Source organism: Girardinichthys multiradiatus, chromosome 10 (genome assembly GCF_021462225.1).
Source record: "Girardinichthys multiradiatus isolate DD_20200921_A chromosome 10, DD_fGirMul_XY1, whole genome shotgun sequence".
NCBI lineage: Eukaryota > Metazoa > Chordata > Actinopteri > Cyprinodontiformes > Goodeidae > Girardinichthys > Girardinichthys multiradiatus.
The window spans coordinates 38,179,022-38,323,200 of NC_061803.1; the positions used below are offsets into that span (position 1 = coordinate 38,179,022).

The 144,179-nt window shown below is 41.6% G+C and overlaps 2 protein-coding genes and 1 long non-coding RNA gene across 9 annotated transcripts; 2 read left to right on the forward strand and 1 right to left on the reverse strand.

The window, feature by feature from the left end:
• Positions 1-2,358: 2,358 nt before the first annotated feature.
• On the reverse strand, positions 2,359-24,844 carry LOC124875540. The gene is made up of 3 exons (XR_007040050.1): positions 24,773-24,844; positions 24,471-24,549; positions 2,359-4,472 (listed from the first exon to the last, which is right to left on the reverse strand). It is a non-coding gene; the product is annotated as an uncharacterized LOC124875540 (long non-coding RNA).
• A 2,431-nt stretch (positions 24,845-27,275) lies between these two features.
• exoc6 (exocyst complex component 6) lies at positions 27,276-72,713 on the forward strand. 7 transcript variants are annotated; one of them, XM_047377087.1, is made up of 25 exons: positions 27,276-27,440; positions 33,594-33,765; positions 35,866-35,913; positions 36,085-36,175; positions 37,257-37,302; positions 43,771-43,824; positions 44,168-44,318; positions 44,400-44,561; positions 44,752-44,820; positions 47,883-47,966; positions 49,285-49,331; positions 49,412-49,532; positions 52,036-52,107; positions 52,196-52,293; positions 54,477-54,582; positions 54,729-54,838; positions 55,145-55,256; positions 55,332-55,466; positions 56,590-56,769; positions 57,249-57,278; positions 65,574-65,715; positions 66,127-66,200; positions 69,624-69,736; positions 70,074-70,085; positions 71,603-72,713. In XM_047377087.1, exons 1-25 carry the CDS (start codon positions 27,304-27,306, stop codon positions 71,727-71,729), a joined length of 2,493 nt encoding a protein of 830 aa, XP_047233043.1. In that variant the 5' UTR covers positions 27,276-27,303; the 3' UTR covers positions 71,730-72,713. The 7 variants fall into 7 exon arrangements, with proteins under 7 accessions (XP_047233043.1, XP_047233044.1, XP_047233045.1 ...); XM_047377091.1 differs by lacking the exon at positions 27,276-27,440 and adding an exon at positions 28,730-28,866; XM_047377088.1 differs by lacking the exon at positions 70,074-70,085.
• Positions 72,714-83,723: 11,010 nt separating this feature from the next.
• Positions 83,724-92,430, forward strand: LOC124874802 (cytochrome P450 26A1). The gene is made up of 7 exons (XM_047376342.1): positions 83,724-84,397; positions 85,548-85,772; positions 86,149-86,430; positions 86,540-86,689; positions 86,798-86,932; positions 91,635-91,781; positions 91,875-92,430. The coding sequence occupies exons 1-7, from the start codon at positions 84,209-84,211 to the stop codon at positions 92,211-92,213; spliced, it is 1,467 nt and encodes a 488-aa protein (XP_047232298.1). The 5' UTR covers positions 83,724-84,208; the 3' UTR covers positions 92,214-92,430.
• Positions 92,431-144,179: the final 51,749 nt, after the last annotated feature.

Genomic DNA, 144,179 nt, shown 5'->3' on the forward strand with positions numbered 1-144,179 from the left:
CAATGTTCCTGCAGAACCTATCTTGTAAGTTTTGGGATCTGGACTTTTGTTTGTATCTGCAGTGCCTTGTTTGGTTTCTTTGAAAACGTCTAGAAATAAAGCTGAAAACCTTTTACAACATGTTGCTGCCCAGCTCTTGTCTGCACTTTGGTCTGCCCGCAAACCACATTATGACAAGAGCTTAGCTCACACCTTTCTATTTTGTCCTAATACCATCGCCTTACTGGGCTGGTATTCACAGGACAACCCTTAACAGACCGAAATATTATTTGATAAAATATTAAAATATTAATGTTAATGTTATTAATTAATTAAATAATATTTTCAGATTCATAATCACAACAACCGCGTAGTAATATTCTCGGAGGCCATGGAAGGCCCATTCCTCCCTTCTCTTTGATTAAGTGTAGAGTTTTGTATTTAACTCTAGGCTTTTTCCCTTGCCACAAAAACCTAGATATTACTCTATCCCAGTCTACAAAATACTTTGTGGGCACTTCAACTGGTAGACATTTAAATAAGTACAGTAAGCGGGGAAGGATATTCATTTTGATTGATGTAATCCTGGAACTCAAGCTAAGAAATGGGATAACATTCCACCTCTGTAAGTCGTGATTTATACCTAAATTTAGGGGACCATAATTGAGGTCGAGTATCTTGTTAATTTTTTTGGTATATTAATTCCCAGATATTTGATGTGTTCAATTCCATTTATACATAGTCTTTACTTCTAGCGGAGGATTATAGTTGATTGCTAGCACCTGGGTTTTAAGTAATATTAACTTTATAACCTGAAAGTGCACCAAAGTCACTCAGCATTTCCATTAATTTCGGTAATGTTCATGTAGGTTGGGTTAATGATACAAGTAAATCATCTGCAAATAGGGCCAGCTTCTGTTCCCCAGAGGGGACAGTCACCCCTTTTATGTCAGGATTTTCTCGTATCCATTGACTAAGATATTCTATAAATAAGGCGAAGAGGAGTGGGGACGTGCAACATCCTTGTCTTGTATCTTTTCCCAGTTGAAGTGGCTTAGTAAGGTCACCGTTGATTCTAATTCTGGCAGTAGGTTTGTTGTAAAGTGCTGCAATCATTTCAATTATGTTAGTGTGAAATCCAAACTTTGCCAAAACTGTGTACAAAAAAACACCATTACTTTTGTTGAGAGATTTCTTATTTTATGTATTAATCTTTCTGCCTGTTGCTTTCTCAATGTGTACGACAAATGTCTTAATGATTTTGCCCCTGCCTCGTAATATTGTTGTTTTGTAAATAAAAATGTTTTTTGTATTTCTACTGTATTGATTTGGTCTATTTCTTTTTATAGGGTTGTAATCCTAGCTTATGTGCAGTCTTTAAGGGTCTTTGAGTCCTCCCTTTCCAATGTCATCAATTCCCCCTCTAATGTGCTCAGTTTTTGTTGTCGCAATCTTTTTTCATGGGAAGAGACTGATATAATTTTACCTCCGATCACCACCTTTAAAGCATCCCACAGCATTACTGGATTTACCTCCTCATTATCATCATTTTCCAAGTAGCATTTAATTTCACTTTTCAGTTTTTCTTTAATAATTAGATCATTGAGGATATTTGCGTTAACAACCAACAACTGGATTTAATTTTGCTGTCCAAATGGACTATTATAAAGGAAGGATTATGGTCTGAAATAGTACACAGGCCTATATTACATTCTTTTAACTTGTGCTTGGGTTGGTACTTAAACATAAAGAAGTAATCAATTCGTGAATAAAGTTTATGTGCATATGAATAATGAGTGTAAGATCAACCTGACGGGTTTACTTCCCTCCACATATCTACTATTTCCGGTTCGTTCATTAAAATGTTGAGTTTTCTGTGAATACTTAGAACTTTAGTTTTGTTATTGGTGGAGTCCAGCCTGGGGTTCAAACAGATATTGAAATCCCCACCACAGATTGTGGTGCCCTGGCTTTTTGTTGCCAATATCTCGAATACATATTTATAAAGAACTAGTCACTATCAGGAGGGATATACACACTTAGAAGACTCGTCAACTTACAGTCCACTCTGCCAATGATCATGACATATCTGCCTTCCTTGTCTTTGTATTAGCTTATATGCTCATAATTAATGGTCCTGGAAATGAGAATTTCCACTTCTCTCCACCTTCCTGAGTTATGGGAAGAGAAGTAGACATGTTTAAATCCCATTCTATAAAGTTTACTGTGCTCCAAATCATCCAAATGGGTTTTCTGAAGGAAAGGCTTTTTCTTTTTTTAACTTGAATAAAATTATACCCCTCTTAATTGAGTTAAGTAATCCATTAATATTGAATGATACTATTTTAATGGATGTCATCTAGTTTCTTCTTTCTTTAATACCTTTATAAATTCAGGCAAGCTTCCACATCTCCAAAAGAACAAACAGGGATGAACAAATGAACATGAAACATACACCAGAATGCTAAACTTCAAAACTAACAATAAATGTCCAAAATGACTTCCTATGTAGGGGTCCAAAGAGAACGATCCCAGTGGACCTCGACGGGAGGCCCTAAGGGGAGGAAAAAAAAAATAGAAAACCAAAACCCTCCATCCAGGGAATATCGGAGGGGTCTTTATCTTGGTGTTCAACGTTGCGGAATAACATCCGACATGAACCAAACAAACAAAGCAAAAACAGAGCTCTATCAGTCATTGTTACTATAATGATCACAACCAGCAAGTAAATAAATATGAGCAAACCTAAGCAGAGAAGAATAGATGGGAGACAGATTAAATGGCTGAAAGGCAATGTTTACAGTGCATCTTCCCACGTGTACGACCTTACATGTCCTCACGTGTATACAAGCCCCTTCACATTCGCTGCATGTCCTGCTTGACCGAGCAAAAAAATTACATAAAATTTCTCACAGCAAGAAAAAAAGGATATTACTTAACCCATTAATTTTCTGAGGATGCTGGGCAAGATCTTCTGAAGGCTCGTAGCTTTTCTTTATAGCCCATGCCCGTTCCTGACCTGGGTGGATTTTTTTTCTTCCCTTGCAGATCCCTTTTTTTCCACATGAGCTGCTGGATCTGTTCCATCATTGTCTCAGGACTCTTGATTATCTTCATATTAAAGCCCCTGCTGCTCAGATCTTTGGATGCTTCCTCAACAGTCGTAAGTTTTGGCTCCATCTTTATGCCTAACCCTCAGCCTGGCTGGGAAAAGCGGCTGGAATTGGATTTGATTATCTCTCAAAACTCACCTGATGTCTGTGTATTCTCTTCTTTTTTTAATGATGAGCTGTGGGTAATCGTGGTCCAACTTATCTTGTTGTCTTTCCAGATAAAACCCTTCACACACCAGGTTTACTGAGTATAACCTCCTTTACTTTGAAGCTTTGAAACTTGCCAATTATAGAATGTTGTGAAGCCTCGGCGGGGATTATGGTCCCGCAGAGCAGTGCGCTCTTTCAATTTGCAGATCAGCCTCACCTTCGGTTAAGCTTAGGCCATTGCGGAGCAGTCCTTCAATGAATGTAATCATTGTTGGAGAATCCTTCTCTGCCTTCTTTGGTATGCTGTAAATCCGTACATTCTCGCGTTTCGGCCGACTTTCCAAGTCGATCAGCCCCTCCTCAAAGCTGCAGTGTAACTTTAACATCTCTGAAAGGACTTCCTCGATATTCTGTATCAATGCTTCGGCCTTTTCGATCCTCCCTTCCGCTTCAACCATCCTTGTATTTATTTTTTGCAAACTCCTCCTTAATAGCCTCTAGCTGACTATTATTTTCTTAGCAGAAACCTCTTATTTCTTGCAGTATTACGTCCAAGTCAGACATTTCTCCATGTAAGGCTCACAACTGCTCCTTGTTAGTGCCAGCTGTAGCCGGGTCACTCAAGTTGCTGAGCACTTCAATAAGATAACTCTACAAATTAATAGAGGTGTGACTCCCTTGCTTTATAAACTTAGAAGAGTCACTAACATCTCGTTTAGTATGGGACCAGAAGCCCAGTCTAATTTCTATGTTAAGTTGGATTCTGAAAGCACTGATATTTGTTCTGAAATGTTTCTTGCCTTAACAGCAACGTTGCTAACAGAAGCAGAACTCACCAGAACATTTTGCCAGGCAGAACGTCAATATCATCCTCAGAGGCCGCTTTAACATCAACTTTCCATCACCATCCTGACATGCTTGAGTTTTCATTTCTTGGTGTGTTTTGACCATTTCCTTACTGTTTATTCTTTAGGTCTCGCTTTCTTCTGTTCATTTCTTTATTATTCTTAGGTGTTTCCCTTAGTTGATTCTTTTGTGTTTTAGTTTTTATAGTTATCTTCCTGCTGCGCTCTCGTTCCTGGGTTTCCTCGTTTTTTTAGTTTGATCATTAAAATTCGTCCTCATCGTGTGTCTGACTCGGTGTAGTTGCAATATGGGTCCAGAACAATCTAAGAACATGGCACTTTCTCCTGACATGTTGATCTTTCCAATGGTCATCACAGTGTATCCCTGTCATCACATTTTTAAAAGAAAACAAGTAAGTCAGCATCCTGTTTGATATTTTTAATGAATAAAGAATAATTTAATTATTTGCATTTTTTCTGATGCACATTTTTTCTGATGGGGAGGAGCTGGTGAAAAAGAAAATGTTTGACATTAGGATCAAAACCAAAAAAATCTAACTTAACCCCAAATTAAGATTTTCATCTTGATGCCTGTGTGGTACGATAAAATCAAACTAGTGATTCAGAACATTTCAACATCTTGAATTGGACCTCACCTAAAACATTTTCAAACAACTCCAAATTGTTATTTGAATTAAAACTTTGTCCATAATCAGTTTCTGATAATTACGGTGTTTAGAAGTAATTTCTGTTGATAAAAATATTGTTTCTGTATAGCTTTGGTTTATCAATCCAGCATCTGCCTGTGTCGCATCTAGTGAGAGAACATTTAGGGCCTGGAGTTGATCCAAAAACCACTTAATGTGTGTGAGAAAAGGTTAAACACTGAAACATTAATCCCCCAAACAATCATGCAATAGATAATGTGTGAGGGAGGCCATTTGAAGCAATGGAAAACAGGACAGGGCAAAGAAGGCTTTCATTCCACCAGCAGCTAAGGAGATATCACTCACTGATTCATGGGTGCAGTCAAGTGTGCTATTTGCTTTTCAATTAGGCCATAAGGAAATGGGAGATAGGGAGGTTTTAAACGTATTCACCTCATACTTTAAAGAGTACAGGATTTTCTGCCTCACCATCCAATTTAGAAAGAGTCCACCTCAACAATTAACTCTTCAAACAAGCTGTTCTGGCAGAGCAAAGCTGCTGATAATAAATAGTTGTGGCCAAATGCAGCAAACATCCAGGTGAATTAGGGCTCTTTAGAGGACAGGAAACAGTGCTCTAGCTACCTACACACGTGGACAAAATTGTTGGGACCCCTCGGTTAATGAAAGAAAAACCCACTATGGTCAGAGAAATAACTCAAATCTGACAAAGATAATAATTAATAAAAATTCCATGAAAATGAACAAATGAAAGTCAGACATTGCTTTTCAAACATGCATCAACAGAATTATTTTTAAAAATAAACTCATAAAACAGGCCTGGAAAAAAATAATGGTACCCCTGAAAATAATGTGACCAAAGGGATGTGTTAAATCAAGGTGTGTCCATTAATTAGCATCACAGGTGTCCACATTCTTGTAATCAGTCAGTGGGCCTATATATAGGGCTACAGGTAGTCACTGTTCTGTTTGGTGACATGGTGTGTACCACACTTAACATGAACCAGAGGAAGCGAAGGAAAGAGTTTCTCAGGAGATTAGAAAGAACATTATAGACAAGCATGTTAAAGGTAAAGGTTATAAGACCATCTCCAAGCAGCTTCATGTTCCTGTGACTACAGTTGCACATATTATTCAGAAATTTAAGATCCATGGAACTGTAGCCAACCTCCCTGGACATGGCTGCAGGAGGAAAATTGATGACAAAACAAATCGACGGATAATACGAACGGTAACAAAAGAGCCCAGAAAAACTTCTAAAGAGATTAAAGGTGAACTTCAAGCTCATGGAACATCAGTGTCAGATCGCACCATCCGACATTGTTTGAGGCAAAGTGGACTTAATGGGAGATGACCAAGGAGAACAACATTGTTGAAAACAAATCATAAAAAAGACAGACTGGAATTTGCAAAAACTACATGTTGACAAACCACAAGGCTTCTGGGAGAATGTCCTATGGACAGATGAAACAAAAATGGAACTTTTTGGCAAGGCAGCTCTATGTTCGCAGACAGAAAAATTAAGCATATGAAGAAAAGAACGCTGTCCTTACTGTGAAACATGGAGGAGCCTCTGTTATGTTATGGGGCTGCTTTGCTGCATCTGGCTCAGGGTGTCTTGAATCTGTGCAGGGTACAATGAAATCTCAAGACTATCAAGGGATTCTAGAGAGAAATGTTCTAGAGAGCTGCCCAGTGTCAGAAAGCTTAGTCTCAGTCGCAGGTCATGGGTCTTGCAACAGGATAATGGCCCAAAACACACAGCTAAAAACCCCCAAGAATGGCTAAGAGGAAAACATTGGACTATTCTGAAGTGGCTTTCTATGAGCCATGACCTATATTGAGCATCTTTGGAAGGAGCTGAAACATGCAGTCTGGAAAAGGCACCCTTCAAACCTGAGACAACTGGAGCAGTTTGCTCATGAGGAGTGGGGCAAAATACCTGCTGAGACATGCAGAAGTCTCATTGAATGTTATAGGAATTGTTTGAATGCAGTGATTGCCTCAAAAGGTTGTGAAACAAAATATTAAGTTAAGGGTACCATCATTTTTGTCCAGGCCTGTTCATGAATTCTGCTGAAGCATGTTTGAAAAGCAATGTCTGACCTTTATTTGTTCATTTTCATAGAATTGTTATTCATTATTACCTTTGTCAGATTCAAGTTATTTCTGTGATCATTGTGGGGTTTTCTTTCATTAACCGAGGGGTTCCAACAATTTTGTCCACGTGTATATATGTACAGTACAGACCAAACGTTTGGGCACACCTTTTCATTCAAAGAGTTGTCTTTATTTTCATGACTATGAATATTGTAGCTTCACACCGAAGGCATCAAAACCATGAATTAACACATGTGGAATTATATACTGAAAAAAAAGTGTGAAACAACTGAAAATATGTCTTATATTCTAGGTTCTTCAAAATACCCACCTTTTGCTTTGATTACTGCTCCGCACAGTCTTGGCATTCTGTTGATGAGCTTCAAGAGGTAGTCACCTGAAATGGTTTTCACTTCACAGGTGTGCCCTGTCAGGTTTAATAAGTGGGATTTCAAGCCTTATAAATGGGGTTGGGACCATCAGTTGTGTTGTGCAGGAGGTGAATACAGTACACAGCTGATAGTCCTACTGAATAGACTGTTAGAATTTGTATTATGGAAGAAAAAGCAGCTAAGTAAAGAAAAACAAGTGGCCATCATTACTTTAAGAAATGAAGGACAGTCAGTCCGAACAATTGGGAAAACTTTGAAAGTGTCCCCAAGTGCAGTTGCAAAAACCATCAAGCGCTACAAAGAATCTGGCTTACATGAGGACCGCTCCAGGAAAGGAAGACCAAGAGTCACCTCTGCTGCGGACGATAAGTTCATCCGAGTCACCAGCCTCAAAAACCGCAGGTTAACAGCAGCTCAGATTAGAGAACAGGTCAATGCCACACAGAGTTCTAGCAGCAGACACATCTTTAGAACAACTGTTAAGAGGAGACTGTGTGAATCAGGCCTTCATGGTAAAATAGCTACTAGGAAACCACTGCTGAGGACAGGCAACAAGCAGAAGAGACTTGTTTGGGCTAAAGAACACAAGGAATGGACATTAGACCAGTTGAAATCTGTGCTTTGGTCTGATGAGTCCAAGTTTGAGATCTTTGGTTCCAACCAAGGTGTTTTTGTGCGGCGCAGAAGAGGTGAACTGATGGACTCTACATGCCTGGTTCCCATCATGAAACATGGAGGAGGAGTGATGGTGCGGGGGTGCTTTGTTGGTGACACTGTTGGGGATTTATTCAAAATTGAAGGCATACTGAACCAGCATGGCTACCACAGCATCTTGTAGCGGCATGCTATTCCATCCGGTTTGCATTCAGTTGGACCATCATTTATTTTTCAACAGGACAATAACCCCAAAAACACCTCCAGGCTATGTAAGGGCTATTTGACTAAGAAGGAGAGTGATGGGGTGCTGCGACAGATTACCTGGCCTCCACAGTCACCGGACCTGAACCCACTCAAGATGGTTTGGGGTGAGCTGGACCGCAGAATAAAGGCAAAAGGGCCAACAACTGCTAAGCATCTCTGGGAACTCCTTCAAGACTATTGGAAAACCATTTCAGGTGACTACCTCTTGAAGCTCATCAACAGAATGCCAAGCCTGTGCGGAGCAGTAATCAAAGCAAAAGGTGGCTACTTTGAAGAACCTAGAATATTGTTATGATTTGGGGTTGTTTGGTTTTGGGTTTGGTTTTCGGATCTGGTTATGCTTTTGCTTCATGTTTTTTCTAGTTTCTGTTAGTTTGTGTTCAAGAGTCTCTATTTTGCTCCAGCCACGTTTTGTTCTGTTAATTCGGATCACCTGCACCTATTAATCTGTCTTCTTGTTTCACCTGGTCACACTCCATAAAATACACACCTGTTCATTCAATTATCGCGGAAACATTTCTCAGATGATGTCTTGTTTTTTGATCATGCCATGCCTGTCTCGCCTGCCCGTTTGTTGTTTTGTTCCTGCCTCCTGTTGAGAGTGAGTTTTTGTTATTAAACCTTTTTGCACTTACCATCCTGCTGCCTGCTCGTCTGCATTCTGGGGTCCTTTATCTCGCAAACCATAACAGAATATAAGACATATTTTCATTTGTTTCACACTTTTTTGTTCAGTATATAATTCCACATGTGTTAATTTATAGTTTTGATGCCTTCAGTGTGAAGCTACAATATTTATAGTCATGAAAATAAAGAAAACTCTTTGAATGAGAAGGTGTGTCCAAACTTTTGGTCTGTACTGTATATATACATGTACACCGCTCAAACAAAAATATGGGAACACTCAAATAACACATCCTAGATCGGAATGGATGAAATATTCTCATTGAATACTTTGTTCTGTACAAAGCTAAATGTGCTGACAACAAAATCACACAAAAATCATCAATGGAAATCAAATTTATTAACCAATGGAGGCCTGGATTTGGAGTCACACACAAAATTAAAGTGGAAAAACACACTATAGGCTGATCCAACTTTGATGTTATGTCCTTAAAACAAGTCAAGATGAGGCTCAGTATTGTGTGTGGCCTCCACGTGCCCGTATGACCTCCCTACAACGCCTGGGCATGCTCCTGATGAGATGACGGATGGTCTCCTGAGGGATCTCCTCCCAGACCTGGACTAAAGGATCCGCCAATTCCTGGACAGTCTGTCATGCAATGTGACGTTGGTGGATGGAGCGAGTCATGATGTCCCAGATGTGCTCAATTGGATTCAGGTCTGGGGAACGAGTCCAGTCCATAGCTTCAGTGTCTTCATCTTGCAGGAAGTGCTGACACACTCCAGCCACATGAGGTATTTAATGTAAATGTTTCATTCATTCAGATCTAGGATGTGTTATTTGAGTGTTCCCTTTATTTTTTTGAGCATATATATATATATATATTTATATGTGTGTGTGTGTGTGTGTGTGTGTCTGTCTTGTCGGTTGCCGAGCCACTACATACAACATCAACGCAGAAGTCCACCGATCGCATTGCCAAAGTTGCCCATAAACACTCTCAACACATTTAGGCCCAGACAAAACCCAAAAACCATGCCAAAAGGTATGGTATACCAAACCGTTACAAGCCAAATATGTCCATTCTAAGGAGACCCACAGAAGATCTGGTGACCAACAGAAGATTTACCTCTCAGGCTTCTGACTTTAAATCATCACTATAAAAACACACACCTAAGGGCAATTTAGTGAGACCAATTAACCTAACAGGCATGTCTTTGGACTGTGGGAGGAAGTTGGAGTACCCGGTGAGAACCCACGCATACACAGGGAGAACATGCAAATTCCATGCGGAAAGGTCTCTGGCCGGGAGTCGAATCCAGGACCTTCTTGCTGCAAAGTAACAGTGCTACCAACTGTTTTTTCACAGATTCAAATTCTTTCAGATTGTTTTTATATTCAACCAACTTATATAAAAGCCATTAGTGCTGTTTGACTTCCCTTAGTGTTTGATAAATCTGTGTGGCTGGATGAGCTTGACCTGTTATAGAGAGATGAAGGTGAAGAGGAGCAGACGGCCAAAGAGGAAGACAGACTGCACAGCAAACAACCAAGTCTGCAGAGACTGTGGTTCAACCTTCCCGCTGCAGCTCCATCATTATCAGTTCATCCAGGAAAGATTCACACACCGCAGGGGTGATTTAAAAAGCTACACAAAGTAAAGATAATGAAACATTTCTATGTTGGAAAAGATAAAACATTTTTACTATTAAAAGGCAATTTATTAATGAACAGATAAACTAAACCGTAAAACAACAAACAAGTTCCACATTTTCCATAGTCTCATCTAAAAAGTTTTTCTGCAATGAAAAGACCAACATTTAGACCACTGTTGATTTTCTAGAGTGTAGCAATTAGGAACATAGAACAACAGACACATATATGCATTGAAGAGGATGTTTACATTTCTTCTGGTTCTCAGCCTGAAGCTGTCCACTTTAAGGAGGCCAGAGATGAAGCCAGCAACCTCTGAGAGGTTTGTGTCTGCTTAGCAGTAATTACAAATGTCATTTCTCTCTCTCTCTGTGTGTGTGTGTGTGTGTGTGTGTGTGTGTGTGTGTGTGTTCCTGTGTAAGTGATGGACATAACTGAGTCCACTGAGTAAACTAGACTGTGAGAGAGACACTTATGGATCTAGCCAAGCCTTGTGTTGGGTTAACAAGAGCTCTACATGCAGATTTACATGTACCTAAACCGGGCTTCAAAGAAGAACCCACTCTCTATGACAGCAGAATCATTGTTGGTCTCTTTCATAATGTGACATTGCTCTGCAACTAAACTTCCCCCAAAGGGGAAAGGACCGAAGAACCCAAGCTTTTTGTCTTTACGTTATTCAATGATGTCTTATTCTGCAACCAGCTGCAATTTTACTTGATACTGACATCATTTAGCCTCTTGTTTAAAGGTTTCACCAGGATGCATCTGACCAGCTAGCTGATTGGACCTCTCTATGGACCCCAGATTTTTCTTTTATTTCTTTATTAAGTCCACAAACCCATTAAAATGTCAGTTTTGTTATAAAACTATGAGACTTTATAATATATTTTAAAATATTTTCCACATATAACTCAAAACATAAAAAATAAAAAACTGTAATAGCCTGGTTGCAAAAACGTGTACACCCTTGGAATAATACTTTACTGTGGCCAAATGTAGCATATTTGTAGCTTTGGAGGTAAGGGTGTCAGAACAGAGTGGAAGACAACAACAAGATGGCTGCCATGGTGCAGTCACACTGTCTGGCAGGTCCTGTGTGTTTGCAACCCAAGCTTTTTAAAAGCACAAAAAGATCATGGCATACGTCATCAACCTATTTGTTATTTGCTATAATACTCGTATATTTGTTGGTGTGCGCAACTTGTCACCAAAGAATGGATGAAAATCAGGTTATCTGCCTGACCAAGAGGTCTCAACACTTTCTGTTTACCAAAATACTGGATGATGGCCATGCAAGGCCACCTCAGGATAAAAATGGACAATCCTCTAAACCACTCTTGGGTATTGTACAGTTTCTATTGATATTGATCTTGGCTGGTGATGTTGAGATAAATCCTGGTCCTGTGTCACCTCTGCTGCCTGAGCCTCCATCTCAACTAACTGGGCCTCCACCTTGGTTGTCTGGGCCTCAACCTCTGCTGCCTGGGCTTCTACCTCAGCTAACTGGACTTTTACCACAGCTAGCTGGGCTTCCACCTCAGCTAGCTGGACCTCCACCTCTGCTGCCTGGGCTTCCACCTCAGTTAACTGGACTTCCACCACGGCTAGCTGGGCTTCCACCTCAGCCAGCTGGGCTTCTACCTCAGCTAGCAGGGTTTTCACCTCAGCTAACTGGGCCTCGACCTTTGCTGTGTGGGTTTCCACCTCTACAGCCCGGGCTTTTACCTTTGCTGCCTGGGCCACTACCTCTGCTGCCTAGGATTCCACCTCTGTTGTTTGGGCCCTTACCTCAGCTAGCTGGGCTTCCACCTCTGCTGTCTGGGCCTCCACCTTTGCTAACTGGAGTTCTACCTCAGCTAGCTGGACCTCCATCTCCATTGCCTGGGCCTCCACCTCAGTCAGCTGGACCTCCACCTCCGTTGCCTGGGCCTCCACCTCAGCTAACTGGACTTCCACCTCAGCTAGATGGGCCGCCATCACTGCCAGTGCGACCTCCACCACTGCTAGCAGTTCTTTCAGACTCCATCAGCAGTGTTGCGGTGATTGAGTACAAGAGTAGGTTATGCCCCAGGAACCATGTGTTCAAAAAACAACGATCTGCAAAAATCTATATTGCACCCTTAACCAAGCTAACGTAATCTGGGACCAGTGATGTCAGTCTGACCACTTTTTTTAGTAACGAGTAATCGAACACGTTTCTATTTCAAATCCAGTAATCAGATTAAAGTTATTTATCCAAATCACTGTGCGTTACTATTTTTGTCATTTTCTCTTGTAATTTAATTTTTATTCCTCTATGCGTCTCGGGGAGTGACGTCTTGTCTATCCGACAATTCAGTCATGTTATCATCACCTGTGATACCACGCCATGACAGAAACGTAAATAATGGAGGGAGGAGAGAAATACGCATTTTGTAGCTGGAAATAGAGGAACCTCTCCTGGATCAGCTTAGGCCCCCCCATCTTATGGGGGGCCTATTTCCTCCCTGCCACACTACCTGCCGATGGTTGGAGTCTCCGCCCGCTGGTGTACTTGGGGTTCTCGGTGTCCGGGGCTGGGTGCTTTTGGTGTGTGTGGGCTCTGTCGGGCCTCTGCTTGGGGGGTGGTGTGTCCCGGGGTCTTGGGTCTCTGGGTCCATGGCTGAATCTGCTCGGGCGTGGACGGCTGCCGGCGGGGCCTGTGGGCTCGTCACTGCGGCTCCCTGGGGCTTCTGCATTGTCGCTGCTGGGTGGCTCCCCTGGGACTCTCCACTGCTCTTCTTTGGGGGGGTTGCGGTAGTCCCGGCGGTGGTTCTCCTGGGGTTCCTGTGCTTTGGGGGGCCTTTGGATGTCTGTGGCTCGGATCTCCTCAGTGTCCGCCCGGGGACCATGGGGCAGGTCGGTGGGTCCTCAAACTCCCTATTGCATATTTTTGTGGAGAAACCTTGTATACAAAGCACGTCCACACTCATACACACAGGTGTTAAGCTTCAGGTGTTGACAGATACACAGATGTTTTATATTGGGCTGCACCTCTCACTAAGTACATTTTACATTCATAAATACCGTGTGCTATTTTGTTAAAAAAAAAAAAAAAACAGCTGCAGGTGTATAAGCAAGCAGGGTGTAATCTTTTATTCTCTTCATCCTTCTTTCTCTCCTCCACTCTTTCCTTCTTTTCTCCCCTTTTTCCCTTTTGCCCCATCTCTCTCTTTTTCAAGCTTCTGTTTTCCTTTTCATTTCAGTCTCCGTGTCCATAACAATTGAAATATTCCCAAAGAAGTTTATAATAAAGTTTCTTTTATAAATATCAAGCAGAGCTTTAAAGCATTAGCTGTGATGCTCTGCCTGTGAAAGTAAATCTGTTGGGCAATTTCTTGGCACTCAGACAACAATTCTGAGCAATAGTGTCCCAGACAGGACACGGTAAAAAAAACAAAAAAAGGAAATAGAGGAACTATTTTGAGTTTCTGTCAGCAAAGGATGACAATATCAAGGTTCGTTGTACCCTCTGTGCTTGCGAAAAAGTGCTGTCTAGCTTCAAAAACACCACATCTAATCTGAAGAAACATTTGGAATCACAGCAAGGGACAGTCAGACTGACGGAGCAAGTCCTGCCAGGTGCTTTGAAGCAGACAGCTGCGACAGGCCACCCACCAACCACACAACAAAAGCTGGACTTTGGTGCAAAACCAGCAAGTGGGGAAGAGTTAAAGAAGTTGGTCGGATGGTATGTAGTAGAAGAAATGCTGCCCTTAAATACGATTGACTCACCCTCGTTTCGTGCCATAACAAACAGAATCCCCACTACTGTAAATGCCGAGCTGCCTCACAGAGGAGCTTTTATTGCATATCTGGAGAAGGAGTATGCAGTGATGGAGAGAAATCTGAAGGCCGCACTGAATGAGGTCGACTTTGTGCCAGCTACCACGGATATTTGGACTGCTAATGGCAACAACAGAAGCTATATGGAAGTAACACTCCACTGGATCCATAGATCCACATTAGAGCGCAACACAGCTGCATTGGCATGTAGGAGAATTGGCAGTAGACACACATATGATGTTATTGGTGCAGAAATCAAAAACATTCACTCTTCGTATGGACTACTCAACAAAGTAGTTGCAACAGTGATCCAAGGGACATTGCAAGTGACATTGCAACAACTTTTAACAATTATTTATAGACTCAGTTAAAAAACTGACTTGAAGCAATTGCCCCCAGATAGAATGCCACCCACCAATGCTACTAAAATATAAACATCATTCTACTGAGACGGCGGTTTGTTTCTTTTTAGAAAACATAAAATAAAAATTGGATGGTCGTTGGTGCTGTTGTCATAGATCTCAGAAAAGCGTTTGACACCATTAATCACCGGATACTGCTTACTAAATTGTCTAGTTTTAACTTTTCCCCAAGTACTCTGAACTGGATTGAATCATATATATCTGCAAAATCACAGTGTGTTAGGATACAGAACATGAAGTCAACATCACGCAACAACAATTTTGGGGTACCGCAGGGGTCAGTGCTAGGTCCACTGCTTTTCAGTTTGTTTATAAATGATCTGCCAAGTTGTTGTCCTTTGAATGTAATCTGCCAAATGTATGCTGATGATGCTGTCCTATATGTCCATGCAAAGGATAAAAAACATGCTGCGCTAGAGTTGACAGATGCTATGATAAATGTGTATAACTGGCTTGAGAAATCCTAGCAGTGCTTGAACATATCCAAGACTGTATGTATGTACTTCTCAAAAAGAGCAAATACTGACAGTGATCCTAACGTTTTTGTGCAAGGTAAAATGTTTAAATACAAGAGTTTAAATACTTAGGAATCCCCTCTTGACTCACAACTTCTTTTTAAACGACAGATAAAAATTATTATGAACAGAATTAAGTTTAACTTGTCCAACTTTAGGTTTATTAGACACAATCTAATTCTTGAGTCAGCAAAATTGTATATGATCATGTCCCACATGTCCTATTGCATAACAAGTTGGGTATCAGCCTGTAAGACGACACTAAAGCCGATTGAAACAGTTTATAAACAAGCTCTGAAAATATTGGATAAAAAACCAAAAACGTACCATCACTGTCAGATATTAAAAAAACATGAGCGCTTAAACTGGGACAATACTCTTAAATATATTGATGCTATCTTGATTTACAAAATCTTCCATGGCAAAGCACCTCCTCCGTTACAAGAATTTGTGAAAAAAAACTCAAACCGATCAACAAGAGCTGGTTCTAGAGGTGACTGTATGGTTCCTTTTAGAAAAGTGCCTTTAGTCAAGCCACTTTTTCTGTTTGTGCTTCTCGCAGTTGGAATTCAATACCAAACTCAATACGTGAACTTCTGACTATGACCTGATCTAGATGCAAGATGGCGGCGATGATGGCTGCCTCGGAGCTTATCTCTCTTTGTTTGTGGATTTTGTGTGTTTATATGTTTTTCGGGCCACAGTACTGCGGTCTCGGGCCACAATTCTGTGGTCTCATTCAGTAGAGAGGAACTTCTCAACATCAGAGAGTCCACTCTTGGGATTTTTTCACCATCTTTCATCAATCCGAGGTTCACTGAGCTTCTTGAGAGCAGAGCTGCGGCACTCTATGGGATACTGTGCCGAAAGCACCGGAGGGGGAAACGTACTGGCGCACTAGTAAAACTCCGCAAAAGAGGACTTCACACACCACTGCCTTCAATCCATCTGGCAAATGTCCGCTCTCTAAGCAACAAGATAGACGAGCTGCTTCACCTCACCGGTAAAAACACGGACCTCCGCGGATCAGCGATTCTCTGCTTCACCGAGACATGGCTGAGCGAAAACATCCCGGACTGCGCATTGCTGTTGCCGGACTTCCAGCTGCTCAGAGCGGATCGCAGCGCGGAGCTATCGGGGAAGAAACGAGGAGGCGGAATCTGCTTTTATATAAATGAAGGTTGGTGCAGAGACATAAAAGTACTGGGGAAAACATGTAGTCCTGATCTGGAGTCATTTTCCATAATCTGTAAACTGTTTTATTCACCGAGAGTTTTCCTCGTTTATAATAATTGGCTCATATTTTCCACAGCATGGCTGCACTTCTCCAATGAAAAACATCTTGCTGAGCTGATTACAGACATGGAGAAAAAACACACGGACTCTTTCATCATAATACTGGAAGATTTTAACAGTGCAAACCTCTCCAATGAACTCCCCAAATACAGACAGCATTTTAAGTGTCCCACCAGAGACAAAAACACACTTGACCATTGTTACACAGCTTTAAAGGACTCGTATCATGCTGTTACCAGGGCTGCTCTGGGTTTGTCGGATCATTCTCTTATCCACCTCATCCCAACCTACAGACAGAGACTAAAAGCTTCCAAACTAAGAGTTCACACTGTTAAGAAGTGGACTGAGGAATCAAAGCAGATGCTACAGGCCTGCTTTGAATGCACAGACTGGACTGTTTTCGAAACCTCAGCCACCGACTTAAACCAACTAACTGATGTGGTGACATCATACATCAGTTTCTGTGAGGACATGTGGGCAGACCAAGACCTTCTGCAACTTTGGGAACAACAAGCCATGGTTTACTCCACACCTCAGGAATCTGCGCAAGGACAAGGAAGAAGCTCACAGCAGTGGTGATTGGGCGTGGTACAGGTAGGCCAGGAACAAACTAACAAAAAAGATCAAAGCAGCCAAGAGAAGCTACAGTGAAAAGCTGAAGAACAGTCTTTCTACTGGTGACGCTTCAGCTGTATGGACTGGTCTAAGAAACCTGACTGGCTACAGGACCCCACCCACCCTTCCTGAATCCTCGCCTGGCGAACCGTCTGGCTTCTACTGCAGACATGACAGGAAGCGGTTCACGCCTCAAATCATCTCCTCCACAACCCATTCAGGAACAAGTTCTTCCAACAAAGCTATCAACACCCTACCTTCAAATCCTCCGCCTGCACTAAAGATCTCTGAGGAAGATGTAAATAGGCTCTTTCAGCACATGAAAACAAAGAAAGCTGGAGGACCCAATAACGTCTCCCCATCATGCCTGAAAGCCTGTGCAAATCAACTCGCTCCAATCTTCACCCGGATCTTCAACAAGTCACTGGAGACATGTGAGGTCCCCTCCTGCCTCAAATGATCCACCATCATCCCGGTGCCCAAGAAACCCACCATTTTAGGATTAAATGACTACAGACCTGTAGCCCTGACGTCTATGGTCATGAAATCCTTTGAGCGGCTGGTGTTGAAGCACCTGAAAGACATCACAGGTTCCCTGTTGGACCCCCAGCAGTTTGCTTACCGAGCAAACAGGTCAGCAGATGATGCTGTCAACTTAGGTCTACACTTCATCCTGCGACACCTCGACCGCCCAGGGACGTACGCCAGGATACTGTTCATAGACTTCAGTTCGGCCGTCAACACCATCATACCAGACATCCTCCACCAGAAGGTCACCCAGCTCAACGTCCTAGTCTCCACCTGTCAGTGGATCAACATCTTCCTGACGGACTGACAGCAGCAGGTGAGACTGGGGAGCATCTTCTCCCGCAGCAGATCTATAAGTACTGGTGCCCCCCAGGAGTGTGTTCTATCCCCACTCCTCTTCTCCCCGTTCACAAATGACTGCACCTCAGCGGACTCGTCCGTGAAACTCCTGAAGTTTGCAGATGACACCACTGTCATTGGACTGATCCAGGACAGTGATGAGTCTGAATACAGACAGGAGTTGGATTGGCTGATACACTGGTGTTGTCAGAACTACCTTGAACTCAACCCACTCAAGACTGTGGAAATGGTGGTGGACTTTCAGAGAACACCACCCCCATATACCCCCTCATCCTCCTCAACAACACCGTAGCAGGTGTGGACCACTTCAGGTTCCTAGGAACCACCATCTCTGAGGACCTGAGATGGTCTTCACACATAGACATTGTTCGAAAGAATGCCCAGCAGAGACTGTACTTGATGAGGAAACTCAAGAAGTACAACCTTCCACAGGAGCTGCTGGTCATCTTCTACACTGCCATCATTCAGTCTGTCCTGTCTTCATCCATCTCAGTATGGTTTGGCTCATCCACAAAACAGGACAGGTGCAGACTACAACGAATAATCAGGGCTGACCTTCCCTCCATCCAGGACTTATGCAGGTCTAGGGTCAGAAAAAGAGCTACAAAAATCTCTGCAGACCCCACACACCCTGCACATAAACTGTTTAGAGTTTTACCTTCAGGCCGCCACTACAGAGCACTGTTTACTAAAACCAGCCGCCACAGTGAGTTTCTTTCCTCAGGCTGTTTCTCTGTTGAACATTCAATAGAGTACCAAACAACAGCAAACAGATGTTGCAAATGCACCTGTTTATTTATATATGTGTATATTTGTATATTGTATATATGTATATTCTGTAATGCAAAAACAAAAACCAGAGAGCAAAGTGTACCGGAGTCAAATGTACGAACTTGGCAATAAAGCTGATTCTGATCTCTTTTACCAAAAGCTTGGCTATTGGAAAAACAGTACTGTTGCCAGAACCATGCCTAAACTTGTATATTTGTCTATTACTAGCATATACTTTCTGCACTCCACACTTCAATCAGTCTTCTGATATTTAATTTTAGCTTTTTAACACTAGTGAAATACGTATGGTCAATGGGCGTGGCCAAACCACTTAGCCCCGCCCCCAAACGTGAGATAGGCCGAACCGTAAGTCGTAGAGATCTGAAATTTGGCACACAGGTAGAACTCCTCAAACCAAGAAGAAAAGTCTCTCGGGGGTATGCCCTAAAACGCACAGGAAGTCGGCCATTTTGGGTCAAATGCCAATTTTTGGCCGTTTTTCACTTTTACTCAGCTCGAACTTTATTGAACTCCTCCTAGGCATTTTGAGCGATCGGCTTCATATTTGGTCAATATGCAGTTAGGGCATGGGGGATTAAAAGTTATAAAAATCATGAGTTTTCTGCCATTTTTAGGGGGCGTGGCCAGGGCACGACAATGGTGTTCGTGCCCAAAGTGAAAAAATGCAATAACTTTCCCAAAGAAATGCCAAATCACACAAGTTGGCATGAAGGAGGACCTTCGGATTCCTGAAGATCCTATGGGGTCATATGCTGACATCATCAAAGCCACGCTCCCTGAGAACAGGAAGTCACTATTTTTACTGGGAAAGGTCGCTATCTTGCTGTCTACACTCAATCAACTTAAAACTGTGTCAGGTGACTGATAACTAGTGGGTCTAACTTTGTCTGAAGCACAGTGACTTTTCATAAAAGGACGTGGCTGTGGTGGCGCGACGAAGTTGGACGTCAGGCCATGGCCATACGTCTGGCTTTAATTTCCATCATCATCTGATCTGCACCAAATTCAATGTGATTGATCCTAGTCCAGTCGCCAACAGAGATCTGATGACATATTTGGTGCGCCCCCCCTGAAAAGTAAGCTATAAATCTGTGTGACCTCCAAAAGCAACTTCTTCCAACAGTCCAGGTGCAACGCAGTTACAGCCTTATGGAGCTCCATGTCACTTAAAGACCAGAACCCTGAGATTTCGGATCCATTGCCAGGAAGATCCCCAGATCTGAACCCCATTGAGAAGCCGTAGTCAGTTCTCAAAAAGTAAGTGGAGAAACAGAAGCGAACTGCTTCTTTTAAAATATGAACGGTTCATCATCTGTCAGGATTCGACCTAGAGTAGAGGCTGACATTTTTTCGGGAGTCCCACGGGTCACGGGATTCCCACGGGAATCCCGCGGGATGGGAGACAGCATCAGTAAAGATCACGTGATTGGGACGGTACAGGATAAAAAATGAACGGGAGCAGGCGGGAGCGGGAACTAATCAATAGGAGGGAAAATAAACTAGGATCAATTGTCTTTGGAAATGTAAAATAGAGACTTTGTTATAAACTTTAAGAAAAAAAAACTTGGATCGACGCCGCCATTGTGTAGTTTTTTTCCAAGAAGCCTATACTATAATGTGAGTCAAACGAACTACACGACCCACAAGCCAACAGTGCTTCTGCTCGATGTTTTCCACCTGCATTCAGAATGGAGGGAGCAAACGCAGGTGGAGAACTGGACGTGGTAAAATTGGATTTGTAACGTAAAGTCAGAAGTAAGGACTTATCTATTAAACTCATAGAGCTGACAGGAAAGTCGCAAATATTACCGAACTTCAGGAGAGTTGAATGCAGCGGTGTTTACACGCAGTCTGCTGCTTGTAAAATGTGTTTAGTTGTAATCAAGTTCACCAGTGATTAATGCACACTTGTTTGGCAAATTCTGGATTAAATCAGCCCTGCATCTCTTCATTCATCAAACCAAAAGTACCATCATGTGTCAAGTCTCATCTGACCAACAAAATTGCTGCACATGTGCACTAAAGATTTAAGAGGTAAGGTACGGAAGCCCGTGAGGGGACATGGGGAAATTTATTACTTTTGCGTCCCCACGCAATACTTTTGCGTTCGGCATTTTGGAACAACAGCACAGATGACAAACTGCTCATAAAACAAACAGCACTGATATGTCATTGATATGATTTATTTGTCATATGCAGGTTAACAATGCGATTAAATGCTTAGGATAAGAAGAACCGTTCAAATCACGATAAAAACAAAAACACGGCATACAAAAAAAAAAGTACACATCATGCAGCAGTAATAAGCAAACAAAGTGTCACAGATGTGGTTTCGTGCAGTATTATGGTCCAGAGTTCAGTAGTTTGTTTGACAGCTTGTGGATAAAAACTGTCTTTTAGTCTGATTTGAAGATCATTTTATTTAAGGCTGATTTCAAAATAAAACTCAACAAATCTCAAAACGGGTGTAGTGTTTGTTTCATTTTTGCAGTTATCTGGTTTGGAAATTATCCCACAAAGTATTGCGAAATAACGCAAAGACTATTGCGTGGGGACACAAAAGAGAAAACAATTCCCCCATGTCCCCTCGCGGACTCTCTAGAAAGGCTTCATCAAGGGAAGATATTACATAAATATGTTGTGAAATAGAAAAAAATTTAAATTTATTTAATACATCATTAAATATTAAGTGTACCACTAATTACGTCATGTCGTCTTTAAAATTATACTTAATTATTCAGTGGCACATTTAATTGCATAATAGTCCATTTCATGATATAATGGTACATTTATTGTTTCTAATGATGTATTAAATAAATAAATGGTACCTTTAATTTAATGGCAGATTTAATGCTACATTTCTTTCATGTTACATTTACTTCACTTATGGGACATTCACAACATTCATTTATTTAATGATGATTTTATTGTATTAAATTTGTCCAGTTTGACCCTCCATTCTTGATGCCTGTATAGGAGGTCATGTCAGAATATGAATCAGGTGTTCTGGAGCAGACACACATCTAAAACTTGCAGGGAAGGGGTCCCTGAGGACCAGGGCTGTGAACCATTGAGCTACAGTTTCTAAATTATGAAGGTAATGCCTTTTTGGCCTTTTGTTCAACAAGTACAGTTCTCTTACTAGGTGCATTTTTCTTTCGTTTCAGCAACTTGAAACATAAAAGTGATGTCATTGTTCAAAGGAAACAATCACTTAATAAATGAGTAAAATACAACTAGGTACATTTTGTTTATTCAACTAAGATTGGTCTCTGTTTCCTTGTTTGATATTTTATTATTTCTTCATTATTATTCTTTTTACTTTAACTGGCCTTTACTACAGCTAAAAACAGGGACCTAACTGGTCCTTCAAAGAAAGAAATTGCCAAAAGACTAAATAAAGAAAACAAAAATGGGAGTGGGAGTCGTTCTGAATGGGAGCGGGATGGGAGTGGGAGTCAATTTACCAGGAGTGGGACGGGACAGGATTTTTTTTGTTATGCTGGCCTGGGATTGGGATGGGACAAGACCTTTTTCTGTGGGAGCGGGATGGGACAGGAGAGAAAATCCACTCCCGTTTCACCCTCTAACCTAGAGGTTGATTTCCAGCATGTCGCAGAGAACTATGGGAATTATTATATAGAAAAAGGATCAACACTGTAAATATTGGCTCTTTGTATAAATTTGACGCCAATTCAATAATTTAACTACTAGTGACTTTTGAGGCCATTGGAGTTCACATGACTTGCTGTCATGTTCACAAAACCAGTTTGAGATGATTTTAACTTTGTCACATGGAGCACTACTCTATTGGAAGTATCTGTCAAAAGATGGTCCACTGTGGTCATGAAGGGATGGACCTGGTCACCAACAACACTCAGGTGAACTGTGGGGTTTAAAAGAGGCTCACGTGGTATTAAGGAGCCCAGAGTGTTCCAAGAAAATATTACCCACAACATGATAGCACCACGATCCTGAACTATTGCTATAAGGAAGGATGGATCCATGCCTTCATGTTGGTTACACCAAACTGTGACCCAAACATCTGAATGTTGCAGCTAAAATCAAGTCTCCTCAGACCAGGAATGTTGTTCCTGCCTGTTAGGTCCAGTTTAGGTGAGTCTGTGTGTAGCCTCAGTTTCCTGTGTTTCACTGACACGAGTGGCACTATGTGGGGTCTTCTGCTGCTGTAGCTCATCTGCTTAGAGGTTTTACATGGTAGAACCTTGGTGATGACCAGCAGTTATTAGAGCTACACTTTCCTTTCTATAATCTAGAACCAGTTTGCCCATTATCCTCTGACATCAACAAGGTGTTCTTCTCCACACAGCTTCTGCTTACTGTGTATTTCCTCTTTATTGGACCATACTCTGTGAATTTTAGAGATGGTTATGTGTGAAATCCCAGTGGAACAGCACATTCTGAAAGATTCAGATCAAACAGCCTGACAGCAACAACTTTACCACGATCATGATCACTTGACCATCCTGTCTACCTCATTCTGATGCTCAGTTTGATCTTCAGCAATATTTCTTCTCCACATGACTCGCATGAGATTGGGTATAGCTATTTGTGCTAAAAAGCAGTTGAACATGTGTACCTAATAAAGTGGCTAGTAAATACAGAGTCTTATATGAATGATGCTGTACACATGATACCCCAGATTTATTCTATTTATAAAACAAAAGATATGAGCAAATGATGTATCTACTAATGAAACGTGGAAAATATTTTATTTGTTCTTTACAGAAGAAGCTATGTAAAAACATTTTTAAACTCCAAAAAGCCACATAAAAAATTTGAATCGGTGCTAAAGCTGTTTGGCCATGACTGTACAACATATTGCTGCTGCATGTAAAATCATCAACTGCTGCATTTGACTGATGGTAACTGTCAGCCTGAGGGGAAATAAGAGCAGGGTGTCAGCACACACAATGGTGAAGTTCTGATGCTGTTTCATTTGCTCTCTGGTGGTTTTTGTGAGTTAAAAATGATTCTGGGGATAAACATATTAGATATTGACATCAATAAATACATGTTTACAACTGGTGAAGAGGCTGTTTTAAGGATGGCCTTGGTTAGGCTTTCTCTTCTTTTTCTGCCTAATCAACACAATGATTTACACCCATAAATAGAGCATTACTGCCATCTGTTGGGGATAACCCAGTCTGCCCTGGCTTTCAAAGTTTAGCTTGTAACAAATAGAATACAGAATAATCCACACCAACAGGTCAAGATTCATTATAAAAGTTCAACTGAAAAGTCGAATCTAATGTACACGTTATAATTAAATAGCTCAAAATCAGAATTATTATATGTAAACTCATATTTACATGTAATAAAGCATTTATTTATTATTTATTACAGTTCTGTCTTCTAGGAAACTTTTTAAATCCTATATATAAACCTTAAACTTAAAGAAAATGTATTTCAACCTGAATAAGTCAATCAAATCTAGTGTGGATTACACTTTAGTTTCAAAAATGTCTGAGTTGATGCTTAACATTAAGGGATACCATAACTAAACTCACTGATTTTGGAATTTGGAAAGCTGACATTTTATTCTGTGTCAAAAGAACTTGAACTCTATTCTACTGGCCCAGATTATTTGTCGGAGACACTTGGACAAGCTCTTGGCTCTGAAATTTTGTGTCTTCAAATGTCCTTCAGTTTATTTGTGTGGAGATACCTTACAATGCAGGTCAAAAGTTGAATAACAGCTTGTGCCCCGGATGCATACAAAAGGCAGGCAGGAAGTGAGCAGGAAGCTGGCACAGCATGGAAAGGAAGAGCAGATGGAAAAAGAACAGACAATAGGACCACACCACCTCAGTTTTTTTTGTTTTCTCTTTTAAATCAAAAACATGCACTTAATATGAAGTGCATATGCACATCAACACTAAATTTTATTCATTTGATTTAACCATAGTATTCCAATGTACTAAATTTGTTGGTTAATAATGCCAGGAGTAAATGGATAAAACTAATTACTTGTATTATTTTCTTTCCTTCTCCAAATTCCTTCTTTTTGCTTCAGCTGTGCATCCCCTCTTATCTGCCAGCATTTGGGTCCTACATACCACATAAACGTACAGAATCAAGCTGCAGATATAACAGATGGGGCATGTTGTACAGTTTCTTGGAATCCACAACAAAACGTGACACCGCTGCTCAAAGCCAAACTCTCTCTCCACTTCCTATTTTTGTTCTTTGTCAAAGCGCTATTTGGCTCTGAGATAATTTTGCAACTCTTGGCAGTTACAAAGTAGACCAACTGCTTTATTTTGTAACTGACTCCTTATTAGTATGTTTTTATGACTGCTGCACAGAGAAGATATTTGGGATGGTCTGAGCTATTTCTAAATATTTTTATCAAGACAAGAAGCAAAATCTGATCTAAATAAACTTTGTATGCATTTATTGTTTTACAATAACTTGCAGCAACTACTAAACACTAAATAATTACATTATTCAGCCAATGACTGCTGGATATAGGGACCAGTTACCCGTGGACCCTGCAAGGATGAGCAGGTATAGACAATGGATGGATGGATGTAATTATGTATTTCTGCATATAAATTGTATCTTTTACCTTGATATGACAGCTACATAAATTAATGGAACTGGTGTGCAAATTAAATTATCTCATACAAAGCAAACTAAATTAACAGATGTTTTGCGCAAGGAAATCCTGGAATCCTGGATGTATAACTATGGTGAAAGGAAAGACAAGACAACTTGTATGAATGTGTGTGTGTGTGTGTGTGTGTGCGTGTGTTGCTAGTGTAATAAGAAAACTCAGAGTCAGGACTTCTGGAGAGTTTTCTTTGTTAGTGCCTACTTATATGCTCATAATAGGCCTATCCATTTTGGGAAGAATGGAAGGAAATAGAAAGTGGCTTGTGCAGGCTGGCCTTTTGCTTCGCTCAAGCTGCAGCTTTAGAAAATGTGGTAATGACATAAACACACTCTCACTCACCATAAAAACAAAGCAGCTGCATAAACAAATCTATTCAGTCAGTCTTAGCCACTTTATAAGACAAACAGACATTATGTTACAGCTTGAGCAATGGACGAACCCAGAATGCAGACTAGCAGGCAGCATGATGTTAAATGGAAAAATATTTAATAACAAAAAAACTCACTCACAGGAGGTGACGGCAAAAACAGACACGGGCAGGCTTGGCAAGACAGGCTTCGTGTGAACAGCAGGACATGAGCATGAAAATGAAAAATGTTTCCACGCCGACTAACTGAACAAGGTGTGTTTAAATGGAGCATGATACAGGTGGAACACAAAACTGATTAACATGGTGCAGGTGAACCGAATAAACTTAATTGACAGAACAAAACGTGACTGGAGCAAAACATGGCTTGAACAGAACGCAAATCCAAGGAAACAAACTAATAGAAACATAACTAGAAAAACATGAAACGAAAGCATAACCAGATCCAAAAACTAAACTTGACCGCACACGAACTAGAAGACAAAATCTAAAGCATGACTAGGAAAATAATAAACAGAGACATGATTAAAGACTGGAGCAGTGAAAAATATAAGGAAAAAACCAGAAACCAAAATCCAAACAACACCAAATCATAACACATTATTTCTATGCAGAAGTAAATACTTCAATTAGTCTAATCATACAGTCATATTCAGTTACATACATCCAGTTAAACCCTCATTTTAGTTGAATGTTCTGTCCAAGGAACCTCAGCCAGTTGCACAATTGTGTTGACCTTGGAAAGAAACAACTTTAACACAACCCAGCTCAGTGTGAGCTGCCATCTGCCACAACTGACTATGGGTTTAACGAGATAGTCAGGTTTAGTTTATTGTGCTATTTTGTATGAAAGATAAAAAAATATATTTATTTTTCATATCGAAATTTTTTTCAGGTACCTATTAATCTTTTGTTATGACCTTGCATGTTGGATAGTGTGGGTGTTTCTGAGTTGTGTGCATAATATTAAGAAACAATAAATTACAATAACATTATTTATATAATAATATAAGCTGACAATACTGACTGCAATAAACATGCATTTTACCCACTTACAATCTTTGTTTTCCAACACCACTATGTCCCCAGATTGCTCCTTGAGCTTTAACATCTTGGTCACTAAGATCTAGTTGTTGAAATAAAAGTCAGAAATAGTTAATTCAAAAGGCCAAATATAATATTAGCCAGCAGAAGTTGAAAGCAGGGAACCTGGAATATTATAGCCAACCAAACAAGGCAGCCCTTTGCTATTGTGATATTGAACATACTGAAATTGTGATGATGACTGTGATCTGATTTGATTGCTAAATCTGCTTCTGTGACAAGCTTTATAAATCTAACAGGGAAGATTTTCTGTTTTGTTGGTTTCAAAGTCCAGTGAATCACAAGGTCTTTTTTTTCCTGTCGCACCCTCGTTTTCTGCTGACCATAGCAGGTGGACTGGAATTCACCCCCGCCTTCCCGTCACCACACACAATCATATTTGATGTTTTTTTTACTTTAGTACTGATAGAGATGGACACTGACAGAGTCCATGCTGTTCTACCCGAACCCCCAAGTCAAATCGAAGAAGAAAAAGTGGAAGAAAAGGCCATTGGGAATTTTTGCGCTGAGTTAGAGTCTGTGGACCTGCCTCTGGGAACTACTTTGAGGTAAACTTATGGACAACCCATGAACTGATTCTTATATTTTAAGATAAACTAATTAAATTAGTTAGAAATTAGTTTAAAACAAAGAGCTTGAGCTGGATATTTGGACCAAAATGTATTCATCAGAAGGATATCAGATGTACTTTTAATGTGTCATCATAGTACATCAATAAGTGTGCTGTACTATGATGATTCTTTTAACGTGCATTAAAACTATTTTAATTGATACCAGCACTTGTTTTGCTCTGATTATTGCATTTTATATAGAAGTGAATTTCTGACAGGCTGGTGAAAGACAAATGGAATCTATTATTATCTGTAATATATTTAATAATTATGAGGCAGTATCTTATAAATAAATTTTTTGTAGTTCATCATAAGGGACACAATCCAGGATTGCTGGTATTCCATCCAGCCTGTAGGATACTGAGAAATTACGCTCAGGATTTGCAGGATAGGATCTTGTTATTTACCATTTGTTTTAATTTCAACCATGGATTGAGATTCAGAGAGTTTATTGGCCATGTCATTGCGTCTGCCTTCCTACGTTTTTAACACTTTTTGATTAGTGGAAACAAGAATCATCATCCCAGAAAATGACTTTATCATCAGCAAGCCTACATTGGATTGATGGAATTTGGATTACATTTTTTTTCGAGAAGTATAATAATCATTTTCAATTGTTTCCGTTGACATCTCAATTGTTGGGGCAATGTTTCCTGTTAACAGCCAACTGAAACAGCTCAAAACAGATCATTAGACTTATGCAGGTATTTGTTTTATAAATGCAAATCACAAGGTGAGCTTGTAACTGTTTTCTCTACTGGATTAAAAAATAAAGATATTCATTTAAATGCTAAAGCAATCTCTGATTAGTCTGTCATTTACAATATAGAAATAATGTAGGAGATCCTAAATGACCTAAAACAATAAAAGTCCAATTTAAATACAGACAGTGATAAATAGAAAGGTTATGTTTATTTTTTATACAGTGTAGTTTCAATTGCATATAAATCCAATTTATGGGAACTTACGTGTTAGTTTTGGACTTGGCAATATATCTATTAAAGGAAAGATGACAGTAATACATATATAGGCTGAGCCCAAGGAAAGTGCATTAATCAGCAACACAGATCGCTCACTGATAACACGATTTTATGGAAATGCAAAAAGAAAACAGTTTAAATGGACCATAATATAACTCCTAAACTATAAATATTAGGTTAGATGGTGGATTCTCCAGCTGTTTGGGCGCCCTCCAGAGGGCGAGCTCAGCTTGACCTGTTCTGTGCTGGAGCTGCAGTCATAACTGTATACTGTACATAACAATCATGGCGGACAATGAAACCCTGGAGTGTGTAACGGAGCACGAGCGGATCCTGCAGGAAATTGAGAGCACCGACACCGCTTGTGTCGGTCCAACTCTCCGGTAAGACCTAATGGTTCTGCCGGTGTTCGGCTGTTTATTCTTCGTTTTCGAACCTTTAGTTATAAGCATCCTCAGCCTTTAGGGCCAGCGTTAGCAATATGAGCTAACGTCGTCCATGGTGATGAAAGAGGCTACATGAAAACAAGCTAACAAGGCGCTTTGGATAAATGTAACAAAGCTTTAGTAATTTGAGGATTTTTAAATGCTAAATAAATATGAAAAGCTGCTGAATTAACATAAATTTCAGTGTTGTTTGTTTGGAGGCTCTTATTATAATTCTACTGATGTTAGCTAACGGCTAACTAGTAACAATCTAGTTGTTTGGCTGAAATTGGGAAGTTAACCTGTTGTATGACACGGTTCGGTATGCTTTGACCACTCCCGGTGCTGGGGTGTTAGAACCGATCCAGTTAAAGCTGTCTTGCTCCCTGTATCAGTTCTGAGTACCAGCTTCCGTAGTGCCTGTCAAGGCCACAATGAATGACATCAGTTTGACAGGCTGGGAAGTGAACCCAGTCGCAGCCTTCTCCGTCCTCTTGCCTTCAAGCGACGACTTTAAGCGTCATTGAGGAAAACAATGAAGATACGGCATGGAAGCAACATTGCGCAACTCTTTCAGCTTCATTTGACGTTTATTGATGCGGTTATTATCACCCCATATGTCCCATTCTGTCAACAGTACATGTGGTTCCAATAGACAATCCTGTGGGTGGCGTGCAGAGACCTTTAAAGGGACGCTTAAAATGTCCAGGGAAAACCTGAAGGTATTTATAAAAAAGAGCATAGAAAACATTGTTCAATTGTCTTTCAAGTGGCTAAAATAGTGAATATATTAAATATGAATATATTGTTCGGAGAATAGCAGTATTAAGATTAATATTCCAACCAAATTAGTTCAACATCCTGACAAGGGATGGCAATAAATAGACAATATTTAAATGAACAAAAAGTATTTCTTTTCAAATGTTTAATACAAGTATAGTTGATAAGTGACTAAAGGTCCACAAATATATTGGATCATAATTTCTCTATGTTGAATATAGCAAACAACTGCTTGGACGCAATATTTGGGTGGCTATAATATTCCAGGTGCCCTGCATCCACCCTCTGCCTGATAATGTTAAATGCATGTTATTGCTAGTTGATATCGTCAGCTCAATTTTAAATAGCAATGTTGCAGTTTGTTGTTGGCTGGATGATCTAATTTTGAAGGTTTTTGAAGGTCTCACAACAACATTTTCTTACAGTAAACAATTACTTAAAATGGTCAGTTGTAAAAGCGCCTACGAAACATCCCTCTGGTAGAGACCTGTTGGGTATGAAGGGGTGAAATAACCAGCACCTAATTGTGATATGTTTGGTATCATTGTTGTATCTGAAAATAATATGATTTAATCATGTCTTTTCCAGGCTAGTTATGTCTCCTTACATTAAAGGCATCGGAGACAACTGTAGGCATATCGGTTGCATTTTGTACTATTGTTTTAGTAAACAACGCCTCATCCAGTCAAAGTTCAGTGGTTGTTTCCCCCATAAAGGGTCAACAGCAGGGTTGTCAGGTGTTGTTGCCTAGATCTATAGATCTGTCTCAACAGAGAAGCCACATCAGTTTTCAATGCAGATGTTGCAGTTTTCTCTATTCATTGTTTTTCTTCATTTTACCTGTCATGTAGACCTTTTGACAAGGCTGCAGAGTATTAGGAAAACATAAAATTATTGTTTAAATTTTCTATAACAATATTAGTTGCAATTCTGCTACATTTTCTCCACCTTTCTCTTCTTTTCCAGCACTCTGGGCGAACTTTAGCATCTAGACCACTCAATTCTCTATCAGGTGTGGGCTTGTTTAGGATAGTATAAGTCTTTCCAAGTACAGGCACACAGATTGTGCATGGCACTTCAATGATAAAGCTTAGCAAATACTACATCCAATGTGTCTTTTGCAGCTGCAGTATTGCACATTTCTAAATTGCAACAACTTCAATCTGATATGTTGTGCATTTCTAGTCAGTTTTTGAATAAAATAAATAAATTTGGGATTCCTTGATAAAGCATAAGTGAATGTTGGCCGTAAACACGTCTGTTCTAACATTTAAACATATTCAGATTTTTATGGAAGTCTATGCGGACATCTTTATGTTGGATCCAAAGTGACTAAATGCACATTTCATATGTTGTCCGGTCATCATTGCCCACCTCTAGGATTTCTAACATGCTAGTTAAACTACAGTCAAAGTACCCCTTAATAATACATATGGCTTGTTCTGCTAGGAGTCTTAGCTATTATTTTAATGCAGGTCTGTTGTATGTGTTGTTTTAATAAAAAGGTAATTAAAGTTTATGGCTCATATGATGAACATTTAAAGCAATCAGGTTGCATTTGATCACAGTTTTGAAGTATAAATAATTTTATATATTAAGCAGTTTTAGGATCCTTGTTCTCAAAGCTAATGAACACCTAAAATTTTAAAGAAATTACTTCGTTTTTATTAGACTCTTAAAGGGTTTAGTAGAACCAAACCATACAGCCTATTGACAGCTTAATTTAGTGGGAGAAATAATCTGGCTAGTAAACCCCTTGCTGAGTTTTTTCCTAGAAGGCTTTTCTGATGTTTAATTATTACAAATTTACATTATCTGTTACTGTGCATTCCACTTAGCATCACTAGATGGCGTTATTGTGTAGTGTGTAGGAAGTGTTTCTCAGTCACACAAACAGCATTCTGCTGGGTTGCTGGGGTTCAGAAGGAAGAGTCAATGTCTGGCTACCAAAAGCTCACTGATTCTGTGTCAGACTCTGGCTCTGAGTGTGAATATCAGGATGTTTGTGGCTGTAAGACTTTTAGTGTAAAAGTACCTTCAATTATCTGTATGATGACAAAAGTGCTACATATGTGTTGTCCATTAAGCATGTCACGGAAGTTCTAAGGAGTGATTCTACAGGTTGAACAGGCCCCAGAGACAGTATGTAATGGTTATATCTCAGAAATAATATTCATAAACAAAGCTCTGTGCTCACATCATATCTAATAGCCCACAATTAAAACCTAAATCATTATATAAGTGTTCATTAAAACTGGATATTTTATTGTGACTTTATTGTGACTCATACATTTTAGTCATATTATTTGCTTAACTCTAGCACAAAATTAAAAATAAAAAGGTATTGTAGCCGTTGTAAAGATTAACAGATGGCCGTATGTAGGATGGACCAGTTTCTAGCTTACATTTAGAGGGGTGGATAGTTAACATTGAGGAAACGACGTATACACAAAAAAATACCTGCTACTTTTAACAAAGTATATTGAAGGATTTAGAAAAATAAAATGTTGTATTTTCTGGCTTAACAACAATAGGTGTTACTAACTTGTGAATAGGGTACCAACTCAACAACTTCAACACTGTATCAGCAAATAAAGTTTCAACCCTTTCAACTCACAACAGGGCACAACTTGAATATAGTTTGTAAACTTAAATAATTCCTCCAGAATTCCTTAACTTGTTAAGTTTAGAATATGTTCCTCCGAAATCAGATTTGGTCTTTAGTGTTGGATTCAGTTTATTTCTTTTCAGTTGTTCCGTACATCAGTCAAATTGTCAAGTCATGCCAGTGTCAGAGCGCTCTTATAGGTAAGGTCGAGAATGTGGGGCTTTAACAGTCCTACCGCAGTGTTGAGTTCTTGCTGAAAAAGCAGGTTGGTCACTTCTCAAGATGAATGGGAGATTCTATTCACCCCTCAAGAAAGGAAAACGCTGGATTCTGGTTTGGCTTGCCATCTTCCCCTTCAGGAGGAGTTCACAGTTCCAAAAGGTTTCCAGGACTCCCCAAAAAAACTAGCCAGTATAAAACAGAACTATTACTATATAACATTCCAACTTCTAAGCTTTCATAGCCATGAAATATCACGATCAAAAAAACTATCATCTGTGTCTATATATCTAGATATCGGTATTGATATATCGATATCTAGATATCGATATAGATATATTTATCGATATATATCTATCTATAGATACCTAGATAGATTTTTATATATATATACAGTACAGACCAAAAGTTTGGACACACCTTCTCATTCAAAGAGTTTTATTTATTTTCATGACTATGAATATTGAAGGCATCAAAACTATGAATTAACACATGTGGAATTTTATACTGAACAAAAAAGTGTGAAACAACTGAAAATATGTCTTATATTCTAGCTTCTTCAAAGTAGCCATGCCCAGGCGTTGTAGGGAGGTCATACAGACACGTGGAGGCCACAAACAATCCTGAGCCTCATTTTGACTTGTTTTAAGGGCATTACATCAAAGTTGGATCAGCCTGTAGTGTGAGTGTGTTTTTCCACTTTAATTTTGTGTATATATATATATATATATATATATATATATATATATATATATATATATACACACACACATTATATATATTCCCATTGGGGGAAGTGGGGTTTTATGTGGACAGTGGCATCATGGGAAGTTCGCTGTTACCAATTCCTAAGTTGTGCCGGAAGTAGGTTAATGCAATTTATTTTTAAGGTTCCAGGAAAGTCTGTACTGGCTTTTCACGTTGTAACTCATGGCTGTGGGTCCCAACAACATGGACACATTTAAACTGACAAGGCTGTGAAAATTCTCTTTATTTATGTAAATTGTTCTACTGGTCTTACCCAGTTTCTCTCCCAATTCCCCCATTCCCCTCCATGTTCCTCTTTTGTCTCTTTTAGGTCTATCTATGATGACCAGCCCAATGCCCATAAACGGTTTATGGAAAAACTGGATGCCAGGATAAGGAACCATGACCGTGAGATTGAAAAGATGTGTAATTTCCACCACCAAGGCTTTGTGGATGCCATCACAGAGCTTCTTAAAGTTCGCTCTGATGCAGAGAAACTGATGGTGAGAATGAGTTGGACAAATAAGACTTAAATTGCAGGGATCACTAAATTCTGCAATAACTGTGCATATATAGGGTAGGATTTATGAGACTTGACTCTTTGTCACATTGTATTTTATTTTAAAAGCTGTAGGAAGATATGATGCCATATCTCGCTTCGCCTTATAGCACATTTGACATTGTAGCATAAAATTACTGCACAGGCCACACTGGTACATGTACAGAAGTTCCTCAAACAAACTGTTTACCACTCATGCGCACTGCTAAGGCAGAATCAGTGCAGCAGTGACCAACTGCTTAATCTCACACCACCATATGCAGACGCTTCATTCACTTCTAGATGCTTGAAACTGATGGCATTCCAATTGTCAGTCACAGCAGAACACTGTGAATTCCACACCACTGATCCCAACATACACCTTTGAAGCATGTGGGCCGCATTCTATGCCCTCTAAACAAAGACCTGACTGGACTTGATGACCCACAAAATTCTCCTTAATTTCTTTATGTTTAGACCCACATTACATAGTCTTTTCAATGCTTAATATCATAGCAAACAGTCACCAGCTCTACTGAATAATGTTCCAGCTACTTGTTGCTTGGTGACTCTTCAGTTTGTCATAAAGAATAATTGTTACAATATGCACATCAAACAGTTGGATCCGTCTCTTACACAACAAGGCTCCAGCAAAGATATGAACGCATAGAATTTGTATTGGTGTCTGAGTAATTACGGGAAAGAAAAATAACAAAGCTTTTCCGCATGGGCCAAAGGTTCTACAAATGTGCATAAAGGAACATCTACTTCTGCGATACAGCAGCTTGGCAACTGTGCTGACAAATGCCAACATTTAATTGAGCTACTATACATGAATTTAGGGGATAATCTGTCCATATTTATCTACATTTATGGAAATTACAGACACCGCAACATTCATTGATATTGTTGCATATTTTCCTAATATCTATAATCTACCCTTTCTATGTATCTTTCAATTTAACCAATGTATAAAAGTGCTCTAAAGAAATCTAGACAGTTTTACTACTGTCACATTTGTTTCAAATATGATTTTTAAAATTTCAAACATTTAATAATTTCTGCACACATCCTTCATGGTGTTGCTGATCCTCCTCTAAGATTTGTTGCACTGAGCTCAGATAAAACGACTGCAGTCAGTAGGGTGACCTCTAGAGGTGAGTGCTTCCCAAAATGTAGGACCTCTTTTAAATAAACTGCTTTCTGTTTTGTACTAGTTGTATTAGTTTTGTAAATGTACTAGTATTAGGCAGATGTACTAGGCAGAAAATGGTTATTATCTGAGCAAATTATCTGAGCAAATTTGCACACATTAGTGATGAATGTATATGAGTGAAACGTTAGTGAGATGTGGATCATGATTTATTGATTTTGTACAGTATGTAATGAAATGTAGTTTTATACACTGTTTTATCATCCATTAACAATCTCTGTTATGTTATGTTTAAATAACATCAACCTGTCCAGGGACTACAGATGTAAGTTATCCTCTCTGCCACAACCTGGCAACATGCATCCTTCTTTATGAAGAGGTCAATAAATGCTGTGTATTGTCCCTGTGTAAATAAAAACATCATCATCATCAATTCTAGCTGGAGGAAAGGAACAGTGATGTTAGTATGTCTCCATGATTTGATTCTTCATTGCTGAAAAAACTGACTGGTCAATTACGTCATGGCTATCAGCTGTGACAACAAAATTGAAAAGTTTGTCTCTGAATCTGTGAGAACGTGCATTTCACAAGCCATTAAAGCCCATGAAAGGCCCAGTGAACCGATGATGGGTTCAGGTCCTCGCTCCCTGGTTAATCTGAATTTGCCTAGCTTTGTCTTTGCGTCTTCATGGTTGCATACAGAGGGTATGAAGCAGAGCGGCAACTAAATTATGAATGATTCAAAGCCCTGTAGTACAAAATTTACTCTTTGGAGTTTCTGGAATCAACTTAAGAATGAGTAGATTTTTTCAGGGCCAGCTAGCATGCTATAAGATACTATATAATAATAATAACAATAATAATAATAATTTCAGACTGTGCTGTTAAACTGATGTCTTTTTGTTTTCAAAGGGTCAGGTGACAGACACTAATAGAAGACTACAGGAAGCAGGGAGAGAAGTAAGTTCTTGTCTTAATGTAGTTAGAGTGCAAACCTACCTTTTGTTGTCCTCATGACAGATGCATGTCCCATTGTCTGCAAGGACAGCTCTGCAGAGGACATGACCTAGTAATCAACAGTGGTGACTCCTTTTTCATTGTTTTCCTCCAATTGTGTGCTCCCTCCTCAAGGTAACAACTCAGACAGAGGAAGTGATTGGCTGTCGTATCCAGCAGAGGAACATGACCACCACAGCGGAGAAGCTCCAACTCTGTATGCCAGGTAATACAAATTTATTTTTTGAGATACCTCATTCCTTTGGCTGTTGTTTTATAGCCCTGGTTGCCAGTTATGTGACGTGATCAATGTATGGTAAAGGAATACAGTCCATCCTTCAGAACAGAAAACCTGTTTATGAGGATGTTACTCTCACATGTCAGGTTTATAACACTATAAAATGATGTCAGGTCAGTGGGAGCTAACCTGACATCAGGTGACAGAGTGGAAGTTTTAGTTTTGAAAGATTTTTCTGGCTAACTTATTATTTTTATGGATTTGTTATAAAAGTTGGTTCCAGTAGCTGAAAATTTGTAGGTGGAAAATGCGCAGATGGAATGTTGTCCCTACGTTAAATGACCACAAATCACTTTTATATGAATGTCTTCTTTAACTACTTCAGTTGTCTCCAGTCCTGTGTAATAAAATATTTGTCATATATGGGACAGTTGTGGGTCTGTGCAACTATTAGCCTATGATACCATTACCTGCACACTATCCCTTTAATACTCCTGACAAGACCACTGTTCTTTGTTACCATTAATGAAAATCTTAATTAATCTTTAAATTTACAGTCAATCACATATTTAGGATGTCTGATTTTACAAACAATGTCATTTTCAATGGCCCGTCTCAAGCATATATGGCTCACAGCAGCAGATCATTGTCAAAATCTTTCAATGATGGATACATTTTGATTATTAAAAGCACACACTGTGGCTTCATGTTTGATCAGTCTAGATTCAATCGACAGACCCTAATGGGTCTTGGAAAGACCCTGCCTCTTGGTCTTGGAAATATTTCTTTGAATTGGCTGAAAGATGAAGGAGCTCATAAAGATAACTAACAAACATGCATATAGTACGAAGCTGGTTCAAAACGACAGATGGGTCACTGGGTCACAATGAGAAAGTAAGCTTCAGTACTCTCTAGTTGTTTCTGTGCAGCCACCTTCTCAACTTAGTATCAGATTGATACTAGCTTGATCTTTCTTTTAATTTCTGGTATTTCATTCTTAAATAGCAAAATGTAGCAACATGTTAAACTTACAAACTAATTCTATGTATTATGTTCTGTTCTTTTGTAGTGCTTGAAATGTACAGCAAGCTAAAAGAGCAACTGGATTGCAAAAGGTAAAAATCTCATTAACTTTAATAAAATGTCCTTACAAGCTAGAAATATGTGAATATGTAGATGTGGCAAAATCAACTTTACAATGAAATTTGGTAATATTATGACTCCTTGCCAGACATATAGAGGCCAATGGACATCAGCACAGTCAGAGACACTGATCACATACCATTGTTTTCTAACTCACACTGGGGGCGTCTAGTCTGATGCGCCAGGCATAGTACCCAGCAAACCTTTTAGAACTTATTGTATTCAGGAACATCAATGTTTCTGATGAAAATGTCATTGCTGAAGACCAGAAATATTTTTCTGAAGACCAGTAATGTTTTTCTGTCTCAGCGTACCTCATCATGTTAAAAGTGCCAGTCTATGCATCTATTGATATGCTGCATTGCACCCTTTCGAAGTGACAGCGCTTTTACACCAGTTTTTTGGTCAGCTTTAAATGGACCAGACTCTATGTCCCCTGATTTTTTACACACTTCCATCATATTTATGGAAGCTCGTTTTCAGTTGCATGGCTGTTCCTGCGTTTACAATTGTTTTACTGTTGACCAATGACAGGGGGGCTTGATTGACTTACAGTTGCTAGTGCTTCCGGGTGTGACTGGATTACGAGGATGTGGTTGCGGTTTCTTCCTATGCCTCTTGGGCCTAGGGGCCTGCTCCTGTGCTTCACTGGGGCCCTGCCTCTTTGTCAGGCATATGTCTACTTTGTGGTGGTCTCTGTCTTCCTGGGGTTTCTGAAGCCTCTGGGAGCCGAGGCTGTATGCCCCGTGGTGCTATTGGTCGCTGAGCGCTGTGGGGTTTCTATCGTTCTCACTTTTCTAACAACTTCCAGGTGACAAATTAGCACACTTACACCTGCTCCATGTACACACACACATACACACACACACACACACACACACAGCTGCTTTACAAACACCCAAGCATGTTCGCACTTATGTACCCATTCAAAGAATCTAGAAGTTTGAAGGTCATACAAACAGAGGTTCTTTTTTCATTTATGCGACACGGCTACTGTGATGCCAGATGCAACCCTGATGTAATTAAGTCAATCATGCCATTAGGATACCATCTCCTGATACTCTTTGTCTACAGCAAAGCTGCTTGGCACATGTAGACATCCAGGCTGTTTCTTCATGTGGTATGTCTAAAATGCCAAGACAGAACACGTGGAAAACAAAAGAATTAAGAACCAAGTCAAATCATGACATTCATTGGTAACTTCAATGGAGGGAAAACACAAACCAGAGTTGTGCTAATCTTAGTGTGTGTATAGTGTAGAGTTTTAAAACAGTAGTAAAAAACTTCTCTATATCATTATTCTGGCGTTTAGCAAATAAAAGAAAATTGGTTGTCGTAGTTTTGCAGTTTTCACAGACGAGTCTCTCCCTCTCTATCTGGTACTGGCTGCTGCATTTCTCTCATGTAGAACAGATAGCTCATCATCTTCTCTGCCAAGACGTTTTGACATTTTACAGCCAGGGAGGACCTTCAAACTAAATATCCCTAAATCGGTTTATGCTAGTGAAAGATAACAGAACAGTATTCTTCCTATTCTCAATGTACATTTCAATCGAATCAAACATTCTTTCCAGAATAAATGATTTTCACAGTTTTCATTCATGTTTATTGGGTTGCACCTATTCTGCACCTATCCACTAATATTTTCTTGCTATCTAGAATGAATTGTGGATACATGAGTTTGAATTCTTTCCAGGAGAAACTATCATTTCAGATATCTATTATTCACATTTGAATTAGGGATAGGCGCTTTATTGATTAAATGTTAATTTTTCCATCATACTCGCTTGCTGCTCATACTGGGCGGTTTCTTTTAATAGCAGCCCAAATGAGCAGCTGTTGTAAACACTTGACTTTGTACAGTAGGTTTGGACCTCTTTTAAATGTGCAATGTGAAGGTGAACCAAACCAAAAATGTTTGGCATTTGCAACCCAACTGAACCGACGTTCTCACCTTATCCGGGTGTTAAAAACACCCTAACATGCAAACGCATTTAAAATGCAACCATAATTTTGATCCCATGTTTACTGTACCTACAACCTGTTAATAAGCTCTTTGGGAAAAGTTAGGTGAGAGGTAATTAATCTATTATCTCTCATCTACATTATTTGGATACAGGATTTTTTTTATGTTGTTCTTTATTAGTGGAGCAGGCAGCCAAGGCAGTGGAAAGGCGTGTTTATTACTATAGCACATTTCAGCAATGAGACAAGTCAATGTGCTTTACATGATGGAAAACATAAGAAAAGACAACATAAACAAGTACACTGTAGTGGCATAATAAAGTTGGACTACTGAATGAAATTAACCTTTAGTTAAAAGAACTCAGATCTTTCTGCATTTTTGCATTTTGTGGAACCCCATGGTAAAGGGTCATTAGTTCTAGTGAGGATGCGGGCAGCAGCGTTCTGGATCAGCTGCAGCTGTCTGATGGACTTTTTAGGCAGAGCTGTGAATTCCACTAAAGACAACACATGGGTGAGTTTCTCCAGATCCTGCTGGGACATGAGTCCTTTAATCCTGGAAATGTTCTTCAGGTGATAGAAAGATGATTTAATGGTTGTCTTTGTGTGCCTCTGAAGGTTTGAGTCCATCACTATATCCAGATCTCAGGCCTGATCTGTGGTTTCTAGTCGTTCCAGTAATATGCTGTGATTGACATGTTGAATGCTGAGCTGGGGTACAATAATACTAACTGTTGTTCTTTCAGTTATTCACTGAACACCTTGACAGTGGTTTGTTATAGTAATTATAGTAATTCCACAGTCGCTGTAATTGACTTTTTATTTTCAAAAATGGTTTTGATAACAGAAGTTCATAATTCTTGGTGTGGAGCTGTTGGTGTTCTTGATTTGTTCATCGTATAAATATTTCATGTGTTAATCTGCTAAGACAAAAATAAAATATTAAACAACTTATTAAATTATCCAAAATATAAAGTTTTATCAACCTGGCTTTTTACCTCATAAGCTTCTGCTGTGGCTGTTGCTTAGTAATATATATTCAAGGAAAGGATGTTTGGTATGGACAGGAAAATAACGACCCTTTCTTATCTGTAACTGTGCACCAAAAGAAGAAACTATTCACTGGAGGGACAATTCAATTCAATTTAATTCAATTCAATTCAGTTTATTTATATAGTGCCAATTCGCAACACATGTTGTCTCAAGGCACTTCACAAAAGTCAGGTACATACATTCCAATTAATCCTAACCATTGAACAGTGCAGTCAGATTCAATTATTTATTCAAATTGGATAAAAAGTTTTTCTGTCTAAGGAAACCCTTACTGACCCTCACTGTGCCTTCATTAAAAACAAACCCCCTCCTTATCGGTCTGCCATGAACCACAGCCAATCTAAGGGTACAATACCATAATAGACACATTTCTGGACTTGTCAGTGGATGTATGAAGTATACTTTTAACATGTCTGACATGGTTGCTATATGGCCTATGTGGTTAAATACACATCACTGTGTTATGCAAGTTCTGGAGCTATAGTCAGATTCCTGTCAATGTCCAATCACTTGTAGCTTTTGTGTCATCTCATTCTGCGTTCTGACAAACCTTTTCATCATGAAGTTTATAAGAATGTCTTTCTATTCATTTGTCCACAACACATTTTACACTCACTGACCAACCAATTAGATCCATTCACAGCCTGCCTCTCAGCCTAACGATGGGAGCAAGCACACTGACCTAACACTGAACTCCTGTAATTAATGCACATACCAAACTCACGTTGGTAATGTTTATAAGAATGAGAATAATAAATCAATTCAAAATTACTTTATCAATCCCAAAGGAAAATAAATGTTATAGCTCATATTATGAAGGTTTCTTCAAAGAACCATTGTAGATGCTGATGGCTTTGGGCAGGAAGGATCTCCTGTAGCGGTCTGTCTTACAGCAGATGTGAAGAAGCCTCTGACTGAAGACACTCTGTTGTTGTACAACAGTCTCATGAAGAGGATGCTGAGGATTCTCCATAATGTTCTTTATTTTGTGAAGAATCCTTCTTTGTGCAATGATCCCCAGAGGTTCTAGAGGAGTCCCCAGAACAGAGCCAGTCTCTTTTATTAGCTTGTTGAGCTTTTTTAAGTCCCTGACTGATGTTGCTACCCTAGCAGAAGAGACCACAGTCTCCAAAACAGACTTAAAGAACATATGCAGCATCTTGCTGCAAACACTGAATGACCTAAACTTCCTTAAGAGGTACTGTCTGCTCTGTCACTTCTAGTAGATGGCTTTACTGGGGCGTCTACAGTCCAGTTAAACACAGACACTTTTCTTGGTGGTTTATGCAGATGTATGAATGCACAGTTTGAAGATGGTTTGCTGTTTTTTTCTGCTCTTTGGACTGTTTAACACAGCTTTTGAGGACCTGCTCAGTCATGGCTTCTTCTTCTCTCGGAGAGCGTCATTAACTAGTGATTAACTAGTAAGACCAAACGGCATAACCCTGTACTCGAAATAACTGATGTGAGTTTTGAAGTCTGTTTTCCGTTCATCCCCTTTCAAATGCAGACCAGGTGATAGGCCTTATGCAGATTTAATTTGGAGGAGATGGCGGCTTGTTGTACAGGTTCAAATGCTGAGAAGATGAGTGGGAGAGAGTGTTTTTCAGGTTATCTGATTAAGGCCTCTGTAATCAATAGAGGATCTGAGCATCTTGTCTTTCTTCTCCACCAAGAAGAGTCCTGTCCCTACAGGTGAAGAAGAGGGACATTTAATGCCTGCCTTAAGGAACTTGTGGATGTATTTCTCCACTGCCTCACGGATGAAAGATTGTAAGGTCGCACTAACTGGAGAGAAGCAATAGGAAGGTTCACAGTCAAAGGGGCAATAAGGTGGAGGAGAAAACTGTCTTGAGGTTGTGATACTTGGAGGAAATATTAAAGATCAGGAGGAGGAGTGGATTTAGGAGAATTGGGAACAAGAGGCGGCACAGCACATAATAAACATGTAGATAAACAATGTGAACTCCAAGACTCGATGCGTGAATCTGTCCAAGTTATGTGGGGATTATGAGTGTGGAGCCAGGGGCAACCTAAGACGACTGGGATGTCCTTGGTGGAATGAAATATGCTCATGATAATTTTAAGAGATTTATTAATTGGATGTGTTTAGTTTAGGGGGTTGTTTGTGTCCAGTTTTTCCATCGAGAGATGACAGAAACTGGGGAAGGTTGAGTCTGAACTGCATCACTTATTGGGTTGATGAGATTTTTGCTCTGAACTGGAGTTCAGTACCCGTCAGCCGCCTCAGGAGTCCCACAAGTCAAGTGGGTTCTGCCAATTTGGGTTCAGGTTTGAGTGGTGAAGGAGAATTACATATTTTTTCAGCTGATGTTACAATGGGCTAAGAAAACAATGGGCTCGGAAACATTGGGAGTTATTTCTTTCTCTATTGCATTCCTGAGGCGATTGTCGATACGAATGGATAAATTGATAAGTCCTCTAAGGACTGGGGTTCATTCCTACACACCAACTCACCTTTCAAGTCGTTAAGCACATTTAGAAAAGCTCCTTTCAGAGCAGGAGAATACCAACCTGACTCTGTTGCAGAACAGCGAGCTGTGCCAATTATCTATTTCCCTGTCTCCAAAGTCTCTTAGCGGAATCTTCTTCACTGATTCTCTGTGAAAAGGTTTGTTTAAACAACTTGATAAATTCATCATATGTGAATGAGTGAATTGTGTTTTCATTTATGACCGCCTCTGCCCACCTGAGAGCTTTATCCCGAATCAGACCAATGGCATAAGAGATCTTGCTTGAGTCGTCAAGGAAAGAATGGGGAACACAAAAGCATACTGCAGTAGGAAGCCTCAACGATTACCAAATTAGTCTGTTGTTTTTTATGCTCTTATTTTACATTTTGAAAGTTAGTTTGTAGTTTTGTGTGAATCTGCATGGTTCCACCAGCCTGTCACTTTGCTGTGGAGATTCAAGAATTTCCCCAATGAGGGACAATGAAATATATTTCCATTCTGTTTCACACATCCTGCATATGATATCGATCTATTCTAAGCTATTTTCTCTTTGCATGTCATATTCACTATAAACTCCAGGTGCCTCACTAGTGCGTTCCTCTAAATTAGGGCAGAAATTAACATTAAGATAATGGGGTTTTTACGTGTTTTTAATAGAGACATAATTGTCCATTCCTGCATCTTGATAAGTCAGTAAATAGATTTTTTCTCCCATCCCTAGTTCTGGTGTTAAATTGATATTAAATAAAACATAAACATACTAACATGCGTTGGACCCCTGAGATTCCCTTAGAGTAGATATGTTAAAAGTGTCATTTGTTTAGTTTTGCAAACCTGTGTTTAACATTGTATGGCTCTCCATGTCAGGTCATAAGATATGCAGTTATTCTGAGCCTGTTACTGTTGTACATTAACCCTTTTAACTGAAACAAGACTTTTTTTCCGCAGATACTATGCTGCATTGAAAACCATGGAGCAGCTGGAGAAGGTGTACATTCCAAGGTAGGATCAAACTGTCAAAGTTAGTGAAGTAAATTTCTACAATAAAGGTTTTGTACATTCCCTGCATGGCATTACAAGAATATACGCTAAATGATCTGATCAGGCTGTGATTTATAAAATTTGAATAATATTAAATAAATAATAGATCATTAATAGATATTGAGATGCTCTGTAGACAGAAGGGAGAACATTTAACTGCCTGGATCCCAGTCAGATGAAAAGAAAGTTGGTAATTAAAGGATAATAGCAGCTGTTGTCAATAAAAGTCAATGTAATGCTGGATTAAACTGTAACCTGACATGGAAAGGACTATACTGGGTGTGACCCCTTCCCACCTCTGCAGGGTCAGTCAGTATCGGTTCTGTCAGATCATGGCAGAAAATCTGCCCAGACTGAGGGAGGAAATCAAAGAGATCTCAATGTCAGACCTCAAGGACTTCCTAGAAAGCATTCGGAAGCATTCAGACAAAGTTGGAGAGACTGCAATGAGACAGGTACGGCTGTTTCTTTACTATAGTTTTACCGACTGATAAAACAGGCTTTCCATCCAATCTGTTTGTGGTGGATCTGCCCAGGCACAGCAGCACAGGACCTTCAACAGTGCTGTAGCAAAGCAGGTCCACATAGGCAACTACAGCAAGCCTGTGTATTCCCTGAGCGGACGGACACACATGCACATTTCCAATGGCCTCCTGACAGACGAAGACACCGGAGACGAAGAGGAAGCAGATGAAGAAGTGAGACCTGCAGAAACAAATGTTTTTGTCTGTTTTATATTACATTATTCAACTTTCTCTGTCAGAATGTAGTAATGATTTGTTACAAATAATCATTCTTTGCTTTGAATTCACTTATCAGTCTTAGGATGTCTGTTTTCTTTCTTGCTTGAATGTTACACTAATAATCGTGTTTTCTCACGTCTTCCAGATTCTTACAGCTCAGGACCTGGTGGACTTCTCCCCCGTCTACAGGTGTCTTCATATTTACACCGTGCTGGTAGGTGTTTTAAACACATTCACTCGACAAGAAGATGTGATACAGTCACATTTCAGTCATGATGGAAAGATTGAAAGAAAAAGAAACTACCCCTTCTTTCATTCTTCTGTACCGGAAAGTTAGGACGTCCAATGACAACCTGTGTGTTTTTCTTAGATATTTGAACACATGAACAGTTAATGTCAGTTTTATCAATCCTGAAATACACTCTGGGGACTGTGGGTAATTTTTTATTTAACAAATTTGAAACACTTATCTCACTAGAAAGAGTAAAATATCAAACAGCAGACATTAAACGCTGTATTTCAGGGTTCTCGCTAACAACCCGATACGCTGAAAGTTGTTCTAAAATTATGTCAGCTTTGAAGGGTAGGTACAAACGGTGTCACATCGTGATGGGCCTGCAGAAGAAAATTGTTTCTCTGTCCCCCTCCCCCCGTCCACTCTTCACCACAACGGACCGGCACAGCGTCCCTATTACAGCGCCAGCCGCACCTATCTGTCTAGCAATCTCCTGCTCCATTCTCCCCTCACTTGTGTCACTTGTACTCCTCCGTTTGAGGCAGGAACTCCCCTCAAACCTGAAGAGGAAAAGCCACCCTTTTACGGTCAAGAACCATGGCCTCAGACTTGGATGGGCTGATCCTCATTGTAGCCGCTTCACACTCTGCTTCAAATCACCCCAGTGCATGCTAGAGGTCCCGGCTAGAGAGGGCCAGCAGGACCACGTCATCTGCAAAAAGAAGAGATGAAATCCACCTCCGGACCCCCCCCTGCACCTAGAAATCCTGTCCATAAAAGTTACGAACAGGACCGTTGACAAAGGGCTGCCCTGCCGGAGTCCAACATGCACCGGGAACATGTCCGACTTAGTGCCGGCAATGCAGACCAAACTCCTGCTCTGCTTGTACAGAGACTGGATGGCCCCTAATAAAGTTCCCCCGATTCCATATTCCTGGAGCACCCCCCACAGAGCACCACGAGGGACACAGTCGAATGCCTTCTCCAGGTCCACAAAACACATGTGGACCGGTTGGGCATACGCCCATGAACCCTCGAGTACCCTTTAGAGGGTGTTGAGCTGGTCCAGTGTTCCAAGGCTGGGGCAAAAACCACACTGCTCCTCCTGACCCTGAGGTTCGACTATCGGCCAGACTCTCCTCTCCCATATCCTGGCATAGGCCTTACCAGGGAGGCTGAGGAGTGTGATGCCCCTATAGTTGGAACACACCCTCCGGTCCGGTCACCCTTCTTGTGAAGGGGGACCACCACCCTGGTCTGCCTATGCAGAGGCACTGTCCCCGACCGCCATGCAATGTTGAAGAGGCGTGTCAACCATGACAACCCCACAACATCCAGAGACTTGAAGTGCTCAGGGCTAATCTCATCCCCCCCCAAAACCACACCAAGACATACGGCCAAAGGTCTGAAGGCACGACAACAAAGTCTATTATCGACCTCCTGCCCAGGGCATCCTGGTGCCAAGTGCACTGATGAACACCCTTATGCTTGAACATGATGTTCATTATGAAGTCCAAGAAGTCTAATAACGAAACACCATTCAGATCAGGGAGGCCATTCCTCCCAATCACGCCTATCCAGGTGTCACTGTCGATTCCTACGTTGCCGTTGAAGTCCCCCAGCAGAATAACGGAGTCCCCGAGAGGGACACTATGCAGCACCCCGACAGGGATGCCAAGAAGGCCGGGTACTCTGAAGTACTGCTTGGCCCGTAGGTCGAAACAACAGTCAGAGGCCTATCCCCGACCCGAAGGCGCTGGGATGCGCCCCTTTCATCCACGGCCGGCTACTCCAAAGTAGTCCAACCTCTCTGGAGGACGCCGTGCGTCGTGGAGGCGAGCCTGTCTGTCTGTCTCTGTCTGTCTGTCTGTCTGTCTGTCTGTCATGGCTAATGCTGTAATGCTCCACTTGATATACATTATGTATAAAAAAACTGCTTTGAGATTATTTCATTTGGATTGGAGATGGAAACGAAAAGGTAAAACAAAAGAAGCAACAAAAAGAGAGAGGTCCAGCAAAAAGGAAAAAGGGAGAGGAGAAAAGAATAGAGGAGAGAAAGAAGGATGAAGAGAATACAAGACAACACCCTATAACAGGGATGTCAAACTTCCGTGCTCGAGGGCCGAAGTCCTCAAACGTTTAGATGTGTTCCTGGTCCAACACACCTGAAACTATGGCCGAATTACCTCCTCAGAATGCAGTCAAGTTCTCCAGAATCCTGCTGATGACCTAATTATTAGATTCAGGTGTGTTGAATCAGAGGCACATCTAAAGGTTGCAGGGCACTGGCCCTCGAGGACTGGAGTTTGACACCTGTGCCATAGAAGACTGCTTCTACACCTGCAAAAATATTCATAAAAACTGCAATATTATGGAAAAGTGCACGGTACTAACGAATGCAAAATGTATTTGGTGGTAACTGCGGCTCAGTATATAACATCTGTGTATCTGTTAACACCTGAGTCCAAACACCTGTGGGTGTAAGTGTGAGCACGCTTATGTATATATGGTTTCTCCATAAAAATATGCAATAGAGAGTGTGAGGACCCAAGACAGACACAGAGGAGATCTGAGCCACAGACATCCAAAGGCCAAAGGCCTTCCAGAGCACGGAACCCCGGAAGGACCACCGCTGAGACCACCACAACGCCCCCCAGAGAAATGCAGAGGAGAGCCCCAGGGGAACCACCCAGCAGCCACAATGATGAAGCCCCAGGGACGAGCCCACAGCCAAGGGGGCCCGGGCCCTGGCAAGCAGCCACCAGGAGTGAGCCGGCACATGCCAAAACACCCAGCATCGTACACTGAGAACGACCAATACATCAGCGGGCAGAGACACTAGCTACTGGCAGGGAGTGTGGCGTGGAGGAAATAGGCCCGATATTTAATGGGGGGCCTAAACTAATCCAGGAGAGGGAGTAGAACACTGTTTTAAGACGCTGGTTTCCATATTATGCTTTTTAGACTTAATTGGATTTTTAAAACACTGCACCCTGAAACATATCCGTTTTAGTCTGTTTCTAAAGACCTTGTGTTTGCAGGGTGACAGAGAAACATTTGAGAACTACTACAGGAAACAGAGGAAGAAACAGGCCCGCCTAGTGTTGCAGCCACAGGCTAACATGGTGAGCACTTCTCTTAAGTAGATGCAAATTATTGAAGTTTAGATAGCCCGGTGGTTCTCAATTATTTTCTATCATACCCCCCCAGGGAACAGACATTTTTTCATGCACCCCCTGAGAACCTGATATGATTTTTTTAAATCCATAAACCACTGTATGAGTAGCTGGTACCAGTGTTCTGCATACATTTATTTGATTGTTAAAACAGATTAACAAAATAAGCCAAAATAACAACAGCTGCAACAGCTTTAAACCATTTCCAGGTTCCCTTTATTAACTCCATCTGTAACAGTAGCACAGTTTGTGATTCACATAGCAAAGAAAAAAAATCCAAATGAATCCCTAGAAAGTGCATTTTTGTAGAACTTATGCAATAACATTCAAAGCTTTTTTAAGCATTGTAAACATTAGACCCTTGCTCCATCAGCTCTTTCCCTTTCAGAAAATGACTGTTTATTCAGACTTTTGCACCAATAATATTTTAACATATGAAAACAGGCTCACATGCATAACATTTGCATTTCCCTAAACCAGAGGTCTTTAACTCTGATCCTCATTAACCCTGTTCTGCATTAAATGTTTCCCTGCCTCCACACACCTGACTTCCATAAATGGATGATTTAGAGGCCTCTGCAGGACTTGATGGCTGCTAAGGAGGTGATGCCGTGCTCACAAATGACCGGCCTGTTGGTGACAAGTTTTTGATGAAAGAAGTCCAATGACTTACTGGTATAACTGGGGTGTAAAGTCTCCAGATGCCGCCTTAAAAAAATTGTTTGGTTTAATGTTCTCTGCGTCCATAGTTTTTAGACACAAAACACAAACTGGTCTTTCCTCATTTCCGGTGAATCCAAAGGCAAGGTAGGCTTTGTCATATTTTCTGATTTTATGTTTTCCCCAATTTTTTGCCACTAACAAATTCTAAATTTTTTTACTCTGATGACAATTTCTCCATCTCTCTTCCATTGCCTCTGTTTTCACTGGTGCTGTGCGCTTCTTCCACTGGTACAAACTGGTTGATGTGTTTGAGCACTGCTGCCACCTAGTGAATGGAGGCTTGTTTCTCGTTCAAGTATGAATAAAGGCAGTTGAATTCACTTTGCCTCTCACCCCCCGTGAGAAATACTGAGATAACCAAATGTTAATTGGCCGCAGTTTACTCACTCAGTCTGGTTATACAGATATTTTCAGCAATAGAAAATAGTGTTTTCCTGTCCTCTTGGTTATGGAATATACGTTCTCCATTTACTATTTACAAGATACAAAGTATCAACAAAAAATGTATATGGACTGAAATATTTTTGTATTATTCTGGTTTTAGCATGAAACGGTGGACGGCTACAGAAGATACTTTAACCAGATTGTGGGGTAAGATGTGAGTTTCAGTGTGGTTTGCTTGTGGGTGGACGTTTAAGTGCTGTAATGCGTGGATTTGTGTTTGTCTTCAGGTTTTTTGTGGTGGAAGACCACATCCTCCATGCCACGAGGGGGCTGGTGACCAGAGCTTTCACCGATGAGCTGTGGAACATGGCCTTGTCTAAGATCATTGCTGTCCTCCGCACACACTCTGTAGGTTCACACACACTAACATGAAAATACACGCATGCACCATCAGGATCACTATCTATGAAAGTGCGGGAGGCTGTTGAGTTGATAAAGATGATATAGCCTGCTGGGGATCTGTATATCTGGGGAGAACTTTACTTCAGAGCCTGATGCATAATAAAACTGTGGAGGTCAGTGCAACCACATTATTGATGTCACTGTCAAGAGAAGAGGTCAAAACCTACGTAGGCCTGTGGCTAAAGAAGAGATTATTGGGGTTTAATGAGAGACCGATTGCAACAATAACAGCAGATTAAGAGGGCATATTCCTGACTGCTGGACTCCAGTCAGTTGTAAACGACTAGGGGGATTATGCTAACAGGTCAAAGAATGGTCTACACAGCATGAGGGGACAATGCTGACAAAGGCCCTTTGGTCTTCAGCTTCTTGGCCAAACCATGACACCAATAAGCTTCACATTAGAGGAGACTGCAAAATGTTTTGTTTTTTAACCATATAGTCGTATCTTTTACAGGCATTTTCTCTTGTAGTGAGCATCACAATGTTGAAAAATTTGTGCAAATTCATGCAGATTATTTTTCCTTTTTTAAATTATGATGAACAGAGCTCATAGGGGCAGACCTTAAGGTCAAAATGCATAAAGTACCAAACAGAAAACAGCTGAATCATTTAAGACACTGCTGTGATATTATTGGCTTCTGTCTCTTTCTTGTGTATGGTTTCCCTATTTATCTCTGATCCTAAGGTTGATTTACACACTCTTGTGCTTGACAGGATCGTTGTGTTAGACCTAAAGAACGCTGCTGTGTTTCTTTCAGGTCATAAATCAGTCTGTGCACTTGAAAAATGGATTGACTTGTTCATGTCAATTGACTGCTAGTTTAGCCCCTCCCCGCTCCATTGTTACCCTTTTCATAAAATACTCTGAAGCCGAGTCTGAGGCCTTCCAGTCTTGGTGTTATTTATGTGCCGACCATGGAGGGTTATATTCTGTCTGCCTCTGCTGCTGCCCGAGCTGCTGATGAAGGTAGACACACAGCAGATTTAGGTAGTAGGTGTGAAGCATGTGTGTGTGTATTGGTTTATGTTGCCTATTTAGGACAGTTTCTGGTACAATTAATTATCTTCTGAAGACAGATAGGCCTTATAAGGACCAAAGCCCAGTCCTGATTGTTAGGGTTATGGTGTGAATTATGTTGTGGCTAAGGTTAGGGCTAGGAGTGTAATGTTAATGTTTAAAGAACATGTCAGGGTAAATAAATACAATGCTCTAATAAGAACCTTATTTGCATAAGCACCCCTAGTGTATTGTGGCCAGCTCAGCAGGCTGAATTGTAAATGGCAGAGAAACTGAAAGAAAAGCACATCTCTGTTCTTTTCTTTAGTAAAACTCCTGTTTAAACTGGCACCTGGTTATACTTCAGAGATGGTATAGTGTTTTAAAACTACAGTGTTAAAGGACATACAGGTGTTGGACAATGAAACTGAAACACCTGTCATTTTAGTGTGGGAGGTTTCATGGCTAAATTGGACCAGCCTGGTAGCCAGTTTTCATTGATTGCACATTGCACCAGTAAGAGCAGAGTGTGAAGGTTCAATTAGCAGGGTAAGAGCACAGTTTTGCTCAAAATATTGAAATGCACACAACATTATGGGTGACATACCAGAGTTCAAAAGAGGACAAATTGTTGGTGCACGTCTTGCTGGCGCATCTGTGACCAAGACAGCAAGTCTTTGTGATGTATCAAGAGCCACGGTATCCAGAGTAATGTCAGCATACCACCAAGAAGGACGAACCACATCCAACAGGATTAACTGTGGACGCAAGAGGAAGCTGTCTGAAAGGGATGTTTGGTGCTAACCCGGATTGTATCCAAAAAACATAAAACCACAGCTGCCCAAATCACGGCAGATTTAAATGTGCACCTCAACTCTCCTGTTTCCACCAGAACTGTCCGTCGGGAGCTCCACAGGGTCAATATACACGGCCGGGCTGCTATAGCCAAACCTTTGGTGACTCATGCCAATGCCAAATGTCTGTTTCAATGGTGCAAGGGGCGCAAATCTTGGGATGTGGACAATGTTAAACATGTATAGTTCTCTGATGAGTCCACCTTTACTGTTTTCCCCACATCCGGGAGAGTTACGGTGTGGAAAAGCCCCAAAGAAGCGTGCCACCCAGACTGTTGCATACCCAGAGTGAAGCATGGGGGTGGATCAGTGATGGTTTGGGCTGCCATATCATGGCATTCCCTTGGCCCAATACTTGTGCTAGATGGGCGCATCACTGCCAAGGACTACCGAACCATTCTTGAGGACCATGTGCATCCAATGGTTCAAACATTGTATCTAGAAGGCGGTGCCGTGTATCAGGATGACAATGCACCAATACACACAGCAAGACTGGTGAAAGATTGGTTTGATTAACATGACATCTTTATTTTCTCATCTATTTCTGTTTTCTTGGTGTAAATCTGATTGTTGTTTGCTGATCTTTCTTCTTCAGTCATATTGTGAGGACCCGGACCTTGTTCTGGAGCTGAAGAACCTTATAGTTATCTGTGCCGACACACTACAGGTTTGTTCAGAGTTATGCTTTATTTATTCATGTTGTTTTAAAAGTTGGATTAAGAACTGTGGATGTCTGTACATGTATGTGTTTACAGGGTTATGGATTCCCAGTAAATCGACTCTTTGACCTGCTATTTGAGGTCCGAGACCAGTACAATGAAACACTGCTGAAAAAATGGGCTGTGGTTTTCAGGTGGGATTCCCTCTTTTTGACTGTGACTAAAATTGTCTTTCTTTCTTTAGGGGAGATGCTTGAGACAGGAAATCCCTATTTTATTGAAGCAAGAAAGCCACATTAAATGACCAAAATCGCTGCATTTAAATGTGCTAACATTACATGGAAGATGTCATTAATCTCATAGAGCTGAAACTAAGTATACCCCTTGATTCAGTAGCAATTTGAAGTAATGGTTTTCTGCCTGAATATCAGGCTCTTATATTGTAGAAGAATTTTGGTCCAGTCTTCTTTCCAACATTGCTTTAGATCATTGACTTTTGCAAACATGTATATACAGGTTGAGGTTTTCAGCCATGTTATGATCTGGACTTTGTCTAGGCCCATGGTTCTGTTGAGGTAGGAAAACTTTACTGGCCGTCCGTTAACTCTTACATTACTCCTCACCTCTCATCGACTCTTTTTATTTGGCACCCCAAAGGACAATCCTCAGTCAGAGATCAGTTGTAGTTTCCACAAGTTTATTAAAACCAATCTGAATTCAGAGAGGGAGACATCACACTTACACTGCTACCTGGAAACCTCTGTGTGTTGTCTCACTGGGGGCTGCGTTACATTACATTTTATACCCCACGCTGCTATGCAGTACACATACACAATCATTCTGTCTGTGGATGTCTCCCCAGCAACAGTATCAAAGAAACAGAGATACATTTAATCATTTAATTAAATAATTGTTTCCCACACGTCTTCAGGAATCTTCAGGGAGAGGAGTACCATGCCTCTCCAATACACTGCCGGCTTCTCACGATACAGACAGAAAACACCTGCAAGCTTTAACCTTGAATAATAAACACCCATTGTGTAAAAACTGGATTCTATAATACTAGAGGCTACTGTTATGTTTTTTTCTATCATAACTAAAAACTCCTAATAATAATCAATCTATAAGCAGCAAAGTCCCAAATATATCTTAGTCTTAGCTACTAATAATAATGCATTTATATTTCCACACTACTAATAATAAGGCATTTATATTTCCACAGTTCTCAATCTGGTACTGGTACCATGCCTGTTACTTGGGCTGCCTTTAGTGGTATATTTTGACTTATTTACCAGGTAAAATGGAAAATATTAACTTTGTTGCAGAGCTCAAAATAGCAAACTGCCAAAAAGAAGAGGTGTTGAAATACTTCAAACAGGAATACGTCAAAAAACATGTGCAGTGGAAGAAAGTCTGAGAAGTCATGACTGTTCTCTATGGCCTAACATTTCTTTTTGTAGTTGATTCAGATTTAGACAGCCAAGTCATGCTGCTTTATTCATTATAGAAAGAATTGACTTTCTTTTAGCAACCATTCCAGGCAATCCATATTGACAAGTCTTTTTCTACTCTAACATTTAGCATACTAACTGAGATCTGTGGAGTAGAGACTGTGTAACCTGAGGATCTTGCATGTTCTAAAATTATTCAGCATGAACTTGCAGTGAATTTGCTTCAATCCTGGAAAGTTTGGCAATTGTCTTGTTTTCCATATGAATATTTTTCTCATTGTAGAGTGATGGACTTTAAAAAATTTGGAGACTGACTGATTTCCCAGCTCAATGTCCATCTGCAGTCACCTTTATGTACCAGAGCAGCAACGTACATAAAAACCCTGCTTTTATATAGGTGTTTACACTGATTATTGTTAATTAATATATACTTGACTATCAACACCTGACTGCTACTTTCCCCTGAAAATGCTTTGGAAGCGGCAAGGGTGTACTTAGTTTTTTCATGCACAGCTTCTCCATTTTCTTGAGGTTTCAAGAAAAACATTGACACTTAAGAATCTGTTGTTTGTTTTTAAAAGCTTGAGTTTATTATATTTAACATCAACATCCTCTTACCCATCCGTCCATCCGCTTTTTGCCACTTCTATATTTACAGCCTGACCTCTGTAATAAAATCTGTGATATAGTCATAGTGAACTTTGCATTAGCACCTGAAGACAGGCCAGCTTCAAGTCTGGAAGGTTGCGTATGTTAAAGTATGAAATTCTGACATTAAAATATATATGAATCCTGTTTAAATAATTGACCACAGTAAAAACAAGGTAGAGACCAGAGCATTTTTAACATATACTGATACGTGGCTATTTCCTGCTGTTGTACTAAAACAAAGAATTGCCAAGCAGTAAATGTTGTTTTTTGCACAGGGAGATCTTTGAGTCAGACAACTACAGCCCTATTCCAGTGGAAACAGAGGAGGAGTATAAACTGGTGATCAGTCGCTTTCCCTTCCATGATCCTGAGATTGAAAAGGTTACAAGTTCTAGCACTCTTACATGCACTCATTACACTGACAAATATGTAAATAAAGTTGTGCTGTTCTTTGCTGATACGTGTGTGTGTGTGTGTGTGTGTGTGTGTGTGTGTGTGTGTGTGTGTGTGTGTGTGTGTGTAAGCAGCAGGACTTTCCCAAGAAGCTGCCGATGTCCCAGTCTGTCCCTCAGATCTACACACAGGTCAAAGAGTTCATTTATGCAAGCCTCAAGTTCTCTGAGTCACTACACCGCAGGTATTCTACTGTATCTTACATCATGAATGCTTCTGCATGAAGACCTGTTTTTAAAATAAAATGTATCACCTTTGAACATAATATGATAATATTTTATTGCAACGTGCCTCATCAATATTTTCTTTTCTATTTAAATGTCTGCGATGGTTAGAAGATTGTATTGAAACCGCCTAGAACAGATTTTTATAATATTCAGTTGCAGTAACTACCCATATTCTCTTGGAGATTTATTCCACTCTTATATTCCCATACTCTTACTCAGGAAAATCTGCACTTGCTGAAGCTAAATGTTGTTTGTGTGTTCAGTTCAACAGAGATCGACGACATGTTGCGAAAATCTACCAACCTGCTGCTGACCAGAACTCTGAGCAGCTGTTTGCAAAACCTAATTAAGAAACCGCACATCGGACTGACTGAGGTGGGACCAGATCATAATTTATTGTGGCGAAGCATTTATTCATCTCATGTAAAAACTGTATGTTTCTCTGTGTAGCTTGTGCAGATTATTATAAACACCACTCACCTGGAGCAGGCCTGTAAATATCTGGAGGAGTTTATAACAAACATCACCAACGTTTCACCTGAAACCATTCACACCACCAGACTCTATGGCTTGTCCACATTTAAGGTAAAATGGAAATGTGTCTTCTTGCTCGTAGCAGCATTAATAACACATTTCATATTTTTACAGTAAAACTAGATGGGGAAGAGGAATATACTCAGGTAAATAGCAGTTTAACCCCCATGGAATTAATAGCAAGCCAGCAATCCCTTAGACTATGCATGCTCACTAGTTTGTTTCCTTCTTGGGGGAAGTACTCGATAATGCTAGTAAATATGCCAATGGGCACCCAAACAAAGAAATACCACCAGTAATTGTGTGGCACAGTGTAGTTTACATATAATTCAGTGGAATGAAGGAATAATAATAATAAGAAGAAGTCAATTACAGAACTGGAGGAACCTCTCCATCCATATGTCATGATGTATTTAAGGTCAACATAGACTAAATTTATGCCTTTTTCACTAAATGTACATTATCAAGGTCCCCTCCACCATTGCTACATTTCCATTTTACTCTGACGTTAGCTAACCCAGAACTGCCCTCTAGTGGGTACCTTGCCTTATGACGTTGCAATCTAACTAAGGCACTGAAAGAATGAGGTGACGCCTGATGTTAGAAACAGGTGTCTCTCTGAGGCCTGGGGGCTGTGCTTCCCTGCCGACCTGCTTCGTGTTGGTGTATAGCAACTCTGTTGGGGTTCCTGGTGTCTGTCTGCGTGGGGCTGCTACGACCTCTGGGGGCCAAGGCTACCTGATCCTTGCTGCTGTTGGGTCAATGATTGTTTCCAGGTTTCTACTGTTCTCACCATTGTAACATCTTTGCACTTTTAGGTGACAAGGTGGCTCACACATCTACTCCACACACACACTTGCACGTGCACGCACACTCACCTACTCTGAATACACAACCACTCACTCACCCACCCACACGCATGCTGCCTGCAACCTTTCTACTTTGATGCCAAACGCAAGCCTGATTTAATAAAGTCAATGAAGCAATTAGGATAAGCTCTTCAGATGTCCTTTCTGTAGATCAAAGCCACCCTGGCAAATGTAGGCAACCAGCTTCTCCATGTGGTAGGCCTGAAACGCTGGTTCCAGGTGAACCTATTTACGTGTGTACCTTTACTTTAAGGATGTTTATAAAGACTGTAAAAAGAGGTAATAAGTTTGAAATACTTTTTCAGGATGCTCGTCATGCGGCAGAGGGAGAGATTTACACCAAGCTGAACCAAAAAATTGATGAGTTTATTCAGCTAGCAGACTATGAATGGAGTATGGCAGAGTCCGATGGCCGGGCCTCAGGATACCTCATGGACCTCATCAACTTTCTGCGTTCTACTTTTCAGGTCTTCACACATCTTCCGGTGAGTCTGATGAACCTTCTAACCGACCCGTTAAATTTACAACTATGTCTGTAAACAACCATATTGGCTTTTATTCAGTGGTGCTGTTTTCTTTATAAATGCAGATTTATTCTTCTCCACCTCCCTGTAATCTTTAGTTTTAACTTCTGAGTCACTTCTGTGTGCTTCTGTTAAGTGCTGGTGTCCAGTCTGAGTAGGGCCACTGGTGGGTGGGCTATCTGCTTATCGTGTTTTATTTAAGTTTAGTGAGTCTTTTTTTCCAGAATGTGTCCTGCCTCCCCATTCACACCTTCTCCTAAGAACTGTTAGTTATGCTAGTTTATTTCGTTCCTTAAATTTAATTTCGACTCTTTAAGCATCCAAGATAGCTGGTTGAATTTGCTTCCTCCTTTCCATTTATTGTTGCTGCATTTTTCCTGTCCTTTCCCTCATTCCCTCCCTTTCTTCTATTTTTGATTGGTTTGGGGTTTTCTGCTCAGAATAACAACAATGACCATGCATCAATGTCGGTGAGTATGTTTGCTTAGATTTTATACCACTTTGTTGCCATTTTACAGCTGCCATTTTATAAGAACATGAACTGCATGCTAGTTTGACTGCAGAAGCTGCATTACTGTGGTTTTACTGGAACATCTTGTATTCCTTCTTACGACATTCATGGAAACATTTGTTGACTCTGCAAGATGACTTCTGATAATGTTGAGGTTGAATGAGAGAGGATAAAGGGATATGAAGCAAAGCTGAAGGTTTAAGCCTCTATAAGAGTTTTTAAGAGCTTTCCCTATAATGTTTCTCTATTCTGAATGTTTCCAGTGGCTAAAATGACCTGATCTTTTACAAAAATAACAAAGTTCCAGATGTTGAATTAAAAGATTTGATTAAAAGACCGAAGTAAAATAGAAGGTTATATACTATTGCTATAAGATTGCATGGATCAGGTCAGCGATGTTTATCAGGGATTCAGATTTTATCCAAGCTAAACAGTCCAAACCACAATGTTTGCTAAGTGTGAATGTCTGATGTGTTTCTGCCTAACATTTACTTCTGCATAATCTTGAAAGCCAGCTTTAGTCTAAGCACTGCTGCTTGAACAGGAACTTCTGGGTTGCTGCTGAAATGAAGTCTTTACTTCTAACAAAATACACATTTCCAGAATTCAATTAAACTAATGTTTTCTAATTGGGTGTTCCATTATTTAAGGTAAATGATTCATAAAGGTTTGTACTCAAGCAGAAGCCTAATTTCATTTATTATTATTCTCCAGCATGACTCAAAGTGCAGATGTTAGAGTTGTTCCTGATCATCTCATCAGTACTGTAGATCTGTTAGCACTGTGTACAAAACAACATTACTATACTGTACTGTACTGTACTATACTTTACTATAGGATATCAATAACAAGATCAGTGGCAGTTTTTGGTAGAAATAATACATTACTAGTACATGTAGTATAGTAATATAAAACAACAGACCGAACATGCTGATGCTGCTATGTAGTTAAATCATTAATTAACATGACTGTTAAAACAAATAACGGTTTAATGAGAGAATTCATTCTGTGAACAAACAGGATTCTAATATGTGGCCGTTATTTAAGGACAAAGGCAGCAAACGTTGGTATAATTCATTACTCCAAGAAACTGAGTAAAAACAAGTGCAGAAAATGTAAAGGCTCCTCATTTAAATTAATCTCAGGTGCTTTAAAAATTAACCAAAACCAGGAAGCTGTAGTAGGAAATTACCATTCAAATGGAGCCAATGATCAGCTCCAGGGTGTTCAAAGCAAGTCTGCAGTTACCTGACAGTCCTGGAACAATGGGGGGTTTTCAAATGACGTTGCGGTTACTTGATGGCACTATGCGATCGCTATCTTGGGCGGCAGCTGCAGTCTGTTTTCGTTGTTTTAGCATTGTTTGATCGTCTACGATACATTGTAATAATATTCTGGAAAGTTATCTGCCAAGGCTCAGTTGATTCTGCAGCACTCAGCACTGCCACCCAGCACTCAGCACTGTGACCTACTTCAGTAAGCTGCACTCTCATCCCTTGACCATCTAGATGTAGGCTGCAATTTACCTTTACTGTTATACTGTAAATGTATTATCTAATAATATAAATATTATTCAATTATCCTATAAAAAGCAATATTGAACTTACCATGAATTTTTGCCTATGTTGTGGCTTTAAAAAAAATAGTTGCATACTTGTCTAAAAATTATGTGCAGCCAATCGTCTGGATTTGCGCTTAACAAACGAACATATGAATCCACCTTGTTGATGACCGCAATTTTCTTGAGGTACATGACCTTATCAGGAGGCTGTAACGACTCTAGATACTTGTCCATGGTCGAAAAAGTATTCAGTTTTGCAATGTTGTGAAAAGTGAGAAGCAATAAGGAGACACCGAAGATGGCAGACTAGAGGTGAGGCTGCGAAAAGCCCCCCATTAAAACACAAATGAAGCTTAGAAGCAAATCCCATTGCTGATAACACATGTGCTGAAGAAAATGACTGACCTAAAGAGAGATGGAGCAAAACTTCAGAGTGATGGAACCAAGGGTCGAAGGTCCGCAGACAGATTGATAAACACCAAACACAGGCGTCCGCAGACAGATTGATAAACACCAAACAGTCCCTGGCTCTGATGCTGCTACCCCAGCAGATGATGGCAGAAGAGGTCATAACACTGAAGGTCCTAAGCTTCCTCAAGAAGTACAGTCTGCTCTGTTCTTTCTTGCAGATTGCTTCACAGTTGCATCTTCACTCTAATCTGTTGTCCAGATGAACGCCGATGTATTTATACTCCTCCACCTTCACTTCTTCTGCCATGTGTTTTGACATAGTTCTGTTTTGCCTGAGAACTACAATCCTGAGATGGATTACTCAGGTTGTTGTCCATCTCTGACACACCAAAGAACTGCAGAGTCATCTGAGTATTTCTTCAGATGGCATGTCTCTGACTAGTTTGAGACATGTCATCACACTTTCGTTGTCCGATGAGCTAACCCCTCCCTCCTACTTCCCTATGTCTAAAGGGATTGCTCAATCCAGCTCTCCATCCAACGGGTCCGGACTTCCCTAAACTTGAAAGATCTTACTAAACAAGTTTACTGAAAGTTCTGTTTAAGCTGGTGTCGGGAAATGACTCGCCTAGCCTCTGACAGCCTTCATACAAAAGTCTCGCCCTTCTTCAACTGGAGGTCTGGACGACTTCATTCACACTTTCAGCAGTCACTTTTGTTCACGGCTGCTCATTCCCTAATTTTACAAGGTATATGGGCTAGGTTAATTTTAGTGGCTTGGCACAAGCCCCAAGGGCGCTGTTTTAACAAACTTGGCTAAGGCAGCCTATAAAAACCTCCTAAAATATCTTAGAAGCAGGCAACAAGACTTTTTACCACCAATGAAAAACCAAAAATACGGTGACTCAAATAATTGAATATCCACGATTTAAGTAGAATTTTAAATGCTTTCTTTAATTAGTAACGCTTTTGTAGGGGTCAGTAACAGCTTAAATTCGGCAACACATAATAATTTCAATAATAGAAATGAATCAATCAACTCAACCTGATGCTGAAACTAGTGAGTTTGGAGAGGCTTTGAAGACGGAGGCTCATCCATGCACCTGATAGAGATGTTTCTTCTGGTAACAACGAGTGGTTTCTTGAAGGGGATATGACTTAATCTTCAGTTTTCTTCCTTTAAGTGGCAGGCACTGATGCTCCAGGCTTCGATGGTTAAACAGAAACTTTGTTGTCACATGTCTCCGAAGACAGTAGTTTCCGGAGCCTGAAGAGTTGAAGGAAACCCGGCAACATAAATGAGGTTGATTCAGGACTTCCAGAGGCCTGAAACTTAGAGCAATCAGCTGTTCACCAATCAAGTTCACTTCTGTTGTCTGGATAAAAAGGCTTTAGATGAAATCAGATTCTTAATCTTGAGGCACAGTCCTTCTGGGGCACGCGGGTTGATCCTCTTTTTAATGCAGTCGATCAGCTGGGCTGTCTCTGTTCCTTTTCCATCTGAGTTTCTTTTCTCCATCCGATCTTGTTCGCTGGTCTTCTGCGAGGAAACTACCGCAGTTCCCTCCTTCAGCGTTGCCTTTATAGTGCCGATGCTTTCACAAGTCAGCCCCTTGTTAGGCTTCTTAGTTATTGCGCAACCTACTCTGCTCAGCTTCACAGTTATTGCTCAATACTTAGTCATGGTCATCGTGACTTTCTGGTTCTGTTTTTTTGGCCTTGGAGATGCCGGTAATAGCCATGCAGCTGGCTGTAGACTCATCCTCCCTTCCTTGCGCTGGCCTTCAAAAGATTCGCTGTCAGCATGCAGCTGGCTCTCGTCACCCCTAGTCATCCTACAGTTCTCTCCCTAATCTTTACACAGCATTACATATTCCATTCTCAGCTTTCTGCATTTACTTTAAAACACAGTTACAAAACCATCACTTCATTCTTTTTATGCATGCTTCATAAATGATCAAAGTTACAGGGGTTGGACAATGAAACTGAAACACTTGTCATTTTAGTGTGGGAGATTTCATGGATAAATTGGACCAGCCTGGTAGCCAGTCTTCATTGATTGCACATTGCACCAGTAAGAGCAGAGTGTGAAGGTTCAATTATCAGGGTAAGAGCACAGTTTTGCTCAAAATATTGAAATGCACACAACATTATGGGTGACATACCAGAGTTCAAAAGAGGACAAATTGTGGGTGCACGTCTTGCTGGCGCATCTGTGACCAAGACAGCAAGTCTTTGTGATGTATCAAGAGCCACGGTATCCAGGGTAATGTCAGCATACCACCAAGAAGGACGAACCACATCCAACAGGATTAACTGTGGATGCAAGAGGAAGCTGTCTGAAAGGGATGTTCGGGTTCTAACCCGGATTGTATCCAAAAAACATAAAACCACGGCTGCCCAAATCACGGCAGTATTAAATGTGCACCTCAACTCTCCTGTTTCCACCAGAACTGTCCGTCGGGAGCTCCACAGGGTCAATATACACGGCCGGGCTGCTATAGCCAAATCTTTGGTCACTCATGCCAATGCCAAATGTCAGTTTCAATGGTGCAAGTAGTGCAAATCTTGGGCTGTGGACAATGTGAAACATGTATTGTTCTCTGATGAGTCCACCTTTACTGTTTTCCCCACATCCGGGAGAGTTACGGTGTGGAGAAGCCCCAAAGAAGCGTACCACCCAGACTGTTGCATGCCCAGAGTGAAGCATGGGGGTGGATCAGTGATGGTTTGGGCTGCCATATCATGGCATTCCCTTGGCCCAATACTTGTGCTAGATGGGCGCATCACTGCCAAGGACTACCGAACCATTCTTGAGGACCATGTGCATCCAATGGTTCAAACATTGTATCCTGAAGGCGGTGCCGTGTATCAGGATGACAATGCACCAATACACACAGCAAGACTGGTGAAAGATTGGTTTGATGAACATGAAAGTGAAGTTGAACATCTCCCATGGCCTGCACAGTCACCAGATCTAAATATTATTGAGCCACTTTGGGGTGTTTTGGGGAGCGAGTCAGGAAATGTTTTCCTCCACCAGTATCACGTAGTGACCTGGTCACTATCCTGCAAGAAGAATGGCTTAAAATCCCTCTGACCACTGTGCAGGACTTGTATATGTCATTCCCAAGACGAATTGACGCTGTATTGGCTGCAAAAGGAGGCCCTACACCATACTAATAAATGATTGTGGTCTAAAACCAGGTGTTTCAGTTTCATTGTCCAACCCCTGTATATCTCTTTCATATATAGCTGATTGAGAATTTCGAACATTAATGTTTTTTACTTTAATAATCAGTTCTTAACCATATTTCAATCATACATCTTTTAACTTGATAATCAAAGATTACTAATTTCATTTAATACATGTAAAAGAATGTAAAATCATCATACATTATTTCTTTTGATACACTTGTTTATATTTCTGCAAAAGATAAGACAGTTAATATGTAGCTCCACACAGGCATCTCCAGTCTCTCGGTCCCAGAATATAAGAATATGCTTGTTTCACTCTCCACTGCTTCAACTGTGTATTTTAGTAATTGTTGTATGGATTACACATAAGGATAATTTATTGTAACTTTTATGGATTTAACTGCGAGCAGTTAATGAATATTTACATGTAAAGATCTCACCTTATTTTGACAACACACAAACACACACTGACTTGTCTGAGGTGTACAGGGTAAAAAGGAATGGTGATGCAGATGTAACATAGCATAATCTGTTCTGTTCAATAAGATTTGATTGCTTAGTCATGAGCCCCTCCCTGCGCTGCCACCTTACCATGGTGGAGGGGTTTGAGTGTCCCAATGATCCTAGAAGCTATGTTGTCAATGGCTTTATGCCCCTGGTAGGGTCACCAAGGTAAACAGGTCCTAGGTGAGGGTGGTGCGGGTGTGCTGTTGACCTCAACTCGGGACGTTGTGGGTCAGTGGGCAGAGTACTACGAACACCTGCTCAATCCCACCAGTACGTCTTCCACTGAGGAAGCGGAGCCTGGGGACCTTGGGGCAGGCTCTCCAATCTCTGGTGGTAAGGCCCCGGGGTGGATGAAATTGGCCGGGAGCTCTTCAAGGGCCTTGATGTTGGGTTTTTGTGGGTTGTGTTGACTCTGCAGCATTGCATGAACATCAGGGGCAGTTCCACTGGATTGGCAGACCAAGGTGGTGGTCCCCCTATTCAAAAAAGGGAGTGTGTTCCAACTATAGTGGAAATCACACTCTTAAGCCTCTCTGGTAAGGTCCATTCGGGGTTTCTGGAGAGGAGGGTCCATCGGATAGTTGAACCTCGGATTCTGGAAGAGCAGTGTGGTTTTCGTCCTGGCGGTGGAACACTGGACCAGCTCTACACCTTCAGCAGGGTCCTGTAGGGTGCGTGGGAATTTGCCCAACCAGTCTACATGTGCTTTGTGGACTTGGAGACGGTGTTCGACCGTGTCCCTCGGGGAATCCTGTGGGGGGTACTCCGGGAGTATGGGGTACCAGGCCCTTTGATATGGGCTGTTAGGTCCCTGTATGACCAGTGTCAGAGCTTGGTTCGCATTGCTGGCAATAAGTTGGACTCGTTTCCGTTGAGCGTTGGACTCCGCCAAGGTTGCCCTTTGTCACCGATTCTGTTCAAAACTCTTATGTATAGAATTTCTTGGCGCAGCCAAGGTGTTGAGGGGAACTGTTTCAGTGGCCTTAGGATTGCATCTCTGCTTTTTGCGGATGATGTGGTCCTATCGGCTTCATCAGCTCGTGATCTACAGCTCTCACTGGAGCAGTTCGCAGCCGAGTGTGAAACGGCCAGGATGAGAATCAGTGCCTCAAAGTCCGAGGCCATGGTCTTGAGCCAGAAAAGGGTAGAGTGCCTTCTCCGGGTTGGGGGGAGGTCCTGCCTCAAGTGGAGGAGTACAAGTATCTTGGGGTCTTGTTCATAAATGAGGTGAAAAATGGAGCAGGAGATCAATAGACTGATTGGTGCTGCGTTAGCAGTGATGTGGTCGCTGTACCGGTCTGTCGTGGTGAAGAGAGAGTTGAGTCAAAAAGTGAGGCTCTCGATTTACTGTTCGATCTACGTTCCTATCCTTATCTATGGTCATGAGCTTTGCGTCATGACCGAAAGAACAAGATCACGGATACAAGCGGCCGAAATGAGTTTCCTCCACAGGGTGTCTGGGCTCTCCCATAGAGATGGGTTGAGAACCTCGGTCATCCGGGAGGGACTCAGAGTAGAGCCGCTGCTTCTCCACGTTGAGAGGAGCCAGTTGAGGTGGCTGGGGCATCTGGTTAAGATGCCTCCTGGACGCTTCCCTGGTGAGGTGTTCCGGGCACGTCCCACCGGGAGGAGGCCTAGAGAAAGACCCAGGACATGCTGGAGGGATTATGTTTCTCAGCTGGCCCGGGAAGGCTTTGGGATTCCCCCGGATGAGCTGGCCCCAGGGGCTGAGGAGAGGGAAGTCTGGGTCTCTCTGCTTAGGCTGCTGCCCCACCACCCGACTCCGGATAAGCGGAAGACGATGGATGGATGCTTGGTCGTGAGCCTTTAGCTAAAAGGAAGTTTAATGTGAAGGCAGAGTTATCTTACATAACATCCATAACATGTTCCCAGAGGGACAGACAGTAATAGATATGAAAACATGCTCACACAGACATCAAACTCTTGGTTTTAGGGAAATATCACAACATTTCTGCGTGTTTCTCTAAAAAGTGCTGAAGTTACTTGTCCTTCACTACCTAATAGAACACTACTAAGGATGCCTGAAAAGCAGTGCTTATTTTAGTCAAAGTTCTCCAAAAATAATATACCACATTTTACTTTGAACATGTTCATGTACAACACTGTAAGCAGTAGATTGTCGGTAAACGATGACGAAAATAAAAAAATCTAGTTTTTAATAAATTTTATTAACAATCCATAAGTTCCTGCCTCCTCAGGTACCTGGGCCAGTAGATGATGGGAGCTGCTCTGACCTTTCTTCACTGCATTTATATTTACTGTTGATCCAGATGTTTTTGGAGGATAAAAGCCAACCATTTGTCTGTTCATTGACTCATTTGTGTTTTGTTCTTACTTTCTCATCCCTTTTCCTTTCTCCAATTCATTCTTTATATTAACGTTCAATCCTCCAAACTGACCTCTTTCCGAACCTTCATTTCTCTTTCCTCTTCCTTCATCCTTATCCTGGTTTGATCTCTTCATCTTTTTTTCTTTCTTGCTTGCTTTCTTAATTTCTTTCTTGCTTTACGTTATCACTCCCCCCCCCATCCCCATTCCTGATTTGTCTCTCTGTAGGGAAAAGTGGCCCAGACAGCATGTATGTCAGCATGTAAGCATCTGTCCACATCGCTGATGCAGATGCTCCTCGACACAGAACTCAAGCAGATCAGTATGGGAGCCATACAGCAGTTCAACTTGGATGTCATACAGTGTGAATGTGAGTATAAAGAAGCCCACTCTAACAATGTCAAGTTTAAAAATATAAATCAGTTTTAACAATCAGTGTAAAAATGAAAGTATCCTATAGTATAGTTATCTAGCTCTGTGTTTTAATGATATACAGTAACATAGCAATATTATATTTTTTTTCTATTTTGTATCACACTGATGAGATTAAGAAAAAAGCTGAGGAAGGATGCAAAATATATTTCATTACCGTATAATACAGTGTCTGCTGACACTGGATGAGGTCATAGGTCCTCAGAAAATAGAAAAGAAACATTTATTAAACTGGTTTTAGTCCTTAATGTGTTCATCAAGTTAAAGATGCTGGTTTTACCAGTTAGCTTAAATTAGCATTTAATGTTTAAAATTGATCATGTCAGGTTGTGTTTCTGTTTCCTCCCAGTGTTTGCCAGTTCAGAGCCAGTACCTGGCTTTCAAGGTGACACGCTCCAGCTAGCCTTCATTGACCTACGACAGGTAAATTATCTCAGACTACCTGGCCTTTCAACCACAAGCATAGGTCATAGCTGTAACGTTCATTGATGCTTCTACCGGTTAATCGGCTTAGTTTCCTGGAGACTGGCTGCCATTAAGCTTTTAAATGTTTCATTCTTACAAAAAGTTTTATTCATCCCAAAATCAGCAGACATAAGGAAGCTGCTGAAGCTTACACAACGTTTGGAACTCTTCAGTGCCTAGGAGAACGGCTACCAAAGAGACAAGTTGTAGAGTCATAGTCTCCAGCTTGAGTTCAGATGATGATTTATCCAGAAAGGAGGAGGAATGCAGGAGAAATGGGTTCTACGAGGAGAAACTTGGAGACAAAACAAAGAGTGGCAAACACAATAAAAATTTTCCTGTATGTTGTCAAGATGAACACTTAATCTCATAAAAGATTACAATACAGGTCCTTCTCAAAATATTAGCATATTGTGATAAAGTTCATTATTTTCCATAATGTCATGATGAAAATTTAACATTCATATATTTTAGATTCATTGCACACTAACTGAAATATTTCAGGTCTTTTATTGTCTTAATACGGATGATTTTGGCATACAGCTCATGAAAACCCAAAATTCCTATCTCATAAAATTAGCATATTTCATCCGACCAATAAAAGAAAAGTGTTTTTAATACAAAAAACGTCAACCTTCAAATAATCATGTACAGTTATGCACTCAATACTTGGTCGGGAATCCTTTTGCAGAAATGACTGCTTCAATGCGGCGTGGCATGGAGGCAATCAGCCTGTGGCACTGCTGAGGTCTTATGGAGGCCCAGGATGCTTCGATAGTGGCCTTTAGCTCATCCAGAGTGTTGGGTCTTGAGTCTCTCAACGTTCTCTTCACAATATCCCACAGATTCTCTATGGGGTTCAGGTCAGGAGAGTTGGCTGGCCAATTGAGCACAGTGATACCATGGTCAATAAACCATTTACCAGTGGTTTTGGCACTGTGAGCAGGTGCCAGGTCGTGCTGAAAAATGAAATCTTCATCTCCATAAAGCTTTTCAGCAGATGGAAGCATGAAGTGCTCCAAAATCTTCTGATAGCTAGCTGCATTGACCCTGCCCTTGATAAAACACAGTGGACCAACACCAGCAGCTGACACGGCACCCCAGACCATCACTGACTGTGGGTACTTGACACTGGACTTCGGGCATTTTGGCATTTCCTTCTCCCCAGTCTTCCTCCAGACTCTGGCACCTTGATTTCCGAATGACATGCAGAATTTGCTTTCATCCGAAAAAAGTACTTTGGACCACTGAGCAACAGTCCAGTGCTGCTTCTCTGTAGCCCAGGTCAGGCGCTTCTGCCGCTGTTTCTGGTTCAAAAGTGGCTTGACCTGGGGAATGCGGCACCTGTAGCCCATTTCCTGCACACGCCTGTGCATGGTGGCTCTGGATGTTTCTACTCCAGACTCAGTCCACTGCTTCCGCAGGTCCCCCAAGGTCTGGAATCGGCCCTTCTCCACAATCTTCCTCAGGGTCCGGTCACCTCTTCTCGTTGTGCAGCGTTTTCTGCCACACTTTTTCCTTCCCACAGACTTCCCACTGAGGTGCCTTGATAGAGCACTCTGGGAACAGCCTATTTGTTCAGAAATTTCTTTCTGTGTCTTACCCTCTTACTTGAGGGTGTCAATAGTGGCCTTCTGGACAGCAGTCAGGTCGGCAGTCTTACCCATGATTGAGGTTTTGAGTGATGAACCAGGCTGGGAGTTTTAAAGGCCTCAGGAATCTTTTGCAGGTGTTTAGAGTTAACTCGTTGATTCAGATGATTAGGTTCATAGCTCGTTTAGAGACCCTTTTAATGATATGCTAATTTTGTGAGATAGGAATTTTGGGTTTTCATGAGCTGTATGACAAAATCATCCGTATTAAGACAATAAAAGAACTGAAATATTTCAGTTAGTGTGCAATGAATCTAAAATATATGAATGTTAAATTTTCATAATGACATTATGGAAAATAATGAACTTTATCACAATATGCTAATATTTTGAGAAGGACCTGTATTGTTGAAAAAATAGTAAACAGAAAAATTTAACAATTGTGTGGATTGAAGAAAATCGAAAAGCTTTGGAAGCCTCTAAACTCTTATATAAATCTGAAAGCTCAGTTTGCAAGCAAAGGTTCAAACCATACAGATATGATCATCAAATTCTGGTTAAATGGTCCAAAACATAGCATTCTATATTTAACAGTCTCATTTTAGATGTGCTGGATGAGGTCCTGTTTCTGAGAGCCTTCAGATCCAGATAAGCTCCTGCTGCAGAGCCTCAAGTTTCACCCAATTTTGTGAAGTACTTCAAAATGATTTAATCAAGAACAAAATAATATAACTATGTCAGACCTTGATCCAAGCGATCCAAGGTAGACCCAGCTTTAGTAAACCAATGCAGTGGTCTAGAGTGACCCGTGTCCTAAAGCAGTATTTACAGAAATATTGCTGAAGGTCTTATTGTCAATAAACCCATTTTGGAGAGTACTTGCATTGGAGCAGCAGATTCAATTATCTTTTTTTAAATTAGCTTTCTTATCTAATAATTCGATCTATAGCCCCTCTGACTGCCTCAGTCTCAGCCAGATGAATAATGCTATAATCACTAAGCTGCTCTGTCAAAGCTGTTTCAGCAGGACCCAAACATCCAGCTGTTTCACCCTATGACGTTAGCATACACTGTTGTCCATGGGCGAGTTTGGGAGGGGGTGGCCTTCTCCCATCAGGTTGACCCTAGGTCAGTGGAGAGTTTATTTGAACATCTAACACGCAACATGTAATAGAATGAACCCCTACCAAGGAGATGCATGTTCATATGAACATCACATCATCTGATCTCTTGAACTAAATCACAGCAGTTCAACATAAAGTCACTCTCAGGATGGACTGATTATCGCTCCACTCAGACCATCTTCACAGGTGACCTGGGAAATTATATCTGTATTACTTTTGCATTTTGGATTTAACTATCCAGGACCACCCACTCCCCTGACATGACTCTTTTCAAACAAGAGTTATCATCTGGATGTGGGATTTGTATGAATTAGACCCTGATCTGCAGAAACACTTTGTTAAATATTAAAACCTGCATTATAAAAGTCTAATTCCCAGCTGACCATGAAACCAAGGCTAAAACATCAATACAATCAAATTATGAATGTAATAAGTTTTCTACTTTAAACTTTTATTATATTTGTGGAAACAATGCCTGCTTCATGTCTACAGAACTCCATTATTGTTTTTTATCTAATGAATAAGACATGCAGTTTATGGACATGTTAGAGAAAGATGTTTTTTACATGGTTTTATTATGCAAAGACTTGGTTTTGTAATGTCTTTGGCCTATCTCTAGCTATCTTTTCTAGATGCTTTCAACCTAAATGTCTTGTGTTGTGCAGCTCCTGGATCTGTTCATGGTGTGGGACTGGTCAACTTACCTGGCCGACTATGGTCAGCCCAACTCCAAGTACCTTAGAGTTAATCCAGCTACTGCACTGGCTCTGCTTGAAAAGTAAGTGCATCCGATCAGTAGAACATGATTGTTCTTGTGAAAACATAAATGAAAAAAGCCTGTTTCTGCCATCTAACTTCAGTTCTGTTGAATCCAGACATTTTTTCTGGATGTACGTAGCTAAAATACCTGCATAGCAGATTTGTATGAGTGTTGGGCAAGACATAACTTTAAAGATTATGTTATATCAACATGTGTGTATTTCTTTAATGACTGATTAATAGAAACTGTTGTTGGAGTTTTTAGTTTTGGCTTTCTCTGTGTGACAGTTCCATAACCGCACTTGTTCCATCTAAAGCTTTTCTTTTTTTGCTGTTTATCTGCTGCTGTTGCTCAGAGTCTACAGGGGGTAGGTCCAGCATTGACCCGTTTGTTACATGCATGCACTATGTGCAGAATCATACTATTTACACTTTGATTAATTTGGCACAAACACATTGTCTAAAATTGATCAAACACTCCACCATCATGCCAGTTTCCAAGAAATGCAGCATGGAATATCTGGTGAAGGGCCTTTCCGAGCGCCTTTAGTCCAAAAAGGCAAAAGAATCGTTCTGAGGAATTTTTACTAAGACAGACGAACCTTAGTAAGGTTGTTTTATCGACATCATTTGGCTAATTAATACAACCCTGACGAAAGCTCTTAAAGATCACCACTCTGATGTTTTAACCAGTTTTATAAATTAATAAATATTACCTGTGCAAATATTAGCAAATAACTGATAGCCCCCTTATGGTGCAAAGTGTATCTGAGTTCTCCCCATTGAGACCCATTTCCCCAACAACTACACACCGCTCAACTGTTCCGTCCATAAATGATGAAAAGGTGACATGGCCATCGAACATCCCCCCCCCCTTTTTTTTTTTTTACTCCTCTCAGTTGCAAAGAAAATGTGGCTACTAATAAATAAAACACGCTACCATGAACTGTGGACACAGACTGACAACCTACCCTGCTGATTCTAGATGATCACCAAAGATCCAAAATTACTAGAGATACAGAAACTGAACAGAACTCCTGCTAAACACATTTGCATCGATCAGATCCTTGTTTACACAGGAAAAAAATCTATTTCTACAAACTAGGTTCATGTGTACACTGCAAAAATATACGTTCTAATTAACTGCATAACTAAATCTACAGTTAATACTTCTATACAAGATATTTACACTTCTAATTGCCATTTTGTCCACTGGTTTGCTCCTTTAGAGGATGTTGAGTTCCCTTCAATAAACCATTTACCTTAATCAGCACCATGATAATATGTTCAGGCTGTAAAATGTTATATTTTGCTGGTGTTTATTAGACTCCTGTGGTTACAGAGAAGGTTGCTGCTAAAATGTTGTTGAGAAATATTTGAAAAATTTTAGTATCAACCTAGAAATGTTATGTAGTTTTGTAACAACCCTAATAATTGGCTTTTATTTCTTTGGTTTGTTTCCCTTATGTGGCCATTTTAAAGCTGCTCCTACAGATTTATTTATGATTTTTTTGTTGGTCAACAATATTATTTCTTCAATATATGTTGTTAGAGCAGCAGTGATTAGAAGCAGTGTTAATTGCATCAAGAGGGTCAGAGAGGTCTTCGTAAAATCATGAAGACCTCTCTGTTGTTTAACATCTTCTGGTGACTACTGAGCAAGATAATACTGTGAATACTATAAACCTAACAGGTTTGTAGGGATTATTATCACAGTAATTGTCCATCTGACTCATCCCTGCTTGTTAGGTAAACATGGCAAATAACAATAACTTATATGTTCTGCATCTTACTGTCAGAATTATTAATGCACCATGAACCTGAACATCATTACAGTCTGACATTTGTGGACCAGAACATTTACAGACTCTGTCTCTGCTTTCAGAATGAAAGACACCAACAAGAAGAACAACATCTTCTCTCAGTTCAGGAAGAATGACCGAGACAAGCAGAAGCTGATAGAGACTGTGGTCAAACAACTCAGAAGTCTTGTCAATGGCATGTCCTCCTAGAAAAACACATACATGTGTGATTTGTATGCCCAATAGCCAGATCTTATGCATGCATTCACATGCACACATCGGCCCGGTGAAAAGCTTCCTTCAGAACATTTTGACAAATACAAATTAGTTTCAATGAACATCCAGTAATCATATGCAGAGGATCACATTCAACAAACAGACAGATGAGTGTTCACACACACTTAACGGTTGCATGGTCATAAACATCAGCTGAGGCCGCTGTATTTCACTGTCTGTACAAAGCATGCAGGGAACCTCCTGCCTGCCGACGTGTCTCTGTTAGACCTGTCCAAGGATTTATGCACACACTCCAAACTATTAGTGGACTTGTCACAGGATTGGAGAGAAAATGTTTGTCAGTGGCTCTTTCAGACAAGCTGTTTTGTACATTTTTAAAAATGGATTATTGTAGTTGTATTTAGAGACTGGTAAGAACAGTAAGTGACAGAAAAGGTACTGGAACAACCATAAGGTCCAAACTCATGGCACCAGGCCTGGATAAGACCTGATATTTTCCTGCACTTCATTCAGAACAATAACAAACATTATAAATCTGGATCTATGAAGTTATTTACAGTGATCCACAAATACTTTCATAACAATAATACCCAGGTTAAGGCAACATTTCAGTTCTAACTAATCATGTTAACGTCTCCTTATTAATCATTCAGTTAAATGTGAGCTTCATTTCAAAACTCAAAAAAGTTATGTATTTACTTACACTCCAGAGATTAGGCTGAGTTTGTGTTTGTGTGGGTGTGTCCATGTAAAAGATGTAAACTGAATTATTTATTACTGATCTTTTTGGAATTTTAGTTATTTATATTATTGTTCAGGATGCTCCTTACGTGTGTGTGTGTGTGTGTGTGTGTGTTCCTGTCTTGGCATCAGAGTGAGAACCATTTTCCCGATTTCACCATCAAATTGAGGACCGTTTGTACCAAAGTGAGGACATTTTGCTGGTCCTCACGACCTATTTTGCTAACGGTTAGGTTTAGGACTAAGATGTGAATTGAGTTTAGGTTAAGGTTAGGGTTAGGCATGCACTGGTAATGGTTAGGTTTAGGGTTATTGTCAGGGTTAGGGCATAGAAAGGGTTGAAAATGACTGAAAATCAATGGAAGTCAATGGGAGTCAACACATGGTCCTCACTACATATAGCAAAACAAGAGTGTGTGTGTGTCTGTGTGTTCCTGTCTTGGCATCACAGTGAGAACCATTTTCCCGATTTCACCATCTAATTGAGGACCGTTTGTACCAAAGTGAGGACATTTTGCTGGTCCTCGCGACATATTTTGCTAACGGTTAGGTTTAGGACTAAGGTGTGAATTGACTTTAGGTTAAGGTTAGGGTTAGGCATGCACTGGTAATGGTTAGGTTTAGGGTTATTGTCAGGGTTAGGGCATAGAAAGGGTTGAAAATGACTGAAAATCAATGGAAGTCAATGGGAGTCAACACATGGTCCTCACTACATATAGCAAAACAAGAGTGTGTGTGTGTGTGTGTGTCTACAGAGCTGAACTTTGAGAGCAAATCAGCTCATTATCCAAACACTGTTGATTCTGTTGAAGTACATGAAATGATGATTTATGATAAGGTTCTATAAATTAATTAATGAAAATGTGAACAATGATATCTTGGCAGACTGATGTTCATATAAAAACTCTTAAGTTGTTCACTTCATGGTGGTTTTTTGTTGCCTTGTCAAATTTATGACACAGTTATTGTAACTTGATTTGCTAGGGGAAATTCTTACCCATTCACTCATTTATATTCTGGACAAACTGACTCAGTGAGTATAACGGACCAGGGTCAAGGGGTGACACAAGATAAAAAGTTGTGTATCGTCAGCATACGTACGAGATGTTTTAGTACTCTTTATATCTTAGTTAGGGCTGCACGGTGCACAGTCCAAAGACATGCCTTTTAGGTTAATTGGTCACTCTAAATTGCCCTTAGGTGTATGAATGAGTGTGTGCATGGTTGTTTGTGTGTTGCCCTGCGATGGACTGGTGACCTGTCCAGGGTGTACCCCGCCTCCCGTCCATAGACTGCTGGAGATAGTCACCAGCTCCCTGCGACCCACTATGGAATAAGCGGTAGAAAATGACTGACTGACTAATCTTAGCTAGTGGGATCACATAGATGTTAAATAAATTAGTCTGAAAATGGACCCTTGAAGAACACCACAACCAATTTTGTCCACCTAAATGTACACAAGCTTTCAGCTTTTCAACTCTCAGGTGGTACTGGCAGAATTATAGCCGTTCGGTTCTTTGAGTTCTAACTGTAGGAGGATTCCTCCATGGTGTCCTTTTCTTTGGTATTTATCAATTTAGTTTCACCGGTAAGCATTACACTATTCATAATAAAGCTATCAGACAGGGTAATGGTGAAAAGACCTGGGCGAATATTGCAGAGGTCTTATTAATGTAGCATTTTGTTCTTGACCTTCACCGCTTCAGCTGAGGATTCCAGTAGTAGTCGCTTTAAATTACAAACAGAAATGGTCAGAAAAAGAAAACATTAGCCACAACTACATCAGCAATGTTTAGAGCTCTGTAAATAACCAGATTCAGTACACATTCCTAGTTATGTGTTGATTCTGTTACAAGCTGTAAAACTCCAATCCCCCCTAGAATGCAGGTCTACAGGTTCCCCCCCAAAGCATGAACAGCTCAAGATGGTTCCTGTTTTGATTACTTTGCAGTCTGGATCCAGGATGGCAATGAAATGTAGGAAGGCCTTATCTGCTGGTTGGACTTGAGACTAATTCACCTGAGTGGGGATGGGAACAGGGCTGGTAGCTATCTGTGCTTCACTTGTTGCGAGGAATATAGATGTTTTATTCTTCTTTTTTTTTTATCAGTTGAGGGAGGGAGAAAGAAGCTGTTGGATGAGGTGTTCTCTGAATTCCAGCTTTGATAGGAACTTATATCTGTTCAGACTATTTTATTAATGGAGAACAGGGGTTATCCACTGTGGAGGATGACCTGGTTGGTGTTTTAGATGGTGAAGCTGGCAGTATCTCCTATGTTGGACTGTTGAGCGTGATTAGACGTGTTTAAAAAAAAAAAAAGACGTCTCATATTGTGTGGGGGTGAAGCAGAACCAAAGTGCAAGCAGGAGGACAGGAGTTGCATGGTGAGTCAGATAGTTTTAATAATTACTTGGACGGAAAAATAAACTAACACAGGCAGGGTAACAGGTAAGACCACAGCGACATTAAAACTGGGATGTCGGCAGTACGAACCAGTGATGAGAAGAGTAAACCAGAGTATAAATACAGTAGGTTGTGGAATGGACCACTAAGGAAGCTAATCAGAAGGGAATCAGGAACAGCTGGTGGAACAGGGAGATAGGAGCTAACTCAGGGAGATTGACTAATGACCAGGAAGTGCAGGGAGATAACAGGAAACAAGTAAACAAAAGCAAGTAAACAATGAGACTAACTAAAGAACATTAACCAGATATACAAGTCCTTCTCAAAATATTAGCATATTGTGATAAAGTTCATTATTTTCCATAATGTCATGATGAAAATTTAACATTCATATATTTTAGATTCATTGCACACTAACTGAAATATTTCAGGTCTTTTATTGTCTTAATACGGATGATTTTGTCATACAGCTCATGAAAACCCAAAATTCCTATCTCACAAAATTAGCATATCATTAAAAGGGTCTCTAAACGATCTATGAACCTAATCATCTGAATCAACGAGTTAACTCTAAACACCTGCAAAAGATTCCTGAGGCCTTTAAAACTCCCAGCCTGGTTCATCACTCAAAACCCCAATCATGAGTAAGACTGCCGACCTGACTGCTGTCCAGAAGGCCACTATTGACACCCTCAAGCAAGAGGGTAAGACACAGAAATAAATTTCTGAACGAATAGGCTGTTCCCAGAGTGCTGTATCAAGGCACCTCAGTGGGAAGTCTGTGGGAAGGAAAAAGTGTGGCAGAAAACGCTGCACAACGAGAAGAGGTGACCGGACCCTGAGGAAGATTGTGGAGAAGGGCCGATTCCAGACCTTGGGGGACCTGCGGAAGCAGTGGACTGAGTCTGGAGTAGAAACATCCAGAGCCACCGTGCACAGGCGTGTGCAGGAAATGGGCTACAGGTGCCGCATTCCCAGGTCAAGCCACTTTTGAACCAGAAACAGCGGCAGAAGCGCCTGACCTGGGCTACAGAAAAGCAGCACTGGACTGTTGCTCAGTGGTCCAAAGTACTTTTTTCGGATGAAAGCAAATTCTGCATGTCATTCGGAAATCAAGGTGCCAGAGTCTGGAAGAAGACTGGGGAGAAGGAAATGCCAGAAGTCCAGTGTCAAGTACCCACAGTCACTGATGGTCTGGGGTGCCGTGTCAGCTGCTGGTGTTGGTCCACTGTGTTTTATCAAGGGCAGGGTCAATGCAGCTAGCTATCAGGAGATTTTGGAGCACTTCATGCTTCCATCTGCTGAAAAGCTTTTTGGAGATGAAGATTTCATTTTTCAGCAAGACCTGGTACCTGCTCACAGTGCCAAAACCACTGGTAAATGGTTTACTGACCATGGTATCACTGTGCTCAATTGGCCTGCCAACTCTCCTGACCTGAACCCCATAGAGAATCTGTGGGATATTGTGAAGAGAACGTTGAGAGACTCAAGACCCAACACTCTGGATGAGCTAAAGGCCGCTATCGAAGCATCCTGGGCCTCCATAAGACCTCAGCAGTGCCACAGGCTGATTGCCTCCATGCCACGCCGCATTGAAGCAGTCATTTCTGCAAAAGGATTCCCGACCAAGTATTGAGTGCATAACTGTACATGATTATTTGAAGGTTGACGTTTTTTGTATTAAAAACACTTTTCTTTTATTGGTCGGATGAAATATGCTAATTTTGTGAGATAGGAATTTTGGGTTTTCATGAGCCGTATGCCAAAATCATCGATATTAAGACAATAAAAGACCTGAAATATTTCAGTTAGTGTGCAATGAATCTAAAATATATGAATGTTAAATTTTCATCATGACATTATGGAACATAATGAACTTTATCACAATATGCATACAGCTCACGAAAACCCAAAATTCCTATCTCACAAAATTAGCATATTTCATCCGACCAATAAAAGAAAAGTGTTTTAATACAAAAAACGTCAACCTTCAAATAATCATGTACAGTTATGCACTCAATACTTGGTCGGGAATCCTTTGGCAGAAATGACTGCTTCAATGCGGCGTGGCATGTAGGCAATCAGCCTGTGGCACTGCTGAGGTCTTATGGAGGCCCAGGATGCTTCGATAGCGGCCTTTAGCTCATCCAGAGTGTTGGGTCTTGAGTCTCTCAACGTTCTCTTCACAATATCCCACAGATTCTCTATGGGGTTCAGGTCAGGAGAGTTGGCAGGCCAATTGAGCACAGTGATACCATGGTCAGTAAACCATTTACCAGTGGTTTTAGCACTGTGAGCAGGTGCCAGGTTGTGCTGAAAAATGAAATCTTCATCTCCATAAAGCTTTTCAGCAGATGGAAGCATGAAGTGCTCCAAAATCTCCTGATAGCTAGCTGCATTGACCCTGCCCTTGATAAAACACAGTGGACCAACACCAGCAGCTGACACGGCACCCCAGACCATCACTGACTGTGGGTACTTGACACTGGACTTCTGGCATTTTGGCATTTCCTTCTCCCCAGTCTTCCTCCAGACTCTGGCACCTTGATTTCCGAATGACATGCAGAATTTGCTTTCATCCGAAAAAAGTACTTTGGACCACAACAGTCCAGTGCTGCTTCTCTGTAGCCCAGGTCAGGCGCTTCTGCCGCTGTTTCTGGTTCAAAAGTGGCTTGACCTGGGAAATGCGGCACCTGTAGCCCATTTCCTGCACACGCCTGTGCACGGTGGCTCTGGATGTTTCTACTCCAGACTCAGTCCACTGCTTCCGCAGGTCCCCCAAGGTCTGGAATTGGCCCTTCTCCACAATCTTCCTCAGGGTCCGGTCACCTCTTCTCGTTGTGCAGCGTTTTCTGCCACACTTTTTCCTTCCCACAGACTTCCCACTGTTCAGAAATTTCTTTCTGTGTCTTACCCTCTTGCTTGAGGGTGTCAATAGTGGCCTTCTGGACAGCAGTCAGGTCGGCAGTCTTACCCATGATTGGGGTTTTGAGTGATGAACCAGGCTGGGAGTTTTAAAGGCCTCAGGAATCTTTTGCAGGTGTTTAGAGTTAACTCGTTGATTCAGATGATTAGGTTCATAGCTCGTTTAGAGACCCTTTTAATGATATGCTAATTTTGTGAGATAGGAATTTTGGGTTTTCATGAGCTGTATGCCAAAATCATCCGTATTAAGACAATAAAAGACCTGAAATATGTCAGTTAGTGTTCAATGAATCTAAAATATATGAATGTTAAATTTTCATCATGACATTATGGAAAATAATGAACTTTATCACAATATGCTAATATTTTGAGAAGAACCTGTAGAAAGAAAGACCAGATAAACTCTGAGCCAGTTGTCAAGGTTAGAGTCTGAAAGAGAGCACATAGAGTTAGCCACAGTAAAAGCTCAGTCAATTGCCATGTCTAGGAGAGAAAAAGGGTTAAACACTGAAAGACAGGGCCATGTAGGTCATCGGTAGAGGGTGAGCATTAAGTTGCTGCCAGCAGAAGCTTGGACGATGCCCCTCTCCAGAAAGGTGTCACAGGTAGACGCAGAGTCAGGCCAGGTGTAGCTTCTAGGAAGAGAAAAGAGGGAGAACATAAAGTTAAAAACTGAAATAACAGCAAATAATGCAGAATTAGAGAGTAGTGTGAGAATGTAGCGAAGGTGGGTGAAAGTGGTCATTATGTCCTCCAGCAGCCTAAGCCTATAGCAGCATAACAACAGGGATAGCTTAGGATAACCTATGCCACTCTAACTATAAGCTTTATCAAAAAGGAAAGTTTTAAGCCTAGCCTTAGAAGTAGACAGGGTGTCTGCCTCATGGACTAAAACTGGGAGCTGGTTCTACAGGAGAGAAGGCTGATAACTATTTGTCAAATGTTAGGTGATGGCTCTTTCTAAGGATTGCAGCTGTAATTGGTAATCATCAGACTAAATGCAGAAAAACGCAAAAACTTGGCAATAAATAATAAAGATATTGTTATACTTGTATTAATGTATTTTTATGCCCCATGTTTTTTGCATACAAGCTAAGACAATACGAGCAGGAATGTGCTACTCTGATTTTTACCTTTATAACAGAAATCTGCCGGCAGCAGTTGTATTTTCGAGGTCAATGTTTTAAAAATCTTTTTGCCCCTTTTACAGATTTTTTTCTTTTCCATTTGTCTGTCCCACTTAAATGTTTCATATCATTAATTATCAGAGAAAGGTAACCAGGGTAAATAGGAATAGTAGTTTGGTGGTTACATTTATTAAAGGGGGCATATCATGCTTTTAAATCCTTCCTTTTCACTATTAAATCATTCAGTTGTCGTCCATATAGAGTGGAACTGCAATGCTTTGGTCTGAGTTCCTTGATATTGGTGCTTCACAGGCTCCTCTTTTATCCGTTTTGAGCTGCGTCTGAGAGCCGCTTGTTTTGGTGCGATCTTTTTAAATGCTGTCGAGGTACTTCCCTCCCCGCCTGCCAACAGATCAAGATGCGCTCCACTTTATCCCGTTCGGCCATTGTTGTAGTTTGATAACAATTATCTAGCCCCAAAGAAACAAGACAAAAACGGCAAAAACAAGGAAAACTGTTTATGTAATAATACTATTCAAAATATGCAGTACGGTTCCATCCTCAAATACTTAAAAGCAGCACAAAGCACTAAAACGAGCAGAAGGCATGACGCTACTGCTACCAAAACAATGGCCAGGACGTCATATCAAAACACAATGTATCAATGTCTAAATTAAAGTTTGTTGACGTTTTAGCATTGTTTTCATCTTACCGCTTTGCTGTGTCCGTCGTTTCCAAAGACAGAGGGAACTGACCCCTTAATCAGATGAAGTCTTTCAGCAAATCTTTCGAGATACTGGTGGAGGTTGTTGAAGAACTTGTCCTTGAAGTGGGGAAATAGGACTTTCCCCACTGATGTGGTATATTTCCATGAAAAATAAAACTTAACCAGGCACTTCGAAGAGGTTCTAATGCTGGGGGATGGTGTAATGAATTGTGTGTGTGTTAATACACTCAACAACTGAACCGAGCTCATCCTTTTTCAGCGTAGGCATACTGGAGTTTAGACAACAAAATCGCAGTGGGAAATAAATATGGCCGATACTCAAAATTGATCAGCCGGAAGTGCATGACCTTATTTCGCTGTTCTGCAGCAAATATTGTGACACAAACAGTTGGAAAAAAGTAAAAGATTACAGAGAAAACTGAATGGACTGAAAAATATGACCCAAACTGAATATAAAGATATCTCCGTAACACCTGGAGAGACTAAATTCAACTTTTCTGCACTCCTACATACTCCAAGTATGCAACAAAATGTATTCAAAAGCTAAACAATGGATTTTGCACATGTCCCCTTTAAGGTGAAAAACGCCCTGACTCTATTTAAAAAAGCCATTACCTTCTAAACGTAATTGGTTTTGCCACCAATTAGGCAACAGATAAGTCTTTTGATAATGTATTTATTTCAATCACATTGGAAGGTTTTCCAGCAAGAACAGCCTGTTATAGTCATTCCACAACATTTAAACTAGATTCATGTAGACTTTGGGCCACTTGGGAACTCTTTTCTCAATTCTTATTGTTTGAGCTAGTGGATTTGCTGCTATGCTTTTGATTATTGTCCTGCTGCAGACCCCATCTGCTTAAGGTCAGCTTAAGATCACAAAGTGATGGATGAACATTTTTCTTCAGTATTTTCCAGTATAGAGTTGTATTGGTGATTCTGTCAACTGTGGTAAGTCATCCTGGTCCTAAAGCAGCAAAGTATCCCCAGACCATCACACTACCATCACCATATCAGACTTTGGGTATGATGTTATTTTTCAACAATGCTCTGTTCGTTTTAAACCAAATGTAACAGGAAACAGAATGTCTTCCCAAACGTCTCAGGAACCATTGAGAGATTTTTAGGTAAATGTTCTTCTGGGACAGCAGTGGTTCTGGCCTTGGAATTCTCCAACGGAGGCCTTTTTTGCCCAGTATCTATTTCTAAAGGTTGAGTCATGAACTCTGACCTTAACTGAGGCAGTGATGCCTGCAGAGCTTTAGATGTTGTTCCAGGTTCTTCTGTGACCTCCTGGATAAATTGTCATTATTGGAGTAATTTTGGTAGACCAGCCACTCCTTGAAAGGTTCTTCACTGTTCCATGTTTTCTTCATGGTTAAGAATAATGTTCTCATTGTGGTTCTCTGGAGTCCAGAAGCCTTAGAAATTAATCTGTAAGCTTTTCTAGACTGATGGACATGAGATACTTTGTTTCTCATCTTTCTTGAATGTCAGTAGATTTGGGAATGATGTTTTGCTTGATCGTTTAACTTATTTTATCAGTCAGTCATTTTCTATACCGCTTCTTCCATCGTGGGTCGCAGGGAAGCTGGTGCTTATTTCAGTCTACGGGAGGGTGGCGGGGTACACCCTGGACAGGTCGCCAGTCCATCGCAGGGCAACACACAAACAACCAAGCACACACTCATTCACACACCTAAGGGCAATTTAGAGAGACCAATTAACCTAACAGGCATGTCTTGTGGGAGGAAGCCAGAGTACCCGGTGCAACAGTGCTACCAACTACGCCAGTGTGCAGCACAACATATTTTGTGTTGTCATAAATTTTATTTAAGTGATTTCTTGACTCTACAGGTCTGGCAGTGAAACTGAAAGCAGTAAGAAAGGGACTATTCACAGTTTATTGATGATTGGCAATAAGGGAGATTAGTTTTTCACTGGACCAGGTTTGTTTAATACAGGTCCTTCTCAAAATATTAGCATATTGTGATAAAGTTCATTATTTTCCATAATGTCATGATGAAAATTTAACATTCATATAGTTTAGATTCATTGCACAATAACTGAAATATTTCAGGTCTTTTATTGTCTTAATACGGATGATTTTGGCATACAGCTCATGAAAACCCAAAATTCCTATCTCACAAAATTAGCATATTTCATCCGACCAATAAAAGAAAAGTGTTTTTAATACAAAAAACGTCAACCTTCAAATAATCATGTAAAGTTATGCACTCATTACTTGGTCGGGAATCCTTTGGCAGAAATGACTGCTTCAATGCGGTGTGGCATGGAGGCAATCAGCCTGTGGCACTGCTGAGGTCTTATGGAGGCCCAGGATGCTTCGATAGCGGCCTTTAGCTCATCCAGAGTGTTGGGTCTTGAGTCTCTCAACGTTCTCTTCACAATATCCCACAGATTCTCGATGGGGTTCAGGTCAGGAGAGTTGGCAGGCCAATTGAGCACAGTGATACCATGGTCAGTAAACCATTTACCAGTGGTTTTGGCACTGTGAGCAGGTGCCAGGTCGTGCTGAAAAATGAAATCTTCATCTCCATAAAGTTTTTCAGTAGATGGAAGCATGAAATGCTCCAAAATCTCCTGATAGCTAGCTGCATTGACCCTGCCCTTGATAAACCACAGTGGACCAACACCAGCAGCTGACACGGCACCCCAGACCATCACTGACTGTGGGTACTTGACACTGGACTTCTGGCATTTTGGTATTTCCTTCTCCCCAGTCTTCCTCCAGACTCTGGCACGTTGACTTCCGAATGACATGCAGAATTTGCTTTCATCCGAAAAAAGTACTTTGGACCACTGAGCAACAGTCCAGTGCTGCTTCTCTGTAGCCCAGGTCAGGCGCTTCTGCCGCTGTTTCTGGTTCAAAAGTGGCTTGACCTGGGGAATGCGGCACCTGTAGCCCATTTCCTGCACACGCCTGTGCACGGTGGCTCTGGATGTTTCTACTCCAGACGCAGTCCACTGCTTCCGCAGGTCCCCCAAGGTCTGGAATCGGCCCTTCTCCACAATCTTCCTCAGTGTCCTGTCACCTCTTCTTGTTGTGCAGCGTTTTCTGCCACACTTTTTCCTTCCCACAGACTTCCCACTGAGGTGCCTTGATACAGCACTCTGGGAACAGCCTATTCGTTCAGAAATTTATTTCTGTGTCTTACCCTCTTGCTTGAGGGTGTCAATAGTGGCCTTCTGGACAGCAGTCAGGTCGGCAGTCTTACCCATGATTGGGGTTTTGAGTGATGAACCAGGCTGGGAGTTTTAAAGGCCTCAGGAATCTTTTGCAGGTGTTTAGAGTTAACTCGTTGATTCAGATGATTAGGTTCATAGCTCGTTTAGAGACCCTTTTAATGATATGCTAATTTTGTGAGATAGGAATTTTGGGTTTTCATGAGCTGTATGCCAAAATCATCCGTATTAAGACAATAAAATACCTGAAATATTTCAGTTAGTGTGCAATGAATCTAAAATATATGAATGTTAAATTTTCATCATGACATTATGGAAAATAATGAACTTTATCACAATATGCTAATATTTTGAGAAGGACCTGTATAGCTTTTATCCTCTAATAAATAAGATCAGCAACTGAAAACTACTTCTATTTACTCTGTTTATCTTTGCAGTAAAATAAAATCGGTTTGATGATCTGAAACATGTCAATCTAGCAAAAAAAAAGCAAAAACAGAAGGAATCTTTTTTACAGCAATGCTTTTTTTGTAGGCTAGAGTCAAGGCACCACGTTGCATGTGTGGATGTGCGTGTCCTCTCCGCCTGTCTCTGTTGACCCAAGTTTGAACTCACTGACGGATACCATTTTTATAACACACACACACACAGAGCAGTTTAGTCTCCTACAGTTAAAGGTTTAGTCTGATAAGAGTCAAATGGAGGACAGCGGTGCTTCCCAGTGACCCACTATCATTTTCCACTTCAATAATGAATGCTTACCTGCTAATCAGTGTCTCAGTAAGACACGATGTCAGCTCTGTTCACTCTGAAATAAGCTTCCATAGAAAAACACATATACAAATTGTTTACAAATTTCGTCTGAATCAGGGAGACCCTGTTGAGGATTAGAGCCTCATTTTCATTTGGTAAAAAGCTTGTAAACACCTTTTTGCTCTTGAATGCAGCTCAGCCTGCAGGCAAGACCGCGGATCCTACAAGAAGCCCTTAAACTAAGGTAATGAGTTTGTGGACTAGCTGCTTTCAGGGCCAACAAAAGGATGCGCTTCCATTGTCCTGAAAAAAAAAATGTTGAGTAAAATCTACCACGGAATGTCAGGATTAAAGATGTGGCTTTTGAAAAAAATGATGTCAGCCAATACAGACCTGTAGGCGGGTCCCAGCGACAACCACAATTAATTAAAGATGAACTTTCGGTGAACTAATTCATGTCAGGGAGGAGAAGGTGAGACACATCCTATAAAAGGGCTCCAGGAGGTGTGCCCAGCTTTACTAGTTTAAGCAGCTTCACCTGAACGGAGAGACTGGAACCAAATCCGACATGGCTCTGAGCACTCTGCTGGCTTCTGTCCTCTGCACCATCGTGCTGCCCATCCTGCTTTTCCTGGTGGCTGTGAAGTTGTGGGAGGTCTACATGATCCGCGGCGAAGACCCAAGCTGTCCGAGCCCGCTGCCACCCGGATCCATGGGCTTACCGTTCATCGGAGAGACGCTGCAGCTCATTTTGCAGGTGAGATCTACGCTGTTTGCAGCTTTCGTAGGGTGTATGCATTGGTGGTACAGGTATGGTTCTTATGAACATTTTTTTCATGTTTTACCTATTCCAGTTGCCCTAACAGGTCGGGTAATTTTTCATGTTAATCCACAGAGCCGTGCATGTTTTGGTGGAAGGCTTTTTAAAATCAAAAGCCAGTAATAAAATAAACAACAAACACGATATTTGTTTAGGCTTTTTCCATTAATCCAGAGGGCAAAAATTGAAGCAAACGAAAAGTGGTTATTCATTTTAATACATATTATTAAAGGCAAGCTGGTTTTCTTATTTTATCAGCAAAAAGAAAGGAGCAGACATTTGAATTTGATTGTATTTGCCTTTTTAAATTAAAATAAAATGTTGAAAAAGTGACCCATTACCTCATATTTTGTCTTCCTCCACGTTGCGTTTTTTGTTTTGTTTTTCGCTTTATTCGTATTGTGAATCATGTTCGCAATGTTCCCCTAAAAAGTCTGAACTAAATGGAGCCTGGGACAGTTACAGTCTTACATGAGAATGAAAACCTAAAATTCAAACATACATTGAAACATGTTTTATATACAGTAAATCAACACAAAATATAAGGCAGGATGGCCATCAGTTCAAGCTGTTGTACACAGTTTAAATCCCCTCAAAACATTATGCTTCGCCCCGTGACATCAGTGCCCATATATGGTAGACCTGACTTATTGGATTTTTAGAAATCATCCTCACAATGTTATAAAATATGTGGGACAAAATATTTAAATTTTGGATGCCTGTTTATGTTAACTTATATTGCTCATTTATGGTAAAATAAAACGTTTTGTAATGAGAAACAGCGCCTCCTACAGTAACTGTATAGGATTATCACAAAATTAAACGTCTATTTTTTAGTATGACAAAAGGGGAGATTATGTCTTTTTATTTTTAACAAGAAATAAACCAAATTTAAATTCATGTTACCAGTGTCTGAACAAAAGAAAAAAATTGCACACATTTTAAGGTAATATTCTGTACTTGTTTTTTTTTATAACTGGTTTCTGATGAGAAAATCCACCTATAGGCTACCATAACTTGCACAAACACTTTAAGTTTTTATCTTTCAGTTTAGTCATTGAGGCTGTCTGTGTTCAAATGGTTGCAGAGGAGAAGGTTTCTGCAGATGAAGCGGGAGAAGTACGGCTACATCTACCGCACACACCTCTTCGGGAACCCCACGGTGCGTGTCACCGGTGCGGAGAACATCAGGCACATCCTGCTGGGAGAGTACAGGCTTGTGTCAGCGCAGTGGCCCTCTTCTGTGCGCACCATACTCGGCTCGGACACGCTTTCCAACATGCATGGCTCCCAGCACAAAACCAAGAAGAAAGTGAGTCTTTTTAAAAAGGTTCTGAAAGTGAGCAGCCTTTCAGCCATTTATTCTATCATTAAAAACCACAAACATAATGACAAGTTCATACGAAGTTCTGTAGTTATTTGAGAATATCACCCTGTTTAGAATTAGTCTAAACAATTTCTACAGTAGTTTGAACATTCCCAAAATTTAGAGGATTTGTCTTGCCCTCAATTTTAAAGTGAGTTTATTATTGCAAAAGAATATTAATCTTAGAAATCTGTGTCCCATAAACTAAAGAAATCAAATCTTCTGGCTAAAATAAATAAGGTTTTTAAACCAATTTCAGTGCCTTGTAGACTGCGTCCTACATAGAACTTGAATTTCATCCACCGCTTCCTTCCTGCCTCAGGCCATCATGAGAGCCTTCTCCAAGGAGGCACTAGAGCTCTACATCCCTGTGATCCAGGAGGAAGTGCAGACTGCAGTCAAAAGGTGGTTGGTGCAGGATCCTTGTGTGCTGGTATATCCTGAAATGAAGCGACTGATGTTCCGCATAGCCATGAGGATTCTGCTGGGTTTTCAGCCGGAGCAGATCAGGACCGATGAGCAGCAGCTGGTGGAGGCATTTGAGGAAATGATCAAAAATCTTTTCTCCCTGCCCATTGATGTTCCTTTCAGTGGGTTGTACAGGGTACGACCATCAGATCAGCACATGAACTATAAAAGTATGGATTGATTTACTGTCAACAAATTGTAAAATGTAAACGTCCCGTCCTGTCCTCTCCTGTTCTGTCCTGTAGGGTCTACGGGCCAGAAACTTCATCCACACAAAGATTGAAGAGAATATTAGAAAGAAGGTGGAGGAGTCAGACAATGGGTCAAAACACAGAGATGCCCTGCAGCAGCTCATAGACAGCAGCAGAAAAAATGGAGAACCTTTCAGGATGCAGGTAATGAAGATGACAACGCTGTTTATCAAACTATTCATCAGAAAAGGCCAACCCCCTGGTAAATGTTTTCCTGAGTAGTTTAATTCTGCATGTCTACTTTGTGTCTAGGCCATCAAGGAATCTGCTACGGAGCTTTTGTTTGGAGGCCATGAAACCACAGCCAGCACAGCCACATCCCTAATCATGTTTCTAGGCCTATACCCAAAAGTTGTGAAGAAACTCAGGCAGGAATTGTGGGACAAGGTAAATGTGCTGTACTTCTTTTTTAACCTAAATTGGGGTTAAAGTAGCCTTCTTAATGGTGGTGCAGTTTTCATGAGGGTTTATCAGTGGTGCCCTCTGGGATCTGGGCTGAGAATTTATACAGGAGCAGAAAGACAGCATCAGTACCGTTCAACATTTTCAAATTGATGGCATCAGGGTATCAAAATGAATGTGTTTCCTAATGTAACTTAAAAACTAACAGTTCTAGTTTGTAGCTCTTCCTTCATTGGCTGGAAGCAGAAAATTTAGTTTTATTTATATAGCGTCAATTCACAACACATCATCTCAAGGCACTTTACAAAGTCAATTCAGTTGAATCATACAGATTTCAGGTCTGGTACATACATTCCAATTAATCCAAACTATCAAACAGTGCAGTCAGATTGCATTGAGTCTGTGACTTGCAGCATTCACTCCTCCTGGATGACAATATAGATACAGTGGGCAGTCGCTTGCATTGACTTTGCAGCAATCCCTCATACTGAGCATGCATGTAGTGACAGTGGAGAGGAAAACTCCCTTTTAACAGGAAGAAACCTCCAGCAGACCCAGGCTCAGTGTGAGAGGCCATCTGCCATCTGGGGATTTGAGAGAACAGAACAGAGACACAAAAAGAACACAGAAGCACTAATCCAGTAGTACTTTCTATAGGAAAGAAAAGTGAAACATTAATGTTTATAGCTCCTTTAGTGGCTTCATCTGGGAGAGTAAGTTAGCTAAGCAATTGAACTCTGAGCCAATTTTCAAATCTAGTGTATGAAAGAGGGCACATACAGTTAGTCATAGTAAAAGCTCTGCCAGTAGCTATGTCTGGGAGAGAGAGTATAAGGTGAGCATTAAGTTGTTGGCAACAGCAGCTCAGCCCGATGTCCCCCTCCAGGAAGGTGCCACAGATAAACACAGAGCCAAGTCAGATGTAGCTTTTAGAAAGAGAGAAAACAGAGAGAAAGAGAGAGAGAGAGAGAGTATAAAGTAATCAAATAATGCAAAACTGGACAGTAGTATGAAAATGTAGCAGAAACAGTGAAACTGGTAATTATGTTCTCCAGCAGACTAAGCCTAAAGGAGCATAACTGCAGAGACAGAGTGGCTTAGGTTATCCAAAGCTAACTATAAGCTTCATCAAAAAGGAAAGTTTTAAGCCTAGACTTAAAAGTTTCTTCTCTTACGGATTAAAACTGGGAGCTCTTTCCACAGGAGAGGAGCCTGATAACTAAACAATTTACCACATGATAGTTCTAATTTTGGCAATATTCTGGAGGTGAAAAAAGGAAATCCTAGAAACTTGTTTAATATGGGATTTAAATGACATGTCCTGATCAAAAATAACACCAAGGTTTTTTACTTTATTACCAGAGGTCAATTTAATGTTGTCCACAAGAATCGATAGACTAAGCAGTTTTTTTTCATAAGATTCTGGTCCAAAGACAACAGCTTCTGTCTTGTTTGAATTTAGAAGCAGAAAACTTATAGTCATCCAAGTTTTTATGTCTTCAAGACATGCCTACGGTCTAACTGGTTGGGCTCATCAGGATTTATTGATAAATAAAGCTGAGTATCATCAGCGTAACAGTGAAAATTTATCCTATGCTGCCTGATAATTTTACATATTGGAAGCATATACATAGTAAAGAGAATTGGCTCAAGCAGTGAACCCTGTGGTACTCCACAATTAACCCTGGAGTTTGAAGATGATTTATCATTTACATGAACAAACTGGAATCTGTCAGACAAATAATATTTAAACCAGCCTACTGCTGTTACCTTGAGCTCTACAGCATGTTCCAGCCGTTCCAAGAGAATGTTGTGATCGACTGTTATCAAATGCATCACTGAGATCTAACAAAACAAGTACAGACACAAGTCCATAATCTGAGGCCATAAAAATATCATTAATGACTTTGACTCGTGCTGTTTTCATGCTATGATGAGCCCTGAAACCTGACTGAAACTCTTCAAACAGATCATTACTGTCTAAATGCTCACACACCTGATTAGCAACTATTTTCTCAAGAATTTTAGATAAAAATGGAAGATTGGACATAGGTCTGTAATTTAGTAAATCATCTTGATCAAGCGAAGGTTTCCTTAAGTAAAGGTTTAATTACAACTACTTAAAAGCCTGTGGTACGTATCCATTTACTAAGGATAGATTAATCAAATCTAGAATGGGGCTGGTAATCAAAGGGAACACTTCCTTAATTAATTTGGTTGGGATTGGGTCTAACATACAAGTTGAAGGTTTAGATGAAGCTAATATTTTTGATAACTCTGGATCAAACCAGTACAAATGCAGATCAGATTCTACAGTTACCTCCAATGCTGTCTCACTTACTGAGGATGAAGTAATCATGTTCGGGAGTATGCCAATGATTTTATTGTTAATAGAATCAGTCAGTCAGTCAGTCATTTTCTACCGCTTATTCCATAGTGGGTCACGTGGTAGCTGGTGCATATCTCCAGCAGTCTATGGGCGAGAGGCGGGGTACACCCTGGACAGGTCACCAGTCCGTTAATAGAATCAATCTTATTTATAAAAAAAGTCCCATAAAGTTATTTTTGCTGAGAGCTAAGGGAATGGATGACTCAACAGAGCTATGACTCTGTATACGTTTGGCAACTGTACTAAAACCAAACATAGAAACATGATAAATTAGCTGTTCTAGCTTGGCAAATTGTCTTTTCATACAACGACTATTTTTCCATATTAAGTAGGTCTCCTCTGGGTGTGTATAGTGCAATTTTCTCTCCAATTTTCTAACGGTGTGCTTTAAAGTACACAGCCCTGAATAAAACCAGGGAGCCAGTCTCCTATGAAAATTTACATTCTTTTTCAGGGGGGGCTACATTGTCTAATGCACCACGCATTGAGGAAGTTACACTATGAACAAGGGAAATTTGTGAAGAGGAAGAAACAAAATTACTGCCCTCATCTGTATTTTTCTGTAATGATGGGGAGATTAAAAATGGAACAGATTCTTTATAGGTTGTAACAGCATTGTCTGATAATGTTCCACTATAATGAAATTTTATTACAGGTGTGTAGAACTCAGTTAAATTAAACTCAAAGGTTATTAAAAAATGGTCAGACAGGACAGGGTTATGAGGAGATATTATTTCTTAACACTCAATGCCATATGTCAGCACAAGGTCCAGAGAATGAAGACAAAGGTGGATAGGTTTGCTAATGTTTTGAACAAAGCCAACTGAGTCTAATATAGTATGAAAGGCTATATTTAGGATATCACTCTGTGTCAACATGAATGTTAAAATCCTCCACTATAATGACCTTATCTTTATTTAACACTAAATCAGATAAGAAGTCTGATAACTGATCTAAGAATTGAGAATAAGGGTTTTAGTGCTTTGGATGAGGAAAACTATGGATTAAATATTCAAAAGAGTTGTAACTATTAATTGGTCTAGGACTAATTAATAAATCGTACTGAAAGATGGTTGCTCCTCCAGTATTTCTAGGTATGTGGAAATTTAAATAATTGGAAGAAGTTGACTCATTTATAGTAACATAATCTGCTGCAGCCAGGTTTCTGTAAGACAAAATAAATCAATCTTACTGTCACAAATCAAGTTTTTAACTAACAAAGTCTTTAAAGAGAGAGATCTTATGTTCAATAAGCCACATTTGTTTGATTTTTCTTTTCTGTCTGGGTTTTATTTATCTTATGAGATTTTCATGGTCTCCTCCTTTTTAAATTTTTTTTTTAATCTATTCAATTTTGGCTGTGGGCAAGACACTGTCTTTATAGGGCAATGGGTGGGTAACACTACAGAGGCTGCAGAGAGGAGTGTTAAACTACGACCCTGCTTCCTGGTCTGAACCCTGGGTTGTCAAAGTTTTGAAGAACTTATAAATTAAGCCATATCCCTAGAAAGAAGAGCTGCTCCATCCGAAGTGGGATGGATGCCGTCTCTCCGACTCAGACCAGGTTTTCCCCAAATTGTTCGCCAATTGCAATATAACTTCATCTATCCTGAACTTTTTCAAATGAAAGCTGAAATTTTTTACTTCAGCCAGCCTCTGACTGTCCTCCTGCTTGCAAGTCTACTTTTTAACTGTAGACGAACATTATGTATGCGTCAGCCTAAAGGCAGTGTGACAGTTTGCCCTTCCGTGTACATTTGAATTGTTCACATGCCAAAATCAATCTATACGACAATTACAGCATGCAAAGCTGAGCTGGTCTGCATTGCAACACTAGCTGCATTAATGTGACACATATTCCATGAAATTAAGTAATTAAACATAAGTTGATGTTGAACTTTTTGCACGTAGCCTATGGTAAGTCTACATGTCACTAAGATTTATTTACTTGTTCATGAGTTTTGAAAAACCATCTCACACTTGGCCCTAAAACTGGAATTTATGTTATGCATCTTGGGCTCATAAGGCTCATACTGAGCTTGGCTCAACAGTCGAAATGGAACCTGCTGAGGGGAAAGATCGTAGTAAGGGCCTAAATATTGACACACTATCTGTGCTGCTTGTACAGGCTTTTAAACACTGTTATAATCCCCTCTCTGATCTCCTGAGCAACATTAAAATGTTTCTCTTATTTCAGCTAAACTTAGAAGATGTTTGTTGTACTAAATAGAATAATTCTGATCAGAAGTCATCCCAGCTCCCAGTCACCGGTTCCTCTTATTATGTCTCTGTGTTCAGGGGGAGAATGGAATGGACCTCGAGAACCTGAACATTGAGTCTTTGGAGCAGCTCAAATACACAGGTTGTGTCCTCAAGGAAACACTAAGGATCAACCCCCCAGTCCCTGGAGGCTTCAGAGTAGCCCTCAAAACATTTGAACTCAATGTAAGCAATCAAATAATTTCTTATGTGCTGAAAGTGACAAGTTAGATATTTACATAAACCTTTCACTTCTATAATGTCCTCTTACCACTTCAGGGTTACCAGATTCCTAAAGGCTGGAATGTTATCTACAGCATCTGTGACACACATGATGTTGCTGAGGTGTTTCCAAACAAAGAAGCATTTCAGCCAGAGCGCTTCATGAAAAAACCCTTGGCCGACTCCCCCAGGTTTCAGTACATACCTTTTGGTGGTGGTTCTCGAATGTGTGTGGGGAAGGAATTTGCTAAAGTTCTGCTGAAGATCTTCTTGGTGGAAGTCGTGACAAAGTGTCATTGGACTCTCTTGAATGGACCACCAACCATAAAAACTGGACCCACAGTCTATCCTGTGGACAACTTGCCAACCAAATTCACCAGCTACGTGAAAACTTAAGTTGCATTAGGAGCACGTTTTGAAGTTTTTAATTATTTTTCTAAAAGAGGAGGTTCTGGGTATTAGTACTGTTAACTCAATCATAGGAGATGGTCCTGATGGGCAGTCCCTATAGGGTTACATGAAAACTTTAACCATCTAAGTGTATTCTCTGTAGGATTTTTGTACATATGTAATGTAGTAAATTCATATAAATGTTGTATCTTTGCCCAAGGTATTTATGCTACTTTCTTGTTTTTAATGGGGTTTTTATTTAATACAACTTTTTATTTAAAATAGTGTTGTGTTGTACTAAAGGTCTTTACAAACAAATGTAGTTTACTGAAGTCTTGCAACACTTGATTTATTAGTGCAGTTCTTTATTTCAATGGAACCATGATTCTTCAGGAATCTGTTTAATTGGCCTTCAGGAATACCTTTTGCTGATTAGAATTTGTCCAGCCGTGAAGAATCATGTCCAAAACGTGCTGACTGGGTTTTGGCAGTAAACGATGTAGCAAACAAAGTGAAAGTAAATAATTGGTTAAAGAGTTTATAATTGAACTTATACTGCTGATTTGATTTTCTGCTGCATTTCTTCAGCTGATGGCCACTGATAGAAGATGGTTGTCTTTCACCATCTAAGGGTACAAGGGTTTTTCCCCCTATGTCTGTTCTACTTGCATGTCTTCCAGTCCATTGGCCAGTCTTCAGAACTGCTTTAAATTCAGTATATTTATGTAGAACCAGGCTCAGTGTAAGCAGCTATCTGCAAGACCTAGGGGATTGACAGGACACACAAAATGAACACAGATGCACTGATCCAGGAGTACTTTCAGAATCAGAAAAGCTTTATTGCCAAGTACGTTTTTGGACATACAAGGAATTTGTTTTGGCATAGTCGGTGCAATACAATACAAATTAAACAGTATAAACATATCTACAATATAATATAAATATATGTGCACAGTTTTAAGTGAGTGAGAGTAAATGTAGAGCAATATAAGATGCGAGAGCAGTACAACAGTGCAGGTGATCATTGTGCAAGTATGGCAGTGCTAGTAAACCTGCAGTCTGGAGGGGACCCCGTGTGCAGCCCACTCGAGTTTTTTTTTTCCCCTCCTGTCTCTTTCGTGGTCTTACCACACGCCAGACTGCAACGAGCCCTCCGTGTCACATTTCCAACATTATTCTAAATTATTAATAGTGTTTTGTCTCAATGCCTTCCCCAAAGGGGAGAGTGGAGGGGGGGTCACACGGACCCCCTGGGGCCCCCATCTCACACCCCCGCCTTACCCGAAGGGGGTTGTATGGACCCCTGATGTTATGCCCTTCTCACAGCCCGGCCTGTGTGTGTTTGTTTTGTGTTCATGTACTACCCCACCTGCGCCATCGTCACACCTGGGGTCATGTGGACCCCGCTGGGGATGGAGGGAGGGAAGGATCGGTCGTTGGGGTTACACGGGGTAGTGGTTTATTTCTTATATATATATATATATATATACACACATATATACACACATATATATATATGGACGGACAGGCGGTGTATTTCTTGTGTTTATGTACGGATCTCCTCTCTTCTCGTTGTTTTATTTTTTGTATTCCCTCACCATCTTCCATGCGTGCATGCGAGCGAGCATCCTACAGCCTCTCGGAACTTATACACTCGTAACCCACCTCCTTTAGTGAAAGAGGAAGCAGGACGATGTGGCGAAAGAGATCTAAGGGCTTAAAGAGAACTAAGAGGAGAGCGGTGCGGCGGTGAAAGAGAACTAAGGAGCAAAAGAGAACTAAGGACTAGCTCTAGTGCAAGATGAACCGGCTGAGGTCTCGTTCTCCACCTCCGCCCTCTCCCTCTCCTTCTTCTCTTCTTCCATCTCCTGGTGATACTTGTCGGCATATCCCCGGTCGTCCTCGCACTCGTCCACATCTCTCTCCTTCTCCTACGACTTCTTGCATTCCTGTGCGTCGGTGTCCTCCCGGTCATCCTCACACCTGTCCTTCTCCCTCTCCTTCTCCTATGACTTTTTCTTGCAATCCTGTTCATCGGCGTCCTCCCGGTCGTCCTTGTCCTTCTCCTTCTCCTTCTCCTACAGACCCTTGTACTTCACTTTGTCGTTCCGGTCGTCCTCGTTGTGCTCCTGCTCATCTTTCCCTGTCTTCTCCTTTTCCTCCTCCTTCTACTGCTGCTGCTACACCTCGTCGTAGGGGTCGTCCTTGTCCGTATCCCCATCCTTCTTCTACTGTGTCTGTGCTACTCTTTCTCCCAAAAGCTCTTTGGAGTTCATGCTAGTGTCCCTGTGTACAAGCATGTGAGTGACAACATGGTTAATCCAGGGACTATGGCAATGTGCTATACTGAGACACCAGAGACTTCAGTCATGAGCCACGCAATCTGGGATTCATGAGTCTCAACAAGAGCCTGATAAAACACAAGGTTTTCTCAAAACCCTATGTAAATACAAGCCCTGTCCGGTGACATTCATGGTGACACCTGTACGTGAATAAAAGACATCTGGAAAAAGTGCTTGTTGGACCCTTTATTGATCTTTTATTTCTTCTCGTGGCTTTCTACCGTAGTAGAAATCACACCAGTCTTCTAATGGCATGGGATCGACTACTATCACAGCGACACCTGAGACGCCACCGTCTCTCTCTTACACATGTTCTTCGGACGTATCAGTATTATATGTGTATGTATGTGTGCTGTACGTGAATAAACGAGACCGAAATATACTTCGTTTTAAAGTCTGGTTTATTTGATTTTTTTTTTTTTAAACGTATTTTATTTTCTCATGTTGGGATTATGAGTCTGAGAATATTATTTAATATTTAATATCAATATTTTAATATTTTATCAAATAATATTTTGGTCTGTTAAGGGTTGTCCTGTGAATACCTGCCCAGTAAGGCGATGGTATTAGGACAAAATAGAAAGGTGTGAGACGAGCTCTGACATTATTGAACAGCATAAACTTTGCACACATGGAATGAATTCACACAATATCTTAATATACAAGAATTTATTAACAAAAATAAGTCAACTCAAAGTCAAACATATTTCAATCAACAAACCCTTTACTATGCTAAAACAATCCAACTAACTACCAAGCAGAATTAAAGAATAACGAGGACTAATGGGCTATGTACAATATAAACAAGTTGATTAAAGATGATTGAGAACCATGACCAAAAGAGTTATGCAACATTACCATGCAATGTTATTCATGTTTGAGGACCAAGGATTATCTTGAAGAATCTGGAAATTAAGTTAAGTTAGACTTGGAACCAACTTAGGCAATAATCAGCAAACGTTTAGACAACCATTCACAATGCAAGATCAGATAAAATATTATTTCAATAAAATAATGTTTTAAATAATGATCCGCTGAATAAAACCAACCTTCTGGATGCCCATTTCTCAACGGTGTCTAATTAGCTTCCTTTATTTATTAAAATAATATTTAAAGAAATATTATTAAGGGAGTATTTTGGAAAAGAGCCAAATCTTTCTGGAGAAATGGGGCTTAATGGTGTTTACTTAGTTATCAAATTTAGTAAAATGATGTTTAGGGACTATTATTCACTAGCTTGAAAACTAACAACCTTTCTGTTAAATACTCTTTAGTAGCAAGCACGTGTTCTCACCGGTTAGCTGTTGAGCTAACAAAAGAAGCTGATAGATTAGCACCAGAATCAAACACATACCTTTAAAATACCAGGGTTAATAAAAGGGTTAAAATGCATAAGCACGGACGGCGCGTTATGGCCGATCTTCTGTGTTTAAAATCACCCTTTAAATAAAGTTTGTCTTAACCTTAAAAACACACAAAGAACACAAAACTGAACATGTGTGCTGCAGATATTCTGCAAGCACCAAGATAGCTGAGTTCACCACAAACAAAACCAAACTTCATCAAATGAAAAACATTTAGATCATTTCAATCTATATCACGTCTATATTATTCTGCTCTGCCCAAACCTAACCTCTGACCATGCTGAGGAGTTGTCCGGGTGACGACAAAGTTTGAAGAAAGTATCCACAGTGAACAATGGTTAGCTACAGCTAACCTCATTAGCTGCGGAGGGGTTTGAAGGTGCGGCTCGTTGTGTGAACAAAATGGGTTAGCTTCCAGCTAACCTCCGTAGCTGTGGATGAAAGACGGCTCGTTGTGTCTGCCAACCACACCTCACGTTAACACGGTGATGCGGTCTCTGTTGTCTTCCTTCCAGACTGGGAGACCGTGTTGTTGGAATAATTGAATATAGATTTATCTTATATTTTCTCCTATTCTTTAACTTGACTATTTGATCTCATAACCTTTCATGATGTTTGTGTGAGTAAAGGATGTGTGAGTTGTCTGCAGGCAAAGGTCATAAATGGTGCTGAGCTAGCAGAGAAGGAAGCGGTCCAGTTGAGGAGGTCATAAAGATGAAGGCTGATTATACTCAACAAAAGGCACAACTGGCCCTGGAAGCTGAAAGGGGACTGTGGAAATGTGTTGTTAATGTATAAATATTGTTAGGTTGATTAAACCTGACATTAATTTGGTCCTTCGAGAGCCGGATTCCAACTACGCCTGATGATTCCAGTGGGTCGGTAGACTCCAGGAAAAGACCGTGCGCACGGCTGTCTTCATCAGGAAGACACACAGACCCTTTGCGGGACTGGATTTCGGCCCGCCCGCTGGGATCTGACGGCTGACGGAACTCTGAGAGAGAGGAGAGGACAAAGTGGTGAGTTGAATCTGGATTTAAAACAAAAGTGTGACGAATGACTGAGGGTCATTGCGTGAAGTAAACAAACCCTGTGAATCCTAGGCACTAACAGGTAACAGCAGTGCGCCGGAGTTCTGCTTAACGTATTAGGGAAAATACTGAAAATTCCGAGGTTAACAGCAGTGCGCCGGAGGTCTGCTTAAAGTATTAGTAAAAATACTGAAAATTCCGAGGTTAACAGCAGTGCGCCGGAGTTCTGCTTTAAGTATTAGTGAAAATACTGAAAATTCCGTGATCCAGGACGGCGGAGTCCTTTGAGTGTTAAGAAGTATTTTAAAAAAAACAATAGAAAATACTAAGAAAAATCCGCGTTTTAAATGTGTGCATGTGAGAAATGAATGGAGAATTTAAAACCACTAGGTTTTGCCTCATACCAAAGCAGTGGGATTGTAAGTGACTAACATTTGTGGATGCAAAGGCAAGAATTCTCCACTCGAAAGAGTTGAAGTGAGAATTACCACAAAAGGAGATTTTTCTGTCACCCTACTGAGCAGAATAATCCAGTATTTAGAATACCCTAGGTATTTATATGCTGGACCAAATTTAAATAAAAGAAATGGGAAAAGGGTGATTTAAATACACTAAAATGAATAATAATGTAAAGATTGGAAATTTATGGAAGCACAAGATCAAATTAAAATATTAAAATTAAAATATTTAGATAAATGGATAACCACATATCATTATGATGGTCGTTTAAACTCTAAAGAATTAGGTGATCTATAGGATGCAATAATTAAAAGTACATTAAAAGTAAACGTGATTTAAGAAAAATGGACAAAGAAGGTTATGAGGATGTAGATTATTGGTTAAAAGTAACTAAAAAGAGAGAGATGTGATGCAGGAGAAAAGAATGGACGTTTTTGTGGAAAGCAGAAAAGGTCAGAGGGCTAAGAAGTAATTTTTGATGGACTTGCAAAGTGGAATAGCAGGACACAAGAAAGGGAGTAAAAGAGTAGGTGGAAAGTTTTTGTTTTGTACCAAAGATCTGATGAGGTTTGGCAGGATTGGATGGGCTAAAATGAGTCCCTTTGGTGAATAAATCCATCCCCACCATGGCTGTATGTTTTATTTGTGTTTATTTTTTATTATTATTGTTTTGAGACGCTGAAGGCTGTTGATACAGCGTGTCACGGAGGTTCATGGCATGACATGGTTTTTTTCTGTGTAACCTTAGAAAATATTTTACTATTTGTAATAGCCAGAGTGAAACAAAAAGAGGAATAACCTTTTGAAGAATATAGGATTAGACTGACAAAAGTGTTTAAAATACATAGTGGTCTACAAGAAGATGAAGACTAGCAAGGAGCTTATTAACAGCAGTTAGAAAATGCACTACATGCTGGTTCCAGGGATGCAATCAATACCTGGGTAAGGAGATATTTTATAGGGTTCCCCACAGCAAATCTAGAAGACTATGTAAATCATGCCCTCCATGCAGAAAAAGTTATGAAGGATAAAAAAAAAAAAAAGGAACTAAATAAATAAATAAATAATTAAATAGGCAACACCTTTTTTCAGCAAGAAGAAGAAGAGCAGATTTATTATTAAAACAACAGAGGAAGAGAAAAATTTAGAGGCAGAGGACAAAAAACCGCAGGGGTCAGAGAGGAGTGAGCAGAGGAAATTACAGACAATGCACCTCAGGGTGTTGGTGTTGTGGGAAAGGAGGACATCTGGCAAGAGACTGTCCTGATAAGAAAAAATAATGATTTAGCATGACTAGGACAGAAAACAAGTGAAATTGTTCCTAGTACCTCAGATACCAATGAAAACAAAAAATCAAAAACAAAGGGGCAGGATATTCTCTTAAGTTTCCAGGACCTTCTCTCCCTAGATAGCATTAAATAAAGTAACCTCTACAAAAGTCATGGTAACTTATGTTTATACAGATAGGAAGAGTACGTCAGTTGCTGAAGTAGTGTTAGAGGAATACACTAGGAAGCTCTGCAACATGTGGTCACCTCCACAAATATCTTTATTCAAGGATAAAGAACTCAAGTGGCATAATATGGGAAGAATAGTGTAGAGGGGAAAAGATGCCACAGACTGGTTTGTAACAATAATGAATACAAAAACTAGTGCATCCACAGGATTAATTAGAAAATTATTATTTTGGACAGTGACAGTGCAGGAAGGGATACATTTGCATACAAAACAACAATGAGAATTATTCCTTACTGAACAGGAGGAACAGTTTTTGAATGAAGTCCCTGATAAGTTATGGTCAAAAGACCCTACTGATGCGGGTTTAGTAAAGGAGCATTACCTGTTCAAATTAGAGCAAAAACAGAATACAGGCCCAGAGTAAAACAATACCCTTTGAAATACGATGCTCGTGAAGGGATAAAACCAGTAATAAAGGATTTAATAACTGCAGGGGTGATAATAAAATGTGAGGATTCACCATGTAACACACCCATTTTTCCAGTTAAAAAACAAGCTCCATCAACAGGAAAGATAGGCAGTTCTGGTTTGCATTTATCTTTGAGGGACAAAGATATACTTATACCAGACTACCTCAAGCCTACTGTTAAAGTCCAACTATATACTTTCAGGTAATGAGTGAAATTATGGGCAAGTTTGACCCTCCAGGAGGTAGTCAGAGTAGATTATATGTTGATGTGCTATTAGCCTTTCCTGATGAGGAGACTTGTAAAAATGATACAATAGCATTATTAAAACATTTAGCAGAAGAGGGACACAAAGTCAGTAAAAGAAACTTCAATTGTGTAAAAATGAGGTTAAATACTTAGGTCACAATCTTAGCGCAGGGGGACGCACAATTGTAGAAGAAAGAAAGACTGCAATAATACAAGTTCTAAAACCAGTAACAAAAAAGCAAATGATGTCCTTCCTTGGACTAACTAATTATTGTAGAAACTGGGTGCCAAATTATGCAGAAATAGTAGCTCCATTAAACAAATTAATGTATGAGGAAGAGCTGAAAATGACGTTTGAAATAAGATGGAGTGTAGAAGCTGAAGAAGCATTTACCAACATAAAATAAGTTCTAGTTTCCAGTACTGCTTTAGCATTACCAGACTATAGTAAACCGTTTGTTCAGATGGTAGATTGCAAGGGACATTTTATGACTTCAGTTCTGGTTCAACAACATGGAGATAAAATGAAAACAATAGCCTATTTCTTTTCAAAACTAGATAGTGTTGCGTGTGTGTAACCATATTGTGTGAGAGCTGTAATTGCAGCCTAAAATGACAGTTGCAGTGCTACAATAGTGTTGTTTCACCCTTTAACCTTAAGAGTTTCCCATGCAGTTTCAGCATTAATACTGCAGAATTAGAAAAAAAAAGAAGAAAGAATAAATTAGAAGTGACTAGCAGGAAAATAGTTTATGTGAATGATTTCTCTAAAAAGATGAGAGGGAGAAGACACAAACAGGATATGCATTGGTGACAATGGATATAGTGTTAGAAAAGATGCAACAACAAAGCTCACTACAGGAGATAGCAATGTGGAAAAAACATGGAGCTGCATTAAAAGATGAAAACTATATTTGACCAGATAACAAACCTGTCCTACCAAAGAACCTATAAAGGGAAGCAATATTTGAGCCATCGTGTTACATAATGTCTCAACAGGGGGGAATAGTAGGACAGATATATTAATATTATATAACATATTGATTAAATTCTAAAATTCTTATAAAAAAAAAAAGTTTTGTAAAACATGTTTAGCATGTGTAAAACATAATCCACAAGGGAATTGAAGACCACGAAGGGGACAATTTTCAAAACTAAGATACCCTTTTCAAACAATTCATATGGATTTTATTGAGTTAAACTACAGTGAAGGGAAAAAGTTTTGTTTAGTCATTATAAATGCATTTTCTAAACGGATAGAACTATTTCCAACTAAATATTACAAGCACCTCAGGGTTAACACCCTATGAAATGTTATTTGGAAGACCATACAGATTACCACAGTTAAAAATAAGTGGGAGTTAGATGAAGAAGTCAACCTAGCTGATTATATGAGGAGTATGTTAGAAACCAACAGAAATAAAGTTAAGCTATGAGGAATGTTCTATTTCTCAGCAGGAAAACTAACTAGTGAAACCAGGAGACTGGGTGTTAATAAGGAGTGTAAAGAAGAAGCATTGGTATTTACCTAAGTGGGAGGATCCATATTAGGTATTATTAACCACTGCAAGGGCAGTAAAAATAGCTGAGAGATCAACCTGGATTCACCTTACACATTGTAAAAAGATCATTTCGGTTGAAAGCTCCGTAAGGGGAAGTGATTTATAGACTGATAATAGGGTGGACCCAGACATTTAGAGGCTGGAGAGACCCGAAAGTCAGTGAAGACAATTAAGACACTGGAACAATTTAGAGGAGTGAAAATTTCAGCCAAAATGATTTCCAGATGGATGAACAATGTTTTCCGATGCTGGGTGGTTATGTTTTTTTTTATTTTTATTTTTCTGGTATTTCTGGAAACCAGTCAAGATGAATTAGAATGTAACAACATCTGTTATGAGTCATATGAAACAAGTAGTGCTAAATCAAGGTAGGCAAGATAACCTAACTATGTGTACTAAACAAACTTCTTATACTTATGGCATTCAAGTGTGTGTGAAATCTAATACCACAGCTGTGGTGCTGATCCCACTCATTAGCTTAACCAAATGAGGAAGGAAAGGGCAGGATTATAGAAGTTATAAATGGTACTTAACTAATGACAAGAAGAGACACCTCATGGTCCATGATGGTAGCTGATGAAAGAAACAATTGGACACCAGAGTGGGGCACCACTGCTTATGCTAGTTATTAAAATAAGTTGTTTAAGTTCCATAAAGCTGATAATGCAATCCAGGTAACAGAGCGAAGAGAGTGAAAATTATGTTAGGAAAGTTAACCACAGATGACTAAGTTCCAGGTTATTACAGGAGTATCAGGAACAAATAATAACTGGTTATTGATGGTAGAGCAAGCGGCTAACATGACTAAAAGAGATTGTGTTGTGTGTTTGGGTCCCAGGGTTTTTGTTACAAATAATTCCAGCCGTGATACCACAACTCTGTATGATGGAAGTAATGAATCAAACTAATCCTAATGAAATGTGTTAGCACAAGGATTCTGTTTTTCCTGTAATTAGACCAGATAAGGATAAATCAGTTTTCCATAAGCGAGTCACCACTGGAAACTATAGATGTATAAATATGACAGAGAGAGGTAATAAATTGGGAAATCTCATTGCAGTATGGTGTATTACAATTGTAAAAGTAAATAAGTGTTTTAAACCAGTCTCTAGAGGAGACATTTGGTGGTGGTGTGATGACGACAGGTAGTTTGATTGATCACCTTCAAAAGTAACAGGACTCTGTGCTTAATTACTTTATTGTTACCAGTTTCAGTATATCCTATGTCAGTAGATGAAGTAACACGTGGACTATCTAGTGTAACCCCACATGACTGGAATAATAGAAAGCGCAGAGCTGCAGCTTGACAGGCTAAGGGGGACTCTTACATTGATGCTATAAGTGTACCTCGTGGGGTACCAGATGCGTATAAATTGGTTGATCAAGTAGCCGCAGGATTTGAATCAAGTATCTGTTGGTGGTGTACGTTGAACAAAAATGTAGACAGGATCAATTATATCCATTACAATGTACAAAAACTAGGAAATTGGACACAAAGCGGGTTTGAAGCTGTCCATGACCAATTGGCTTCAACTTCCCTGATGACATTCCAGAATAGAATTGCTTTGGACATGTTGTTAGCAGAAAGAGGAGGAGTTTGTGCCATTTCTAGAATTGCGCCGCTCAAGGTGGCAGCAGGTTGGAGTAGCTCTGTTACTTTTGATTCTGATTTATTCTTTTTTGGGAACTATTCCTCTTGTGGTAGATACAGTTGATTTTTTTTTGGATGACTGTCCACTCCAGTGTTGGATGCTGTGCAGCTTGGAGGATTTTTCTTAATACTTTCTATTTTTGGACATTTGTTATGATGCATTGCCATGGCAACGGGGTTGTTTCTTACAACCGGGAGCAGCTGATTAATATCTCAAAAGCTCAAATAATACTTCAGCTACAACCCCAAATCCCTGATGAGTTGAAAAGGAGACGCTGTGGATGCAGAGCAGGAGCTAAGAGAAGAGAGAGAAGGAGGAAGTTCAAACCATCTCTTCCGTCGATTTTGATGGGCATAGTGAGATCGTTGGGAAACAAGTTGGATGAACTCCAAGCCCTACAAAGGACCCAGCCAGAGTACTGGGCATGCAGTATCATGTGTTTTACTGAAACATGGCTGCAGGATCATATCCCCGACTCCAGCGTCTCTCTGCCGGGCCTTTTAACCATACGAGCAGACAGAGATTTAAAGAGGAGCGGCAAATGTAAAGGTGGTGGACTGGCAGTACTTGTGAACAACAGATGGTGTAATCCAGGACATGTTACTGTGAAGTGTCATCTCTGTAGTTCAGATATTGAACTGTTGGCAGTAAGTTTTCGTCCATATTATTTACCCAGAGAGTTAACCAGTGTTATTTTGGCAACAGTTTATGTTCCACCTTCCGCTGTTGCTGACACTGCATGTGATGCCATCAGCTCAGTTGTTGCTAAGCTACAGACACAAACCCCAATGATTTTGTGGCAATTTCTGGTGATTTTAACCATGCTTCACTCTCTGCTACACTTCCAACGTTTCAACAATTTGTCAGCTGCTCTACTAGAGAAAACAAAACATTGGATTTGTTTTATGCAAATGTCAAGGACTCATACATCTCTACAGCAAGACCTCCTCTAGGCAAATCAGATCACAATCTTGTTTTTCTCTGCTCGAAATATAAGCCCCTTGTTCAGAGGCAACCTGTAATAAAGAGGACTGTGAGAAAATGGTCACAGGAAGCTGAAGAAGCTTTGCAAGGTTGCTTTGAGGCTACAGACTGGCACAGTGCGTCCCAGTCTGTAGCCACATGGAGAGGACATAAATGCCATGACCGAGTGTGTCACCGACTATATAAACTTCTGTGTGGATAACATCATCCCCACCAGAACCGTGAGATGCTTCCCCAATAACAAACCTTGTATCACCAGTGACCTGAAGGACCTGCTTAACAAGAAAAAAAGAGCCTTCAGAGAGGGAGACAGATAATTATTGAGGATTATACAGAAGCAACTTAAAGTCAAGATAAGAGACAGCAAAGAGGTGTACAAGAATAAGCTGGAGAGCAAGCTCCAGCAAAACAATATCAGAGATGTGTGGACAGGGATGAAGAAGATCACAGGCTTCAAGCAGAAGGATGATCAGACCGATGGAGGTCTGGACAGAGCCAATGAACTGAACACATTTTTCAATAGGTTCAGTTCAGAAACAAGCTTCGCATCCTCCTCTCCTGCTCACAGCCAGTCAGACATCCCACCCTCCTTTGACACACAGGACCCACAGCTGTCCAGTAACACCTCACATTTTTTATCTTCCACCTCAGCCCTAGACCCTTCTGCTTCTACATGTTTGCCTTCAACCATATCAGAAGATGCTGATGCTTCCTTTGCTTCCCCTTTCCACCTGTGTGTCTCAAGAAGTCAGGTGAAGAGACAACTGGAGAGACTGAATAGGAATAAGGCTGCAGGTCCAGATCATGTCAGCCCTAGAGTCCTGAAGGCCTGTGCAGAGCAGCTCTGTGGGATTTTGCAGCACCTCTTCAACCTTAGCCTGGCCCAGAAGAAGGTTCCGGTGTTGTGGAAGACCTCCTGTCTTGTTCTGGTACCAAAGAAAACTCACCCATCAGTCCTCAATGACTATAGACCTGTTGCCCTGACATCTCACATCATGAAGGTCCTAGAGAGACTCCTGTTGGCCCACCTGAGTAAGCAAACAGTAAACCATCAGGACCCCCTTCAGTTTGCTTATCGCTGTGGAGTTGGAGTTGAAGATGCCATCATACACCTGCTTCAACAAAGCCACTGTCATCTGGACAAAGCCAGTAGCACTGTGAGGATCATGTTCTTTGATTTCTCCAGTGCATTTAATACAATCCAACCTGATTTGCTTTGTCAGAAACTCCAGAAGACTCAGGTGGAGGCCTCAACAATCTCCTGGATCAAAGACTACCTGACAAACAGACCACAGTTTGTGAGACTGAAAGGTTGTGAGTTTAACCAGGTAGTCAGCAGCACAGGAGCACCACAGGGGACTGTACTCTCACCATTCCTTTTCACTCTGTACACCTCAGACTTCCAGTACAAGACAGACTCCTGTCATCTGCAGAAATACTCGGATGATTCTGCAGTCGTGGGGTGGATCAGAGATGGACAAGAAGCTGAGTACAGGAAGGTGGTGGACCACTTTGTGGCATGGTGTGGAAACAATCATCTCATTTTGAACGTGACTAAAACAAAGGAGATGATTGTAGATTTTAAGAGAAACAGGAATAAGTCAAAAACTATTTCTATCATGGGAGAAGAAGTGGAGGTGGTGCAGGAGTATAAATACCTCGGTGTTCACCTAGACAACAGACTAGAGTGGAGATGCAACTGTGAAGCCATCTACAAGAAGGGACAGAGCAGACTGTACTTCTTGAGGAAGCTTAGGTCCTTTGGTGTTTGCAGCAAGATGCTGCATATCTTCTATAAGTCTGTTGTGGAAAGTGTGATCTCTTCTGCCATCATCTGCTGGGGAAGCAGCATCAGAGCCAGGGACTTAAAAAAGCTCAACAAGCTGATAAAGAAGGCTGGCTCTGTTCTGGGGACTCCTCTGGAACCTCTGGAGATCATTGTGGAAAGACGGATTCTTCATAAAATGAAGAACATTATGGAGAACCCTGAGCATCCTCTTCATGAGACTGTCCTACAACAACAGAGTGTCTTCAGTCAGAGGCTTCTTCAGATCTGCTGTAAGACAGAGCGCTACAGGAGATCCTTCCTGCCCACAGCCATCAGCATCTACAACGGCTCTTTGAGGAAACCTTCATAATATGAGCTATAACAACATTTAATTTCCCTTTGAGATTAATAAAGTATTTTTGAATTGAATTGAATTGAATTTTGGAGAAAAATGTTGCACATTTATACCTAACAACACGGCGGCTGATGGCAGCCTAACGAAAGCCATAGAACGTTTGAGATCTCTAAATGGCAAAATGAAAGAGCATTCTGGAGTAGACACCTCGATGTGGGACTCCTGGCTGGATATGTTTGGGAAGTATAAAATTTTAGTATCATCAGTAATAATTTCATTTGCAGTGTTTGCTGCAATTTTGACATTGTGTGGATGTTGTTGAATTTCCTGCCTTTGTTCTCTGTTAACCGTCTTATCACCACAGCTATTTCTCCTATGGAAAACAGAGTTACACAACTCTATCCGTTATTTAAACATCAGGATGATGAAGATGACTAGGATGGGACTGACCACTTTTCTGGCGTGTATCCAGATCCATTTTTATATGATTCTGTGATTTAAATGTCAGTAAGTACTTCTTGTCTTTGTACTCATGAAAATAATCTTACAGTTAAAAAAAATCTGACAGAAGTGGCTGTTAAGTGATATGAGAATATGAGCAGATATAAGATATACAGGGGGGAAATGTTGGAATAATTGAATATAGATTTATCTTATATTTTCTCCTATTCTTTAACTTGACTATTTGATCTCATAACCTTTCATGATGTTTGTGTGAGTAAAGGATGTGTGAGTTGTCTGCAGGCAAAGGTCATAAATGGTGCTGAGCTAGCAGAGAAGGAAGCAGTCCAGTTGAGGAGGTCATAAAGATGAAGGCTGATTACACTCAACAAAAGGCACAACTGGCCCTGGAAGCTGAAAGGGGACTGTGGAAATGTGTTGTTAATGTATAAAGCTGTTTATGACCTGTTTACGATGCAGCTGTTGTTTCCCATCCTTTAGAGAACAATGTTTTTGTAAATAGGGACCCCCAAAGATAATAAAAGAGAGGATTCGGGCAGATGTTGTTCAGAGCGGTGCGAGATCTGTAACTGAGCACATCTGACCGTTCTCCTCGCAAAGCGAGTAAAAAAACTAATACTTTGTCTCTCTTTTCTTTTTGTGATGTTAATAAATATTGTTAGGTTGATTAAACCTGACACGTGTCTCTGCAGGGGCTTCTCTGGAACACCGTTTGCTTCTGCAGGCCTCAGAGAGAGAGTCAGGCAATGCTTATACCTTAATTTACCCTTTTTATGAATGAATACAGTTATTCACTCGTACTTAACTGGTGCATATGATTGCGTGATCTTATGACACTCTTGGATTCAGTTGAAGAGTTATGTCTTTTTGCCAGCAAAGAGACACCAGCTTTGTCTCCCCTATCCGGTCCCTCTGGAAGGCCGTGTGGAAGAGAGCGGATGTAGTAACAGCTGTGCTTTTATTTGGGCAGTGGCGTCACAGGAAGTCCGCAGTTATCCCGTTTCCTGGCTGTGCCGGAAGAAGGTTAATGCACTTTATTTTGAAAAGTTCCAGAAGAGTTTGTACCGTAGTTTAATGTTGAAATCCATGGCTGGGTCCCAACACTCATGTTCTTTCACTATAATATTATGCACACCAGTCTTTCAATGGCATGGGATCTGTGGCGTGGCAGCACAACGGCCACTTTCTCAGCAATACCTGATCGCTAAACTGTGTGACACAGAGAGCCGCATGCCCCTCAGCGTCTTTGTTTTCTTCACCTCTTGCTCTCTCTTGACTCTCTGGTAGATCTCCAGTATGCTGGATCCATATATCAGGGTCAGGGTGATCTCGCCTTCTATGTAACCCAAACTTTCTGAAGGACTCTCCATTAGTATCTTCTCATGACGATTAGCATGGCCTACAACGTAGAGATTTTTGGCAAAAGCACTCATGCTCTTATACAATCCCAGGGTGTGTTGCAGCCACGCTTGTGAAACCACGATCCTCCCGTTGTACAAGTGTCTAAATCTGGAGTCCGGTGTCCTGTCTGCTACGAGCTGGAAAATGCTGTCTACAGACGCGGATCTCATGAGGGCCAGGAACTTTGCAAAGCTCCCGGGCTGGTGTATATTTCGCGACGTCGGTACACAGACATGCCCGTCATTGCATTCCGTGAAAGAGAACAAGGCCTCGCACCCGGGTGAAGCTTTCGTAACAGACATGCGGCTGGGGTAAGAACACGATTCACATGTGCTTTTTGACATCATGACAGACAATACGTTCAGCAGGGCCTGCCTACTTTCGTCTTCATGGATGGGGTGATGATGAGAGAAGGGCAATGTGCCCGTAATCTTCAGACACGAACCATAAGAGCTGTCTACCTGACACTTGGACAACAGCTTGCACGGCTCGTGGGTTAAGATCCTCCCCTTGGTGCCGTCTGAATATGGTGAAACCTGACCAGTATCTTTCTCATGTCAGGTCTTCTGTAGACCTTGAGGCACATGCTGTCGATCACAAATAGAGCACTCGTCCCACTCCTTGTCACAAGCTCGCCAGGTCCAGTCGACACTCGTCGATGTCCTTGCTCACGATGTTGCAGATCGTGTACTGGGTCTGACCGAAAGCCATGCTTAGTGTAACTGCAAAAATAGCAGATAAAAAAATAAACCCAAAATACAAATCAATAAAACGAAAGGAAGGCAATAAAGAGTAAAGCACTGACTAAGCCCAACAACCAAAACGCGCTCTTATCAACCACTGTGAATAGTATAATTATGCATACGAGAGCGGGATTCAGGAGAGCCATCTAGTCTTGCTCACACATCGTCCGATCCTACGGATCAGCGCATGGTCATATACTCGCTGTATCAGTTTGTCCCCTGACACGTTAGTGGCAAACAGGTCTCTGTAGAAGTTCTTGCATCTGATGCAATGATACCTGACATCTTGGAGGTCCGAGAGCGAACGTTTTCTTTTTCGGAGTTGCGTGCATATTTGCTAAAACCATTTCTTGGATTTGAATGATACGATCCACTTTTGCGACTAGCGTTGGCGCAGGAGTAGGGCAAATTACATAGCAAGGCGTAGGGGTACCTGACGACGTCTCAGCAAAACGCCTCTGGACTATCCACTTGTAGCATGATAATAGTGTGATACAGAACACCGGCCGGGTCTACCAGGTTGCTTTTTCTCAGCTCGCTTATACAACGTATAGTTGAACGCCTAACACAGACCTACATTCTCTCCAATCATACGCGGGATAGACAGCCGGAGTGCTTCTTGCGAGCGTCGGGACACAGAGACGTTACCCTCTGACATGGCTTGTTTGAGCTTTTTCCTTAGCAAGGCACAGAGGGTCTTGTAGAAATGGCCCAGGTTCAGCAACATGTCCTGCTCGATCACGTTTCGATAAGCCTCTAACTTGTCTCCGGACAAACAGGTCACTTTCTCTCATTTCGCACACAAATACTCGATCTTGGTCACCTTGGACGCCAGTATCATGTGTTACGGGCAGTTGTTCTTGGTATTGGTCAGTATTTGATCTAGGAGGACTTTATGAGATGGCTCCACGGAAAAAAGCCGGATCCCATCAGCGACGCGATGAGCTCTGATGGTCTACAGGCAAGCAGGTCTGTGACGATGGCTTGCGTACGGGAGAAGAGGTGGTTCATGCAGTATTTCCCATCTTTGTATAACGTCTTTACCACCACCACCACCACCTCCGCAGCAGCCTTATCAACCCAGTCAGATCTGGCATCTGTAGTTGTCTCGGGCCTCATGGAAACCACAGACAACCCCGCATTAAGCTCCACGCTAGGGACGTCCTCCACTTTTAACTCACAGAGTAACTCGCCGGCCTCATCCGTGTCTGACCACCGGCCGACGTTGTCCACGTGAACGTCACACTTGACATACAGCACCACATCTCCTACAGCCAGCGCATGCCATGGACACACGGTGAAGCATGGGACGCGGTCGTTTTCCATCTTGACACAGTCGCCCCTCTGGATTTCTCAGTCTGTTCTTGAATTCGGTCCGATAGTGTTCCACAGAGGAGGTGAACATGGCCGGCTCTTGCAATAAGCATCTATATTTCTGGTCATACTTGAGGATGAGTGAGGCATACTCAAAACCTTCGGCCTTCCAGTTGTAACAAACCCAACCCGAGAGGTTGTGAGGAAACTTTGTTGGAGGCCACAGCACAGTGGTCTCAGGAGAGATGTTGAGCGCACATGTGATCGATGGATACATGCTCGAGAAGTCAAAGCTGAGTTCCAGGCCTATACGGGGTCGTACATAGTGTAGACCCGTAAAAGGGGTTAGGGTTAGTGAGAGTGAGAAACCCCAAATTCTACAGAAAAGTAAATACACTGAGATCAGGTATAAACACTTGGGTGTGAATGCCGTGTTTTACGTGAGTTCTGCCTCAGTAAAACCGGATTACAGACATAATAAAAGCACAAGCACATAGTCTGAGAATAAGTCCTGTGAAGTGATAAAATAAATGAACTGTGAGCTGAAATACAGGAATTCAGCAAGACCAGGCTTTTTGGTAAAAAACTAATGAGCTGTGCGCAGAGGAAATAATCTGTGTTACAGACATTATTAGGCGGAGTGAGTGAAAATTTGTGTGACTGGAGAGCAGCGCTGTGCAGAGCGGCTCTCATAGCAGGTGACTGACTGCAGTTTTCTGTCCAGAAACCTCACGGTGGCAACAGAAAGACAGACAGCTGATTGCTGCTTTTGATGAGAAACGGAAATATTTATTTGTGAAAACTCAGATTACAGACGTCTGCATAAACACAGAAGGAACAATGTAAGCGGTGGAGATAACAACATAAGATATAAAAATTAATGAGCTGTGAGTTGGGTAAAAACCAACAACACCAGACAGAAATAAAAGTTAAAAGAATGAGCTGTTAGTTGGATAAATAACTGACAACAGACTTGTTAGGGTTAAAAATTAATGAGCTGTAAAGTTGGAGATAAATAACCAACAACAGACATTGTTAGAGTGAATGAGCTGGACACAAAACACACCAGCAAAAATTAGACAAGATTTATAGTTTAAGTCCATGAGCTGTGAGACACACACACACTGGCCACTAAAAACAGGCTTCTGGGGGTTGAATGTGTTCTGGTGTCTTGGAGGTTGGTCAGAACTGAATGAGTGAGTAACTGAGATAACGCATTAAAAATATATCTTTTAGAAAAAAGGATAGTAGTTGTCATAACAATGGAAGGTGAATTTGATAATAGTGCAAAAGAACAGAATGATTCATGGAAGACCATAGAGAATCAGCTGTTAATAATGAAGACTGCTATTAAGAAATCACTTGAATGCAGAGAAGGACAAAAGCTGGTTAAACGGATGGACTCTAAAATAAATGAAGAATTGTCAAAAGATGGAAAGAGCAAGACAGCTAGAGAGAATCTTGGCAAGTGGTTTTGGTTGAAGGTGAATAAATTAAAACAGGAGAGAGACTTGGCTGACAAACAGTGTAGAGACAGCAGATGGTTGGGCAGAGGGAAATGGAAGCGACTTGCACAAAGAACAGAAAGTGATGAGAAATTTTGGTCACAAATGGGTTTGTTATGGCAAAGTAGCAACCATGCCACGACTGACAAGAAAAGCAGACAGATTAAAGATAATAGTGCAGTTGAAATGCCACCACAATATGAACATTTTGCATATCAGCCCCCTACAGCCCCCACTTTTCCTCTTGCTGGTTTATATCCCACGCTACAAGTTACTGGGGGAAAAGTGAGCGTGTGTGATTTACCGCCAGTAACTGCCCGGCCCCCCCATGGCCCATCACCGCCTGACCCTTCCCCCTTGGCCCCCACCTCTGTCTGCTCACATTCCACTGCTGTGTCTGTACTCTCATGCGGAGGCTCATTAATTTCACAGGATCCACTAACTGAGCCATTTGCTGACCGGGTATTACGGGACAAATTGCAGCCAGTTTTTGGCCCAATAAAGTGTTCCACCCCGTATATTTCCCATTCACCTAGCGATATGGAATTGGTCACACCTCTGAAACCAGATGTAACTGAGGGCTCAGTTAATATGACAGTGTCAGGAAAATGGATAAAAGAAGAACCACTGACTGAGGTAACTTATTATGACGCTGCTATGCAGGCACCACCCATTACAGTACAGAATCAGTTACCAATTGAAAATGAGGAAGTTATGTCATCTCCCTCAAACCCAATGCCACTAGTACCTGAGGATACTCCTCCCCCTGCTGGACATGACTATAACCTGAGACCCCGAACCCTGCCCAAACCTTCTTATATGGGCCCACTGTTCCAACAACCATTTGGGGAAAACAGATACAAGCCATTCACACTGGGAGATCTTACCACTTTGTGTGATAAATTGCCCCCAATCACAGAAGGGCAGCTATATGGTTACAGACTCTAGACTCCCTGACAGCAGGCACCACGTTAGCTCTAGGTGATTATAGGGCCATTGCTGGACGATGCATGAAGCCACACACCTGTAGGGACATAGAGCTTCTTGTGGGTACAACAGCAGAACCAAATGGGGTCCCATTTACTTTATATTCCACTCTTATAAGGCATGGCTCTTAGACACATGTATCCAGTAACCAGGGGACGTACCATTCCAAAATATGAGTGGAACGCAAACACAAATCCTAGAGAATATATAGATCAGTGCAAATCCGTATGGCAAACACAGACAGGAACCAATCCAGACGGAGAAGGTCTCCAAAGGGACTGGGTCCGGGATGCTATTTTAAGAGGGTTACCCTTGCAGGTTAAAACTAATACGGAAGATAATCCCGACCTCCCTGGATCAGAGCCTGGATTATGGGATCACCATTTGACGCATCATTTATCTAAACTCAAAGAGGCAAAACAAGATGAGGAGAGTGAATTAAAAACGTTACAAACTCAGCTCCTGAAAATGCAATTAGCAGAAGCTAAACAGAAGGTCGGGGAAAAGAAAAAGGAGGGTAAAACACCTAAGATTATGTATGAAGGTGCAGTGTCTCAGCCCCCACAGGCTCCTCCATTTCCTGGAAATAGAGAAAAGGCAGGACAGTGGCATCAGGCCCCGGTCCCATATCAGGGACATGCTGGTCGTTTTGTGGGACGGGCAGGGCCAAGAACAAGGGGATTCCAGAGAGGACCACAGAGGAGGCTGGGTAATGCTGATGTGTGTTATTACTGCAATGAGCCTGGACATTGGGCCCGAGATTGCCCCCATAAGAATGGTCCACCCAGAGGGTATGGGTGTTACGGTCCCTCCATGGACCGTCCATACAGAGGCAGAGGTGGCCCAGCACGCGGTGCACACGGACCACAACTCCAATTACCGGCCTGGGACGAGCCTAGTCTCTGGCCTGAGCACTACTGAAGGTCCCCACCGACCCCAGAAGACAGCGGGACTGCGGACCCCCTGCTGTCTGTGACTGTGTCCGGAAATAGCCTTCCTTTTCTGGTGGACACTGGGGCCACATGTTCAACCATACAACAGGCTCCTCTAAACACACTCTCCACCAGGACTACAACTGTCATGGGGTTCTCGGGGGCAAAACAGGTCCTGTCATATACCAAGCCTTTAAAGACTGAAATTGGTGGACAGACACTGAATCACAGTTATCTAGTCTCCACAGACACACCAGTAAAATTACTGGGTAGACCCATGTTAATAAAACTGGGAGCAACCATTTTATGCGGGACTGATGGACTGCAGGTTTACCTGCCCAATGGCATCCAGTTATTTAGTGGCAATAACACTTCTTTTTCACATGGACAGTACCTCCTTCAGTCACTGCAGGACTCAATGGCTGACATATACTGGGTTTTGCTGCAACCTGAAACCACCGCGCACAGAGGCATTCTCTCGGCTTTCCATCGGTGGAAATCCTGGGTCTCCACTCTGGCGCCCTATGTACCTCCTCCTGACCCCCCGCATGTCACCTTGTTTTATGATAGAAATAATTGTGAATGCTACCAGGAAAGCTTTGCTGACGAGTTAGAGGGTACACACTGGGACATTGCCACAACAGACATTTATGTAGCACCAGAAGGAGTGGTGGCCGAGGTTCACTTGACTGAAGAGCAGGAAGTGTGGTTTAGGATGTGGTCTGATGGCATGCCTCATGTCTCTTTGGCTCTGCACCCAGGTCATGAAGCACGTGAACTTGGAGGTGTGTTAAAACGCTCCCTGAACCTACAGGATTGGCAGCCTTTGGCAACCCCCAACCTTTTTTATTCGCCCTCAGGGAACACTTATCGTATATTCAACCACTCCACGGATGTGGGCACACTGGAGCATGTTCAGTTAGACAGACACCATGGCAGGGAAAAAACAGACCAGCTGCTATTGTGGAAAAAATGCCCTCCACCCTTTGGGCAGAGGGGCCCACAGATGTAGGCCTGATTAAATGTTCCCCCATTACCTTTCAGTTAACCACCGACCAACCAATATGGAAGCCACAATACCCTCACAAACCAGCAGCAGAATTAGGCATTAAAGATACAGTGGAAGGCCTCTGGAACTCAGGTGTTTTAGAGTCCACACATTCCTCTTCATGGAACACACCCATTTTGCCAGTGGAGAAAAAAGGGACAGGTAAATGGCACATGGCACATGATTTACGGGCCATAAATGCAGCTTTGGCCACCCCTACCGTTCCCGTGCCCAATCCCTATGTGGCTCTGACAAATCTTAATCCTGACCATTGCTGGTTTACCTGCATCGATCTGGCCAACGCATTTTTCTGCCTTCCTTTAGCTGAGGAATGCAGGGACATTTTTGCATTTACCTATAAATCTCATAGGTATAGATACACTCGTTTGCCGCAGGGATTCGCGCTTTCTCCAGGAATCTTCAATCAGGTTCTAAAAGACTCTCTCCAAGATTGCCTATTACCACCAAACGCCACTCTGATTCAGTACGTGGATGACATTCTCCTCGCAACACCCACTGTGGATGAATGCTTAGAGGCAACAGCAGTTGTCCTGTCGCATTTGGCTAAAAAAGGCTACAAGGTTAGCAAAGCCAAACTCCAGATCTGCAGACGCCAGGTTGACTTTTTGGGCAGAGTTGTTGCCCAACCTGACACGGGGATGTCCCCAGCTCACCAATCTGCAGTTTTGTCCCACCCAAAACCGCTCCTGGTTAAGGACATGTTGTCTTTCCTAGGGCTCACAGGGTATAGCAGATCTTTTGTGCCTGGCTACACCGACCTCACTGCACCCCTTAGAGATGTTGTCAAAAAACAGGGCATGAGAAACCTCACTGCCCCACTTGAATGGACCAGAGAAGCTGAAGAAGCGTTCATTAACTTAAAAACCAGCCTATCGCAAGCTGCACATTTGGCACACCCAGATTACACGTTGCCATTTCAGCTGGATGTTTCTGTAACAGTACACACAGCAAATGGTGTGCTGTTCCAGAAAAAAGAGGGGGTTAGGACAGTCCTCATGTACATAAGTATAATGCTGGACAACATGGAACAAAGACATCATGAGTGCACCCGACACACAGCAGGGATGGCTAAAATAACTCAAAAAACAGCTCATGTAGTGATGGGACATCTTCTTAATATATTGACATCACATGGTGTGGTGGCCCTTGTGAACTCTCAGGCTTTCACACTCTCACCACTGAGACAACAGAGGCTGAGTAAGGTGCTGGAGGCCCCAACATCACATACACACATGAAGGGATAAACATGGCAGATAGAATAACTACCGGTACACCACATGTCTGCGCAGAAAAAGTGGAGTTTAATGAAAAAATCAGACCAGATCTACAAAGTACATCCCTAACAGACGCCCGAAACCTGTACACAGACGGGTGCTGCTTCAGACATGACACAGAAGGACTTAAGGCAGCAGACACAGATTTTGTCACAATACAGGCAGAGGAACTGACAGATGCACAATCAGCGCAGAGAGCAGAGGTTTTGGCAGTGATAGCCGCTCTGGAACTAGGAGCATGGCAGAAGGTTAACATTTACACAGACTCCGCATACGCTACAGGAACAGTACATGTAGAACTCAAACAGTGGCTGAGGACAGGATTCAGAAATGCAGGACAGAAACCCATTAAACATGAACAGGAAATGAGAAAGTTGGCTGAAGCTTTGTTGCTCCCTCAAGAAGTAGCCGTCATTAAATGCAGAGGACATGACAGCAGTAACACCAGAGTAGCACAAGAGAATCAGGCAGCTGACCAGGCTGCTAAACAGTGTGCAGGATATCAGCCCAAACACATAATGCTGTGTTCAGAAGCAGGGTGGACACCAGAACCCACCCTGGAAGAAGTAATGAAACTACAAAAGTTGGCCTCTCCTGAGGAAAAATCAGTTTGGAAGGCCAGAGGAGGCTTAGAGGATCAGAATGGTGTCTGGAGAAGCCCAGACGGACGTCTCATTTTGCCACCAGGTCTTACCAAAGTAGCCCTAGAAGAAGCACACGGAGTAGGACATGTGGGAACAATGCAAATGTTGAAAAATCTTGAACACTGGTGGCACCCTTTTTTGAAACCAATGGCAGTGCATTGGATTAATTCATGTGAGATGTGCAGGCAGTTCAATGTTAGAACAACCTTGAAGCCAGCACCTGGAAAGTTCCCAGTAGACCCAATAGCAGGAAAAGAGGTTATCATTGATTATACAGACATGACTGAGAGAGTAAATGGGTTCAGATATCTGTTGGTGTGTGTGGATGCATTTACTGGATGGCCGGAGGCGTGGCCTACAAAAAAGGAAGACAGCAAATCTGTGGTGAAGTGCTTGATAAATCATTATATCCCTAGACACGGTTTTCCAGCTAAAATAAGGTCTGACAACGGAACACATTTCAAAAATGAGGAACTCAAAGAAGTGGAAAAGTTTCTGGGACTGAAACACTCATTTGGCACTGTGTACCATCCACAGTCACAGGTGAAGGTTGAAAGAATGAATCAAACCCTTAAAACCAAATTGGCTAAGATCTGTGCACAGTCCAAAATGAATTGGGTTACGGCCTTGCCATTAGCTCTGATGTCTGTACGGAGTTCTGTAGATCAGAAACATGGTTTAACTCCACATGAGCTGCAAACAGGGAGGCCATTTCCAGGCCCACAAACAAGGTTACCATTTCTCACTGAGTGTGAACAATCTATGTCTCATCATGATTATTACAGATCTCTCCACAGTCATGTTACAGCTTTCTCCAAACAGATCCCAGCAGAACCAGAGACCAGGGTTGGAACCACCACATCGGATGCCGAGTGGGTCCTCCTGAAAGTCATCAAAAGAAAGTGGTCAGAGCCAAGGTAGACCGGTCCATTTCAGGTCACAGAGAGGACAAGCCATGCAGTCAGGCTGAAGGGCAAAGGCGCTACTTGGTATCACTGGAGCCAGTGTGCAGGAGCATAACCACCTCAACGATCCCTTTCTCAGGTCCAGGAAGATCTGAGCAAAAACACAAGAGAAGATAATCTCACTTCTCTCACCCAAGAAGGGCCAGAATAATCCCCGGGTGAGAGTAATTAGCCCAGGGTCAGTTTGCCCTGAGAGCTGAAGACAGAAGAAGAACAGCAGAAGAAGAGGCGGAAGTGATTGAGTTTTTCTCTCACTGGGAGTGGTAGAGTTTCCCTCCCACCCCAGAAGACACTGTTCGGCGAACATTTTATATTTTATATTACATTTTGATTTTTTGTATCTTTTTTCAGGTTATGATTTAGCTGTATATGTTTATGTTTTAAGTAAGGGAACTAGACTCTCTAGGAGTTTCATCATAGGTGGAGTGTTACTCTCAGTATTCATTTTTACATTTATTTTATGGTATTTTTGTGAACTTCCATTCCAGACATGTTCTGAAAACCACTCTGGGAAGGTGTCCAAAAGGTAACTCCATCCAAGGACGTATGCCTTAAGCGTTATGGGGGATTAGAACTAAATTACACGTTAGGAGCAACTACCACTTTTCGGTTTGACCTGTGTGATGTCATGAAGTGTGGGAAGAATCCGACTGCCTGGTTGGGGTATAATGTGTATTTGTGTGCCAATCTCGACGTGTCCACCCAATGCGCTGCAGGCAGGACCATGAGTTTATATGGGGGAAACGAGCTTTGCGGAAACTGGGGTCACGCAGTGGGGTATACGGGTAGGTGGACACCCACCCTGACATATATAAATTCACGGAATCGAGAAAAAGCCAAACAAATCGGCCTGGTACGAGCGTTGACACATAACACACTTGGGGGTGTCAATCCACTATTTTTGTCCATAAAATCGTTACAAGAAGGTTTGCATCGCACCTCTCACAAGTGGGATGAGGTGATGTATTTCACTCTAGGGGTAGAGATAACAGGGACCAACCCCCAGGTACTAATCAAAGTCAATTTAAATAAACCAACCCCTCAGGTACAGGCCACTAGCACTTCTACAGTCCCAGAAACAGAAGACCAACTAGAAGGGGTGATGAAAGTAGATTACTCCATCCTGTAGCCTCTAGAAATAATCCAGATGGCCACAGGTTACACAGATGATAATCTTTGGTTGCAATGGATGACCCAAACTGCAAAGGAACAAAGTAGGTCTGATTGCATTGCATGTGCATCTGCAAGGCCACACTTAACCACTGACCCAGCCCCTTTATATCCGGAAGATGCTTGGGGGTACAGTTGCATGTTACAACTAACTAAAGAAACCATCGCAGCCAACTGTACCACGCTAGCTAGCATCTTTCCACAAATCCCAAACAATACCAAGACAGGACCATTGACTCCCCAGAGGCTGAATGGGACATATTCTTGTTTCAAGTTCACCTCAAACACCCCAAAGGGTAATGTCGGACAAATTCCCTTGGACTGGTGTAATACCACCACGTCTGGAAAAGTGATAGGACTTTGGGCACGATCAGGATTACATTACTACTGTGGAGGATATACAGGTCCTTCTCAAAATATTAGCATATTGTGATAAAGTTCATTATTTTCCATAATGTCATGATGAAAATTTAACATTCATATATTTTAGATTCATTGCACACTAACTGAAATATTTCAGGTCTTTTATTGTCTTAATACGGGTGATTTTGGCATACAGCTCATGAAAACCCAAAATTCCTATCTCACAAAATTAGCATATTTCATCCGACCAATAAAAGAAAAGTGTTTTTAATACAAAAAACGTCAACCTTCAAATAATCATGTACAGTTATGCACTCAATACTTGGTCGGGAATCCTTTTGCAGAAATGACTGCTTCAATGCGGCATGGCATGGAGGCAATCAGCCTGTGGCACTGCTGAGGTCTTATGGAGGCTCAGGATGCTTCGATAGCGGCCTTTAGCTCATCCAGAGTGTTGGGTCTTGAGTCTCTCAACGTTCTCTTGAACGTATTAAGACAATAAAAGACCTGAAATATTTCAGTTAGTGTGCAATGAATCTAAAATATATGAATGTTAAATTTTCATCATGACATTATGGAAAATAATGAACTTTATCACAATATGCTAATATTTTGAGAAGGACCAGTAGACTTCTCACTAATATACCGAATAACACCATAGGAGTATGTGCAATGATCAGATTGCAGGCCCCGTTGATTTTAATTGGTCCTAATATTACCTCTGTGACATATCAACAAGATAAGGCACTGGCATTCACTCGTAGGAGAAGACATAGAGAAGCGCTTCAACCACTTTTGACTTGAGTCAGGGTTCCCCCCCCTATATAGATGCAATTGGAGTTCCCCGAGGAGTCCCAAATGAGTATAAACTTGCAAACCAAATATCAGCTGGATTTGAAAACATCCCTATTATAGCTGCCTTGTTCCCAGTAACGCACAACAAAAATGTAGACCGCATTAATTATATTCATTATAATGTTTTGCGTCTGGCCAATGTAACTTGAGATGCTGTAGAAGGTTTATCTGAACAATTGGCCCCAACTTCCCTCATGGCAGTTCAAAACAGGATGGCATTGGATATGTTGTTAGCTGAAAAAGGTGGCGTGCGTGCCATGTTTGGAGATATGTTGTACTTTCATTCCTAATACCACTGCACCGGACGGTTCAGTGTCAAAGGCTTTAGAGGGACTTAAGACCCTCTCTGCCACCATGCATGAACATTCTGGAATTGATAATCCCCTGGAGGGGTGGATGACAGGCATATTTGGACACTGGAAGGGTTTGATAATGTCTTTGATGATTTCTATTGCAGTATTTGTAGCTATAATGGTGACCTGTGGATGTTGTTGTGTGCCATGCATTCGTTCTCTGATGGTGCGCCTCATCACCTCTGCAATTGAGCAGAGGGATCCAAAGATAACGAGGCCACTGTTGCAAATTGACTATAACCAGGATGAGGACTCATGGGAATTCATGTGTATTCATGGATGTAGACTAAAATGGATGCCTGTTTTATTAAGGATTTTCTCTTTTACAGGTGGTACAGTAAAATTTAGGCCCGAGCAGGAAAACTGCAAGGGCCTATTGTAATCGCTCGAATTCTAATTATTCTTTTTTCCGGGGACTTTTGGCGGGGCAATATGGGGACTTTGCCAATCCCCTAGATGCACACGCTTTTACCCAAAATTGTCCCCCGCGTGAAATTTTCTTTCTTTAATGTCGTCATCAGTGGGCGTGGCCAAACCACTTAGCCACGCCCCCAAACGTGAGATAGCCCGAACCGTAAGTCGTAGAGATCTGAAAATCGGCACAATGCTACAACTCCTCAAAACAAGAAAAAAAGTCTCTTGAGGGTATGCCCTAAAATGCACAGGAAGTCGGCCATTTTGGGTCAAATGCCAATTTTTGCCCGTTTTTCACTTTTACTCACCTCGAACTTTAACGAACTCCTCCTAGGGATTTTGAGCTATCGGGTTCATATTTGGTCTACATGCAGTTAAGGGATGGGGGATTAAAAGTCATCAAAATTGTGAGTTTTTGGCCAGGTTTAGGGGGCGTGGCCGGGCCACAAACTTGGCGTTCGCGCCGAAAGTGAAAAATTGCAATAACTTTCCCAAAAAAATTCCAAATCACAACAAAGTTGGCATGAAGGAGGACATTCGGGTTCCCGACAATCCTATGGGGTCATATGCTGATATCATCAAAGCCACGCCCCCTCAGAACAGGAAGTCACATTTTTCATTTGGAAACAAACCCCTCTGACCCTCTTGACCCAATCAACTTGAAAGTCCGTCAGAAGACAGATAACTAGTGGGTCTAACTTCGTTTGAGGCACAGTGACTTTTCATAAAAGGGCGTGGCCATGGAGGCACGGCGAAGTCAGACGTCATGCCATGGCCATACGTTTGCCTCTAATTTCCACATAGATCATCTGATCTGCAACAAATTCAATGTGATTGATCCTTGTCCAGTCCACAACAGAGATCTGATGGCATATTTGGTGGGAGTGGCCTAATTCGTACACAGCGCACCCTAGAATATTTTAAAAAATCAGCCCCAAGCCATGCTTTGACCGCGGATTCTGAAATTTAGTACACATATGTAACGTGGCAGGACCTACAAAAACGTTTCTTGGAGCATTGGTCCAAACCCCATAGGAAGTCGGCCATCTTGGATTGAAGTTGCCATTTTGACCCTGTTTTGGCCGTTTCTAACCCGCATATCTGAGCAAACTCCTCCTACAGCTTTTGACTTACAGACCTCAAAATCACTCAGTATACTCTTAAGGGATTGGGGATCAAAAGTTATCAAAAGCTTTTTGATACATGAAAGCGTGTGGGCGTGGCCACGCCTCAAAATATGACTTCTCGCCATAAAACACTAAATGCATATAGCTCCTACAAGGAAAGTCACAGACACATGAAACCTTTTGGGATTGATCTGCCTCTAGGCCTGAACAATTTTCACTGGTCATATGCTGACATCATCGAAGCCCCGCCCCCTGAGAACAGCAAGTGTCCCATTTTCCTTTAGAGAGTCAATTTTTGATTTTCTTCACATAATCAATGTGAAACTGTCCCAAGTAACAGATAACATGATGGTCTTAGACAGTCGCCAGTACTGACTGCTTTAGCTGGAGAGTGTGGCCATGATGGCGTGGCGAATTCTGATGTCACGCCACTGCCATACGTTTGCTTCTAAATTACACATGCATGGTCCGATTCACTTCAAACTGATAATTCTTGATCTTTGTCAGCCCATAAACAGCTCTATTACATTACATTGGAAATTGGATCAAGAGCACCCCCTAGGTCACTTCAAGTGCTCTATCTCCCTCATATATCCTCGGATCAATTTGAAATGTAGTATACATGATCGTGATTTAATGATGGACATTTTGACACAGTCAATTGATGATGTTGTTTTAGCCCCGCCCACAAACAAACAAGCGACTGCAGCGTCCTTCTGGAAGGTCCGATTTACTCGAAATTTTGAATGCTTTTTGCCAGACCGAAACTCTGCATGACCGAAGATCATATCACATGTTGCTCAAAGTGCCAAACTACTGGCGACGTGTTGAAGTGACGCGGTGTCATCGTATGTGCCGTGTATGAGGCGATGCCAGGCTCCTGCGGTCGCTCAACAGCCCGAGTTGCGCTGAGGGGTGCGAGGGCCTTCAAAGCTACTTGCAGGTTTCTAGTTTTACTTATTTTTACTTATTCTTAGAAGTACTTAGTTAAAGGACATTTTAAATTGTGAACTCTTTTTAAAGAGTTCAAAAGGGGAATTGTAGAATATAAACTATCTATGTATGTAACTGGAAGGTGCAGATATAGGGGAGTGAGAACCATAGAAAGTGCAAAGTCATAAATTAGTGAATGACAAGGGAGACAGGGTAGAGAGAGGGCAAGGTGGTAGATGGAGGATGGGGATGAAAAAGACAGGGGAAGATGAGTTTGCCAGAAGAAAGTAACCAGAAGCACTCCTTATTTAAGGAAATGTTATGCTACATACATGAGTGACATGATATATGTATATGTTGAACACACCCCTAAGACTGAATAAAACTAGCTGGAAACAGAGGACAGTAGAGTTGGGCTCATAGGTTTTGACTAGAGCACCTTTCTCTCACTCTGCAGAGGCGAACATAAGTTGATTGTACTTGTGTTTATTTCACTCTTTTGAAACCTGTACCTAAATCAACGGACCCCGGGAAGCAGAGACGGCTTCGACAAATCCCATAGCGTTGTTTGGGGGCTGACAAAGATCAACCATTTTCAGTTTGAAATAAATGGGACAATGCATGTGTAATTTAGAGCCAAACGTATGGCCATGGAGTAACATCAGACTTTGCTACGCTGTCACAGCCACACCCACCAGCTAAACAAGTCAGTACTGGAGATCAACTTAGGGTTAGGGTTAGGGAAATGTCTTATGGGGCACTGTTGATCCAAAATCCAATATAATCCAATAGAGCTGTTTGGGGGCTGACAAAGATCAACCATACTTATTTTGGAGTAAATTGGTGGACCTTCAGAATGGAAGCTGCACTCACTTGTTTATTAGTGGGTGGGGCTAAAGTGATGTCACCAATTGACTGTGCAAACATGTTCAAGGCACACGAATTGTATTCAAGGAACAGTTCACAAACAAGGGTGAGAGGGCAATACATGAAACCTTTGTGTTACAGAACACACCAAACCCACAACTCTGTTGTCTCCGTTTCTTCAAACCCTGGAGCTCAAAACGCGTATCTCAGAGAAAGTCTGGAGCTGTGTCCGTCCTTTACATGACACAGTGCATGTTCTCGTATTCCGCGTAGGCGCTCTCGACGCTCGCCCTTGTGGTTGGCTCTCTCAGGTATTCGAGGTCCCTTTGCACAGTTAGGTTTGTGACTCTCCTGTTGATGTAGAAGGAAACTGTGAGCTGCAGCCCAGCATTTCTTGCCAGTGCGTTCACTGCATCTATCACCTTCGGCATGTCCAGTCTCCCTCGTAGCATTTGCATCAAGTACCCAAGATCTGTCCACTGCATTTGCACAGCATTGAGCTCATTTTCGAACATCACTGACCACTCCCCGTTGCTGTCTTTTGACTTGGTTTATATCGAGTTCTTGAGCCTAACAATGTGTACATCCAGTCTTGCGATAGATCTGGAGATAGTGGCTTTGGCTATATCCTTCTCCCTTTTCTGAATCAGAGTGAACTTGTTTTCGTATTCCATAGGATGCATGTAGAGATAGTCCATCAATGCACATATTCCCAAAGCAATCTTGTGTGGGAATCCGTACCTCGAAATATTCGCTCACAAGCTGTTGTCGTGCTGGAAAGCAACGCTTTAAAAAAAACAACCCATAAATTAAAGCTGCAAGTACCCTTGAAGGCCCTCGCACCTCAGCGCAACTCGGCCTGTGCAGCGACCGCGGGAGCCTGGCATCGCCTGCTGCGCATGACCGACGAGCCTTCCATTAAGTTCCACACATTGCCACTAGGAGGGACTGTGAGCGACATGTCATATGATCTTCAGTCATGCAGAGTTCTCATCTGGCGAGAAGCATTTAAAATTTGGGGGATATCCGACCTTCCAGATGGAAGCTTCACTGAGTTTTTTATTAGTGGGTGGAGCTGAAATGATATCATGAACTGACTGTGTCAACATGTTCATACTACATTTCAAGTGGATCCGATGATGTATGAGGGAGATATAGTCCTTGAAGTGCCCTAGGGGGCGCTATTGATCCAAATTTCAATGTAATCCAATAGAGCTGTTTGGGGGCTGACAAAGATCAACCATATTCAATTTGGAGTGAATTGGACCTTCCATATGGAAGCTACACTCATTTATTTATTAGTGGGTGGGGCTAAAGTGATGTCATCTATTGACTGTGTCAACATGTCCATCATTAACTCATGATCATGTATACTACATTTCAAGTGGATCCGATGATGTAAGAGGGAGATATAGCCCTTGAAGTGTCCTAGGGGGCGCTGTTGATCCAAATTCCAATGTAATTCAATAGAGCTGTTTGGGAGTTGTGAAAGATCAACCATATTTATTTTGGAGTGAATCGGACCATGCATGTGTAATTTAGAGCCAAACGTATGGCCGTGGCGTGACATCAGAATTCGCCACGCCATCATAGCCACACCCTCCAGCTAAAGCAGTCAGTACTGGCGACTGTCTTAGACCATTATGTTATCTGTTACTTGGGACAGTTTCACATTGATTAGGTGAAGAACATCAAAAATTGACTCTCTAAAGGAAAACATGACACTTCCTGTTCTCAGGGGGCGGGGCTTCAATGATGTCAGCATCTGATCAGTGAATATTGTTCAGGGCTAGAGGCCGATCGATCTCAGAAGGTTTCAAGTCTCTGTGAGTTTTCTTGTACGAGCTATATTAATTTCGTCTTTTATGGCGAGAAGTCATATTTTGAGGCGTGGCCACGCCCACACGCTTTCATGTATCAAAAAGCTTTTGATAACTTTTAATCCCCATTGCCTTAAGAGTATACTCTTAAGGCAACAAGGCAATACTCCCTCGTCTAACAAGATGGCGCCGCAGATGGTCGCCTCGGCGTGTTGGTGCGCATTGTTTTGTTTTGTTTTTTGCTTTAAAACGGTCTTCTGTGATGGTACCCGGAGCTCTCTCACCAGAGAAGAACTCATGAACATCAGGGCTACTACACCAGAGGAGTTATTTCCAACATTTCTGCCTACTGCTCTGGAATATTTGGACATTCTGGTCAAAGGTGCGCTCACCTTTGTTCACGCGGTGAAACGCCGGAAGAGAGGGAAACGGGCTGGGGTGCTGGTACGTCTTCGCCAGCGTGGACTACGAACACCGTTACCTGGAATATTTCTCTCTAACGTGCGCTCACTTCCCAACAAAATGGAGGAACTACAACTGTTGTTGGGGAAAAACAGGGACTTTTATTCATCGGCAGTTTTGTGCTTCACGGAGACGTGGCTGTGTGGATTAATACCGGACTCTGCGCTGCAGCTGGCAGGATTCCAGCTCTACAGAGCGGACAGAGACACGGAACTCTCCGGCAAAGCGAAAGGTGGAGGAATCTGTTTTTACCTCAACAGTGGTTGGTGCAACGACGTGACAGTGATTCAGCAGCACTGTTCTCCAGACCTGGAATCCTTCATCATAAACTGTAAGCCTTTCTATTCCCCCCGTGAGTTCGCTTCGTTCATCCTGGTCGGTGTTTACATCCCGCCGCAAGCTAACGTGCAGGTCGCACAGCGCATGCTCGCCGACCAGATACTGAGTGTGGAGCGGACCAACCCGGACTCCTTAGTAATCGTCGCTGGTGACTTTAACAAAGGTAATCTGACCCACGAACTCCCCAAATACAGACAGTTTATAAAATGTCCGACCAGAGAGGACAACATTCTGGATCACTGTTACACCACCATCAGAGACGCTTATCACGCCGTCCCACGTGCTGCACTGGGCCAATCCGACCACATCATGGTCCACCTGATTCCTGCATACAGGCAGAAACTTAAGCTCTGCAAACCTGTTGTGAGGACGACAAGGAAGTGGAGCAGTGAGGCTGTGGAGAATCTCCAGGCGTGTTTAGGCTGTACAGACTGGGATGTGTTCAGGACTACTACCAACAGTCTGGACGAGTACACAGAGGCTGTGACTTCCTACATCAGCTTCTGTGAGGACAGCTGTGTACCATCATGCACCAGGGTGAGTTACAACAACGACAAACCCTGGTTCACAGCTAAACTCAGAAGGTTAAGACTGGATAAGGAAGAGGCCTTCAGGAGTGGGGACAAAGACATATACAGAGAGGCCAAGTACAAATTTGGCAAGGCAGTGAAAGAGGCCAAACGACTGTACTCTGAGAAGCTCCAAAACCAGTTCTCAGCCAACGACTCTGCGTCTGTCTGGAAAGGGCTCAAGCAAATCACCAACTACAAGCCGAAAGCCCCCCACTCCATCAACGACCGACGCCTCGCCAACGACCTGAACGAGTTCTACTGCCGCTTTGAAAGACAAAGGGACAGTCCTGCAACCATCTCCCACGACGCCCCCCAACAGCTGCAGCCACAATCCACCACCCCCACCTCCCCATCCTCAAGAGGGGCCTTGGCACCTCCAACCCCCACCCTGAAGTTCCCCCCCTCCAGCCCCCTACCCACGCCGAGGACGGCTCTTTCCATCCAGGAGAGGGACGTCAACAAACTCTTCAGGAGACAGAACCCCCGGAAAGCTGCTGGTCCGGATTCTGTCTCACCAGCCAGCCTGAAGCACTGCGCTGATCAGCTGTCTCCAGTCTTCACAGACATTTTTAACACCTCACTGGAGACATGTCATGTGCCAGCCTGCTTCAAGTCCTCCACCATCGTCCCTGTTCCCAAGAAGCCAAGGACCACAGGGCTTAATGACTTCAGACCCGTCGCCCTGACCTCTGTGGTGATGAAGTCCTTTGAGCGCCTTGTGCTCTCACACCTAAAAGACATCACCGACCCCCTCCTGGACCCCCTGCAGTTTGCCTACAGAGCCAACAGGTCTGTAGATGATGCAGTCAACCTAGCCCTTCACTTCATCCTCCGGCACCTGGACTCCACAGGAACCTACGCCAGGATCCTGTTTGTGGATTTCAGCTCTGCCTTCAACACCATCGTCCCAGTTCTGCTCCAGGAGAAGCTCTCCCAGCTGAGTGTGCCCGACTCCACCTGCAGGTGGATCACTGACTTCCTGTCTGACAGGAAGCAGCGCGTGAGGCTGGGGAAGCACGTCTCTGACTCCCTGACCATCAGCACCGGTTCCCCCCAAGGCTGTGTTCTCTCTCCTCTGCTCTTCTCCCTGTACACCAACAGCTGCACCTCCAGTCACCAGTCTGTCAAGCTTCTGAAGTTTGCGGACGACACCACCCTGATCGGACTCATCTCTGATGGTGACGAGTCCGCATACAGATGGGAGGTGGACCATCTGTTGGACTGGTGCAGCCAGAACAGCCTTGAGCTCAACGCTCTAAAGACAGTGGAGATGGTTGTGAACTTCAGGCAGAACCCAGCCCCACCTGCCCCCATCACCCTCTGTGACTCCACAATTGACACTGTGGAATCTTTCCGCTTCCTGGGAACCATCATCTCCCAGGATCTCAAGTGGGAGCCAAACATCAGCTCCCTCATCAAGAAAGCCCAGCAGAGGATGTTCTTCCTGCGGCAGCTGAAGAAATTCAACCTGCCAAAGACTATGATGGTGCACTTCTACACAGCCATCATTGAGTCCATCCTCACCTCCTCCATCACCATCTGGTACGCCGCTGCTACAGCCAAGGATAAGGGCAGGCTGCAGCGTGTCATTCGGTCTGCTGAGAAGGTGATTGGCTGCAGTCTACTGTCGCTCCAGGAACTGTACACCTCCAGGACCCTGAAGCGGGCTGGGAAGATTCTGGCTGATCCCTCCCACCCCGGTCACAGACTCTTTGAGACTCTCCCCTCTGGCAGGAGGCTGCGGTCCATCCGGACCAAAACCTCACGCCACAAGAACAGTTTTTTCCCATCTGCCACCAGCCTGGTTAACAAAGCCCGGAAACCACACTGACACTCTCCCTTTCCCCCACACCCCCCCTTTTTTTGCTGACAGGACACCTGTAACCTGTAACTCTATGCGTTACATTAACGCTCAGCTTGGACTCCTGCTTTACTTGCACAATGATCACCTGCACTGTTGTATTGCTCTTGCATCTTATACTGCTCTATATTTACTCTCACTCACTTAAAACTGTGCACTTATATTTATATTATATTGTAGATATGTTTGTACTGTTTAATTTGTACTGTATTGCACCGACTACGCCAAAACAAATTCCTTGTATGTCCAAAAACGTACTTGGCAATAAAGCTTTTCTGATTCTGATTCTGATTCTGATTCTGATTCTGATACTGAGTAATTTTCAAGTCTGTAAGTCAAAAGCTGTAGGAGTTTGCTCAGATATGTTGGCTAGAAACGCCCAAAACAGGGTCAAAATGGCAACTTCAATCCAAAATGGCCGACTTCCTGTTAGATTTGGACCAATGTTCCAAGAGATTTTTTTGTAGGTCCTGAGAAGTTACATATGTGTACCAAATTTCACAATCCTCGGTCAAAGCATGTCTTGGGGCTGATTTTTTTTTATTTTCTAGGGGGCGCTGTGGACGAATTAGGCCACGCCCACCAAATATGTCATCAGATCTCTGTTAGGGACTGGACTAGGATCAATTACATTGAATTTGGTGCAGATCAGATGATGTATGTTGAAATTAAAGCCAAACGTATGGCCATGGCGTGACGTCCAACTTCGCTGTGCCACCATGGCCACACCCTTTTATGAAAAGTTAATGTGCTTCAAACGAAGTTAGACCCACTAGTTATCTGTCTTCTGACACACTTTCAAGTTGGTTGAGTGTAGACAGCCAGATAGCGATCTTTCCCAGTAAAAAAAAGTGACTTCCTGTTCTCATGGGACGTGGCATTGATGATGTCAGTATATGACCCCATAGGATTGTCGGGAACTTGAAGGTCCTCCTTCATGCCAATTCTGGTGTGATTTGCCATTTCTTTGGGAAAGTTATTGCAATCTTTCCCTTTTGTGCCCCGGCCATGCCCCCTAAACATGGCCAAAAACCCACAATTTTGATAACTTTTAATCCCCCATGCCTTAACCTCATATTGACCAAATATGAAGCCGATAGCTCAAAATTCCTAGGAGGAGTTCATTAAAATTCGAGGTGAGTAAAAGTGAAAAATGGGCAAAAATTGGCCTTTGACCCAAAATGGCCGACTTCCTATATGCTTTATCACATACCCCCAAGAGACTTTTTTACTTGGTTTGAGGAGCTCTAGCAGTGTTCCAAATTTCAGATCTGTAGGACTTACGGTTCGGCCTATCTCACGTTTGGGGGCGTGGCTAAGTGGTTTGCCGCGCCTACTGAACAAGAATTTCACGCGGGGAACATTTTGGGTAAAATCTTATGTGTTTTGGTGCATGGCAATGTCCCCAAATTACCCTGCAAAGAAAAAACAAAGAATTAAAGCTGCATGCAGCCTTGAAGGCCCTCGCACCTCAGCGCAACTCGGCAGGTGCTGCGACCGCGGGAGCCTGGTATTGCCAGCTGCGCGCCACCGACAAGGCTCCCATTCAATTCCACTCATCGCCACTAGGTGGTACTGTGAACAACATGTCATTTGATGTTCGGACATGCAGAGTTTTTGTCTGGCGAGAAGCATTCAAAATTTGCCGTCGAGGAGAACGATCTCTTACCAGGGACAGGTGGGAGAGGAGATCAGGCTTGGGTGTCCAACTTCACCGCCCGTGGTCAGCATGACTCGGGGTGCAGTGCCTCGCATGTCTCCTGAAGCGGAGCCCGCTCTGCCGGCGACTGTAGTGAGCGAGACTTTGGGCCACAGGTTCTCGTTCTTGTTTATGCTCGCCAATCAGGCAATTTTCCCCCCCTCGTCCGAGCCGAGTGGTGGTGGTGGTTGGACCTCATGCAAGCACAGTAGCGAGATAACGAGAAATTTCTGTGCTCTCCGAGCAGACAAATTTCCCCTCCTCATCCGAGCTGACTGGTGGTGGTGCTAGGAGCATCTCTGTGCTCGCGATCTCGCTATCACACTTGCATCAGGTCTGACCACCACCACCACTTGTCCCGGACGAGGAGAAGTAACTTGCCTGTCACAGGTGTTTTTTTTCCTCTTCCACATTTATTAAAGAGCATATTACTGAGGCATATACAGTGAATGAATGTACCCTCTTTGTTTTTTAACACACTTGATGAGATGCCGTTGTTCCCATTTCATTTGTTTACATGTGTAGTTGTATTCCCTTGTCCCTCCCTTGTCCCCTGCCACTCCGGGTAGAACTCAACCCATCCGATCCGCTTGGTGAAGCCGCAGTTCGTCACTTTGATGTCCTCTTGACTGGAAACCCTGCTCAGGGTACAAGGAGGGTTTGGAGAAGGACTTTGGCGGGTGATACAGGACGTGGCCTTGCATAGTACTGCCCTGACAGTCATAGGTATTTATTGCCAACAGACAGGCTAGCAGATGCGTAGGCATAGACCAGTTCTTGTAGTCCCAGATCGAAGACCCAGGGTGTACAGCATAGGACTCCCCCTCACGCGAAATTCGTAGCACCGGGTCTCCCTCCAGAAAGAAGCGCCTTCCACGATGCCTTCCGTGTCTGTTGTGGGACACAGCGCCTGCCTGTTCTTTGGGCGCGTGCTAAGAACCGGGCATCGGGTAGCACGAACGCTCTCTTCGCCCAGCAGGCGCTTCGATAACATAGATCTGTTAGATCTACATCCATGTTCACTCAGTACATCCTGATTGCGAGGCATAGACATGTCGCACGAATGCTATTGATATTCGCCAACACCCGTCTCAGTGGCTCTCCGGTGTCTGTCAGAATGGCTATGTAATTGTCCGTTACATTTACGGCAGAGATGAAGATCGACTTGAACTCCTCTCGAACAACAACAGGTCTGCAAACCAGCGTAATGACATCGGGATCCGGCATGTTCGACTCATGGGGGTTCAAGTGTGTAGAGTCAAGTACTGGTGCAGCAGGGACTTGAGCTGATCTATGCTCACTACTCCCAACTACATATTTCGAGTAGTTGGTTTGCCGAAATATGTACGCGAGACAGTAGTTTTCCTGCGACATACTGGTCCTTCTCAAAATATTAGCATATTGTGATAAAGTTCATTATTTTCCATAATGTCATGATGAAAATTTAACATTCATATATTTTAGATTCATTGCACACTAACTGAAATATTTCAGGTCTTTTATTGTCTTAATACAGATGATTTTGGCATACAGCTCATGAAAACCCAAAATTCCTATCTCACAAAATTAGCATTTCATTAAAAGGGTCTCTAAACGAGCTATGAACCTAATCATCTGAATCAACGAGTTAACTCTAAACACCTGCAAAAGATTCCTGGGGCCTTTAAAACTCCCAGCCTGGTTCATCACTCAAAACCCCAATCATGGGTAAGACTGCCGACCTGACTGCTGTCTAGAAGGCCACTATTGACACCCTCAAGCAAGAGGGTAAGACACAGAAAGAAATTTCTGAACGAATAGGCTGTTCCCAGAGTGCTGTATCAAGGCACCTCAGTGGGAACTCTGTGGGAAGGAAAAAGTGTGGCAGAAAACGCTGCACAACGAGAAGAGGTGACCGGACCCTGAGGAAGATTGTGGAGAAGGGCCAATTTCAGACCTTGGGGGACCTGCGGAAGCAGTGGACTGAGTGTGGAGTAGAAACATCCAGAGCCACCGTGCACAGGTGTGTGCAGGAAATGGGCTACAGGTGCTGCATTCCCCAGACCTGGGCTACAGAGAAGCAGCACTGGACTGTTGCTCAGTGGTCCAAAGTACTTATTTCGGATGAAAGCAAATTCTGCATGTCATTCGGAAATCAAGGTGCCAGAGTCTGGAGAAAGACTGGGGAGAAGGAAATGCCAAAATGCCAGACGTCCAGTGTCAAGTACCCACAGTCAGTGATGGTCCTGGGTGCCGTGTCAGCTGCTGGTGATGGTCCACTGTGTTTTATCAAGGGCAGGGTCAATGCAGCTAGCTATCAGGAGATTTTGGAGCACTTCATGCTTCCATCTGCTGAAAAGCTTTATGGAGATGAAGATTTCATTTTTCAGCACGACCTGGCACCTGCTCACAGTGCCAAAACCACTGGTAAATGGTTTACTGACCATGGTATCACTGTGCTCAATTGGCCTGCCAACTCTCCTGACCTGAACCCCATAGAGAATCTGTGGGATATTGTGAAGAGAACGTTGAGACTCAAGACCCAACACTCTGGATGAGCTAAAGGCCGCTATCGAAGCATCCTGAGCCTCCATAAGACCTCAGCAGTGCCACAGGCTGATTGCCTCCATGCCACGCCGCATTGAAGCAGTCATTTCTGCAAAAGGATTCCCGACCAAGTATTGAGTGCATAACTGTACATGATTATTTGAAGGTTGACGTTTTTTGTATTAAAAACACTTTTCTTTTATTGGTCGGATGAAATATGCTAATTTTGTGAGATAGGAATTTTGGGTTTTCATGAGCTGTATGCCAAAATTATCCGTATTAAGACAATAAAAGACCTGAAATATTTCAGTTAGTGTGCAATGAATCTAAAATATATGACTGTTAAATTTTCATCATGACATTATGGAAAATAATGAACTTTATCACAATATGCTAATATTTTGAGAAGGACCTGTAGTCACCAAATGACCCAAGACCCAGAGATTCGAAGAGAGCTTTGTCAGAGATTCCGTGCAAAGACAGAAACAGTAACTACCCCGTTGGACCTGGGTTATATTTATATAGCCAGCAGACATCTGTTCAAAGTGCAACCCGTTCTTTCTGAGAAAGTAGTTCAGTGACACTGTTCAGTGCCACTATACGAGGCTACCAGGAACGGAGGAGGGTGGACCGCTGGGTGAATTGGAATGAGGGATTGGATGGATTGTACTAGTGTGGTATCCCAAAGTTTCATAGTACACGTACCCATACTCCACATGTATAATTCAAGGAACAGAAAACAAAACAGTTTTTAAAAAACACAACATGTCATGCAATAGCACACACCGTAGTTAGATATCAGTAACAGAGTACTGACACATGGTAAGATGAAGCCCATAACGCTCATACTGTTGTGACCGTGTGACACATCGAGTGTGGAAATAAAGGCATTAATGTCGTTATGTGTTTTTCTTTTTTTTTGCATATATTATATTTTGTGACAGCAGTATACACATGGTGCAGTACAACAACATATCGGATGAGTAGTGGCAAAAGAAATATAGGATATGATAGGATAGGAATATAGGATTATGTAGACATAGGATATAGGATTATGCGTGTTTGTATGTATGTATGTATGTGTGTGGTGTATCATGTGTACCAACCATACCAGATTAACAGGAAGCTGGAAAGAATCAAGATAAAGTCCCATCTTGGCGGAGACAAGGTTCAAGGACAAGGTTCTCTTGTAAAAGACAAGTCATGTTTTTGTGAGGATGACAGCAACAACACGGTACATCATACACAGTAGGTAGAGAACAAAACAAAAATACTAAAATTTTGCAAGGACATCACAGAGCTTTAAATATGCAAAGCTTACACATGGAAATGTAGTAGCAACACAGCGCATGATACAAATGCAGGTCAGCCGTTCCCTTGCACAAGCCAGACCGTTACACACTGGGAAACTTGTGATGAGCCACCTGGCCCTCAACCTGAAATGGACCCACCGAAGGACTCTCGAGCGGAAGTCTGGAACATTCAGAGTAAGTGCGAGGGATACATTTGCTCTTACAGTTCAACGGGAGTTCCATTCATTCCATTTGATCGGCGTCAAGCATGGCTGACTCCAATTTTCCAGAAATCACCCCACGAGTTCCCAGGATGATGGCTCGTATGTCAACGGCCGAGGCACATGCGAACGTGCGCACGTTCCCTCCGGTCACATTGCCGAGCATCTCCAAGTCTCCGTGAGACAGTGACTCCACAAGAGAGCATATGCTGGCCAAGGTGGCAGCAAGAATCAATCGAGGTACCCCAGTCTTAGATTCATCGGTGTTGAAGCCCTGATGAGTGCCGTACAGTTGGAGAGAACCTGTTTCAAGTAACTGCTTCTATGAGATTGAGTAGATACTCACAGTTCGCCTCGCTTGTCAAACGGCATGTGCCACGTGAAGTTGTAGGCGCTCTGGACCAGGAGTTCCCCATCAATAGTTGAAGTTTATATCTTCGCCGGATACGTACACAGTGGTCTTGCGCCTGCTTTGCATGGCGTTATCGACGTACTTCCGGTAACGCTGAATGGCTTTCGCCAAAGCGAGTCCTCTGATACTTTCACTCCCCTACAGTCTTAGATGAACCGTAGGGGAGTTTTCCCATCCAGAATCTGTAATGAGGACTGTCGAAGTCGAACACCTTCCACTGTGAGTCCTAGAGCCCGAGGGGCAATGGTCCTTGACACATGGTTTCAGACAAACCCTTGCTCAGGATGCACGGAAAGGCACGGAAAGACTCTCGAGTGAGCGTTTTGCAGCCGCCAGATTGTGTTGATGTCACTGTCATGTGTACTCCATGTTCGCCCAGTTTCCACAGTTCCATGGTCCACTTGCAGGGAGATCATGGCGACCTTGCACAGGTCCGGATAGTTGGTCATGAACCGACTGAGAGTCACATGAAGACTCCCCTTATCCCTGGGTAGGCTCTCTGCCATGAGACCGGGGTTCGTGAAGTACAAGTGTGGCACGAACATCATCTTCCTCGGTCTGGGACCATGTCCCGCGGAGCTGTAGGATTGCATGTGTATGCGTGTCTTCGTCCCATCAACTTTCTTGGTCTCACATGCTCCAAGAGTCTCTTGTGAAACACCATTTCTTCCTTTGTAGTGGTTGCTGTTGTTGTTGTCACCAGGGAGGTTGTAGTTGTCGCGGTCGTTGTCCTCATCGTTGGGGAGGTTGTAGTGAGTAGGCTTCTGGATAGAGAAGGTCACAACCGGATGACTTGCAACGCTGCTCCACTATCCCCTTCCCTCTAGGCCCGGGACCATGATCGGACCGGAGCCCTTTACCTACATGGAGCCCGTGAGGTCCGCAGACAAAATGATGTCGCACAGAAACTCAGAGCTGCACCACTGCTGCACGGCTTCCAAGGACGGCTGCCAGCCCACGAGACACATGCAGATCCCGATGTACTGCCGTTTAGGTGTGAGGGACCAGGCGTTTTTGCAGCATGACAGCGTCATCCTGTCTGGGTGTACATGCACAGAGATAGACTTGCGAGAGGCAATGGTGTAAGATCTGCTTCTGCAATCCTTTCGTTTCTGAGGTCCTTTGTTTTTATTTTGCGTGTTATGGGGGGGTTGCGAGTAAGTGAGAAAGAGAGTTATGTACTTGATATGCAGCTGGGATTGTCCTATGTCATATACATTGCTTTCAAGGATATTGTGAAACTGATAAGGAAGGTGTTAATCGCTACCCCCCTTAGAGGTATGAGTGTCATTTGTTGTGTATGGATTCCCTCCATCCCTTGTGTCTTTTGATGAAATCAGTGTTGCTTTTACCACACAACCAGAGTCCGTTTCTGTAGGTGTATGCTTATCCTGTATGTATGCATGCATACTGGACAATCGGTCTGTTCACTGGTACTTTGCTGGTCAGAGGAGCATTTCTGCTCAGATGGATATTTCTTCTTACATAGAAGCCCTGACCGCTCATGATTGTCCTCTCTCTCTCTTCCATCCACCTATTTATGTTTTATCTGAGCGAGATCTGACCTGTTGGGCTGTTACAACACAAATCCAAGAATCCTGTGACTCAAGCTGAGTTAGTAACCCTTGTTAACTGAAATCAGCATCACTGAAGGAGGACTGCACTCAGAGACAAGCTTATATTTTGTGGGAAATACTCATACGGCCCCACCGCCCTCGGCGACCACTAAAAGTTAAATTTTGATTAATACTTGAAATAATAAAAATAAAAGAATAATACTTGAAAACATAAAAATAAAAGAATTAAAAAATCTGCCCTGTTTATGTCATCATTGTACTTTTTCTCATTTCACTTAAGTAACAACTTCTTTCGATTTTCTGCTGTAAGGTCATTTTATGAAATACAATGTATGAGTACACTCAGGCTTTTGATGTGATTTATTGACAACATGTCATCATAATCGTCCCCTTTATTTTTGTGCGTTTCTACCTAGTTCAGTGTTGCATACGCCACCATGAACGATACCAGAAATTCTGTAGGAATGGATGTGCGTCATGTTCTTCCGTCAGTGGTCTGAGATGCATTCCGTCAGATGTCCATCTCTTCTGGTGCGGTATCACCTCCTGTGGATCCTGCTTTAGACAGAGAAAGAGTCCTGCTACCAGAATTAAGCTCAGACTTATCAGTCCTGTCCACATGTTACAGAGAGCCATTTTATAATTGGGCGCAGATCAGCTGTTTTCTTCACCGGTTTGAGACGCTGGGCCCAATGGGTCCTCCAACTCCTTTGAACCTGGACTTCCTTCTGCTACCCCGTCGGTTGATCTGGCTCCTGTAACGGCAAAACTGGCTTAAAGTGGCTTTTATGGATCCAGGAAGGCCTCTCTGCTATTTTCAGAGCTGTAGGCGTTGTCAGGAGTACTTGAAATGGCCCTTTCCAGCAGGGGGTGCTCCAATCCTTCTTGTGGAGTGTCTTAATCAGGACCAGGTCTCCAGGCCTCAGGTCGTTCTGTGGGATAGGAGCAGAGATTATCGGCAGACCACTGGACATTTGTTTTTCTTTTGTCTGCAACATTTTATTCATCCACTCAGCTAATGAAGTTTCCTGTTGTGCTTTCTCTATTTTATTCATGTCAGAGGGCAGAGAAAACGGTCTGCCATGTACTATTTCTTTGAGAATACAAATTTATATCAGCAACTTGGTGTCACGTGATCTCAGACTCAGAATATAGCGGGTGGAGTTATACAATGATGTACAGTAGGTGGCAAATGGAGTAAGACCAGTTTGATTTGGAGTTATTCTCATCCATAATTTAACCAGGGATAGGCATTCGGGCCATGGCCTCCCTGTTTCTTCCATTGTTTTCCTTAATCTTTAAATGAAACCCTAATGCTTTAGAACTTAGTTCTATTACACTATTTACAAAATGAGTTCCATTATCTGACCTTATAATCTGTGGAATACCATATGTGGGGAAGAAATGTGTCACTAGGTTCATCTATTGCAACTAGGCAATATTTCTTCCCCCGTGTTTGCAACAAATTATGCATGATCTGCAAAAATTAAATTGATGCTTTACCAGATGTGACATATTCCCCCCTTGACACGTGGGTCTTCCCAATGTGTCACTGTAGTCGCTGTGTTGCATAAATGTTTTGGGAGGATTGGTTTATCTTCTATCTGATAGATGTCATCTTTTTTCTGTGCTCCTCTCTTTAGCCAGGCCTTTATTTCTGTCTCGGGTGCTGACTGTTGGGCGTCTGTGTCTATAAATAGCTCTGTTTTTCCACATTCTTATTATTCTTTTCTATCATATTTTATAAAATAAGTCCTTATTACATTTAAAAATGAGATCACTATTTTTGGTAATTGCTATTATTTTAAATAATGCTTGGTTTAGTTCTTATTAAAAATAAAAAATAAAACTCACTCACTGATGAACACAAAAAATGAAGGGCATATTATATCTTATAATCTTAGTTTGTCTTACCCAGTTTTATAGATACACCGTACAGTTTCAGTCAGCTTTGTATTTAGTTCAAGTAACTAAAGTTTGTTTCAATTAACTCAAGTTTTATCTATTTCAGTCCAGTCCAGTAATTCTGTTAAGGTTCATTTAATCTTGTGTTAAGTTCAAGTGTAATTCGATCATTTTGAACCTGACTGGAAAAAGTCTAAACATCTGTTAAAATCCTTTTGTTTTACCATAGAGAACTGACCTAATATTATGATGGTACTGTTCAGGACTGTAATTTTTACATAACATGAAACAGACATTTATTTCACAAAAATAGAAAGTCAAATACAGACATTTGGCCACATGAAAGTTTAAATACCCTGTTTGTAAAAGAATTATGAAAAATTGAAGACGCGTCTATGAACTTTCTTATGGTTATCAGTATTTTCAATACAGGTAGAACCTTTGCCATCTTTATATGATTTTTCGGAAAAGATTCTGGAAAGCCTATCAAGATATAAGTTTGGCAATGGTCATCAGAACATCAGACCTTTATTGGCGCTTTTAATGTCCCTCAAAGATGCATTACAATAAAATCAGTCATTCCCATTCACACACATTCACACACTACTTACTTATTTCTCTGTCAGAGTAATTTTTATTTGCAAAAATTTTAACATAATTTGACTTCTATTATTCTTAAAATGTACATAATTTCCTCATAACCCCTTTTGTTTCCACTAGGTCTGTTTTGAACGCTTCAATTCTTTTTTTATTCACCAAGAATCAATAAGGTGGTCTTAGTGGGGTCCACCTTAAAGGTATTGTCTGTTGGGTGTCATGTTATCATTGTCAGGTCAGTGAGGTTCATAGGTCAGTCAGAACCTTGGCCATTCGGTCTGTGCTCATAATGTTTCATAGATCCAGCCTATGATTAGTCAGCAAAACCTCCACCTAAAGGAGAAAAATGTATTGTTAATGAATGAGCTGCATTTCCTAGGAACACTGTCTTCCTTCTGGATGAGCATCACCTGTTGAAAAACTTTCATCATTGTTTGTTTCACATATTCAATCAGATCTTTATATTATACCAGTAGGTGAAGTTGTTAGTATCTCATGTAGACTGACATATAATGTTGCATTTGGAGAGGATCTCAGATTAAATAAACATAGTTAGAGCTTCAATCCAGGTACATTTTGTGTCTGCAGACTTTAGCCAATTTTTCTTTTTCTTTTTTTTTTATACATAAAGAGCAAGATTCAAAACATTTTCAAAAGGCAGATTGTGGCAGAACTGCTTATTGATTGACAAAATAACATTCAAGCACACAATCACCATATTAAAAGGCTCTACTTCTAGAGAATCACTAAACGTCTGGGGTCCGGTTTTGGCCTGCGGACCTTTAGTTTGACACATGCAAAGTAGAGTTACAATTTTTTTCAGACCTTTCAGCAGAGACAGGCTTCTGCTGTTTACAGAAGTTTTATCTTTGTTTTCAGGCAGCTGCATCTCTTTGTCAAGGTCGTTTCACAGAGCTGAAATTTAACTTCTCTCAAAGAGGAAAAATCAAGAATGCACACCATCTGAGCCAAATATGGAATTATTTCCCTGTAAAATTAATCTTTTGCATTTTATCATGGTATTGTTGGTAGTATAACACCATAGAATGATTTTTAAAGCACCTGTTTCTCACTAATGCTTGCCTACAAAATCTTTTACTCTCAGATTACTTCTTTAACAACATTCTGTTCTCCCTTCTCTAGTCATTGTTCACTGGGTTGTCCAGTTGGACAGTTTCCATGTTGTCCACATTGTCACCTCCTCTTTTAACTTCCTTTACCACGTCCTCTAAAACCACCTCTTAGTCTTTATAATTTGGGGCTACCTTGGTATTCTAAACTGGGATGGGTGGCGGTCCGCCCCCCTTATTTGTTTTCAGTTAAGCTGAAAGTTTTTTTCCTGTGCTTTTCTTAAGGCCTCAGTATTATGGCTATGTCAGTTAAAGGCTGCTCTAGTTGTTTTTTTTTTTTATTCATCTTTTTGTTTTAATCTGTTTATCAACTGTGTGCACTCAGGGACTGAAAAGTCCCCTTTGAAATGATAATCTGGCAAGGTTTCTTATTGTCTCTTGAATCTTTTGAATGCATAATCTCCAGTTTAAGATCCCTGTGTAGTTTTAGGATTTCAGTTATAATTAAGTTACCTGAAAATCCGTATTTTTATGCCATCGTGTACATATTTCTGTTAAATCAGAGCTTTTTCTCTGTCCCTTCCCCATTGTTCTTTGTTATTTTTCTCTTTTTAGTTTTCATTATTTCTAATTTTAGATCCCCTTGTAATTTTAAGACATCCTTTGTATCTAATTTGCCCAAAAACCCATGTTTTTTTATTTTTTATTCCCTATATGACAGATCATACCTGCTCCTTTTACATAGTTCTCCATAAACTTTACATCCCCTTCTAAGTCAATTAGTTTAATTTGTTTCTTCCCCATTATGTTTTATGTTACTTTAATTGTAGTATGAATGTCCCAGATAAAAGGTCACTGGCATGAGACTTTAAGGAGAGGACATTAACACGGCCTTCTACTGCGACTAATTCGCAGCGGTGATAATTTTCTGGAATGAAATCCGACCTTAATCTCCAAAGTCACCAGTACATAGTTTTAATCTGGGCAAAAGAAAACACAGGACTAGCAGAATCCTGCTGATTCTATTAAAATGCTTAGTCCTCCATACACACACAACACAGTCACAGTTAATTTCAGGTACCTTGTAATGTTTCTAAGTTAACTTGGTGTTATTTTATGAGCTCAATTTACTCCGTTCTTTTTACTTTTATAGCGCTTATTCTATTCCCTTGCAGGGGAATTACCCTTAGTTGTTTTATTTGGCCCCCTTCTTACCTTAATTTGTCACTATTCCTTTCACGGGGGAATAAAACATTCCCAATGCAGTGTCCTTACCGACGACACACTACCAACGACTTTTAAGTACTTTTCTTATGAACTGTATTTTAAAACTGTCTCACCTCGGAGTTGACTTCTTGGTGACTCTCTGAATCCTGTGAGAGTCACCCCGCGCCGAGGAAGGCGATAACCCACTGGCCAGGTGTGAATTCACACACACCGGGACTTTCAGCCACTCCGGCTAATGGAGGCTGTGCAGCGGTGCTTCGCTCGACGTCAGGCTTCCCCCACGGATCCCAGAGTCACTGTTAAAGCAAAGAGAAATAAGGTTATTGAATTAATCTGGCTACGAAGGACCAAATAATGTTAGGTATTATTTAGTCAACTCAGAGGTAAGAACGATACAGAGTCAGTTTTACTTGTGACAAGGGTAGCCCACTTTGTAGTGCAACTACAAAGTTTTGACACCCTATCTCTTTATTTATATACACAGTTCAACAGACAGTTCAGACAGGGTGTATGTGTGTGTGTGTGTGGAAGGTAGGAGGCTGGTTCTCATGGGAAATAGATAACGGTAATTTCACACACAGGAAGGAGGACTGCACTCAGAGACAAGCTGCATACCAAAGAGCAGACTGCAGGTGCCTTGCAGCACAAAGTTTTTACATGACTGATAACAAGTCCTCGCACCCATCCAACAAAGGCCCAAAGGCCTCTGCTTTTGAATTGGTCCAAGGGGCGGCATTCTTCACCAAACTCAATCTCCGCAATGCGTACCATTTGGTTCACATCAGAAAGGGAGATGAGTGGAAGACCGCTTTTAAGACCCCCCCCGGTCATTTCGAGTACCTAATGATGCCGTTTGGGCTATGCAATGCACCTGCGGTGTTCCAGGAAATCATTAATGATGTCCTATGAGACTACATGAATGTTTTTGTTTTCCTATATCTAGATAACATTCTAATTTATTCTGCGGACCTGACGGAGCACAAGAAACATGTCTGCCTAGTTTTACAATGACTCCTGGAAAATCGGCTTTTTATAAAAGCTAAAAAGTGTGAGTTTCACAGACCCTCTGTCTCTTTCTTGGGGTTAATTCTAGAGGGCGGACAGATTCGTTCTGACCCAGCAAAGATAAAAGCTGTCATATATTGCCCTGTTCCTGACACTCGCAAACAGCTTCAGAGGTTTGTAGGCTGTGCAAACTTTTATCACTGCTTTATCAGGGGATATAGTCAGACAGCGGCACCACTTACCAAATTGACCTCAACCAAGATCCCTTTTTCATGGACACCTGAGGCCGATTCAGCCTTTTCGGCTCTCAAGGAAGGAGAGAGCCACTCTGAAAGGTTTGCGAGGGGTGTTGTGCGGCTGAGCTTACATGAACAACTCCATGCTGATAGGCAGCTATGCTCTGATCCACCTCCTCACCCAGGCGGGATGACATCTCTTCCTGCGCATGAAGCGGAATGTGATCAATCACGAGGAGACCAAGATGCAAATGTTGTGTTTCATGATGCTTTGCGGCACCGACTACAACGTGATCCCGAAAGTCTTGGGCATCAAAAGACTGCTGAACGGACGGGTGCTGAGAAGCAAACTCTTCTGACTATGGTGCAAGAGCATGCGGAATGTGTGGCTGAGGAACGACTCTGAGACTTTCGACCAGGAAGAGTGTCATGAACTGTGCAGGCGACTCACCACGTTCACAGGGATCCCAAAGACAACACAAGTTAAGCATTGGATCATGGACGCATGCGAAGCAATGTGTAAAACCACAAAGTACATTGGAACCTGACTAGTCTGCTCTCCGGATCGGAGTAAGGGGTTTGTTCCAGGAAATTACAGATGTTGATGGAGACAGACACAGTACAAGAGGACTGTCTCAGGAGAGCTTTGTTCATATCCTGAGGTGTGTCTAGGATCTATGCCCATTGCTGAAACCTAGTGTTATTGAAATGTGTATATAAAAGTGTTATTAGATGTTATTCAAAATTGTATTTCTTTTTATTCCTTTTTCTATGGAAAGAAAGGGTCTTCCATGTACCCATCTAACGTGATAGTTTGTATTAAGTTATGTGGCTCTATGTCCCTTGCACGTCAAGGTTTTATGTTGTCATAAAGAAATGCATCACAACAACAACTATGTTTGGACATCTGTCTTTTTTTTTTTAGAGTGAGGATTTGCTCCCGTGAACACAGAACGAACAACTTTAGCATCGTTACTGAAAAAGGTGTATCGCAAGACAGAAAGAGAGAGGACTTGCTCCTACGAACACAGAACAAGCACTGTTAGGGTCGATATTAAAAAAGCTGAATTGCAAGACTGAAAAAGAGAGGATTTGCTGCAGCGACCACAGACCGAGCACTTTTAACATTAATATTGAAAAAGCTGTATTGCAAGACTGAAAGAGTGAAGATTTGCTCCAACGAACACAGAACCAACAACCTTAGCATCAGTATTGAAAAAGTTGTATCGCAAGACTGAAAGAGTGAGGATTTGCTCCTACGAACACAGAACGAGCACTGTTAGCATCGATATTGAAAAAGCTGTATCGCAAGACTGAAAGAGTGAGGATTTGCTCCAACGAACACAGAACCAACAACCTTAGCATCAGTACTGAAAAAGCTGTATCGCAAGGCTGAAAGAGTGAGGATTTGTTCCCGCCATCACAGAACGAGCACTGTTAGCATCGAAATTGAATAAGCTGTATCGCAAGACTGAAAGAGAGAGGATTTGCTCCAGTGGACACAGAATAAGCAACCTCAGCATCAGTATTGAAAAAGCTGTATAGTAAGACTGAAAGAGAGAGGATTTGCTACAGCGAACACAGAACCAACAACCTTAGCATCAGTATTGAAAAAGCTGTATCGCAAGGCTGAAAGAGTGAGGATTTTGTCCCGCGAACACAGAACGAACAACTTTAACATCAGTATTGAAAAAGCACCATCGCAAGACTGAAAGAGAGAGGATTTGCTCCAGCGAACACAGACCGAGCACTTTTAGCATTAATATTGAAAAAACTGTATTGCAAGACTGAAGGAGTGAGGATTTGCTCCAAGGAACACAGAACCAACAACCTTAGCATTAGTTTTGAAAAAGCTGTATGGCAAGACATAACGAGTAAGGATTTGTTCCCGCCATCACAGAATGAGCACTGTTGGCATCGATATAGAAAAAGTTGTATCGCAAGACTGAAAGAGTGAGGATTTGCTCCAGTGAACACAGAACGAGCAACCTTAGCATTAGTTTTGAAAAAGCTGTATGGCAAGACATAACGAGTAAGGATTTGTTCCCGCCATCACAGAATGAGCACTGTTGGCATCGATAT

Coding starts and splice junctions, on each gene's coding strand:
- exoc6 (XM_047377087.1), top strand. CDS start 27,304: ATGGACACTGACAGAGTCCATGCTGTTCTACCCGAACCCCCAAGTCAA. Junction 35,914..36,084: donor TACAGGAAGCAGGGAGAGAA/GTAAGTTCTTGT, acceptor TCCCTCCTCAAG/GTAACAACTCAGACAGAGGA. Junction 52,108..52,195: donor TCTGTGCCGACACACTACAG/GTTTGTTCAGAG, acceptor ATGTGTTTACAG/GGTTATGGATTCCCAGTAAA.
- LOC124874802 (XM_047376342.1), top strand. CDS start 84,209: ATGGCTCTGAGCACTCTGCTGGCTTCTGTCCTCTGCACCATCGTGCTG. Junction 84,398..85,547: donor CGCTGCAGCTCATTTTGCAG/GTGAGATCTACG, acceptor AAATGGTTGCAG/AGGAGAAGGTTTCTGCAGAT. Junction 86,431..86,539: donor CTTTCAGTGGGTTGTACAGG/GTACGACCATCA, acceptor TCTGTCCTGTAG/GGTCTACGGGCCAGAAACTT.